This window comes from Musca autumnalis, unplaced genomic scaffold (genome assembly GCF_047663935.1).
Source record: "Musca autumnalis isolate F117 unplaced genomic scaffold, ASM4766393v1 scaffold_2, whole genome shotgun sequence".
Taxonomy (NCBI): domain Eukaryota; kingdom Metazoa; phylum Arthropoda; class Insecta; order Diptera; family Muscidae; genus Musca; species Musca autumnalis.
The window spans coordinates 151,779,128-151,923,306 of NW_027411755.1; the positions used below are offsets into that span (position 1 = coordinate 151,779,128).

General features: G+C 35.1%; 2 protein-coding genes across 2 annotated transcripts; both read right to left on the minus strand.

The window, feature by feature from the left end:
- Nucleotides 1-3,611: 3,611 nt before the first annotated feature.
- Nucleotides 3,612-69,308, minus strand: cad (caudal type homeobox). Its single transcript, XM_073969567.1, has 2 exons — nt 67,404-69,308; nt 3,612-5,786 (listed from the first exon to the last, which is right to left on the minus strand). The coding sequence occupies exons 1-2, from the start codon at nt 68,161-68,163 to the stop codon at nt 5,326-5,328; spliced, it is 1,221 nt and encodes a 406-aa protein (XP_073825668.1). The 5' UTR covers nt 68,164-69,308; the 3' UTR covers nt 3,612-5,325.
- Nucleotides 69,309-97,903: 28,595 nt separating this feature from the next.
- LOC141392414 (tyrosine-protein kinase Shark-like) lies at nt 97,904-98,578 on the minus strand. Its single transcript, XM_073965358.1, has one exon. It carries the CDS (start codon nt 98,576-98,578, stop codon nt 97,904-97,906), a length of 675 nt encoding a protein of 224 aa, XP_073821459.1.
- Nucleotides 98,579-144,179: the final 45,601 nt, after the last annotated feature.

Genomic DNA, 144,179 nt, shown 5'->3' on the forward strand with positions numbered 1-144,179 from the left:
ACATGTCGCACAGTGTAATGTTTGGTTTACATTCGGCGTCGTTTCGTGATTTCGAAGGCGTTTCGTGATTTCGCGCGGAATCAAGCTAAATTTATCATGATTTCGCATACAAAAATGAAATCATCTCATTTCGTGATTTCAGCGAAATCAACATCGAAATCACAGTACACATGATATACAACCCTGGTTTTGCCTAAAAAAGTACCAAAAGTTGCAACACTTTTCACGTATCATAATAAATAAGGTACATGGTCAATTGCTGCAACAAAAAATGTTAGTAAAAAAATGTTAAACAATGCACAGTTGTCGCAAAAATTTTTGGCCAAAATTATTTTTTTGAAGTTTCATATTTTTATAATTTTTTTGCGCGGAATAATAAAAAACACTTCAAACCATCCGAAAATAATTGGTTTTTCTAAATACCATTAATAGCCGCTCGTTGGTGTAATGCTAAAGTTGAAAATTTTTTGTATAAAAAATAGAACAGACTGTTTGCTGTAAAATATATACTTTTTGGTGTGCTGTGTGGTCGAATGGGTATACGAAATTCAGACCAAAGTTATTATGAATCTGGAAGCTGATAATAAGTGCTTTCATAATATATAAAGAAAGAACGAAGAAAGTTGTAATATCTGGGTAGGGAGATAAAAGTTTTTGTGTATATTGAAAATTATTTTTTACAAATATTTTTGAAATCTTCTTAAACTTTAGAAAAAATGTAAAAATATCGTCTCCTCCAAAAAATTTTTGGAAGCTGGCAGGGGTATGTACTGTCATATTCAGATGAAATATTTTGCCTTATTTTGCCTTTTTTAGAAAAAATGTATTTTTCTACTTTAAGTTGAGTGAAATTTTTTATAAATTGATGTTTTTATTGTATATAGTATTGAACTGAAAATGTGGGATAAAGACAAAGTTTCATCCGATTTTTCTTAAAATTGATATTTAAGGTTTTAATAGTATAAAAAACATTTCTGCAACAGTAGTCGTGTCAATAATCTCACAGACGTATTTAATAGAGCATTGGATACATCTGATCCACTTATATCATCTATACGCCTAAACGCCCGCTTACAAGAAAGAAAGCGGTTAAACCTGCCATCTGAAGTAATCGAATTGTTAGTTTGTGAACTAAACGATGAATTACGGCCCGCGAATGATACTGATTGTGATGAAACCACAGATGAAGAATTCGAAGAAGAATATGGCGATGAAAATATAGTTCTGGAAAACGAAATATCTACATATATTCAATAATTAATTAATTTAAAACTTAATAGAGTTCTTTTATTTTCTTTACTTAATAGTATAAAACAACCTTCTTAAGCCTGTTTTAAGTCATACTTTTATAAAAAGAGTAAATTTTGAATTATGTTTACCGCATTTTATTTTGTTTTACAACTCATGTTTGTACTAAAACATCACATTTTGTACCCTAACATTTTGTATGCCTTTGCATATCTAAAAACCTAATAAATAGTGCTATATTGTACCTTATGATTGCAGAAACGCGTTTTAACGGATTTGCAATAAATATTAATATTATTATAATAAATATTAATCTATTTATAAACGAAAAGTATACATTATGTTGTATTAAATAATTTTGGCCAAAAAAATTTGAATTGGGACAACTGTGCAATGTGACAAAATTATTAAATTACTTTGTTACAATCATGGCAGAACTATCGAATATGAAAAGTCAAACCCCTTTATAAAAAAAATATTTTTGTTGTAATTTCCCCAACATAAATAAAGTTTTGACATAACATATTCAAAATTTTACGATGCCACTACCTGGGTAATTGTTCCATGGTTACAATGCTATTTTTTATTGTGTTCCCGTACTTTTTTAATGGCAATGTTAGAAAAAAGAGCGAATTGTCAAAAATTGCTTCCTCATACAAATTTCTTAAAAAATTTGGGAACGGAATAATGACGGAAATTGCAGAAACTCCTGCATAAATGTCAAAATCAACGTATCAGCTATCATATTAGATGCCAATGAAAATACTTGCTGCTAGTTTCTACTAGGCCAAAATTGTATGGCAGAAAACAGGAGAAGAAGGTGTTATTCGGCGCTATTTTTGTTTAAAGAGAAGTGCAAGTCTTGCTAGATTTCGGAGTACGGGAACGCATTTTTAGCACTAAACGGGAAAACTACTGCATAAGAACAAGAATAATGTATTTGGAAATAATGAACACGAATAATCCCATTTATTGGTTCTGAGCACAACTTTTATCTATCAAAATTTATTATTATGATGTATCAACGATAAAACCATTTTTTTATTTTTCATTTGTTAGAATTAATACAATATATAGATAATTTTACGATAATTTTCCAAATAAAGTTGTAAAGTTCTATATTTTTATATTTTTGATGATTAATTCAATTTACAACAACTTGTGAAAATTCATGTTCGATCAGCTGCGCATATGCATCTACCTTGATCATTGTGATATGTTTGAAATCAACCATGGCAGAACTACCAGGTAGTGGTATCACACCAGCTGATCGAATATGAAAAGTCAAATCCCTTTATAAAAAAAATATTTTTGTTGTAATTTCCCCAACAACATAAAGAACATTTTGACATAACATATTCAAAATTTTACGATGCCACTACCTGGGTAATTGTGCCATGAAATCAACAAAAAATGAGTGTGAACACCGGGGTGTATTTCAGGATTTCGTGAAATCCAGTGGATTTTGGAGCGCTAGTGTAAACTTGGCATAAGTTTAAGTTGAGAAATTGCAGTCATGGCATTGTTTTATAATGAGGCGATATATTCAGTGAATTGTCCCAATTTCAACTTCAATATCTCAGAAACGGTAAAACCTACAAAAATATCGCGATATATTATAGATAATTTCCACTGCTACAACATTTTTTTTATCCCCATTTCGATAGACTTGCGGTTTCCAAGCAAAATCGTGAAAACGTAGAAAACCCATAAAAATGTAAACTTTGACCGCGATTTATTTAAATAGCCCTCCGGCGTTTTTTTTTTAATTTTTCTCATCCATGAACATCAGCGCACCACCTAACATTTGATTACGTATCGCCTGCAAAGTCCATGTAAAAGACAATAATTCGCAGAAAATCGAAGAACTTTCAAGCTTATTTGTGTGCATTTTTTCAGTTGGCACACTAATCAAAAGAGTTCCTTTTTGAACGTCTTGTTCATCCCCGATGCATAACTTGTCAATACAAAGACATAAATACAACAAGATAAGACATTTTGTTTGCTATCATTCTTCAGTGAATGGCTTTTGAATTTAACATAATGTTATATCACCATATGGTGATATAACATTTTTTTCTTTTATACATTTTTACGTATTTAACCGAATTTACCGATCCAATTGACATAGAATTATTCTTGAATAGATCCTTGAATTCATAAATTTCGTTTCTGATACCATTACATGAAATGTCCCTGCTTAGTTGCGATTTTGAATTAACTGCAACCTGTCAAGGGTAATGTTTCTATACAAAGTTTCGTAAACATTTTTTTGTTGCATGCATTTTGTCTAGTCTTAGTTGTATTTATGTCTTTGGCCAATATACCTTACCTCAATTAGCTTTCCATAGAAATATAGTGCATTTTTATTTATATTAAGTAGTAGATTTATTTTGTCTTTAGGCTTTTTTATTATAATTTTAATTAATAATTATTTTATTTAATTTTAACTAAAGTAGAGAATTTTTTTCTGTTTTGTTGCTAATTTTCTTATTATTTAATAAGTAATAAACGTTAATTAAATACATAATTATTTTGAAAAAAATTATAATTACATAATTATTTTGAAAAAAAAAATGACCACATAAATAGAAGAATAGAAGCTAGAAATTCATTTTGCAAGTTCGATTGGAACATATTTACATAAGATAAGTAAGGGGAAGCATGGGGGAGGGGGAGTATGTATAAGTAGTAGTTACAGATAATTGCACAGTATTGAACAAAATTCGTTAATTTGTTGTTGTTATTAGTAGTATTAAATTTCTCTCTCTATCTCTCACGCTTATACATATAAATTAAAGATAAAAATATGGTTATAACAAAATGGTATGAAATTGAAATATTTTTCATGGTTAATCAATTGGTATTATAAACCAATTACAAAAATTACTGAAAGTTTATGGTACACAATAACCACGTTCATTATAACCATTTTCGTCTCAGTTACGAATGTAATTTTTCATTTTCTTTTTTTTGTTAATTAACTTAATTTTACGAGTTGTGGTTCAGTGATCTTTCCAAGGACGGCTACATATATTTCTCTCTGTGTATTTGTGTGTGTGCGTTATAAGGCATAGTAGCTTAAACTTAAAACTAGCTTAATATGTAGTTTATTATAGGAATATTAAGGCTTAACTATGAAAAAAATGGGAAAATTAAATAAAAATAACTCAAAATCAAAAATAAAAAAATTAAAAATAAAAAAACTAAAAACAAAAAACAATAATAATAAAAAACACATAAATTGGTTTTTACTAAGGTAAGGCGGGGGGTTGGTTGGCCATAAAACCCAGTAGTACCGCAATGAAACGTAAGTGTAATGAAGAATGTAACCATGGAAGTTTACAGGGGGTAAGGGGGGGGGGACGATAAATTAGTACGTCTTTACAACAGTTGGAATATACAATCACAAAAGACAACACGTGCAATATTCAACTGCAGTTGACATACTAAAATAACAACTATTTACACATACAGACATTATGATTACATTCGTTCACACATATACAGTCTCATAAGCGTAGTGGTCTAGCTGGATGCCACCTTTCTCTCGCCCGTTCTGGGGAAACTTAACCTAAGAAAAAAATCTAGATTTCAAAATAGATATAACCCTGTTAGGATTTTGACCAATCGTCACTGTGGTTAAGTGCGGTTTTTGTGATTGTGTGTGTGTGATATTTTTTAAGCTGTGTGGCAGTGCGATGGGCCGAGTGGTAATAATTCACTAGGGCATGGGGTTTGATTGCATGCTACTAGACATGATGTTGCAGTGATATTTTCGCAGCCGCTGCCGCCGACGGTACTGTCACCATTAACAACATTGTCATTGCCGTCGGCGACAGAAACAGCAGCAGCTGCCGCCGCCACAACGGCCAATGCATTTTCAACATCATCGGCGCCCAACGCCACAGCTGCTAGATCATGCAAAATATTTTCTTCCTCATCACCATGTTGTTGAATGTTGTTTGTGGTATTGTTGCTGCCGCTGCTGCTGTTGTTGTTGTTATTAATAATATTGTGATTGTTGCTATTAAGGCTAGCAAAACTGCTGCTGCCATCTAATGCAGCATAAGGTTGTCACATCGATAGGCTACCCACAGCTGCTGATATCTGGGCATGTGACGGTTGATGCAATTGATGTGAATGGGCAGCACTCATTGCCAAATGATGGCTATGCAAATGTGGAGGTAAACGCATTGTCGGCATACCCATTGCGGCCATCGAATTCATTGTATGCAGGGAATGTTGTAAATGTAGACCTGGTTCCAATTTTGGTTTTGTGTCCATTAAATTAGCATAATCGGGATGTTGTACACCGCCAATACTTGGCTCACTGACTTTTTTGTTTTGTTTGCGTTCTTTGGCGCGACGATTTTGAAACCAGATTTTCACTTGACGTTCCGACAAGGAGAGAGTTTGAGCCAATTCGGTTTTGCGTCGTATGGTTATGTAACGTGATGTACAGTATTCTTTCTCCAATTCCAAACGTTGAAAGTCCGTATAGACAACACGGTATTTATCCTTGGTGCGGGTTTTGCCTGCAAAGAGAGAGATAGGAGTGGGAGGCAATTAGTATCTATATTTTGTGTTCTGGTTTAAAAAAGAATATATGGGGAGAAAGGAGAAAGGCAAGAAACTCTATAAAGAAAGTAAAAATTTATTCGCGTTGAGCTTCATTTGGAAACCCTATCAAACGTAGTATAAAGTGGGACCCGTTGCGAAGAGAAAAAATTCTTTCGTTGAAAATATCAGAAGACGAACTTAAAAAAATTAATAAACGAATTGTAAATATTTCAGCCTCACTGGCAGAGATAATTTGATGAAATAAAGCTCTAGAGATATAAAGCTCAATTTGTCTTGACACTGCAGGGAAAACTCTGCAGGTCGATATCTGCAGAGTAGCATCACGGGCAGACACAATTTGATGAAATAAATCGCTTAAGAAGGCACCACTGTATCAGTGTGACTTCAGGGAAAAGCCCCACAGACCGAAATAAATAAAGTAGCTGCTTTGCTTTATCTGACTTGAATTTAAATGTATATAAAATATCGTAAAATCTTCATGTAAGCATTTGGCCAACGTTGGGCGCCAGATGTGACAAGAGAAAAGTTGATTTATCTCAAAGAGGAAGCCGTCAGTTGACTGCAAATAGGTGGAAGGAGCTCATCTAAAACTTCTTGAGAAAAGGACACTGACTGCTGGATTCATATTTGATAAGAAATGAAACAGAACTCATAATTACTGAAGATTCTGTGCCTAGTGTTGGTTAACATTGGACACTGACATAGTAGGTGTTCGATGGTCTCTGTTTTCTCCTCCTCATCCTCACATAGCCTGCAGTAATCGATATTGCTTGCTTTCACTTCATCAACAAATTCTAGGTCTTACATAGCAGTGTCTCGTGATGAGTTCTACGGTAATTCTGTTTTCGGCCTTGTTGAGTAGAAGTAAGGAAGCCTCTGCAACCGGATTCGTTCTACCATTCAAGACAGAACATCAAAGTGCTAGTCGTCGATTGATTGTAATTAGTTTCAAGCTTGAAGGCGCTCAGAGTACTATTGCCCTATTTTCTACTTGAGAATAGGACAATAAATGCTTGGTCCATGTTTGATAGGTATGAAGCAGATGAGAACACATAATCACAGACGAGTCTGTGTCTGTGTCTCAGCATGCAGTAATCGACATTGCTTTCATCCCACCAACCGGATCAGAATCTTACATTGCAGTACCTCACAATTCTGATCTCGACTTTGTTAAGTAGAAGTTCTACGACTCAATATAAAGGTCAGGTAAACCTTCAGATTCAGCTGGGATAAAAAAAATATTTTTTTCCAGTTTATAAGAGAAGTGACACATTAGGGGTTGTACAGATCTCTCAATTGTAATGTTGTGAGAGTGTGAGACCTGATAGTAGCCATAGACAATCTTGTTCCCGATAATGTCATAGTGGTCCGGTGTTCAACAGAAAATGATTTCGTCCCTTTGTAGCTTTCCTAGCAGATCTCTACACAAGTTAACAAACTTGGATTTGATAAAGCAGAATTTGAGTGTCTACACCCTTGAACCGGATTCGTTTTGTCATTCGCGATCAGTATAGAAGTTGTTGAAATTGTTAATGAAGTGACACATTTTGGGATGTAGATGTTACTCAATTGTAAAATTGGGAGATTGTGATCCAATGGTGAAGACACTCCAGAAATTTTAGCCGCTCTGAAGTTGAGTATTGCTTTGTGATAACCACTGCTTCGCAGAGAGGTTAAACAGCCTCCTTTGTAGAGGATAGAAGAGTGTCCATAACGCGACTCGCCTCACATCTTCATCTCACTGAGCCTAAAAACGCTTCCGACCGTGATATTTTCTACTAGAGTATTCAAAGGTTTGATACCCAGCATTGCGTTTAGGGCAGCCAGCCTAGTATAGTGTGGTTAGCCGGCAACTTCTTATGTGTTTACACCATAGGTTACCAAGAAGAGAACAGATGAAATGTGAATGTATTTAAAATATAGATAAGTTTTGCCAATGGGTAAGTAAAGGTAGAGTTACATTAGGCAAATATTTGCTCCAGCGACCGGCAGTGTGCGCTTACTGAGAGCAAGTTAGCATAAATTCAATGTATTATTAACACTCACTTGATCTCAGTAAGCGCACCATGCCGGTCGCTGGAGCAAATATTTGCCTAATGTGACCTTACCTTAAGTTTGTATGCCCACAAGCTACAAAACAAAAACAAATCATAACATTTGTTCTGTTAATCAGCTGATTTACTTAACTTACTAACAGCTGATCAATATTAAGGGTAGTTCACATTGAAAAATGTATCGTAGCCTAATAACAAGACAGTGCTTTTGACAGCACCGATTATAAGGAATCTGGGCGTTGTACACTTGCCAGTTTTGCCTGGTTTTACTTGGGAAATAGCACATACCACCATACAAGACATCCATATTTCAACATACGGGACAGAGCAAAGTCTTATAAGTCCAATGTGTAACCAGATGTCTTAACCCCCAAACGTTGATCTATTGACTTCTTATAACAGTAGTGTGCTACTAAGCCTTTTTAGTGAGCTCCTCAATATTCCTTTTCTATTGAAATTGGTGGCTTATAAAACCGGTAGTGGGAAACTAACAAGTTGCCTTCAATTAATCAGCTGATCTACATACTAACAGCTGATCAACAGTAAGGGTAGTTCACAATGAAAAATTTATCATAACCTAATAACACACGTATTAAGTTTGCCGTGAAGAAAATTGAGAGATAACGGAGATGAAAGAGTTCCTCCATAGTATTTATGGCAAACTTTACACGTGTAACTACTGTCTTACCAAAAAGTCGGTTGTGTAAAAAATAGTTTTAAGTTATTCTTGGTTTTTATTGATTTTTGCAAAATTTAGGATTTCATGTTGCTTTTGAATCTCGATAAATGTAACTTTAGTTTACCCCTATAAAGCTTCAAGGAGTAGGGGCAACAAATAACTTTTGTAATGAATTAAAAGAGAAATAAATGAATTATAAAAAAGTAAATTTAGAGTTCCATAAGATAACATTAGGTCTGTTCGATAACTTTCTCAGCAATAATTACTCAGAAAGTTCCAGCAACTTCTCTCAGCGAATTTTACCCTCTCAAGCAAGAAAAATTGCATAATGTTATTGAACAACATTTTGTAAGTACTTTTTTATTTATTTTAATTATTTAAAGTAATAATCCTATACACAAGTTTTTAGAATATGAAAAAATGGGAAATTGTGAAACCTTCTTGGTCGAAAATGTTAACATTTCAAGTTGTTTACATCGAACAGCTGATTAAAAGTCAGCTGACCAAAGTTACAAATTCTTACGGGACACATTTTCCCAGTAAAAATTTGCAATTTCAGCCACATAACTGTCAAAAAATCTCTCTCAACTCGCTCTCCTTTACTGGACAATTTTGTTATCGGACAGCATTCAGTAAAAATTTGTACACATTTTTGGGTTATCGTTCAGACCATGACACAATAATACAGGTACAACGGCAGCTGATTATCACATTAGTTGTCAAAATGCATTATTGTGAATAAAATTACATAAAAAAGGTAAACAAGCAATTCACAGTAGTGCATTATTTTGACGTTTGGTGTGGTAAATGGTCCGATTATTGTTACGTAACACCTTCTTATTCCGCCATGGTTCAGACCTATTGGCAACTGCTTGTTGTTTTTAATGCGTAAAATGTCACTCAACGGAGCCATTGTACAGAGGCTTTAAACGATTTAGAGGTTCTTTATTGCCATTCAAATCAAAATCACATCATTCTCTTTGCACCGACAATTTGTGTCAAGGTTTTCATCACGTAAATTCTCTATCCCCCGATAACCATCAAGTTGTTGTTTATATAGCACATCTTGTTTTTTACATTATTTGCCAATATAAATTAAAATTTAAACCTATTTACTTACATACGAATGTTGCTATGCAAAGTTTGACTCGTCAGTTTAACCAAGTGGTGTAATAATAAATGAAATGTAAATATTTTTTACACCAGAAAGAGTTCAACACACAAATCTTAATTATTTTACAATTTATTTATTTAGACAGAACTAGAGACAACTAAATAAAACAAATAGTGAACTTAGAGCTAACGACGACGACGAGTGATTGCAAACAAAATCTTCAACATCATCATCATTAGATTACATAGCAAACGTATACGTAGATACTATTTGTCTATCCTATCATCATGAAAAACATTTCAAATACCCTCATTTAGTGTGGTTGTCTATTTCAAGATCTTTTTTGACGACAATTTCCAAAGTGATAGAAGATAAGCGAGATCAGGTGAAATCTATTTTATCATACCCATTTTGAATTTGAATAATGTCTAAATGTCTTACGTAGTCATCCGTGTGTATGCACATATGTATGTATGTGTCTACACATATTACGTTGGATGACAGTTGATTTTGCAATATTAAGCAGTTTTATGCTTTAATTCACACTATCTAACTCTAATGAGTTTTTCGGATAATAATTTTTGTTTGAGTGGGTATAGGGATGTCGCTCGCAAATTGAGGAGGCTATTTAGAGCCAACATTATATTATATCAAAAGAGATTCATAGTATTTTTGTGGACATAATTATAGAGCACAACAGTAGCATTCCTATGGAGGAGGTGGGGTGGAATTCGTTATGGCATCTTCATCAGCTCTGCTATTGGATATCAACAACATGCAAGAGTGATCTTTAGATAATGGTTTTACATTCTCCATATTCGGTTCTTGTTGAAGTATTTATTATTTCTTCCAAAATATCCCTACTGTCATCCCTATTGGCCAAAACCCAAAATACTACTCAAAATTTGCTTAAAATACATTATAAATAAAAAAACGCTACGTTTAACTTATCTACAAACTGTTGGTGGGTTTGGTGTATGTTTGAATGTTTGTTTTGTTAAAAACCACCCAAATATAATAAAACGAGTTTGCGCTCGGAGTTTTATGGTGGGTGGGTGGTTGGTGTTAATTTCTTTCATATATGAAGGTAATAAAAAAAGTTCATGCTTAATTGTATATTTTTCTGTTTTTTTTTGTCGTTCATCTATTTGGTTAATTCTTTCTTTACCGACTCGAGTTCTTCTCTTTTTTTGTGTGGTATTTTTATTTATGTTTATCGTAAACAAAAAATAACAAAAACGAATAAAAGAAATTAAGGTGTGAACAAATTTTTATTATTGTGTCACTCAGTCAAGTTTAATTTTAATTTAATTGTCGTTTTTGTGTGCACTCATTTTTTGTTGTTTTTTTTTTTCATATTGTCATGCAGGTGATTGTGATTCATACTAAAGTTCCTAAATGAAATTAAAACGTCAAATATATGAACGAAAACCACAACCAACAAAACATTTTGCAAATGGAGCCCAATGTGGAATTCTTATATATTCATCGCTTTGGCGTTCAAATTTTTAACGTCTCCGCAGGACCTCATGTCAGCCATCAAGAGCTGATTCCGTATAAATCATAGAATTTCCACATTGCGAATAATTTCCTCTCATACCAAAATTCTTAAATGAACTTAAAATTCAAATATACGAACTAGTTTCTAGATTAACAATGAAAACGCGAATATTTTCCATACAAAAAAAGGTTTTATTGTTTTCTTAAGTAGTCTCCAGCATGATTTATACACTTTTTCATGAGCTCAAACCAAAGCTCTTCTTCCACTCCGATTGAGACACCTCCAAAACATGGTTTTTGGACGCTTCAACAGCATATTCTGGTGAGGAAAATCGTTCAACAAAGCTTTTTCCTTGATGTGCGGAAATCAAATGAAGTTACTGGATTTCAAGTCAGGGCTGTGCGGCGGATGACCCATCAATTCCACGTTTTGTCCGTTGAAATAGGAGCTGTTTCGAATCGATGTGTGAGAGCTCACATTGTCATGGTGCACAATGGTTCGTCTTCTCTTGTTCGTTTTTCGAGTTTCTCAGGAGACTTCAGGCAAACAAATTGTTGTGTACCACTCAGAATTTACCGTCATACGCTCCTCAAGCCGTTTAGTAGCCACATGGTCAGTTTAGCTGAAGAAACGGGCTACCAGTTGTTTCAAAGTGCTTCTTCTATGAACAAATTTCGCTGGATTGGGCTCGCCTTCGAAGACATCCACGGTCGCTTTCTTTTTTCTTTTGGACTCATGCAATTAGATTCGTCGTTTATGAGGATCATATAAACGTCGTTTGAAGCACCGCGATCATATTTATTCACAGTTTCATTGCACAACTCGACAAGAGCCTTTATCAAATTGTGCTGGATCTAACGTGAAAGCCCCATTTCTGCGGCCAGGTTTCCATGCAATATCAAATGTTTGTTGGTGGAATAAGTGCCCAAGAATGCCTCTATTTCAGTGTATATAACATGACGGTCTTGCATTATCCATTCACGCACGGCTTAATTTTTTTCTGGTACAACGACCGTTTTTGGAGGACCCTCACTACCTTTGTGTTTTAGCAAGTTTCGGCCACGATTGAATTCATTAAACAAGTTTTTCATAGTGCTATAGAATGGTCCTTTATCGACATTCAAAGATTTAATTTGATCGATGCACTCTTGCCGTGATTATCCACGTCGAAAGTTCCGAAAAATGATCGGACGAAAATGTTCACAAGTATTTTTTTTGCGAAGTGATTTTTTCAAGTCACTGTTTAACGTCTGGCAACACTACGCCATGCCTAGGCCAAAAACTTTTCTAGTTCCCTGTAGGTTAGGTTAGGTTGAGAAGAGGGGTGATTCAAGATCACCACATGTCCTTAAAAAGAAAGGGCATACACTTAAGCCAGAAGAGGCCTGTTGTGCGCTCTAATTTTATGTATCCTGGAAGTTGTTGTTGTTAGTTTAGGAGTTCCGTCCCATTGACGTAGTCCCTCAAGTTTTTGAACCCGATGTCGTTGATATGGTCGAGTCCTGTAATTATGTCGTATACCATTAGTTGAGTTCTCAAGTTTGTGAAAGCCTGGCAGTGGCAGAGATAGTGTTTCGTTGTCCTCGCCACATGCCCTGCATTCACTATTCTCTGCACAGCCTATCCTGTGCAGATGCGCTTGTAGTCCTAGATGCCCTGTAAGGACACCAATCAGTCTACTGATATCCTTTTTACTCATCACTAGGAGGTCACTTGTTTTGTCCTGGTCTGGGTTTCCCCATAGGATTTTTGTAGTTTTTTCCTTTTCATGGTTATTCCATAGGGATACATGAGCATTCTTTGCCCAAGCTTTTAGTCCTATACGCGCCGCCTTTATAGGTTTGGCATTGTCTAGACTTACTGTAGGTAGCTCTCTGGCATGTTTTGCTAAGGAGTTTGCTACTTCGTTTCCTGTAATGCCTATGTGTCCTGGTACCCATATAATGTTTACCGAGCCATAATGGGGAATAGGCGTTAATTGAATTTTTACACTCTAAGATACTTTTCGATGTTGTTTCCTTACTTGTTATAGATCTAATTGCTGCTTTACTATTCGTCAGGATGTTAACTGTGAGTGGCCTTGTATTTGTTTTAAACCCGTTCAGACATTTTGTGAACGCTCGGATTTCGGCCTGGAGGATCGTGTTATGATCCGGGAAGGGAGATTCTCGTTTCCGCGTCTACGATATAAAGACCCAGTCCCGTTCTCCCCCCTAACACAGCCCGTCCGTAAACCCGCAGCTTCCAGCGGGAATCTGTGCTAGGGTTCCATCGATCCACATATCTCTGTCCGGTATTAGAACTTCACACAGAGCTACTTCACTTGATTCTGGTATCCGGTCCGATACTATTTGATTTATAGATACACTCGTTGTGAACCGTACTATTCATTGGTAGTATGTTTGGTGGTCTCTTTCGATCCACTCGCTCATCGCTTTCAGTCTGGTTGCTTCATACCTTACCTGTATTTCTATCGGGTGGACAAATAGAATTGTCTTTAATTGGTGTAGTCCTCATCGCCCCGCTAATGCCTCGGCTGCACATTCTTTGGACTCTTTGCAATGTTTCCACATTGTATTTTTTGTCCACAGCTGTCCACCATACAACAGATGCGTAAGTAAGAATCGGTCTTATTACGCTTCTGTATAGCCAGTATATCATTCTAGGATTAAAACCCCATTTTGAGCCTATAGCCCTTCTACAAATTGACCAACATCTGTATGCTTTGGCAGCCCTTTCCTGGATATGGTCTTTCCATTTTAGTTTCCTATCTAGAATTACCCCCAGATATTTAACTGTTGGAGGTGTAGTTAATGTCTTATTCAGGAAAACTGGTTCCTCGACGGAGCCCAATTTCGTTTTCCTAGTGAAAGGACATAACTATGTTTTTTCTGGGTTAACATTAAGACCTCTTGGTCTAGCCCAGTTGTAAGCTATATTTGGAGCCTCTTAGGCTCTCTTACAAAGTAGATTTGGATTCTTTCCCCTTAGAAGTATTATAACGTCGTCTGCATAACAGACTGATTCAAATCCTTCCTTGGTTAAGGACCTTAGTAGACTATTTATGGTAGTTCCCTATAAATAAATTAAAACTAAAACCATAGTATTTTTTCCCAATGGCGCCCAACGCGGGTCATATTTTCATAATTTTCGTTACTTTTGAATTTAAATATTTAGTATAATTTTCTCTCTTAAGATTTTAAATTGTAAGCTTAACATGAGCTTTCATGTTTCTATAGCGCCGAACTGGCTTGTGTACATACATATGCCCATACATACATACATACATGTACATATGTATTTTTGTTCCCACAACGTCCCCAAAAGGACTAGGGAGACTTCTTTCATCACTTCCAGTGATGACCCACCAATTAAAGGTTTTCTACGGTCAAAAAGGCGATGTGTGAGAGCTCACATTGTCATGGTGGATAATGATTCGTCTTTTCTTGTTCGTTTTTCGGATTTCTCAGGAGGCTTGAGGCAAACAAATTGTTTTGTACCACTCAGAATTTACCGTCATACGCTCCTCAAGCCGTTTAGTACCCTCATGATCAGTTTAGCTGAAGAAACGGGTTACCAGTTGTTTCGAACTGCTTCTTCCATGAACAAATTTCGCTGGATTGAGCTCGCCTTCGAAGACATCCACGGTCGCTATGTTTTTTCTTTTGGACTCATGTGATTAGATTCGTTGTTTATGAGGATCATATAGTTTTTCTTCAAATATCCTAGGTATTAATGAAGACAAAAACTGTAAGCTCTCAATGGCGCCCAACGCGTGTCAAAAAGCTGCATTGAATCCTAATTTCTTAATTATTTATATTCGTTGGTCAAGTAAGTAATTCTTAAGTAATACTTTTTTTACAAATCTTCTATTTCTCAGTGATTTCCATGCGAATTAAAATTAAATTTACTAAATGCTTCCTCACAAATGGTCCAACAGCTCTAAAACAATCGTATGTTGACATGTGGGTGGCGAAAACTCACTCCCCCAAATAGCCTACATATCTTCAAGATTTTTAAAATTTTCAACGTTTTCCTTATGGCACACCATTCATTCCACAATTTTCCTGTTTTCCTGCAATAAAGTTGGTAAACTTTTCCCGTTACGTTTTATTCATTTCCGTTGCTATTCATCAGACAGCAAGGCTCCAATATGTAGTCCATGTGAATGGAGAAAAACGACATGGGAATGATTTCCCGCCATTGCAACTAATGGGGCAACCAATACAAAACAATCAATCCAACCATCATGCATATCTACGACAACACAAGGCAACCATAGTTGATAATCCAATATTTGTTTACAATAAATACTACACACACGCACATTTGTTTATACATAAATATTTTGTTGTTTTCAACCCTAATATCAACAACAGGCAAGCAGCTAAACATGCCTGCGTTTCCTACATATGTACATACATATATCTGTAGCTGCACAATACGCCATGATGGATGAATGACTGATTTGATGTGTTTGTCATTTGAACATTATCATTAATAGGTATGGTTGAATCCAATCAGCAAAAATATGTTTGTAAGAATAAACCACATGTTGTTTCCACCATTGTTGTTTTGTTTTTGCAGCGCTTATATGGGCTTTGGAATGCAACATTTGTATAACCGTATGTTTTTTCTTTGGGATTTAACATCAAATGTACCGCACTGAATTGCTGCTGGAGTACAGCAGTTTTTGAAGGACTTGCATGTTAGTCCAACCTACTATATATGAATTTAGAGAAGTGTGTACTGTTTTTGCAACAATGTCAATATTTGATTGTTGCAATGCAATCTAGGTGATGTACAGAGGTGACGTTATCTCTAATAGGAAAATATGAAAAAAACTATGTATAATTTAAAGGGAGAAGATTGTTTTTGAGTTTCTGGTCACAAAAAATGAAAATTCTGGTCTACATTGAATATTTTTCATGAAATTTGGAACTTCGAAATTTGCTACCATAAAATACTTCTTTTTATCATAAACTTGTAATAAAAATGACCTACGACAGTTCTGAATGCTTTATATTTACATTTTGATTTGAATTTCTTCTATTTTAGAGGATTTTGAAAATGTATTTATGTTTTTCCTGAGAACATTTTTAGAACGACCTTTTATTATAATTTTTTTTGACATTTAATTTTCAATAACAACAATGTTGTTTTTGTAAATTTATTATTATTTATCATTCATGCATCTACCTTATATAAATATGCATTGTATTGTACCAAAATGGAGTTTTGTTGTTTCAGAATGATGAATGTAATGATTCCGTGAAATGAACTACCGTCATTATTTTACTTAGCTCAATCAAAATAATATCCTTCATTTTGAAATGTTTACTATTTTGTTCTGTTTATTTCAGACAATGCACATGTTCACATTTTTATTAAGGGAAAAATGTGACATTGACCGACCCGGGAATCGAACTCAGGGATATAGAGACAATGACGGTCAAGACAACAAATGCAAAACGGTGCACGAATTTGCTTGTCTATGTCTGAGGGATATCTATGAAAACATCCTTGCTATATAGTCTTCAAATTGTATCTTGGGCTTTGAACAATTTCTATTCAACATTAAAAGCTCAATTTAAACTGCTACCACGCAGTGACAGGCTTGCAAGTTTTCTGTAACAAAACTCTCTCCAAACTCGCTCTCTTTTGCTGGACAATTTTGTTATAGAACAACAGGTCTGTACGATAACTTTCCCAGCAATAATTTCTCAGCAAGTTCCAGCAACGTCCCTCAGTGAATTTTACTCTCTCAAGCAAGAAAAATTGCAGAAAGTTTTCGAACAGCATTTTGCAAAAACTTGCAAGAAAGTCAGCTTTTTCGGAAAACGTATGAAAATTATTTTTGTTTCTTTTGATATTTTAAACCGAATGGAACAAAAACATAAATTTTAAAATTGCATTTGACTTATTTAAAGCAGTAATCCTATCCACAGCGCTTTAAAATCTAAAAAAATGTGAAATTGTGAAATTTTCTTGGTCAAAAGTGTTAACATTTCAAGTTGTTTACATTGAACAGCTGATTAAAAGTCAGCTGGCCGAACATAAACATTTTTACGGGACATATTTTCCCAGCAAAAATTTGCAAGTTCTCAGTCACAAAACTCTCTCCAAACTCGCTCTGTTTTGCTGGTTAATTTTGTTATCGAACAGCATTCGGTAAACATTTTTACGAATTTTTACACATTTTTGGGTTCTCGTACAGACCTATTGCTGACTCTGCTTGGCATAATGATTACATTGTGGTTAAGTTAAGACACATTATAACCCTGCAAACATTTTTGGAAATTTTCAAACCCTTAAAGATAATCTGCGATTCACGCGGAAGACCAGTTCAATCACGGAAGAGCGTATCTACAGATCTTCTGCGAATTCCCAACATAAAGTAAGTGTGTCCAGGAAGCGATTCACGAGGAAGAATCACAGACGAATCATATGGAAGATCTTTAGAAGAAAATTAAAAAAAATCTTACAAGCTGTAGCAAGAACAAGTAAGAACGGCCCGGTCGAACTTGTTATACCCTCCACCACGATTTGTATTGAACTAAAATGGAACAATTTCCCTTCGTGTATGAAGAAGACAAAATTCTAAATTTCAGCAATTTCGGTAAAAAATGTGGCCAATTTTCACAATAACCACATTCGGGAGGTACCACTCTATGGAGGCTATATTAAGACATGGACCTGTACCGACAAATTTCTGGGAGAAAGTTTTATAGCCCCAACGAAGACTAAGTACCAAATTTCAGCGATTTCGGTGGATTATTGTGGCCACAAACTTTAAAATACCGAAAATCGGGAGGTACTGTTCTATGGGGGCTATATGAAGGCGTGGACCTATATCGGCAAATTTCTGGGGGAAATTTCTATACCCCCAACCAAGACTAAGTACCAAATTTCAGCCATTTCGGTGGATTATTGTAGCCACAACCTTCAAAATACCGAAAATCGGTACCGTTCTATGGGGGCTATGTGAAGGCGTGGACCTATACCAACAAACTTCAGGTGGAAAATTTTATATACCCAACGATGACTAAATACCAAATTTCAGCCATAATGAAGCTAAAACCTCAAAAATACCGAAAATCGGGAGGTACCGTTCTATGGGGGCTATATCAAAACGTGGACCGATATATCCCATTTTCAATACCAACCATCCTGGATGTAATAAAAACTTCTGTACCAAATTTTGACGCTCTATCATAAAAATTGCGAGCTGTATCTTGATTTCAACTGACAGACAGACGGACGGACGGACGGACAGACGGACATGGTTAGATCGACTTAGAATTTTATGCTGATCAATAATATATATTTACTTTATAGGGTCTCCGACGAATATTTCGATGTGTTACAAACTGAATGACAAATTTAATTATACCCTCCATATGGTGGAGGGTATAAAAATCAATGCGATTCAAGAGGTGGTCCTAATCGGCACTTTTCAGAAATTTTGTGTGGGAGGTACCCGAAATAGTTGACATGTATAGTCCAAATTATAGTCTGATATTTGTCTCGTAGAAATGTTACGTGTGCACCATTTTAGCGAAAAGTTTTGAACTTTTGTGGGGAATGTACCTCAGGGGTAATGGACCGATATGGCCCGTTGTAGAGCTTGATTTACGTTTGGGCAAAATATTACAACTGTAAAATTTTGGACCGAATCGGTCTATTCGTTCGAGAGTTATAGTGCGCTCCAGCCACTACATATGGTGTCGTATACCTTTCGGATTATTTTCTCAGGAAGTATGGACTTGTCCCTGAGAAAACTTGTATCGTCGTAATATGGGCGATTCGAAGGCAGGCCCTAAACTGAATTTATCCTAAATTTTGTGTGGGAGATACTCGAAAGAGTGGTCCGATAGAGTCCATATTGGAACCTTATCTATTTCTGGGAGAAATTTCACGATATTCAAATTATGGACCAAATCGGTTACTACCTTCCAGAGTGATCGTACGTTCAATTTTTCCGAACATTTTCGAACTTTTGTGGGGTATGTACCTGAAGGAGTGGACCGACATGGCACATCTTCGAACTTAAACTAAGTTTCCACAAAATATTACGAAAGCCAAGTTTTGGACCGAATCGGTTGATTCGTTCGAGTGTTATCGTGCGCTCTAGCCAGCCAGACAGACGGACGGACATGGCTAAATCAATTCCAAATTGTCTGAAACGGATTTCGTCCAAACACGCTTGAGATCTAAAACCATTATTTCGTTAGTATAAATGTTGAGGGCATAAAAATAAAAGAATAAAGAAGAGAAGGACAACCTAGTTCGAAATTGGTTCGGCCTTCTTTATTCTTTTATTTTTATTATTCAGAAATGAAGCAGGGAACCAAGGCAAGCAGACGAGGCTGCTTTTGTACCCAGGCCTTTAGTTCGGCTTATAGGGCAAATATTTTGTAAAAGGCCAACTAAATAAATAAGTCATTATCCTGTTATGGAAACTTTTTGGTTCTTAACAAGTTGTTCTTGCTAGGGCGGTTTTATCCGAATATGCATTTCGTTTGCTGAATCAATGGGGTGAGTTCAAAAAATTACAAATACAATCTCCAAGAATTTACTTAAACTTTATCAAGACAAACAACGTAAATATCGCACCTTTGTATAAAAAAATTTAATTTATTTTGTTAATAAATAATAATTAAACAAATATTTTGTCAAGTAATTAGTAATAATTTAATAAATACACAATTAATCAAATTAAAAATTCATTAAGTTCTCAACTGCCAGAGTCTAAATAAAATAATTCATTAAGGTTTTTGTTTGTTTTTTAATCAGACGTCAAAGCATATAGCACCCTGATATGTAGTTCGGTTTGTCATCAAGAGACAAAAAAAAAGAAGTGGTGGCAGTTTAAATTTGCCTTTCATTTAAATGTCCTTTTGTTAATAAATAATAATTAAACAAATATTTAAGCAAATAATTTCTAATAACTGAATAAATAATAAATTAATCAAATTAAAAATGTGTTAAATCCTCAATTCAATTCATTATTGTTTTTGTTTGTTTTAATCAGACGTCAAGGCATAAAACACCCTAATATGTAGTTCGGTTTGTCATCAAAAGGTAAAAAAAACTTAATAAACTGCCGGTGATGTGACTATTTAGTGTTTCTTCCATTCATTGGTTTAATTAGTTATTGTAGTTATCATTGCTCATAGAATAATACCGTGGTTGGTCGTGTCATCATTCATCAGCTCACCTGAAAAGCATGCCGACAAAGAAATCCCAACAAGAAACGTGCAAACAAACAACACCAATATATAGCAAAGCAAAAAGACAACTTTTTTCTACTCATATATTCAGAGTATTTAAAGCTTAACATTTTACAATATTGGATTTGTATTGTATTGGGAGGAAGGAGATATGGCATTCACTACAAACACTGAAGACGTCAGGGGCGTAGCTAAATTTCAAAATAATTGTGGGAATCCTACTAATAAAATATCATATTTTACCCAGTCCCCTCACAGTAGAATTTAATAAATATTATTGAATTTATTAACTTTGTATTTGTTTTTTTTTTTTTTGGTTCCTGTTACTTTTTCTTTTTTTTACTTTATACAACCAATTGTTATTATTTATGAATTTATGACAGTTTTATTATTATTATTCGGAATTTTCATTATTATTATTCTTGTCATTATTGTCTGTCTGGTAGGTAGTCTGTTTTATTTAGTTATAGTACCGACGCTTGCCGTTATTGCAATTAAATTTATTTGTTGAATATGATGGATGATGATTGTGAATTGTCGGTGGTTACTAACTGTGGCAGTTTGCTTTAATTATTTTATTAAATAAATTAATTAGCATTTATTGGATTAAAATTAATGTTTATTGACCCTTTATAAAGCAGCCTAGTATTTGTATATGGTAATGGAGGCATGTGGCTGATAACACAATGGCGGGGAAATATGACAAGATTTCATTGATATAAAGTTATTCTTAAGGTATGTTTACAGAGAAGCAAAAATACATGTTTTAGGTAAACATATATTTTATTTGACGTAAGGTAGAAGGAAGAGCTTTCGACGCTAGATCATTTACGTCAACAAATTATAGCTTTGTTCCAGAACTAAAAATTCTTTACAATGTTTACCACTTTTACACATTTTACCACAAAAAGCGTTCCAGTACAGAAAAAAGTTGTAAAATGTTCACTTCTCTTTAAACAAAAAATGGCGCTAAAAGACCCTCTCTTTAAAAACGTTTTACACGACAAATTTGGGCTACAAAAAAACGAACACACATATAGTAACATGGTTGCCTGCGTCTGATTGGCTGATACGCGGACTTTGACATTTGTTCCAGTTTTTTTTGACGTTTTTTTTTCATTTTCCGTTCCCAAACTATTTCAAAAAACGTTTGTGTGAGAACAATTTTTTACAGTTCTCTACTATTAAAAAGTACGGGAACAAAGCGTATTTTCTTATGAAAGATGACCATTTTTATCCTGTCAAAGTTTGAAAGATAATCGATAAATGCACAGTTTGTCGATTAATGTTAAATAACAAAAAAGTTAGAATTAGAACTGGCAAAAAATCGGTGGCACTATCTATAAAATCGATTATTTTTTTAAAAATTTAATATCGATAGATAGTTTTGCCTATCGATATTATCGGAAAAAAAATCCCCAACCTAAAATTCATTGGAATAAATAGAAATTTCGCTGCTTTTCGGTTTTGTGTGTGTGAGAAAGTAAGTCCGCAGTTACACTTACACATTTTTCGGAAAAGTAAAATGCATTTTTTTTAATATTTTTATAAAATAGAAGCAATTATTTATTCTCCTTTACATTTCTTTGAACTACTTGTGCAAAATGTCAAGAAAAGCATTCACATTTCCGCCATTTTCATCTCCAAATTAATGGAGTTGACAACTTAACGATAGTATCGATCGCAATCGATATTTTAAAATATTTTATCGAAAATATCTGATTTTGGGAATATCGATGGTTTGCCAGCTCTAGTTAGATAATCGCTTGTTTGAGATTAGGTCTGTACCATAACCCAAAAATTTGTACAAATTTATACTGAATGCTGTTCGATAACAAAATTGTCCAGTCAAAGAGAGCGAGTTGAGAGAGACTTTTTGACAGTTCTGTGACTGAGAACTTGCAAATTTTTGCTGGGAAAATTTGTCCCGTAAAAAAGTTTTGCCTGCTGATTTTAAATCAGTTGTTCAATGTAAACAACTTGAAATGTTAACATTTTTGACCAAGAAAAATTCACAAGTTCACATTTGTTTGGATTCTAAAGCATTGTGAATTGGATTATTGCCTTAAATACGTAAAATGCAATTTTAAAATTTATATTTTTGTTCCATTTTGTTTAAAATCTCAAAAGAAACAAAAACAATTTTCATACACTTTCGGAAACAGCTGACTTTCCTGCAAGTTCTTACAAAATGTTGTTCGATAACTTTTTGCAATTTTCTTGCTTGCGAGAGTTAAATTCACTGAGAGAAGTTGCTGGAACTTGCTGAGTAATTATTGCTGGGAAAGTTATCGTACAAACCTAAAGCGGTGGTGCTCAAAATATTTTGTGCATTAGTCTCTCTGAGCGAGACTTTCCTTTGCTAAACCACGACAGATGAGAATAAAGAGAACATATGTTGTTGTTGCAGTCACGTTAACGTATATGGGTGATCTTGGCTGACCTAAAGTGACCCAATGGCGAAAGCTCCCCCTTCTACATTAGGTCTGTACGACAACTTTCCCAGCAATAATTACTCAGCAATTTCCAGCAACTTCTCTCAGCGAATTTTACTCTTTTAAGCAAGAAAATGTGCAGAGAGTTGTAGAACAACATTCAGTAAGAACTTGCAACTTTTCAGCTGTTTCCAAAAATGTATGAAAATTGTTTCTGTTTCTTTTGATATTTTAAAACAAATGGAAGAGAAACATAATTTTTAGAATTGCATTTTACGTACTCTTGTGCCAGACACTGAAAATAACACATGAAAATATTTTAGCTTTTAGGAGAGAGCGGAGGTGAAGGAGATCCCTTTCGCCCTTCTTACCCATAAGCTCAAAACATTTTCATGAAAATTTTCATAGTCTGGCACAAGACTTATTTAAAACAATAATCATATCCACAACGGTTTACCCCCTGTTTTTGTAAAAAATTATTATTTTCACAAGTATTGTCAAATTTTATAGATCGATTTACTCGCCTTTATGCAAATGTGGAACGCTGATTTTCGAATGAGGAATTCTTAACTATATAGAGAACGTATCTACGAAGAATTAGGGGCTGATCTATGGATGTCCAAATTATGACGAATATAGACGAAAGAACAAAAAATAGTTATAAAAACAGGGTAACCCCCTGAATCTAAAAAAAATGTGAAATTGTGAAATTTCCTTGTCAAAAATATTGAACATATTAAGTTGTTTACATCGAACAGCTGATTAAAAGTCAGCTGATCAAACATAAACGCATTGTACACTTGTACTTAAAAAGGTGTTTTGGGAGTTTACGTCATTTATTTGACAGATATTGTATGGAATTGACAACTTAAATAATGCTTGAGTTATAAAACATGTAAAATGAGTTTTACAAATTTTTACGGGACAAATTTTCCCAGCAAAAATTTGCAAGTTCTCAGTCACAGAGCTGTCAAACAATCTCTCTCAACTCTCTCTTTTTTACTGGACAATTTTGTTATAGACAGCATTCAGTAAAAATTTGTACGAATTTGTACAAATTTTTGGGTTATCGCACATATCTGCTATATACAACGGAATAAAACAAAATTACTTAATTATACATATTTCACACAAAATAATTTTTATGTAAACCTTCTTTCAGTGACAAAATATATCACTTGAAAACCATTTTTGTTTCCAAAATTAGAAAACTATGATTTATTTATGTAAATAGCCAAAGCTGAAATATGTATCTCTTCCATTTGTTAAATCTTTTATTATTTTATATACCATATTAAGTATATTTCTATTATTTGCTTAGATCTTTATTTATTTTGGGGTTAGGTGTCTCACAGAAAACAAGAATACGAGTGAGATCGTGTAAGATAACACAAGTTTTTTTCATTTTATACAACATTTAATGTATGTTGACATTACTTAGCAAAAGAAGAACGAGAAAAAAGCTTATTTTTCTTGCGATTTCAAATCAAACGCATTGTAAAATATCATGAAAATATTCTTAATAGCTAAATAAATATTAGATTTGTATTTCATATTTGTTGAAATGATTTTGCATCTTTTGTACTCTGCTGCTCTTGTCTTGTGGACTAAATGACAAATAGGATTTTGACACCTAATATAAAAGAGATTAGAGATGTTGTTTTGGAATTTTCCACCTATAGTAAATTATCTTCGCAGACAGTGAATAGGAGATTCACGTGACTGGAAAAAAATATTTTACTGTTAAAGCAGGGAATAAATAGTTGCCCGAAAAATTAAAATTGATTTCTTTTTTTTACAGAGAGATTATTTCTATATTGAAAATAAATCTTTAAAAATACAAACGTTGCAAAATTTATGAAATACGATATCCCAGTTACTCAGAACTAATTAAACGTGAAACCGCACTTAAAAAAGTATTTGGGGAAAATCCTTCATTTTACAGATATTTAATGGAATTGACAACTTAAATGTCGCATTTTTAAACCAGTTAGATGTAAATGTGGCTTACGACAACGATAAGTTTTTTGGCTTACGACAACGATAAGTTTTATTCCCACATCATTTACCATACCCAGCAGAAAATTGTAAGTAGTGCAATGTGGAGTCAGGATTTCACTGCATTTTTTGATGCTGTCAATACGGAGTTTGAAAATGCACTCCATTCGCTACATTTTGTAAGCAGTTGCCTAGAGAACCCTACAAGTTTTTAGATCCCTACAAGCACCGACAGTATCCTTCCAAAGTAAGCTCTGTTCCTTTACGTGCAAGAATCTTCAAGTTTTGCCACTTTTTACTCGAAAAGCGTTCCTTTACTTTTGACACAATGCAATTCATATGGGAGCAGTTTACAACTTTTACTACTTTTGCCGGTTTTACCATTTTCAAAAGTAAAGGAACAGACCAGTAATTTGTATGGGGCCAAAGGTGAATTATCACGAAATTGCTCTAAAGGCCACAGTTATTGTCCAGTCGAATAGACAATTTTACCAGTTCCTATTCATGTCTTCTCTTTTGATAATAACATTTGCTATCGATAACAAAACTCTAGAGTGCCATTGTCATCATCAGCTGTTTTTAAATACGCATCTTAAGCGGGGTACACACGATCAGTTTTGACTGTCGATTTTTCGGAAATATCGATAAATGTGAAACTTTTCAGCAGCCACAACATATTTTGTGGTTGCCTGATGACTGACAAAAATTAGCGGCGATTATTTGAGCAAAACTGACAGTCAAAACTGATCGTGTTTCACTTTTAGAACAAACATTATAGGTCTGTACGATAACACAAAAATTTGTACAAATCGTACAAATTTTTACTGAATGCTGTTTGATAACAAAATTGTTCAGTAAAAGAGAGCGAGTTGAGAGAGATTTTTTGACAGTTCTGTGACTGAGAACTTGCTAGTGTGGTCAGCTGACTTTTAATCAGCTGTTCAATGTAAACAAATTAAAATGTTCACATTCTTGAGCAAGAAATTTTCACAAAATAAAATACATATTTTAAAATAAAAAACATTGTACATAGGATTATCGCTTCAAACAACTAAAACGCAATTTTATTTTTTTAAAGAGACAAAAAAAATTATTCATACATTTTTGGAAACAGCTGACTTTGTTGCAAGTGCTTACAAAATGTTGTTCGATAACGTTCTAAAATTTTTCTTGCTTGAGAAAGTAAAATTCACTGACAGAGCTTGCTGGAACTTACAGAGTAATTATTGCTGGGAAAGTTATAGTACACACCTAATGTTTACATTAAGGATAACGTAACAGTAGGCCTGTCTGGTTACTTTCCCAAAAAGAATTGTCCAGCCAGAATTTTCGCCACTTGGTGCTCCAAAAAAAAAAAAAAAAAAAACAAAACAATTGACATGTTTATTTCCACAATAAAATTGTTTTCAATTCGCACAAACAAATAAAAACAGCTGATTTATTGTTTGCAGGAAGAAGAAGAGTTGCAAGTGCTTGCTAGAAAAAATTTGTCCAGCATGAATGTTTCTCTCGATTCGCTCTCTTTTGTGTTAAAGCTGGGTATACATTGTCAGTTTTGAATGACAGCTTTGTTATTGCTTGCTAGTGCGGCCGTTCATTTTTGTCATTCATCATGCAATCGCAAAATGTTTTGTGGTTGCTTGACGGTTTGACAGTTATCGATAATTGCGAAATATCGACATTCAAAACTGACAATGTGTACCCAGCTTAACAGACGATTTCCAGCAACAATTGTTACAAATTTAGAGTAACCAGACAAACCTATTAGGAACTTTGTTGATTATTCATTCCGAGAAGGAGAGAGTAGACAAATTTCTACCAGTACAAAAGTGAATTTCTATGTCAAAATGTTTTTAAAGATGTTCACATTCCAAATCTATGACAGTAAAAAAAACCACGCTGCCAATGTACATTTCGTTTTACCTTACTTATTTCAGTATGCCACATTATTGGGTTAGAAATGATGATTCTCACATTCTCCAGCTATGTCAGGGGAAGGAATTACGATGTTGAGTATTTAAAAATCCCCTATTTTTTGAAATACGTCATCATAATTTTATAAAGTTCTGTTCATTAAAAAGGTTAGATGCACTTTCTTGCATCTCTTATAAATTGTCATATTTCATGGTCAGAGTCTCAAAGCGTCATTTTGTTAGTAGAATGAATGAAGATAATTGTAGATACATTTCTGACATTGTCTAGACAAATTATGGCAAATGTTGCTTTCAAACCAAACTAAATAAACACACATGCATCCCTAATTAACTAAATGGCGCCCAATCTATAAATTGCAAAATAACCATCAGCAAACAATTGGTCATTAATGGGCACGGCCACCTTGAGATTTTACGAAAATATTTCCCCATTTAATCACACATTTCATTCATTTGCTTGGCCATTCATATATCACAACATCTATCCAAACCAACAAAAATAAATAAAATACGAAAATAACGTTGCTCTAATAAATTTTTTCTGTCTCTCGAAATAATTCTGAATGCATGCAGCAGATAGTGTGTATTTTATAATGGGTATCTTTTTTTGTGAGTTTTATCTAAACAAAAGTGTAAAAACAAATAGTGTGAAAAAGACCTTAGATAAGCTCTTTAACCAGCGAGCGTAGCTATGGTGGAATGACGGTGAACAGCTTGCTAACACCGTTGAACCGAGCACAGCACACCCAACGTTTCGCTATACTGTGGTGCTCTCATACTACCTTTTAAATTCATTCTTCATGGAAGGAAAAATATTACTTTGTTGTTGCTGCTGCTGCATTTGGAGCAATATACGAAGAAGATTATCTATCATATGTTTTCTTGTGTTCCTATTCTCTTCATAATGCTTGGGAAAATATTTACTATTTATTTTTGTTTTATTTTTTATGTTTAATTGTGTGTCGTATTCAAATACTCACAAAACACGTATTTTACACATAGCCTATGTTGGTTGGTTGGTGTTCTTATGGTTGTTGTTATTATTTTGAAAATCACACACACTCGAATTTAAATTAGAGCACCACCAGAAAGAACCACAATAATAAGAATAATAATCTATTTGAACTAAAACCACCACCAACAACAACATCTTTATGAACTGAAAAACAAACTTCTCTACCCGACAGACAGCAAAGTGTTTGCATATTCATAACCTAAAACGACAACCAACCGCCGCTGTTCAGCACAACAAAAATTGTCAGTCAGGAATTGAGTCTGCTGACAGCTTGAACATCTTTTAACTTCTTACGTCGACGGTTGTCGGTATGGTTGTGATGATGACAATTAATGTCACGCACGTCCGTATTCTTCTTCTTCTTTGGGTTCATTGAATGATGACAATGTGCAGGTAATACTGTTTATTCCCAATACCCTACCCTGGAAAGGGGGATTCTATGGGGGAAATTGAATGGGTATGGAATCTTTGCAATGATGATGGCTTATTCTGAACACTCTCTCCTTTAAGTTGAAACGTTAGAGAGACAAAACTCACGGTGAATTTGTGTTTGGAATAACACTGGACATGATGTGAATTATCTGGGCAAGTACTCTCTATAATTTGACGACAGAACGCGATTCCAGTCAAAGCGATGAAAGCTTTCTTAAGCACTTATTATGAATCTTACAGGAAGCGGAACTTAATTCTTTAGTTCTTTGCTCCTTCCCAAAATCTCTCAAGAGTGTAGGGGAGCCTTAACAGAGCCTTCACTCATTGATTTTATAGCTGAGAGAGTTGGAGAGGATACAGTGGGATCCGAATTAGAAAATGCTTTCTGACCAACAGTGAGAAAGTTACTAGAAATAATTTTTCTTGGAACTTCGACAAATCGGATACTCACTTCTTAAGTAATTGACCTTATCTGTCGTTTTGGTTGGAACCGACAGGATATTTTTAGAGTTTTTGAGCCTTCTTCACAGGAAGTATGGGCATGGTAGAAAAATAACGGCCTGGCCGAATTTTGTATACCCTCTACCATGAATTATATTATAACCAGATTTCAACCACTTCGGCTGGATTGTGACTAAAACTTTAAAATACCGGAAATCGGGGCCATACCGCAGGGGCTATACTAAAACGTAGTCCTATACCAATAGTTGCAGAAATGTGTTATACCTCCAACGGAGACTAAATAATGTATGTATGTCCGTGAGAATAATGTGGCTAAAACGTTCAAAATATCTAAAATCGGGAGGTGCCGTTATATGGGGCTATACCAAAAACTTGGACTCTCGTTGACATTTTTGACGGAGAGGTTTTGTGGCCGCTGGAAACCTCAAGTGACAAATTATAGGTAGTTCGGTCACAAAATGTAGCTGAAATTCTGAACATACAAAAATTCCGGAGGTATTGTTGCATGAGCGCTACAACCAAACATGGACCTATGTTGACAATTTTTGTTGGAGAAGTTTTGGGATTATTGTGAACCTCAAATGTCAAATTACAGGTAATTCGGTTAACAAAAATGTAGATAAAATTCTGAAAATACCTAAAATCGGGAGGTAATTTTATATGGGGGGTATACCAAAACATGGACCTATGTTGAACATTTTTTGGAGGAGACGTTTTGTGACCACTGGGAACCTTTAATGTCACATTACAGGTAGTTCGGTCAAAAATGTCGCTTATAGTTACAAAATACCTGAAATACCAAAACATGGACATTGGTTGCCAGTTTTTGGGGGAGAAGTTTTGTGACCACTGGGAACCTCAAATGTCAAATTACATCCAGTTCGGACAACAAAGTGCTGCGAAAAATACTAAAAAAAAATCAGCTAAAACCTTTAAAATGCCACAAATCTGGAGGTAACGTTATATGGGGTCTATACCAAAATATGGACCTATGATGACAGTTTTTGTTGGAGAAGTTTTTTGACAACTGGGATCCTCAAATGTCAATTACAGCTAGTTCGGACAAAACATGCCAAAACTTCGTAGGTACCATTATATGGGGTCTAAACCAAAACATGGACCTATGTTGACAGTTTTTGGGGGAGACGTTTTATGATCACTCGGAACCTCAAAAGTCAAATTACATCCAGTTCGGACAACAAAATGCAGCTCAAAATCCTAAAATACCAAAAATTCGCAGATACCGTTATATCCGGGATATACCAAAACATGGACCTATGTTGAAAATTTTTAGTGGCAAAGTTATGTGACCACTGGGAGCCTCAAAATTCAAATTACAGGAAGTTCGGTCAAAAAATGTAGCTGAAATTCTCAAAATACCTTAAATCGGGATGTACTGCTACCCGGAGGCTATACCAAAACATTAACCTATGTTGACAATTTTTGGTGGAGAAGTTTTGTGATCAATGGGAACCTCAAACGTCAAGTTACAGTTAGTTCGGACAACAAATACCAAAAATCCGGAGGTACCTTTATATGGAGGCTGTACCAAAACGTCGACCTACAATGTTGACAATTTTTGGTGGAGAAGTTTGGACAAAAAATGTAGCTAAAATCCTTAAAATACCAAAAATTCACAGGTACCGTTATATGGAGGCTATACCAAAACATGAACCTATGTTGAAAATTTTTGGTGGAGAGTTTTGTGATCACTGGAAATCTCAAATTTCAAATTACATCAGTTCGGACAAAAAATGTAGCTAATATATTCAAAATACCTAAAATCGGGAGGTACCGTTGGTTGGGGGCTATACCAAAACGGCTAAATGGACTCCAAATTGTCTGAAACGAATTTCGTCCAAACATAATTGTGGTCGATGGGCACATTTTTGATTGTATCAATGTGTATATACCCTCTTTAACCTAAAGGCTGAGGGCCTCAAAAATTTTCAGGTGGGGAGCCTTTCCCTATACCGCCTTCGAGCTGCATTCCCGCGCTCTACGTTACAAGGCTTAGATTCAATTTGATATTCTAAAAATAAAATAATTTCCTTTAAGATAGGGTCAATTACACTTCGTTGCAGTACCTCCCCCTACCTCCACCCACAGCAAATGTTAACATAATTTCAACATTCTTGTTTTGTTTTGACGTTTTGCAAAAAATAATATTTATAATTTTTGATTGACTTGTGGCGTAGTTTATCTCTTCCTTAAGTCAACAATGAATAGCGACAACGCCCATTCACCCGTCCATCAACTTAGCTAGCTGAGCGTCAAGTCATATTTTAAATATTTCTTCAGAAAAAAATAATGTTTGACGAAGCATGAAAGGAGAAGGGAAGACAAGATATGACAAGATATTATATACGGATGACATGTGAATCATTTCTGGAATAGATAAGGTAACAGAGAGGATGGAGGCTGTTATGTCAGATGAAGAATGTAGAAAAAGTTCAACTTTTGCATTCAACAAAAACTGACCAGATGTTCTGCAGGATCGTGGTGGAAAAGAAATTATAAGATAATTAATTACCCACGCAACATTTGTAACTGTCCAGGCCTCTAGGAAAAAATATGAATGTAGCCCATAAACCCCCAAGGACATTTCAATGTAAATGTAAAACACATTGAGGATTATTGCGAGAAATCTTCATTTAAATTGACTACACCAGCAATAATAAAAACCACCACCACCATTCAAACCGTGCAATGAAATGTTAATCCACAAAGCCAAGGTGTGAGGCCTAGCCAAGACATTCCTTTTCTCTGCAAGATAATTGCCAATTGTACGGCCCTCTCATTTAAGTGGCAGAGAAAAAAAAACCAACATTTGTGGTGACAATGATGACAAAATAAACCACACTCAATGGACACAGGAAGAATAAGTTATGAAGTCCTTCTTGAATCTCAACAACAACAGGAGCAACCGCAACAGCAGGACAATTATCACCCCATAATGTTTGTTATATTTATAAGGATGTTACATTTAAATGTCTATTTCCTAAGCGTAAAGTGTACCTCGTCTACCGTGAAGCGATTGTTGATTGTTTGGTCGTCGTGTTAACATTTTTCAATTGTCTTGGGAAACATTTGTCTGCTTTGCTAGTTAGGTTGAGTGAGTGATACAAAAAAAAATCTGTAGTGGCTGGCAGCGGCAGAAGGCGCAGCATTAGTAGCTGTGTAAAAGGTTAAAGTTTAAGTTGATTTAATTTGTTGTTGTTGTTATTCTCACTTCTATACAAACTAACTGGCTAACAGAAGTTGTCGAGAGGGAAGTCGGGCGTTTGTGATGGCTGAGATGTAATTTCTTTTATGATTCACTTGGGAAAACAATACTTGTTGTTTTTGCTCTTGTTGTTAACACAAAACTGTTGAAATATTTTGTTTGTTTGCTGCTATAACTTATGTGTTATTGTGGTTTGCCAGAAAACTTAAGAAGCTGGACCGACTGACTGACTATGGGATGGTTGGAAAAAGAAAAACTGTTGGACAATCTCCTTGGATTTGAAACAAAAACAAAATATCTACAGATGAAATGCTTTAACATCACTTGAATGTGGCTAAAAGGTCTTCTTCATTCGAGGGGATGTGTAGAAGGCAGGGAAAATAAAATTAAGGTTGAACTAAGTGAAATAAAATTAAAAGCGGAACGATCCTGATCAGCTTTAACATGGATTGTAGGACTTGTCAATCCTTGTGTTCCTCTTTCATCGACATTAAAAGCAAATGCCTTGAAAAATGTGGCCACTTTTGACAACATATTAGTGACTTAGTAGCAAGGAAAGCTAAAAAATAACATGTAAAAAATCGCTAAGTTCGGCCAGGTCGAACTTTTTATATATCAAATTTTTTGTATATCCTCCACCAAAAAATATTCTAAACTAGAATGCAAAGAATTAGTTAGAGGATACCCCAAATATCTAAATTAGCTCAGAAGTAGAGTAGTTCGATCAAAAAATTTAGCTAAAATCCTCAAAATACCTGAAATCCGGAGATACCGTTATGAGGGGCTATACCAAAACATGGACCTATGCTGACAATTTTTGGTGGAGCAGTTTTGTGACCACTGGGAACCTCAAATGTTAAATTACAGGAAGTTCCGTCAAAAAATTTAGCTAAAATCCACAAAATACCGAAAATCGGGAGGTACCGTTATAGGGGGGCTATACCAAACCATTGACAATTTTTGGTGGAGAAGTTTTGTGACCACTAAGAACCCCCCAAATGTCACATTACAGCTAGTTTGGTTACAAATTTTTGCTAAAATCCTCAAAATACCGAAAATCGGGAGGTACTGTTATATGGGGGCTATACCAAAACATTGATTTATGTTGAAAATTTTTGGTGGAGAAGTTTTGTGACCACTAAGAACCTCAAATGTCAAATTACAGTCAGTTCGTTTAAAAATTGTAGCTAAACTCCTCAAAAAACCTAAAATCCTGAGGTACCGTTATATGGGAGTTATACCAAAACATGGAACTATGTTGACAATATTTAATGGGGTTGTTTCGTGACTGCAAGGAACTTCAAAAAGCAAATTACAGCTAGCAAATTACGGCTAAAAATTGTTGCTAAAATCGTGAAAATAACAAAATTCTGGAGGTACCCTTATAGGGGGGCTATACCAAAACATGGACCAATGTTGAAAAGTTTTGGTAAAGAGGTGTTGTGACCACCAAGAACCTCAAATGTCAAACTACTGGTAGGTTAGTTAAAATTTTTAGCTAAAATCCACAAAACACCTAAAATCGGGAGGTACCATGTCTTGACTATACCAAACCATGGACCTATGATGACATGATATTTAGTGGAGCTGTTTCGTGACTGTAGGGAACCTCAAATGGCAAATTACAGCTAGTTCGGTTAAAATTTTTATCTGAATCCTCAAAAGAACTAAAATCGGTAGAAAGTGTTATATAGGGGCTATACCAAAATATAGACCTATGTAGAAAAAATTTTGTAAAGAATACTTGTGACCACTAAGAACCTCAAATGTCAAATTACAGCCTATTCGGTCAGAAAATGTAGCTAACATCAACAAAATACCTAAAATCGGGAGGTACCGTTAGATGGGAGCCATACCAAAACATGGACCTGTATAGACAAATTTTTGCGGTGACACCTTGTGACCATTGGGAACATCAAATGCTAAATTACAGGAACTTCCGTAAAAAATGTTGCTAAAATTCACAAAATACCTAAAATCGGGATGTACCGTTATAAGCGGGCTATACCAAAATACGGACCTATGATGACAATTTTTGGTCGAGAAGTTTTGTGACCACTAGGAACCCCAAATGTCAAATTACAGTTAATAATTATAGCTAAAATCTTCAAAATACAGAAAATCGGGAGGTACCGTTAATTGAGTATATACCAAAACCTGCACCTTTATTGAAATTTTTTTTGAGGAGAAGTCTTATGAGCTAAGAACTTCCAATGTAAAATTACAGCTAGTTTGGTTAAAAATTATAGCTAAAATCCTCAAAATACCTCAATCCGGAGGTGTTGCTAAATGGGGGCCTATGGTACCATGATGGGGGCAATACCAAAACATGCAGAAATGAGGACAGTTCTTAATGGAAAACTCTATAACCTCTACCTATCCGATATTCTACCAGCTTCAGACGGCATTGAGATCGTTACGTTATCGTTACCGTTCGTCCGGTCAAGTTTGAAACGTTGTATAATTTGAGGGGAGGGGGACCACCATTCGTACGTGGAATTTAGAAACAAGAAATCCAAGCCCCGTAGAGTAAAACAAGGAGTACCCCATGGTTGTGTCATATCTTCGGAACTATTTAAACTCTGTGTTTCGCATATCCACTTCCTCCAGGCGACACTGAGATCGTTACGTGTGCGGATGATAAGATCTTGACATTGGTTACCATCCCTCATGTTATTTGTGTAAGGCTGAACTCCTAATTGATTATGCAACTCTTCTCCGCGAGAGAAATATTCCAAAATCCTGTTCACCACATGGACTACGGAGATGAGCACAGAGTTGAATGTCCTGGTTGATGCTAACAGAATTTCGAACACTAACTACCCAAAATTCTGGGAGTAACATTCAATAGCATTTTCTTGGCGTCGATGCATGCCTCAGCTATGTGCAAGAAGTTGAGATGTAGGAACAAGGTCCTTGTTGGCTACATGAAGAGATGAAAATTCTTCCAATAATAATTGTTCCACAAACATCCCATACGGGACAAGGGAGACTTCTCTCATATCAATGAGTGCAGCCCGATTCATATTAGCTCAATGATAAGGGACCTACTGTTTATTGCCGACTCCGAACGGCGTGTCTTAAGACACCACTTGTAGGGAAGTTTTACATGGCTGAAATACTCAGGAAATGTCGCCAACATCACTGAGGGGTATTTTGCCACCGTTGACATTTTTGAGGTTGCCTGGCCGGGGAATCGCATCCACGACCTTCAGCGTGCAACGCGGGTATGCATACTATTGCACTACGGTGGTACCGACACAAAATGTCATGCTCTGGTTGCAGCACTTTCCCGGGTGTTACTGCAAGTGTCATCCTAATTACCCTATTGTGGGTAGGACTCACCCACCCAGGAGGAATCTTTATGAGCTAGAAAGAGAAAGGTTGAACTCTATAAGAGAGAATCCGTAGATCAGCAGGAATAAGCAGGAAAACGCTCATATGAACGTTGGAAAACGAACATATGAATAGAGTGAACGTTGTCATTGGCCCAAGATGATGGAATGTCTCTAAGAATATGGAACCCTACAAGGTTCATAACATTCAAGACACGTAAAAAGATCTACAAAAAATCTTATTAAAGGACAACTCGATTTTTTATTTAAAATGGGTAATTCTGTTCATGTAGCTCCCAAAGATTTGCTAGGTATGAGCTTCGAACTCTCATCTGAGTTGGGCTTCTATTCTATTTGGGACTTGTAAGAACGAGTTCCTGACGAAATATTATACCATGAGTGGCGATGAGATTCGAAATTTGAAAGAACAAATTTTCAAATATTTTAAGTTTTGTTTGTGTGTAATTAATAGAAACGCCTCGTATATTTGTTAAATTTTCTAATAAAACACCTAAAACTTTAGTTTCCTTTCAATAGCGAAAAACGCCTTAAAGTTACCAAATTTCTTTTCGATGCTTGCTGGGGCATGGAAATCTTAAAATAGTTCCTATCCTTAGTTTAACTATGAAGAGAAAAAAACACAACTGGGACATATCGTAAATTTCTCAAGTGTTGCATATGCCACTTGGAGGAAGAAGGCAAAGTACGGAAAAACACTATCCACCCACCAAACACATACATACATACTATGTATGTACAAAAGTCAAAAATGTGTATGTGTGCGAAATGTTATAAAAAAGATTTTGTTCTTGCAGCTTTAATGTTTTGTGTTTGGGTCTCGTCGATGAGCGTCACCAAAGCGACAATATAACCATAACATTATTTGGCATTTTGATTGTATCCTTAAGATGCTATCAGTTGAGTTGATATCGTAAATATTAGCAGCAAATTACATCATAAAATCATTTGATTCGATTTGACGTTTATTTTCAGGGATTTTTTTTTTGTTTAGGGTTATGAAATGGTTTCAATGTCTTCTTTGGCCATTGGAGACTGTATGGCTCATTTTCTGGGGTTTTATTTTGAAAATAAAAAACGAAAAATATGTTGTTGTTTTATGTGATTGATATCGATAAATTTAATGGATATTATCGTCAATTTTTTCAAACAAAAACAGAATTCAATTATAAACAATAATTTTGAGAATCAATAAAAATGAAAACAAATTGGTACATATTTGATAATATTCCTGATATGAAATTGAAAGAAAATCTGTAAAAATTCTTATAACACCTGATAAGTAACCAATAAAAATTATATCAAATAAAATAATCATATTTAGTGTAGTTTTGTACCACTGGTTTTTCTAAGACAATTCAATTGGGGAGAATATCCTCGCCATTAAAATTATAAAAATCATCAAAAAACTTAGCGTTCATATTTTTCAAATTTACATTCGAATGGAGCAAACTGATGGTATCTGAAATTAATACTACAATTACTATTCAACAAATTGCAACGTATTATAAGCAATTTCGTGCATAGTTTTCATGTTTTCATTCAATTGGAGCCAACTGATGATATCAAAAATACAAAAAAAAAAAAAAAACAAAAATTCCATGGAATCATAAACGAAAATAATAAGGGGTAAAATGTTTCTTCCATTAAAAAAAAAAACTATTCGATCGCGTGACAAAATGTTATTCAAAACCAAAAAACAAAAAAGAAATAAAAACTCCTTCAAAAAAATGTTGTTTCCATGGATACCCCCCATTAAATGTTTTAATGTAGCAACGAATGAACGCGATTGGTTATAGCTGCTTTTGCTGGTGATTGGCTTTGGTGTTTACTTCCCGTTTTTTTTTTCTCTCCACACTGCAGCACAAACTGTAGACCGGTTTTTAGTTTGCCTACACTTAAGCCAATTTTCGTTCGTTTGGTTTAAAAAAATATTTTTTATGGGTTTCAAAGTCATATAAATGTGGCAATGTTGCATGTTTGATGGTAACATCGTCATCATCATCATCATGGTAGCCGACTACGAACCGAACCCCATCAACACCAACCATGGCGTGTGATGGGGCTGGGCATACAACAAACCAATGGCATAGAAAAAATATTCAAACTTATTCAATGGATGAATAACCTCCAAAATCAAAATGGCTATGAATTCTGGGAGAATTATTGTTTGTAAGGCTCTACACGAAATCGGTTATGCTTGGAATACAAAGATTAAAAAATTCAAAAAAAAAAATATTTCAAACATTATTATTGAAATCACGTAGCATGCATTGTGATTGTAGCAAAAAATATTTCATTCCATTTACACGTTCCATAACAAAAAAAAAAAAAGAAAGAAAAGAAAAAACCTACGGAAAAGAAAATATGGAATATGATGAAAATTTAAAGTTATGGCTGAACATGGAACGCAAAAGAAAATATGGAAAATTTAAGCCATAATTTTAACGAACTAAAGAAAAACTTCATCGTTCAATATGAAAACCAAAAACTTGGAGAAATCATCTTTTAGAACATGGCATACATGCAATCCATACAACTATACAAGATATTAGAAAGTAGAAAAACCCCATACCGTTCGAATCCAACATATCGGTGAAATCATCTAAAATTGGTGCCATATAATGTTCAGCATCTGTGCAGTTTCCTTTAATGATAAGTGAAAAGTAGACATTAATAAAAGTGTGACAGGGAAACAGTGTGAAAATTTTAAAAAGGCAACCAAAGAGAAAATTGGAAATGAAAAACGAAAAAAATTCTTGCCAACCACTACAGAGATAAAAGGAAAATACATACACTCGAAATAGCTTATAACCATACATCGTTTATAGAAGTCCTAAATGTTGACCCCTTCTTCATAGTTCACACAAAAGAATATCCCTTAGCTATAAGTGATTTCGACTGTATATTTCGTTTCAATATACTTTTTTCATTTGTTCATATCGCTCATTTACTCAAAGTGTGACACATTTCAAAAAATCCAGTATAGAGAAAACGCGTTTTACGTTGGCGATAGAAATTTAACTTCCAATTTAAAAAGATTATTACACAATAACTGCTTGCTTCATATTTTGTAAACAGACAGGCAAATATCAGCGTTAAACTTCTGTGCAAGATCAAGCATGATTTGAACTGTTTTAGTGCTTCATAAACTCAAAAAACATTTTTGTTGCATTTTGCCAAACTCGTAGTAAATGAGCTGCAGCTCGTTGAGTTTTTTGAGATATCAGCACGAAAATTTGACAAAAGATAATATAGAAGTAGTAGAAAAAGCAGAAATTACTAACTCTTTGAGTAAATGAGCGATATGTTCTCTAGAAACTTAATATGTTGTGTGGTGCATACTTTCAGGAGTTCATAAAATAAATAGGCGTAGTGAAATAAGAAGGTCACGCAGTACTGAAGCGCAATTGCTTAAACGACAAATTTTTGTTGGTCTCTTGATCAAATCGTGAGATTCAATGTCTTCTCTTTAAACTAATTCTGATGTGTGGTGCATACTTTAAGGAGTTCATAAAATAAAATAGACATAAAGTAATAATAGGGTCACAAAGTCAAACCAGCTGATGTTTCTGCTGTCAAAAATATTGGTTTAATTAAAAATAAATACTAAATATTTATGTTCGCATAAAAATATACGTTTACAAAGTTTAGTTTTAAAATTTGTAAAATGTTGTTGTTAGTTGTTGTTGTAAAATATATTTTATTGACTTCCTGCAAGACATTTTTGTAGGAGGTACATACTCGTAATTGCATGAATTCAAACAACTAACATTTTTTTGGGAATGCCGAAAAGTGAGCATCATTCTCATTAACTTGAAAATACTCGATGCTTAAAGAGTACAGGTTTTCACTAGAAAAATCATCATTTCAAAAACCGGGATGAAATCATCATATTGGTAGCGATCAGTAAATTTTGCAGGCTGTCAGTGCGTTTTGTAAACATTACTCTCTATAAAGAAAGTAATGATGAATTTAAGCCAATGGGGAATACTCCAGACTTTAGCAATCATATATATTTGAATCTTCAACAATAACAAAACAAACAAAAACAACATTGCTGTTATTGTAACTAAAATGTCACCGAAAATATTCAATTATAGGGTAGCAAAGATCCTAGAGGCACTACTCCTCCCCACGATGAGAAGGTGTTTTCCATTTGCCCAACATCAACATGGATTTCGGAAAATGCATAGTACTACAACAGCATTAGATGCCATATCCACACATATCAGTAGAGGACTGAACCAGAAAAGGCCGTGCGACCGAACAGTCATGATGGCTCTTGACCTATCGAAGCCTTTCGATACCGTCAACCATGCCAAGCTGTTCGAGGATATAGAGAAGACTAATCTCCAGCCATGTTTGAAACGTTGGATAATCAACTATATGTGGGGACGCGAGTCGTTTGTGGATTTTAGAAACAAGAAGTCCAAACCCCGTAGAGTGAAACAGGGAGTTCCGCAAGGAGGGGTGATATCTCCGGAACTGTTTAACCTCCACACCATCCAGACGGTATAGATATCGTGATGTATGCGGATGATTGTACGATCTTGGCGTCGGGTCCTATCATCGATGACATATGTGATAGGTTAAATGTCTACATAGCTGACCTAGTGCAGTTCTTCCATCTGAGGAATATGAAAATATCCGCGAAATCCACTGCCACACTGTTCACCCCATGGACGGCTGAAATGAGGTCCCACATATTGGTCGATGGTGCACTGATTCTGACCACTAACTACCCCAAAATACTGGGTGTAACGTTCGATAGCATGTTTAAGTCGTTCAGTTATTTGCGATAAGATCAGAATTAGGAACAAGGTGCTCAAGTCGCTGGCCGACAGCACTTGGGGAGCTGACAAAGAAACCTTGTTGACCACCTACAATACAATAGGCCAGTCTGTGGTAAGCTATAAGGCGCCAGCGTGGTCTGCAACGGTTAGAACTGTCAGAATGCTGCCCTGAGGACTGCAACTGGGTGCCTCCTCATGACACCAGTGGACCATCTTCATGAGGAGACGAAGATTTTACACAATAAAATGTTGTCGATGCAGTACCTGCTTGGGTGTTATCGCAGTGAGCATCCCTGTCACGATTTAATGGATAGGCTTCCTCCAACCAGGCACGTCAGGAGAGATCTTTATGATCTAGAGAGAGAGATAGGTCCAAAGGTATAAAAGAGAGCCTCCAGACCAACGAGCTTATCAGGCAGGCTTGGATAGCATTCACACTGACATGGTTGCGCAGGCAATACATAGATACAGTGTGAATGCCGTACTTGAAGACCACCACCCATCCATCGCAGCAGAAGAACGCCAGCTGCCAAGGAAAACACGAGTGGTTTTAGCCAAGTTAAGATCCGGACGATGCGACCGTCTCAATTCGTATTGGACCAGAATTGACGCCACGATACCCAACACCTGCCCAGCATGTGGATTGGGACCACACGATACACTGCATTTGTTTAGCTGTCCAGCTAACCCCACTCATCTGTCTCCTGATTCCTTATGGACACAACCAGTCCAGGTTGCAGAATTCTTGAATCTGGATACAGAGGAACCTGATAACTGAAATAATACACGAACGAACACATTTGCGTTGCTACAACAACAACAACAATAATAGGGTCAACTTAAAATGTTCTTAGGAAAAACATAAATACATTTTGCAAATTTCGAAGTTTTAAATTTCATGAGTATACCCTATTAAATTTTATAAACCTAAAGTAAAAACACAGCTGATTGTCACTTCTACCTAACCCTGCGTTTACACATGACAGGACAGTTCAGTTCATGTATTGATTGTCAAAAACCCAAAACATGCCTTTGTGACGTAGGCGTCCCGACAACTGCAAAAACTGTTGTAAAATTATGAATGAAAATTATCGATTTCTTTTTGTTTTCCGTTCACATGTTTTGTTTTTGATCATATTCTTTTATTTTCAACACATTTCAATTATCGTTTCACTTCTTTTTTACAAAAATGTCAAAAATTTGTTAACCCTACTGTCTCTGAAAAAATGATGGACAGCTGGGAGACAAACGACAAATGTATGTATGTGTTAGTAAATCAGAGTTGTATTTGGAGACAAACTGTCTTGTGTAAACACCTAGTTAAACAGTTGCAGGCAAAGTAATCAAATGCACAGGGCAACATAGATTGAATTTGCCTTGGCAGTATTGTATTCCCTTACCAGAACGGTACTTTTTCGTAGTCGTAACTACAAACCCAGTATTTTATCAAGGGTATGTCGCATTGAATAACTAGTTATTTTATAGCCACTTGAATAACTAGTTAATCTATGGCCACTAGAAGTTAAAAAACAAGCTAAAAACAAATGTTCTATTTTTAGAACAGTTGAGGTGAAATTTGTTTTCAATTTCAACACACTTCATATTTTTTTTAATTTCGCTCCCTGCACGATTTGATCATGTGAACTTCTGATTTGAAGCCGAACACACTCAAACATTAAGGGTTGTTTAGACGCTTATTTTGTCGCTTGTTTTGTCAACAAAGAAACTCGCGTGCCGGCGGTGAGCGTTGAACACACAAGCCTAGGATTTGCAATCGGCCACACACGCTCTGTGCTACAGTACTCATTACTTAGTAAGTAGTAAAGTTAGTAGTTTTAAGTTGTTACATTACTTTGTAATGGGTTACATAATGACTAAAGGATCCAAATTTTTGCAGGGAGCCACATTAGAATTATTTTGATGAGCTTAAATTTGCTGTTCACTTTATGCGTTCCGGAAGGACCAAATAAAAGTTATGAGAGTTCTGGAAAGATCAAAGCAGGAGATACATTAGCACCATGACATTCTTACTTAAATCATTTCAGGAAAACGAATAAATGCCAAATAAGGTTTAATTTAAATGTGGTCCCCCGACATTTACTCCTTTAACAAAAATGCCATAAATATGAATGTCCGGCTGCTTTTGCATCTCGGCCTTTAAGAACCTTTAGGACTCCAATGAACTCTGTAGTTTTTGAGATTGCAGATAGACGAAGGTTAAAAACATGGGATAAAATCTATTGCTACTGGGAGGTGATTCAGAAATCGTGATAGTAGCATTTGCTAACTTGCGGCTTTGTAGTTGTATGTGTAGGGTGGTATCTGATCGTCTTTGAACCAGTAATTTTTGTTCGTATTACAAATGTCTCACTACATCTTGTTCTTAACTGTTGCTGTTGGGCGCCATCCTTACAACTGCTGAGAGTTTTGGAGGAGGATAGGAACGTAATGGAACGTTGAGACGAATGTCTCACTACATCTTGTTCTTAACTGTTGCTGTTGGACGCCATACTAACAACTGCTGAGAGTTTTGGAGGAGGATAGAAACGTAATGGAGCGTTGAGACGAATGATACTTGCAATTCAGTATTTTGCTGGAATTTGCATGCAAATATGGATGTGTGACGAGAAAGTATTGTGCCTTTGAAGTTAAGAAAAGCCTAATATATGATTTCTTTTGTCAGATCCTCTAAGTTTAACCTTTACATTTATAATTGGCAGAAGCCCAAAATATTTGATTTCCTATTTAGCGATTGTAGCTGCACCCAATTGCTAGGTGACATCGTTTATGCAGTTCTACGCATATTTGTAAATCAATCGTTCTTAATCCTTCTGCAATGTTTTTCTTTAATATGAATCTTCGTTTCCTCTCGTATCCTAAACTCGCTCCATTATTCATTGCCAAAGAATCCAAAAAAGGTGAAAGAAATGTTTAATTTCATTTTCCAAGCACATACTATTTCTGCTACTGGCAGAAGCCCAAAATATTTGATTTCCTATTTAGCGATTGTAGCTGCACCCAATTGCTAGGTGACATCGTTTATGCAGTTCTACGCATATTTGTAAATCAATCGTTCTTAATCCTTCTGCAATGTTTTTCTTTAATATGAATCTTCGTTTCCTCTCGTATCCTAAACTCGCTCCATTATTCATTGCCAAAGAATCCAAAAAAGGTGAAAGAAATGTTTAATTTCATTTTCCAAGCACATACTATTTCTGCTACTGGAGTCGACTTTAAGAGTTGTAAATAAAATAAAACTTAACTTAAGAGTTGTAACTTATTCCGGTATTTTCTTTAAACGTTTGTCAAATTCAAATCGTGTCCCTTGATCACAAAAAATAATCGATTAATTCATGCATTTAACGGTGAGTAGATTGAAAAAGTTTTCTGAACGAACTTATGTGTTTACGTTGGGCGCTATCTTTACATCCGCTGTAAATTTTTTGAGGAGACAGCAATTTGGTAATTTTGGGAATAAAAGACGGACGGCAAAGGGCAACCTAAGCTGAATTTTTCTCGGAAGTTCTTTACTCTTTTTCCAGAAATGGCCTAAGCAAATAACTTCGCCCTAAGATTTGAATTAGTCTCTTCTGGAAACTTCGTATTTTTCTAGTTAATTGGCATGTTTAGGGAGATACAGTTTATGGAGACAGCAACCTAAAGAAGCTTCAACTTCCAATTTGTGTATTTTGTTGAAATTTTCGAATAAAAGACGAACGTGTGGCAAAAATTTATAGTCTTAAAGTTTGAAAAAATCCAGGCTAAGATTCCTTTTGTCAATTCCTTAAATTTCACCTTTGCATGTATACCTCGTCAACATATTTGAATTACGTTTAGCGACTGGTATGATAGAAGCTACACCCATTTGCTAGGTGGTATAGTTTATAAGCAGAGCTAGTGCTGCATTGATAAATCAATCGTTCTTTGCAAATATTTTTTTTGTTAGTTAGTGGACTTTCCCCTAAAAAAGGGAAATTTGCGATTTTCACCATTTCTCATTATGAAACTATTTAAAACTGTTGATTGCTTTAGTTATTAAACAAATTAAACAAATAAATTTGGAATACACATTATTAGGCCTAAATTTACAATGTATTTCCAACTTATTTATTTTCTAAATACCCAAATAACTTTACATTGCTTCCATCGTAAATTCCTCATATATCTTCTTTCCATACCCGAAAAAATAACTGGAGCTACAATTTTAATCCCTGCCATAGATAAAAATTAAAGCATTACATGACAAACAATAATTTCTAGTCAGACCCCTGAAACCATATCTGGCTATGCTTCTCTACTAAAAATAAAAAAAAAACAATATTAGTAAGGTTACCAAAATAAACAAAAAAGCCAATCATAGAACGTTTGAAATGTAAGCTTTACTTGTCACAACAATCATCAACAACAATTGATAATTTAAGCAAAAACCTTTATTTCTGGAACTAATCAAACTACCGAAATCTCTGAACGATGACGAAAGTGTTACCAAGATTAATGCCAAAAAATTGTTCATTGACAGGTTACCTCTAAAACTTTCTCGTTTTCTCACTGATAAGCCACTCAGCCCAGTCAGCCGGACAGGCAGCCAGTCAGGCAGATATTTTCTATGGAGAGCATAAAATAACCACATAATGCCACATGTCAATTTTAATGACACATACAGATTTAATGTGTCAATTTAAATAAAATTTATATGAGGCCATATAAAACGGAGGGAAAGAGAGACAGAAGGAATGGAGTATAGAACCATATGGAATAGCTTGACTTCCCCCCAAAATCTATTGAAGTGATAATCAGACTCGGTGTGCTAGCATGTCTGGGGAAACTCCAGCTATCATAAATATAAAAAGTATTTCACTGCATTACAGGGTTCTTTGTAAATGGGGTGTCCATGTGTTTCAATTAAATATTTTTCTAAGTAAAAATTTCGATAAAACAAAATGTCAATCAAATAAAGAGTTTTGTTGTCAATTAGGGTTGCAACTAATTGAGAAATTTAGTATGGACGTTTACGTTGGGCACCAAGTGGTTTTCTTCAACAGTTGAAATTGCAGAAAAATTGCAAAAATGGCTTGGTTACTGCTTTTATCATTACAACATTAAAATTTATTGCTTATATTTTATAAAATAAAATTATATTAATAATAAAATATTTATTATATAAATACAATAATAATGAAGAAAAATATAAAAAAGATATTTGAAATTTATTATTTCTTTATTAATGTTATTTTCATCGATAGCCTTATATCAATCACTAATGCAGAATATACGTTTACATTGGGCGCCACATCTAATGAATTGATATGGTTTACCTCCTACGGAAAACTCCAAATTTTGGTATGCAAAAATGGCTTGGCAACTCTTCCCATCACGACCAAACTCTATATTTATTGTTGACATTTTTCTTCTTTAATGGTTACCAAGAATAATAAGCAACATCATTTAATGGACATTTCATTGAATGTCTGTTGATCGTTCTGCATTTGTGTGGTTTCTGTGATAACATTACACATACATAAATACATATATCCACAAATATCTATAGTGAAGCATTGTGGCCTCAAATGTTCATCAAATTCATATTTGATTTCAATATGCTATAGACTATCGACAATCCAAACAAACATTTATGTACATGGACATTCTTTCAAAAAAAAAAAAAAAAAAAAAAAAAAAAAAACATTGTAAATGGAGAAAATGTGTGACGAGTGTAGGATTGAGGAAATCGATTGTTATCAAGAAGAAAAAAAAAACTAAGTACACAAATAAAGAAAAATTGTTGTTACACCGGTTGTACAACAACAATAACAGGGGCAGACATTGTGACACCCCCGGGGCTCAACACAAATATGAAAATAGAGTAGGTAATAGTTGTAGATTTCGAACGTGTGTTAACCATTTTGTGTCATTTTATGGATTAATAGGGCTTTCTGGTGATATGTTAACACAAGGATTATGAGTACTATTTCTCTTGGTTTGCATACTGAGGATAGAAGAGAGCGTGGAAGAGATAAGCTGAGTTATTTTGAGGTATTCCTTCTGGATAGATGGAATCAAAAAACACTATATGATATCACTGAAATCTACCGTGGTTGGGCGCCACAAACAATCCCTCGCAATTCGCCATTATTCTGCCACATATCAATCCAGTCCATGATTATACAACAAAGTCAATCGCTTGATGGCATAGGGCTGAGTCATTTAAGCAGCTTTACCTTCTCGCTTATGTCATCGGCTGGCTTAAAATAACTCACCCATGACTTAAGGGAGGAAGCCAGTGACCTTATGGCCTAAAACTCAAGAATTTTCCAATCATGAAAAGTATTCTGTTGTTTTTTTAAATAAATAACTAACTACAAGGCGCCAATTTTATTTGCATTGCTCTTTTCTATAAACTAGCAAATTCTCGTGCGTAAATGAACACTAAATTTAAATGAATCTTTTAATTCGTTTCTTTTCAAAAGTTAACATTTAAAAATCTTTTAAAGAAGCCAACAAAATGGCTGCCAATCAATGGCCTTTAAAATAAGTCAATGATTGCAGGAATCGTTGATTATTTGAAACAAAATTTTGGGTTTTTCCAAAAACAGCCCAACAATCTACAAACGATAAAGTGAGTGAGTCGAAATTTGACGTTATAAAGGAGAAACATACTAAGTCAAAAAAAAAAAAACATAAATAAATTAAAAAAAGTTAAAATAAATAAATAAAAAAAAAGCAAAATAGTAAGTCAAATTAAAAAATAATTATACGCGGAAATAGATAATTAATTAATAATAATAATAATAATAATAATAATAATAATAATAATAATAATAATAACAATAATAATAATAATAATAATATATATATAATTGTTCCACAAACATCCCAGATGGGACAAGGGAGACTTCTCTCATATCAATGAGTGCACGCCGATTCATATTGGCTCAATGATATGGGACCTACTTTTTATTGCCGAGTCCGAACGGCGTGTCTTACGACACCACTTGTAGAGAAGTTTTTCATGGCTTAAATACTCAGGAAATGTCGCCAACATTACTGAGGGGAATTTTGCCACCGTTGAAAATTTGATGTTGCTTGGCCTGGGATTCGAACCGCAGACCTTCTGAGTGCAAGGCGGACGTGCTAACCATTGCACCATAATAATAATAATGATAATAATAATAATAATAATAATAATAATAATAGTAATAATAATAACAACAATAATAACAATAATAATTTATTATTAATAACTAATTTCATTTGTTGAAAAATGTTGGGATTTGAGAGGAATATATTTTGGCAACTATTCTCTACATTCCTTTCAAAATGTTGTGTTTTAGTGCACATTAAATAGTTGCATTTTGGGAATAGCTTCATCAAAATTATATACTTTGATTTGGGTCATAATTTGTATATGTGTGAATATTGCGAAAAGACTTGTTTTGGGGGTTGAAAACGGCAAAGTGCGAAAATGGGTTTAAATAAAAATTTTTCGGCTTATACTGTTGTATAAGACTATTTTATGCACTACTTAGCGGTGGGTCATGTATTTTTATGGATTTTAAGGATTTTTTTAAAAACCACGGGAATGACATTTTTTCCTCTGCATTTCTAAAATTTTTGTTTGAGGGTGCCATGTTGTTTTTGATGGTATGTTTAAGAATTCTATAATACTTTTGTTAAATAGTTATCATAGATTGAATAACCTCAAAATTTATTAATTAATTTATATTGAAAATCTCATTCCCGTGTTCCTTTTGTCATTACCGTGGTTAGAAAGTACCCATGGTAATGTCACACAGTAATGATGGAAACATGACTATTCTTGGATTTAAATGTGCAAATCTTAAAACTTTTTTATAAAATATAAAATAATTTAATACAGACTAAAAAATGAATATACCTATAGCATCAATTTAGAAATTATAATATAAATAACGGAAAAAATAATCGCCACGGGAATGAAAAAAAATGCAGGAACATGCACAAAAAACACTGAACACTTGTATCGTTCTCAAACAATTGACTATATTTTTCACTTCTTCCGATTATCTTTAAAACTAACGGGAATAGTCGTCACATTGACAGAACCGGTTTAAAGAATTTTCTCTTAATAAACACATTGGCCCACGGGAATGACAAAAAAATGGGGACAAGACTAAAATGCCTCAAAATCATAATTTAAAAAATAAAATTATATTTATGAAATTAAAATAGACTTTGTTCATTCTTCTAGAATACCTCGGCGTGCTTCATTTATATAATATATTTTGAAATATTAATGAATATCAGTGTTTTTTGAGAACAAAACGACTGGGGACACGCCACGGTAAAGAGTATTTGGACCTTGCGACAATTTTTTTTTCATCTAAATATGTAGAATATTTTATTTTGATTTTCGAGACTCGTTTAAGGACATTTTGGTTTACTTATTCCGTTTCTAAGAATTTAAATTTTTTCAACATTTTTAACCCTAACAAGTCTTTTCGCAACATTCACCCATATATGTATCTGCAAAATTAAAAAATATTGTTTTGCAAACTTATAACATTCTGGTAAAGATTGTACGGGAAAACAAAATCGGAGATTATTGTAACCGCCGGAGGTGCAAATTGTCTCATTGTGATCTTATCTGATATTTACATAACATCTGATAGTTAAATCACATAAGATACTTGTGCAGTTTCTTATATCAAAAATATGTAAGATTTTCATGAGATGCGAAATCACTTTCCAATTTTTCCCTATATTCCCATTATTTGCTCTCATATTTCCTCTCTTGTTTGGTAAATGCTCTCAACTTTGTTCTATTTTTCTTTTGAATGGTTTCACCATCACATTGACACTGTATCAATAAAGCAAAACGCTGCAAGCAAAAACTATCGCCGAGGTGACTTAGGCGTGTCGCCCAGGGCGATGATAACAGTCGCGGCGATAATCGCGGAAGTCACCCTGAAGTGACCTCCGTAGTGAAGAAATATAGAAATTATTCTTTGGAATTTCCGCCTACATTAATTTTGTCATTTTAAAAATGTGATGTTTTGTTGCCTGACTTGGGAAGCGAACCCGGACCATCCGAGTGCAAACCGAGAGTGCTTACCACTGCACCGCAGTCTTATATAATCATTAGATAGGAAAATGTTATATATTTGTTTAAATGTGCTGGATTATTAAATAAATGTAAACAATCGCCTTGGAAGTCACTCAGAAGTCACTCCGAAGTGTCGGCATACGCGATAAAAGGTAATCACAATAAGGCTATAGAAATTTTTTGTGTAATTCACCAACGATCTTCCTTGGGGTGTCTCCGGAGTGACGTCCTAGGCGAGGGAGTGAGAAACTCACTTCCAAATGCTGACAGGGAAGTGAGTTTGGTTTGTGGTGTGTTGTGGTTGTTAGTCAATAAAAACAAAACTCGCCAAAATTGTTTTTTCAATCTCTCAGAAGAAACCAGTATTTTTTGCTTTATGAAAGGCGTTCATGAAATGCAGAAATTTGAAACTTGACAAGACTTTACGAACACTATTCCTTAAATGTAGTATTTTTTTCTGTGTATCCGATGGTTATGTAACGCATTAGATTGTAAATCACCAACTGAGCCTGAGGTGCAACGGCAGTTACATTAATAATCGATTTTGCTTTCCTGTACACTCTACCCCAGATTGTTATATTGGCGCCCACGTTGGGCGCCAATGAAACAATTCTGGCCTCTCAACGTACAATTAATAAAACGCCGATAGAGTTAAATTTCAAATGAACACTTTTATTACTACTCATTCAGCAAAGCCCATTCAAACGCGTTACATAGTAACTATCTGATAACTTTCCTCCGAGTAATAATAAAAGCGTTCATTTGAAATTTAACTCTATCGGCGTTTTCTCTTCCGTGCTTGAAATTATTCTCATTTTATTATTATTATTATTGCTTACAGCTGCTTATCATGTACACGTAAATAATACTTAAGATATCTGCTTTGTTGGGCATGTAGGCGGGTTAAACTTCCTGCATTTTGGGCATATCTGCACAACAAATCATGAAGTTTCTGAATGAGCAGGTAAGCAAAACATCCTGTATATAAAACCCAGTGCTGTTCTTTGTATTTAAATTATATTGTTTTAAAAATATAAATTTTTTTATTTTGTGACTTAACACTTTTCACCAAATCAACCACAAATAACACTGTACCGTCACTATATGTGTGTTATCAGCAAGTCAAAATAATAACATTCTTAATGATATTTGTAGCCTAAACATTAATGTTAAACATTACTCTTTTTTATTTCTATTTTACTTTCACACAATTCTGAATGACAGTAAAGCCACCTTTAAGCTAAAGTGTCAATCATTTCATTGATATCGTTAATTTTTTTTATAATAACATTATTATGGCGTAGAAAATTTATAGGGAAAATATGAATTATGCATTACTAAAAACAAATAACGCGTGCAAATATGGGCAAACGTGATGCTAGTGAACACGTTTATTGACCCAAAAAAATATGGTAGAAATATTTAAAATATATAATTTTTTGTGAGCTATAATAAATACAAAATTTATGATTCATTTACAATGGCTATTTCTTTAAATTGAAATAGAAACTCGAAATCATTTTTATTTTCATTCACAATAAAATCATAATACTTAATCGTTTAATAATACAATAAAGTAGTCGGTGGGGGCAATATGAACAATAAATTCAATTCAATGAAGATTTGAAATAAATTGATTTTCAAATCAAAATTTTATTTTTGAATTGTTTTATGTTTTTTGTTGGGTACTTTAGGGTGAAGTGAGTGAGACGACAATGACTTTAATTATTTGTTAGGTGAATGTGAAATTTTATGTCTTCGAGGGTCTTGTGTAGGTACATAGAAATCGGTTAAGTAGCTTAAGGCCTCAGTATAAAATATTTGTACATAAATAAAGAATTCTTTAAAATCCTATGTATGTATCACCACCTATTACATACAACATGACACTTAGAAATTATGGTCACATTATACTTTATTATCTAAGAAATCTTTAAATTTGTTGTTTAATTTAATGGATAATATGTTTAACCTCAAAGATAAACTTATGCATGATATTCCCATGGACAAAAACTGTTGGCTGCGGTATTATATCTTTCTTAAACAAATTTATGCCATCGTAAAAAAGGTGTAAACTTTTCTCGCATTCTATAAATATGTATTGTATTGTTGTTTTGTTTTTTTCGTGGCATACTTTACAAATAGAGTGCCACATAAGTACGGATATTCTAAATATTCCTTCTTCTTCTTCTTCTTTTTGTAGACCATAGAAAATAAAGCTTATCGTTCGACCGCAAAATAATACAACAAAAAGTTTTATTTGTATAATCTTGATAGAGGTGTCGAAGAAGGAGTAGTAGGGGGAGGAGGAGGTGGAGCGGCTGGTGCTAAGGTGTTGTGCGTTTACGCTAACTCGTTTGCTTGCTTATTTTTTATGGGTGACTGTTTTTGCTTGCCAGCTAGCTAGCTGCTCGGTAAACTAAATGTGCAGGTTAATTATTTAATAATATTTATTATTTGTTAATTGTAAAACTGTGTTAACCAAAGGTTATATAAACAGTTATAGATACATATGTATGTATGTATAACAACAAGAACAACAACAATTATGTATTTATACTCTACACCTTCATTGCAAGGAAATATTGACTTTTAATACCCACCTATGTAATAACTCGTATATTTATTGAATTAAAAACAACAACCTATCAATCCAAGCTACATATATGTTTGGAAATAATATTTGAAAAATATATACAGTCGAACTTCTCTATAACAAACCAGGAAAAAAGCGATAAGATCAGTCGGAACGAACTTTTTATACCCTCCACCATAAAATGTTTTGAACTATAATGAAACCATTATTTTTTGACCACGGATACCCTAAATATCCGAATTGGGTCAGAAAATGCATCTTCAATCGGGCCCCACATTAATATGGGGGCTACATCAAAGTGTGGACATATACTGAAAATGTATGGTGGTGAAGTTTTGTGACCACTGGGAACCTCAAATGTCAAATTACAGTTAGTGCGGTAAAAAAATAGCTAGAATCCTAAAAAAAATTCCTAAAATCGGGAGGTACCGTCATATGGGGGCTATACAAAAACATGAACCAATGTTGACCATTTTCTGTGGAGTAGTTTTATGACTACTGAAAATCTAGAGGTATTGTTATATGGAGGCTATACCAAAACATGGACCTATATTGACAAATGTTGATTGAGGGGTGTTGTGACCGCTAGGAACTTCAAATGTCAAATTCCACGTAGTTCGGTTGAAAATTCGGTTGAAAATTGTAAAAAATTGTAACCGAAAATCCGGAGGTACCGTTTCATGGGTGCTATACGAAAACGTAGGCCGATACTTAGGTGCAAAAATATAGCATGTAGCTCAATTATTGCGAACCCCAAATGTGATTACAATAGACGGACCTGACTATATCGACTGAGAATTTTATCCTGATCAAAAATATACACAGAAAAATATTACTGCATTTTAGGAAAAGTGTTCATAAGTTTTGTCAAGGTTCATATTTCTGCATTTCATGAACGCCTTTCATAAAGCAAATAATACTGGTTTCTTCTGAGAGATTGAAAAAAAAAAAACAATTTTGGCTGCCACCACCAACCAAACCATAGAGACAAGTTTTGCTCCTTTTTGTAATGCTTTTATTGGGTATTATTGTAATTTACCGTTTCTTCTACTGATTTTCACTGTAGTTGTTATCGTCTTCTAAAGCATAGCAGAACAATTTGAACCATATGTACATCTGTACATGTTGAGTCTATCAGCACTAGGTTCTTATATTATACGAGTATGTTGCCGTCATATTAAAGAAATTAAAAAATTGTAGATGCGAACTATATCGTACAGCCAGTCACTTTGTTTTTTCGACACCAAGCGCACTGTAGGTGTATGGCTTGTTAGTTGTTGCCACGGTGGTAGTTTAGCGTAAAGCTGTTGATACAGTGTCAATGTGATGATCAGACGATGAGGCCATTCAAATGAAAAATAGAACAAAGTTTAGAGCATTTACTAAACAAGAGAGGAAATATCAGGGCAAATAATGGAAATGTAGGGAAAATTAGGAAAATGACTTAGCATCTCATGAAAATCTTACATATTTTTCAAAAAATAGTGGATTTCGGATGGATATAAGAAACCGCACATGTCTATAAAGTAGATAATTTCAACTTTTTTGTACCCGAATTATTAACATTATTAAGTATTTACTCTGTGTAGAAATTCAATCAAAATTTTTCTATGTTAATTTTCCTTGTATTCTCTCATATTTTTTTGATCATTCATTTTAGCTAATGCCCTAGACCAGCGTCGCCCAAGAGAGTTCAATCAAACTAAAGCAAATCTTTATCGTGTTTGATCACGAACACTGTGTTTGAGAGAGAAAAGCCAACGCAAAACAACTCTGTGGACGCCCGCAGTATACAGATGGGCGACCCTGCCCTAGACAGACGGCAACATAATTTGCATTAACTGCCTTAATTCAAATTAATTCGTGCATTATCCACTGACTTGAAATTGAATTATCAAATTGAATTTAAACTGAATTTAGGTATTTTAATGTGGCAATGCTGTAAAAGAGAGTACATATTCATGTAAGAGAGATCATATACATGCTCTGGGTCTCAACTTGCATTGCAAACAACAGCAAAACAGTTGTTTACTGTTTCATAAATGCAGAAACTTTCGTCTGTAAAGGTAAAATTAAATGCAGATCTTAATGAAAACTAACGCTGCCGTCTGTCTAGGGTATTTATTACTCCTTCTAATCTCTTGTATTTATTACCTCTGTCCCTTTTGTTGTATACATTCATTCGTCTGTTTGGTTGCATTTCGTTTGAACATTGTAGAACATCCTGGATTGAAGATTCTAGAGCAGTCTATGCTTCAGAGACAGAGTATAAATACGGGAGTATAGCAGGTGAGTGAGTTGTAAATCTAACCTAATTAAAGATAAGCGGTGTCCTTAGTAAAATAAAGTCGTGTACGTAGGAGTGGTGTAAATCCAATAAAGCATTGTAGCAAGTTCGATGACAGAGAAGTCGCTCTACAGCCGATATGTCTGAAGAGCCTCTACCAAAGGTGAAACATGCATGTTACATAGTGGTGGTTGTGTGGGCTCGAATGTTCGGCTTACCTTCTTCACTTGCTAAAACAAACGGTCGTTAAGATCGATTCCAATTAAAAATTAATTTTAAAAAATGATCTTCGCCCTAATAGACAAAATTTTCAAATAAAAAAAATACTTCTTTGTCAAGATCGACATATCGAAAATTCGATTTTTTAGATAAAAGTAAAAATCAAGAAGAATAGTAGCGGAGTATCTCTTCCCATTATGTATCCCTATTATAACTCGCCAATTAGTTGACTTAAAAAGTAAAAAAGAACGACGTCGTCTTTGGCAATTAATCGAAAAATTTAATCTGTTGTGAGGGTGGTACAGGAAAGAGTTGTTCGATATAGTCTATCGTCGAACTTGTTTTACGTTTGAGAGGAGTATTATATCGCTGTAAACATAAAAAATTCTAAATGATTCGAAAAAATTGAAAATTTTAAACTTTTGGGAGGGAGGTACTCGAAGGTGCTTTCCGATGTAGTAGACATTTTTTCGATGTTTAATTTTTGGTCAAATCGGACTTCACTTCGTAAGTTGTGGTTGTCATTAGTTATTTAATAAAAGTCATCTTAATAAAAGCCGCGAGTACAACCTGAAGCAAAATACGAACAGATATTTGCCCTTAAACTGTACGTTTGCGATTTTTAAGTGGTGGACTTATATAGTCCATACAAAAACCTGATTCCTTGATATTACAGTCTCATAGCAACTTCGAGTACAAATCGCATTAAGATATAAATCAAACCTAAACTATCAATCGGATCCAGTTTAATTTTTTTTAATATTCCACGCATAATTTTCTTGGAATATAGGTTAGGGCCGGACATATGTACAGAGTAATTTGGTTTTAAAATAAAAAAGGTCCCTTGGGATCTGTTCACTAGACAAAGGGTTAAGGAAAATAAGACAGTGTGCTCAAATAATAGGAGCGTAAGTATGCTGCCTATTGCTTATAGGAGAGTGTCCGGCATATTGTGCGAACGACTAAAGCCTATGGTTAGTGAAATAATCAATCCGGTTTTAGACCTGGTACATCATGGAAATCTTTGTCGACTTTAAAGCAGTCCTCGACAATTCTATACGTTCAAAGGTATTTTCCATGTAATATCAGTATTACCTCAAAGCTCATTTGGCTTTGTACGATGTCATTAACTGATAACGGGTCTTCAATTAAAAGATGAGAGATTTCAGACATTCTTGAACGACCCGCTGAAATTTTGAACCTCACCCAAAAATATTTGAAATTTTGTTAATTTTGTTCTTCCAGGATAATTTTGTTTACCAAAAACCGTTTCCCAATCGATTTCAATTAAAGGAATACCAATACTTATTACACTGTGCAACAAAGTTTCTGTGCGGTGGAAAATTCCTTTTGGAGATGAAAGCCCTTAGTGAGTATATTAAGAACCCAAAAGGAAATTTTCCCCATAGGTCAAGTTTCTGAGATATCGCGCGATGAATTTTTTGAATTTTCGCCTATGATGCTTGAGAAAATAGCTTTATATCTCTGTTTGCCGTTACTGTAGCTTCGTTTTGAGATTACATGTCTTCAGTCAAATCGAATGGCGAATCTTTTTGTAGAACATTTCATTCTTCTAACTCAATTCCTTTCATGTCCTTTTCGTCCTTTCTTTCTTGAACCCTAGTAAAAGTACCACAAGATGAGATTTTACAGCATCCAAATATTCCACAAAAATGTTGCTCAGAGAATTTTAGGTACGGTTCTCATTGACAGCTAATCAATATTATCACGTTTTCATTGTCCTTTTTGACATTTACCCGGTTTTTGTTCAGAAAAAACCTATGTTTTGTTTTTCTGTATATTCGTTATTTGTTATGTATTGGTTATCGCTTATATTGACATCTGGGATGTATCTGAAATATTTACCATATATAGCTCCCGATATGCTGAACACGTTAATGACAAATTTTCTTGGAAAATAGGTCCGGTTATCTAATATTTTGAACCGGATATAGCGATATAAAACCCGGATTTTTTTACCGATTTAAAGTAACCGATTAAGCTTATATGTATACCATTAGAAAGCTAATAAAATTGCCAATCAGGGAAAATAATTTTTTTGACAGCATCTTACCTGAGTTCGGTGCTAAAACAAAAAACCCGTATTCTTGAACCGTTTTTAAGGAAAAATATCACTGCGCGTAAATATGAAGATAAAAGCTTGGTGGGTGAAATATTCTCTTTGCCGATGAAAGTCGATGAAGTTAATATTATGAACCCGGAAGGACAGTTATGCCGTAGGTCAAACTTCTGAGTTATAGCGAAATGGAATTTATGTTACGGGTTTATTGTCGTGCTCTTAAAGTTCATCAAGAATGTATGCATCACGCCATAACTCAGACGTTTGACCTACAGCATAACTGTCCTTCCGGGTTCATAATATTAACGTCATCCACTTTCATCGGCAAAAAGAATATTTAACCCACCAAGCTTTGATCTTCATATTTACGCGCAGTGATATTTTTCCTTAAAAACGGTTCAAGAATATGGGTTTTTTGTTTTTGCACCGAACTCAGGTAAGATGCTGTCAAAAACGTTATTTTCCCAGATTGTCAATTTTATTAGCTTTCTAATGGTATACATATAACCTTAATCGGTTACTTAAAATCGGTACAAAATCCGGGTTTTATATCGCTATATCCGGTTCAAAATATTAGATAACCGGATCTATTCTCCAAGAAAATTTGTCATTAACGTGTTCAGCATATCGGGAGCTATATATTGTTAATATTTCAGATACATCCCAGATGTCAATATAAGCGATAACCAATACATAACAAATAACGAATATACAGAAAAACAAAACATAGGTTTTTTCTGAACAAAAACCGGGTAAATGTCAAAAAGGACAATGAAAACGTGATAATATTGATTAGCTGTCAATGAGAACCGTACCTAAAATTCTCTGAGCAACATTTTTGTGGAATATTTGGATGCTGTAAAATCTCATCTTGTGGTACTTTTACTACGGTTCAAGAAAGAAAGGACGAAAAGGACATGAAAGGAATTGAGTTAGAAGAATGAAATGTTCTACAAAAAGATTCGCCATTCGATTTGACTGAAGACATGTAATCTCAAAACGAAGCTACAGTAACGGCAAAAAGAGATATAAAGATATTTTCTCAAGCATCATAGACGAAAATTCAAAAAATTCATCGCGCGATATCTCAGAAACTTGACCTATGGGGAAAATTTCCTTTTGGGTTCTTAATATACTCACTAAGGGCTTTCATCTCCAAAAGGAATTTTCCATCGCACAGACCTTGAGTTCCAATTTGTGGCACAGTGTTATATACCCCTTTCAGAGTTGCAAAGAAGTGGGAGAGAAGGACGAGTTCGCTATGTTGTCGTTGTTCTTTCACATTGTTTTTTGTTGTTTTGATAACAATCCGATTAACAATAGATGAGATCATAAAATATTTTATTTTCATTTTTTGCGCGATTAGATTATAAAAAAACAGAACTTGAAACCAATAACACCGTCCTCACCTAGCTAGCCCAGCAGTGAGAAAAGAATAAGAAAGGAATAATTGTTGTTTTCCCACAACAACGACAACAATGAGAAAATAATTTTGATATCTTGGAATATGTTCATATGCACATACATTTGTACATGCTAACATTGTCCAAAATCGATTGTTTGACATGGTTCGGGGTTTTTTTACTGTGGTATTTGTTATCTTCACTGCGCCGCAGCTACAAAGTGATTCGCTCTAAAACGAATTCATATCACACAAAATATGTCTACATAGCATTTTGAAGTATACAAGAGGGTTGAACCACATTTTAGTTTTTTTTTTTCAAATTTTTTGATAGAGTTTTTTTTTCTCAAGTACTTTGTTTATTGGCCAATAAAATTTCCAATTTATTTTGTTCGTCCAATAAAAGCTAAAATAGCGACATTCGTTTTTTTTTTTTTTTTGTTGAATTCGAACCCTATTCTATCAACGCTTTTAATGGGTTATGAGCGCGCGGTGATAGTAATGAATGAACCAATTGCTTCACTTTGAAGGAGAGGGGATATAAAAAAGAAATCTTTTCATCAATTAAAGGTTATAAATTAGGGTTTTTGTGTTTGTTAGTGGAAATATGTTTAAGGAGAATTACGTTTCCCAGTATTTTTTTTTTTTTAAATAATACTTAATGTTTGCTCGTGAAACTGATGTTACATACTATTATGTAATTGGCAAAATCCTTGAGATAGATAAAAGCTTTGTTCCTTTACTTTTTTAATGGTATGAGTGGTAAAAGAGAAAAGTGTCAATATTGCTCAAAATTGCTCTCTCATGAACATTTTTACCAGAAAAGTAAAGGAACGGAAAAATGGTAGGTCTGGCAGCAATGTCGAAAAGAAACATAAAAAATCAATTTTCGTCTTTTATTTCACAGTTTTTAATTTAGTTTTATCAGCGTTCGACTTTTTCTTCTGTTTTGCGTCCATTTTATTTTTCATTGTGAAATAATCGTCAAACAAAAGTCGAAAAATCAGTTCTGCCATTTTTTACCTGCAGAAATTTTGCTGGTAGCATGTGGTAGAAGAGAAAGCCATTATCGCTCTCTCTCCACTCTCACTCTCTTAAAAATTGCTTCCAGTTTTGCCACTTTTCGGGGTTAAGGAACGCTTTGCAGGCTAAAAATGGTAACAAATGGTAACCTCAGGTAAGTAAAGGAACACAGCTAAAGTCAAAGGAAGGGAGCATTTGACGAACCCAAAAAAACTAAAATTTATGTGATTGGAACTCCTGCCCTATTTTTTTTCATTTGACCCAAAAACCTAATATTTGAGATTTTATGACGATAGGTTAACCCTTGCCACCCGGGGAATCTTTGTTTCCATAGTAATTTTTATGGGTCCATAGGTGCATTTTCACGAAAATTCTCAAAAAGCCAAATTTATAATCCAATCGATGAACATTTTTACCATTTTAGTGTGCTGGCTAAAAACGAACCCTACAAAAAATTTTGAAAATCGTAAAAGGTTTCAATATAGCTACATAGGACCCAATATACCTAAAATCGGCCTAAAATTTGGCACAACAACAATAGCTGAAATTTGGCACAATGAAATGGCAAAAAAAATTAATTTGAAGTTGCAATTTCTTGAAAAGTCAAATCCCTTTATAAAAAAATTATTTCTGCTGTAATTTCCCCAACAACAAAAAAAGAAATTTTTAACATAACATATTCAAAATTTTACGATACCACTACCTTGGTAATTGCGCCATGTTTCAAACTTTGGATGGGAATACAACCACAGACAAATTCTGCCTCAACTTCTTATTATGGTTAAAGAATTCCAAATATTTTGTCAATTCCCATTAAAATTGAATACTCATCATAACAATTCCTAAAACATCAAGGACAATAATTTATGTCCTTTAAACCTAACCACAAAAAAACTATTTCGAAACCAACACGAAGTTGATTTTTATTTTATTTAATGGCTTTTACTCGTGCCTAAACAAACTTTAATCTTTAAAGCATTTCCTATTAGGCTTATGGGTGTCCAAAAAAATTCTATTCAGAGGTTTTTTGGTTTGTCATATCTTCTGTGGTGATAACCCAATGATTTATGATCCAAAATATATAAAAATTAAACAATTTGAGTTGATTTTTTTTCTTGTGATGGATTTCTCAATGAAATCCCTACTCCCCAACCATAATAAAAATCAATACTCCAAACCCAACAACAACAAAAAGTAAAAGACAAAAAACGTTGTGTTTGGTGTTATAAAAATTAAAGACGACTAATTTTTGTGAATAATAAATAAATCATTCTCATGGTGGAGAACTGGGGAGTAAACTTAAACGTCAACACCAAAAAGAAACTGTCAAAAGAATATTTCCCCTCTCTTTGGGGACAAAATCAACCATCAAATTGATGATTGATTTCTGTTTTTTTTTTTTGTTTTGGATCTCAGACACCATTTCTTTGTTGTTCTACCACAAATGGCCTTTCTGTTGTCTGTCTTCTTGTACCAATGTTTATTTGTGGCTTTTTGTTGTTGCTGTTGGTTTTTTTATCATTCATTACAAATTAAAAACCACATCTTTGTTGTTGCTTTTGCAGTTTTGTATCATTTCTTTGGTTTGGTTGTTCTTCAATTTATGATCCCCTTTTCGATTTGAATGTAAACTTAGTCACCTAACCAACCAACCTATCATCATCTACCTGGCCGGTATGTACGTACTCGTATGTATGCTCTGACATGTGTGCCCGAATGTTTTGTGTTTGTTTGTTATATGGTTATTCCATTAAGTCCATAAAATCTTTGGGATTGCAATTAACATTTATTGCCCTGGCATTATGTTTAATCCAAGTGGTCAATATTATGATTTTTTTGTTTTTGCGTAAGGAGAGCGGGACAGTGGAAATAAAAAATAATAAAAATCTCAGCAATTGAAAATAACTTGGAATTTATGATTTAATTTATAGTTAGAATTTAAAATATTGATTTGTTATTAAAATGTGTATAAATTTCTTAAAGTGTTTGATCCATTTTATCTTTATGCCAAATTACATTAGTCAAATTTTTTGATAGATTAAGGACTGTCAATAGTCTCAACACAGTGTTTGGTATTTTGTGAGATTAAATCAGATTTCAAGTCAGACTCATGACAATACTCAATACGTGTGTGAAAATTCATTATAAGGCAAGTCAGATTCTATTATTTCAAATTGCCTAAAACATTTGGGCCCAAGCCCGATTCTGCCTCAGATATTTGAAATCATATTTTGATAAGTTTTTATGAAATATTCGAATAGTTGATTCGATAAGAAAAACCTTCCGCTCAATCCACTTTGAACAAATTTTGTATTTATTTTTTTTTAATTTTTTGTGCGTGATTTTTTTCGAATATGCAAGATTTTATCTAATATTTAATTCGATATTTAATATTTATTTTTATTTTATTTTTTTATTTTTATTTGATACAAAATCATCAAAATATGATACAGGGATACGATGTTGGAAAAAAGTCATCACTCCATCTATGGTGGCGAATTTAGTAAGGTGACACAGAAGGACTTAGCCTTCTCTTAATGTCAAAAGGATAAAACTACCGAATATTATTTGCAAAATTCAAATTTAAAAGTTGTGGGAGTAAACATTTGCTTGAATTGAAATATTTTAAAACAAAAATGAATGGTATTGAAATACAGAAGTATTTATTCAATCTCGAGGTCGGACCTATTTCAATAATGAACAAAAAGGTCGCAGAAATCAAAAATAATGTAACAAAAATAAAGTTTATAGCAAGAGAAGACATCAGCTGAGCTTACAAGGGTCACCTTGTAATTGCATTATGCGTGCGCTCGTATTCATGTATGTATGTAGATTAGGGTTATGACTTTTTTACAACTTCATATCCCTGTATCATAGCGTGATGAGTTTTGCTATAAGATTACATAAAATCTTAATTATAAGGTGATTCGGTGAAAAAACCTCACGCACAAAATGATTTTAAAATTTGAATTTATCAAAATTATGGACAATTTTTTTAAGTCACTAAAAACAGATATATAATTGAAAATAAACTTTAGAGCCACATGAGATAATTAAAATGACATAAAATTTATTTCTCACTATTTTTCTTCAATTCTGAGAACTCGTAAAAATGTCGTAAACGCTTTTATTCAAAAATATAATTTTTTAACAAAAAACAAAAAATTTAAAATTTTTTCAAAGTGACTTTTTTCGCGACTTTTTTAATATTTGAATGAAATAAACGTTATTATAGTTATAAGTAGGCTTATATTTATTCATTAGTGCAACAAAAAATAATTTTTTGAAAAAAAAAATTTTTCATTTCATATATTTTTTCAAAAAATTATTTTTTTAAAATCGATTTGTGCGTGAACTTTTTTTATATTTCAATGGAATAAACGATAGCATAGTGATTAATAGGCAAAAGTTCATTCATCCCTGCTACAGGCAATCATTTTTGAGGAAAAATGTCAAAAAGTCATAACCCTAATGTAGATTCTGACGTACTGTCTGTCCTTGTTTTAGACCGCAATTGTGAACCGATCGTCTCAAAATGTTGTACTATGTTCAGTTCAGCGTCGGCCAAGAGAATTCTATCAAACTAAAGCAAATTTTTATGTATAGGTGAAAAAAGCGAATGAAATATACTACAACTTTTGAGTTAAAAATGTCAAAATTTGTACCTATTCCATGAAAATAGAATTACAAACCTACCTTACGAAAAGAAGTAGTTTCTCTTTGACAACAAAAAGTCTTAATAACTTATTAAACTAATTATTCGTCGACTTTTAGGTGCCAAAAAGAAACTACTTGTTTTTCATGGAATGAAAATGAATTAAAATAATGGGTTAATACTTCGATTTCTAATGATTTTTTATGGGATAAACTTTTTTTGTGTAAAGGACAATATCCAGTTAGCAAAATGTTCATTTGTTCGCAGTTCTCCCAATTTGTTGACTTGCATTTAGTCATTATTATTTTCAAGAGAAAGAATTTGAGCGATTTAGTAAAATATTGACTTGGGGTAGATATTTTGAATGGAGCTACGAATTCGTGCTACGAAGTACAAGAACTCAGAAGAGTGTCTCACGCTGGCGGTGCCCGTTGGAAATGTGAATTCCCATTAGCAACAATTTTATTAGTCCTAGAACTAGTCGTAAGCCGAACTAGTATAAAATTGGTCCCTAAGTATTGCGGCGGGAATCAGTTCACGCCATTCTATCGCCAAGAAAGCGAGAAGAAACCACTTGGGAGCTACTTTTCCACTTGTGGGCTTGAATCCAAAAATTTTTTTTAGATATCTCACTTAAGGAATTGAAATTACTAACCAAAAAATTTGGACATACCTATACGAAATTCAAGAACTCAAAAAATGTCTTCTTAGCCTTGCGCTGCCCACTGGCAAGGAAAATTCCAATTGACGCAATTTAATTAGACCCAAAACTAGTCAAATAACCCCTATTTATCACCAATTAAGCGTGAAGAGATCATTACATATTAATATCACCACTTTTTAAAGCAACAGCAGAGAGAGAGAGAGAGGATCGATACAGCATTCTGGTACATTGGTGCTCGCTTCCTCACGGTAGCGCATTGATGCAGTGTTGCCAGTATTTTTCGGTCTTTCATCCCCAATTTCAAAATAATTTTTCCCCAAAAATCCCCAAATTTTGTCGAATTTCCCCAAAATAAATCCCTCATACGCATTATGAAAAACCAAAGCGAATATATTTATTTGAAATAATATTTGTACAGTGCAATTCTATACACAGACAAGTATATGTTTCGCATTACTCATAAAAAGCGACAAACGTAGAAGAAAATGCAAATAAAAAGCCTCTTTACTAAAAAGTAGTACAAAGTTGTACAAATGAAATTCATTTCATATACTAGCATTTTTAAATATTTTAGTTCTACTACTCCATGGCCACAATATTGCTTCTGGTAGCACAGCTAAGTTTCCATTAGTTTCAGAGATATAGCTTTAATCTGAGCAAAAGCAGTCGTTTTAGCCCGTTCTAGATGAGGCTATAAAATCCAAACCCAATCTAACAACAAATAACCCAACTACGATTTTTGTAGCCTCAATATTTACTTTCAGAAAATGCCTACTAGAAGTTGTTTGAATCAGCAGTATTAACATTTCTTTAGGGGATTCATAACTGACAAATTATACGCAAGCATTGCTGGTTGACACCGAAAGCGAGTTTAAAACCATCTCTGCAAGTTGTTCAGAAGGCTTTGATAATGTTGCATTTTTGATAAGAATATACCCTGCTCCAAAATGTGTTTAAATTAGTGGTTGTATCTTCTCAAAATATATAATTCTTTTTTATTAACGGGAGTTTCTTTCACTGTGATTCATAAAGGTTTATTGAGTTTTTCGTATTTACAAAGTGTTCCAAAAATCCTCTTATGGAACTGAAATTTGTTTGCTCCTGAGAATTACAACATGTATTACGGGAAAATTTTTTGTATGTTTTATAAAACTGCAAATTTCAGGTTAACGTTTAAGCATCTGAGCCAGAAAATGCTTCATATATTCAAAGCAGGTGTCTTTAACCTTTTTAATTAGTGCTCTGGCAGGTATTTTACTGCATTTTCGAAATCATACCCTAAATCAGTTGATTTTAATGGCAACGATGAATCATTATCAATAGTTTCCATTTTTATTGCACCAAGGTCATCCTCATCCTCTATGTTTACCCCTACATACGGTTTTAAAATTCTTGTACACAACGAGAAGATGCATATAAGCAATTCGTCATATATACATACATAGTTTATTTTATTACTTTGGAAAGTAATATTAAAAATATATTAATTTTGTAGGGGACAAGAAGACCAAATAAAGTTTTATTTGTTTATTACCTATTTGTTCATTGATGATTTTTTGCAGTAAAATCACTTTCATTCATAAAATGCGTAATGTAACAAATATTTCAAAGCAAAAAAAAGAAATCCCCATAAAATCCCCAAGTTTTGAGCTTATTTCCCCATCAAATCCCCAGATCCCCAATTCAAATTTTTCATCCCCATTTTGTAAAAAAAATCCCCATTTTGGGGACAAATCCCCAGTACTGGCAACACTGCATTGATGGGCAAATTGCGAGAGACTCATGTATTTTTTACACTTTTGTGTGTGAGGCAGAGCATTTCTGCCCATCAGTGGTAGCGTAAAAACCAACCACACGTATTCTCTCTTTATTTCTGATTTACCATTGCTTAGCAATGGGGAGAGTGTCTTACCACTACTAATACACCAACTATTCTGAGCACCCCTGTTCTGGTTTATGACTGTAAGCCTAGAACTACCCGTTAGCAATAAAAAATCCAATTGACACAATCAATTAGTAGTCAGAACTACTCATAAATTGGACCCTAAGTAGAGCTCCGAATACTCGCGAGTGAAACTTTTCTCGAATTCGAGCAACAAAAACTTACCCCACCTACAAATAAACTTGCTCCACCCACACAAAAAAATGCACCCGACAAAAATTACCACCCCCACCTAAAATTTCTCTTGCGAGTAAATTGGAGCTGTGGCCCTAAGTAATGCGAAGGGAACCAATTGATTATAATACCAGAGGAATGCCCCTCACAGTGCAATCAACTGTAAACTTTAACACTTCTGACCCCTCACAGTGCAATCAACTGTAAACTTTAACATGGGGATGTCATAGGAGGTAACCAATTGACACTGCATGCATTACCTGTACTAGTTCCAGGTTTACAGTCATATACCAGTTTATTTATAAAAAAAAGTGGTGGGAAATAGTCACACAACTGACGCTTCGTCGTTTATTTGGGGATATATAGGTGTTAATTGGTTCCCTTCGCGTTACTTATGGGTCAATTGTGAACTAGTACCACTTACCTCTAGTTTAGGACTATTTAAATTGCGACAATTGGAATTGCTAGCGGGTAGAGAGAAGAATAGGGCGATTTGCATATTTCCGTCGTATTCCCTTTTTATACCAGAACAATATGAATAATATGAACGAAGATATTCATTCCATCAACACTAGCTTCTGTTATTGGATGCTTCATTTATATTAAAGTTATGAAGAAAATGTAAATGTGAATTATTTATACAACTCGTCGTTTAAGTTAAGTTAATTAAGTCGCAACTGTCGCCTCCTCGTTTACTTGGGGATAAAAAGGTGACAATTGGTTCCCTTCGCATTACTTAGGGGCCAATATTTGTACTAGTACTGATTAAAACTAGTTCTGGACTACTTAAATTGCGACAATTGGAATTTTCGTCCCCACAGGGTAGTTACTGTAACGCTGAGAATCGACGAGTTTCCGATGCCGAACTAGCCCATCGCGCAAGCGGGTGGTAACACAGTGAGAGAGCGTGCCAATTGGTTACTCCTTATGACATCGCCAATTGTGAGGGTACTAAAGTGGAAATTTTGAAAATGTTCTAAAATAATTCAATGTTCATTGTTTCAATTGTTCAATTAAAAATTTGGTATAATAATTATTATGCCGGATTATAAAGATTTTCACGGTCAATCGGTGTAAAATAAACAAACAAATCTATTTTTCCTTTCACGGATTATGGAGGATTAAGTATATGTAATCGATTTCCGGATAATCGAGGTTCGACTTTAATTCGAAACATTTCACTTGTAATTTGAGAATTCCAATTGAATTTCGAATTATTTCATTTGTAATTTAAGAATTCGAATTATTTCATTTATAATTTGAATTTTTTCATTTATAATTCGAATTTTTCTATTTGTAATTCGAATTTTTCTATTTGAAATTCGAATCATTACAGTTGAAATTTGAATTATTACATTTGTAATTCGAATTATTCCATTTATAATTAGACATATTTTATTTGTAATCAAAAAATCAATTTTAAAACAATTGCAACGAAAAATTTTATATTTTTTGTTTCACATTTCAAATGAAATAATTCAAATTACAAATGTAATAATTCAAATTTCAACTGTAATGATTCGAATCATTCAAATGGAAATAGAAATAGAAAAATTAGAATTTCAAATGAAATAATTCAAATGACAAATGTTATAATTCAAATTTCAACTGCAATGATTCGAATTACAAATTAAATAATTCGAATCACAAATTAAAAAAATTCAAATTATATATTAAATAATTCGAATTTCAATTAGAATCCTCAAATTAAATATTAAATAATTCGAAATTCAATTGTAATTCTCAAATTATAAGTGAAATGTTTCGAATTTCAAATAATAGGTCTGTTCGATAACACAAAATTGTGTACAAACTTTTACAAAATGCTATTCGATAACAAACATGTTCAATAAAATAGAAATGAGAAGTAGTTGCATGTACTTGCAAGAACTTGCAAATCATTTTTACTTGCGAAGTTATCGAACAGACTTAATATAATCAAATTACAACTGAAATTCTTCGAAATACATGTGAAAATGGTGTAGTTCAGCTTGTTAACGGGTGGTTAAACTCTAAAATTCGAGAGATTTTATTTTTTAAATCTTTATTTTATTTTTGCGCTTCTCTTTTGCATTTTGCAAAATCCCCCATTCCCTTAAACTATGTTAAAAAAAAGTAAACAAAGACAACTAATTTTTTTTCTCGAAATTTTAAATTAAAAAATAAACTCTCATTGAAAAATAAAAAAATACAACAAATTTTCCTTAAAACTTACCAGGTGCTGGTTGTGCTGGATATGTGGGCTTTTTCATCCAATCATAATATTGATGCGATTTAATCGGTGATGAACGATTATTGTTGTTATGATTAATGGTATTGTTGTTGTTGTTATTATTATTATTAGCCGTTGATGGGCTATTGTTATTATTCAAATGATGAGCAATATGATGTGGTGATGATGAAGAAGCCGGTGCACCAGGACTGGATATTTCACTACCGCTAACCGTAATTGGTGGCGATGGCAATCCCTCGGCAATGTGATGCTGGGCCTGTTGTTGCTGTTGGCCTGATTGTTGCTGCTGCTGGGCTTGTTGTGGATCTCCAATACTGCTAACCGTTTCATTCAATTGTGTGGTACTGCCAGAGGCTGGACCTGCCGATGTTGTACTACTGGCACTAGCCGACGATGATGATGGTGTTGTACCCCCACCAACAGTGCCCTGTAATAGCTGTTGATGTTGTTGGGCCAACAATTGGGAATTTTGCGAGAAATTTTCCGCCGCCGATGATGGAGAATGCCACTCGGAGGCAGCAGCAGCTGCAGCATTTGTCGAGTGATGATACATGGCATGGGGATTATAATACATTTGATGGTGGGCCGCAGCGGCATGTGTGGAATCCATGTCACCCAAATACTGGTGATTGGGTGGTGTGTGATGATAATTGGCTGTCCATTGCCAGGGTTGTCCAGCGGAATAGGCCAAATTGGCGCTGTGTTTTTGTGAATAGGGTAGAGTGTTGTAAAAGGAAACCATGTTGTTGAGTGGGTTTTGGGGAATTGCTGGTTCACGCGGCGACGTAGAAAAAAATTGAGGTTAGAATAGATTGTCACTGGGATGTATGTTTGTCTGCTGGCGAAGAACACTTGGTGTTTTTCGAAATTTTTAATTTTGTAATTTTGGTGTTTCTTTAAATTATTATTTACAATGTTTTACATTTTCTTCATTTGTAATATTTCTGTTTCTATTCCTTTAACACTCAATTGTTTGTCATTTCTTTTTATTTATTTGTCTTGTCTTGCACGCGTTGTTGTCTTGGTTTCGTTTAAACAACTTTTTAAGCTTCTGTTTTATTATTGTTATTATTGCATATTCCTTTGTGAGCTGTGACGTATTCAAGCCCGTTACTTGTCAATTCTTTGTTTTTTTTAATAATTTGTCACCTGTCATCGAAAAACAGACAGTTCACTAAACCTTGATTACTTTTTTTTATCACTGGCAACACTTTAAGCTCTTTATTTTAATTTGTGTTTTTCTCTTTCTCAATTTTGAATTGTAAATTTGTTTTGGGTGTTGGGAGTAATTGATTAATTACCAATCACCAAATTGTTATATGAGTTAATCCACTTCAATTATGAGATAATCCAAAAATCGTTACTCCGATTTGTTTTTTATTTGCATATAAATTCTCTTGTTTTGTTGTTGTTTTAATTAATAATTGCAATAATTTCTTTTATTTTTTTCTTGCTAATTATATTGTAAATCTTGTTGTTGTAGTTCTTGCTGCTATTTATTGTTAATTGTTGTATTATTATTTTGTGTGTTTATATTTTTATAATTTAACCGCCGTAAAAGTTGTGTCGCGTTGATGAGATGTTTTAAAGAAATAAAACTTTCTTTTGCCGTCGTCGTTCTTGTCGGTCGTATGCCTTCACTTGTTTGCGTATCATAAAATACTGAATTGCTTGTGGCAGCACACGAAGTAGACTGTGTTGTATCCGGAGCTCGCTGGCCGGGTAAAGTGGTTAGAAGAATTGTTGTTTTGAGTGATACGGTGTTGGAGGAAACACGATAAGCAGCGTTCAACTGCCGAACCTGCCTTTGACGTTAAGACTAACGCACGCACACACAGCGCAATGGTAATGGTGTGGTAGTCGTTGATGGTGGTGATAAAACCTCGTAAAATAACAAAACAATACCATCCAAATGTACGATGATAATAATAGCTCCGCAACAACATCAATGGCCACAGACAGCCAGCGCAAAGCGTTTGATTTTCAACCACCATCCATATATGACAGGTAAAACTCTATCTCTGTCACTCTAATTTACACCACAGTAACTCTTAAGCCGTTTTCTCTCTCGCTCTTTTCCATTAGCTGGGGAGCTATGGCCAGAAAAACACGCCTCTGACTTTTTGTTGTGAACAACAAATTCAAGATGGCCTTTGTTATGGGGGCGTTTTTCTATCTCTTTCTAGCAACCTTATTTTCTTGGTTGCATTAATACCCATCAGCATGAACGTAACTCCACCCTCTTTTTAGAACCAAGGGGGGATTTCAACGTAATTCCCATTTGGAAAAACTTTTAAGCCTCATTAGTCAGTGGCAATTTTTTGACGTATTAACAGTCATGGCGTATGTTAACTTGCAGTGAATATTTTGGCAAGGGCGTTCATTTTCCTTTCACCCCTTTTAAGGATATTTTTCATAATAACACCAGCCCGCTGGGGTAGTGTTTCGTGTTAGCTCCGTTTCATAGATTTCAGCCATGTAATGTTTGGCATACAAAATTTGTCGTTTAGTTTGTAACATTTCGAAATTATTGCAATACATTGAAATATTACAACCAGTGGGCCCATTCACTAACTTTTTAACTACAGTCGATATTGTTATTTTTTCGAGAAACTCATTTTAACAACATAATTAACAACCTTTGTATTCTAAAACAAATTTTAACAACTTTTGTTAAAAATGTCGTAATAGAAACAACACCAAAATTGTCGTAGTTTAAAAATCGACAAAAATTTTCAATATTGAATTTGCCTTTGGTTTGTGAGTATGTTTTGATTTGGAATAGGTACATTCAAAATTGAAAACTTTTGAAAGTTTATCGTCAATTTGTCTATATTTTTACAGAATAACACAATCGTTACTGCAAACAATTTTTAGTGTCGACAACGTTGCCGATTGTCGGATTGTTAAAAAGTTACAGAATAGGCCTACAGGACTAGGCACATTTATTCCACCAATGCACAGCGTGTCCAAAAGGGTTTTTTGCGTCAAAAATCAATATTTTCTAAACGGTGAAGATAGAGCTAAGAATTTGGGGAAATCCTTTTAAATGGGGACCTCTCATTTTAGTCCCGGTCCACACCAGAATGATTCATGAAATTAGTCGTTCTTAGATCGAGTTCTACTCTAAAGTAATATTATGAAATTGTTGTGGTGGGGAACTCGATCTAAGAACGACTAATTTCATGAAATTAATTCATTGAAATCACTGTGGTAGTGTAAGCCTTCAAATTTTATATGTGACATTATGGTACCTAAAGATTCAGCGTATTTGAAACAAACTTTGTTTTATATACGGCATAATCATTGTGTTCCTCTTTTGCCAGAGGCTGAGGGTATATCTCCGTGAGCACAGCTGACTGATACTTTCTTACTTGTTCAAATTAATGTTGAGAGGGTTAGTCGACTAGAGCAGCATCCGGCAAAAGGGGCACACGTGCCCTTGATGAAACAATGTGTTTGTATTGGTGCCGATACCTGGACTAGAGAGTCGTTGTCCTGAAAAGTATTGTGCTGGGGTCGTAGTCTAACCAAAAATGACTCGACTCCAAAACCCTGATCTGGTCAATGCGAATTCTTTGGCCAAAAGTCAATTTTTTGGCATTTCCTTTTATTGCCTTTTTCATTGTCATATGAAAGTAAACACTTTAAAACAGCACCGGTCAGAGAAATACAAACAAAACAAATGCATGTGTGAATGCATGAGTGAAGAAAACAACAACCAAATGATGTTTTTTGTTTGTTTTTGTTCACGCACAATGTATGTGAGGGAGAAAAGCAAATGTAAAGACAACTCAGTATACATTTTATATGCACTTTCTTAATAATCCCTACAAAACAAACCAGTTTGTTAATCCCTACCTGCTTCTGGCGAAATCATTTTTTCCTAAAACAAAAAAGAGTGTATAAACTTCTAAGAATTTGTTATAAAATAAAGAAATAGAAACTTAAGTTGCAAACTATTTTGCGGTAATTCACGTGACGGAAATTGTTAATGGATTAGAATTGGAGTCCATATCGAAATCTGAACTGGTGATGGGAAGAAAATATAAAAAACCTTTTACAAGAAAATTGTAAAAAGTAAACAGACAACTTCCCAGCAAAAACCAGCAAGCAATCAGCTGAACTTGCCAAAACAGAACAATTTGTCCGCCTATGAAGGAACTAAAGGAAGCAGAAATGTTGTATTTTATTAAAAATAAAAAAGAAAATGATCCACAAATGGATTTTTCCACTTTGCAACTTTGCAAAATAATACAATTAGACTTGCTATTTCCGTAATAAAATTGTTTTTAATTTTTACAAACATAAATCAACGAAAAATTAAAAACAGATGACTGATTGGTTTCAGGAAGAAGAAGAGTTACAAGTTTTTGCTAGAAGAAATTTGTCCAGCAAGAATTTGCAAACTCTCAGTAAAAGAACTGTCAAAATGTGTCTCTCGAATCGCTCTCTTTTGCAAACTTTTTGTGTTAACAGACGACTTCCAGCAACAATTGGTACAAATTGTTACAATTTTTAGGGTAACCAGACAGACCCATTAATTTGGACAGCATATATTTATAACGGTAAATACAAATTTGTAAAAAACAAACTTTCCCAGCAAAAAGTTTGCATCCGTGGAAACACTTTCTGTTTTAAAATATCGCGAAAACAAAAATATATTTTAATAAAAGTAAAATATGGAAAAGAAAGATGGTAGCGTGAGGTTTAAATTTTAAAAAATTTTGAATAGTAGTAATTCTTCTTTATTGAATATAAAATTTTAAACATTTCACTTCAGTATACAAACATATAGGGGGAGACTTCTCTCATATCAATGAGTGCACGCCGATTCATATTGGCTCAATGATATGGGACCTACTTTTTATTGCCGAGTCCGAACGGCGTGTCTTACGACACCACTTGTAGAGAAGTTTTTTCATGGCTTAAATACTCAGGAAATGTCGCCAGCATTACTGAAAATTTGATGTTGTTTGGCCTGGGATTCGAACCGCAGACCTTCTGAGTGCAAGGCGGACGTGCTAACCATTGCACCACGCTGGCCCCCGTGTCCCATCTAGGATGTTTGTGGAACAATTATATATACAAACATATGGTCTGTTCCAGTACTGCAAGAATCTACTAATTTTTACTATTTTTTCCGATAACATAAAGGAAAAAATGTTATCGTAGTAAAAAATAGTAGCTTCTTGCAGGTTTTGGAACAGAGCAATAATTTCTTCAATTAAAGAATTAATTGTAATTTTGCGATGATGTTACAAATACGTCAGTCGCTTAATATAAAATTAGACTAATATTTAATAGAAGAAGAAGAAATTTAGTATTAGTTGCCGATATTTGTATGTATTGCAAAAACCAAAATTGTAGAAAATGTCATATTAATTGTTCGTTTATGGCAACAAATTATGTAAAAACTATACGGTTTTTTGGGCAAATCTCTTGCTATAGGTCCTCACAACAATATTCCGTCAAAATATGCAAAGGTTATTTGCGATTTATAAAAAATACGGTCAAAAATAAGAATTAACTACTATTTGGGGTGACAATAAAAGTATTGCAAAAACTACCAAAGGTGTGTTCCTTAATGAGTTGTCTATCCACTTTGGACATTCATTGGAGCATTAATGAGCTTAGTTAAACCAAAAATTAAGGCTCGGTATGTTCCACTCTAAGGATACTGGTTCCCCAAATTTTAGTAAATCTTGATCCTTCGTTGGAGGATGTTTTTGGAGTTTTTTTTGTTAAATTGGACCCAACAATTTTATGAGGGTTGATATCAGGATGTTAGCCCGATGTATTTAAGAGCTTTGTGTTGTTATATTACATCGGTTATTTACACAAAAAAGATTAACATGTCATGATCTGGTCTACCACCGACTTTGTTTGAGCTTTCGGGATCGATTTTTCTGACTTTCAGACTAATGACTATTAAATATTTCTTAATGATGTCAGTGGGGATGTCTTCCCAATGATTATTATATCCGTGAACCCAATTTCGCATACTGTTTTCCATGGTAAAGAATATAGTACCCAAATATTCGGTATTCCAGCTTCTCCAGTAGCGGTTTAATTTCCATATTTGATGGGTTTTATTGGATTTGGCGCAATTTTTTGGATTTATTATGATAGCAGAGGATTATATCTATCCACTTAGTAAAAATGAAATCATATTAATACCATTGAGAGACGAAATAGTAGGTCGTTTCAAAATACTACACTGGTGTCAATTTTTTCCATATACTTTCCAGAGGTATTTCGATGTTCTCAAAGCCAAAATCGGACTGTTTTGCATTGTTCCATTATCCTACAATACATATTGAGTCAAATATTCATTCTTTGCATACTTGCCTGTGACCGATTCGTCATTGTTTGTCTGAAGACCCTCTATTACGGCTTTTATTATCACATTCAATACTGTTAGTCCATTATTAGCCGCAAAAGTCATAAAAATGCATAATGGCCGCAAAAATTTACAAACATTTTATAGTTTTATAGTACTGATTTTCCCGTTGCAATACTTTTATTGTCACCCCCAAGTAGTAGTTAATTCTTATATTTGACCGTATTTTTTATAAATCGCAAATAACCTTTGCATATTTTGACGGAATATTGTTGTAAGGACCTTTAGCAAGAGATTTGCACAAAAACCGTATAGTTTTTACATAATTTGTTGCCATAAACGAGCAATTAATATGAAATTTTCTACAATTTTGGTTTTTGCAATACATTTCTTGCCTAACTGTATGTGATTTCTAGATAGTTGGCTAGTTTGTCCCAGTCTTCTTCTTGTCCATCAAGTATTCGGAATATTTCTGCCTCTTCTTGTGTTGGCTTCCGGAAGATTGTCAGTCGAAACTCTCTGAATATGGGGCAGCACATAGGTTTCAATCAGGAAATTTTTGGCCAAAACCCTATTTTTGAAGTTTCGAAATTTTAATTTGTTTTTGCACAGAATAATAAAAAACACATCAAGTCATCTGAAAATAATTAGTTTTTGTAAATAACGTTAGTATTCGTTGATTGGCGCAGTACCAAAGTTGACACTTTCTTATGCAAAAATAAAACAGACTTTGTGCTGTAAAATATACAATTTTTGTTGTATTGCATCGCTGCATAAATATACAGAAGTGAGACCAAAGTTATTATGAATAGGGAAGCTGTTAATGAGTACTTTCATAATATTTACAAAAAGAACGATGAAGTTTGTAAAATTAGCGTAATAAAATCAATGTTTTTATATATATTAAAAATTATTTTTTACAAATATTTTTTAAATATATTTAAACTTTTAAAAAAATGTCCAAATATGTCCACCTCCAAATCGAATTTGGAAGATAGCAGGGGGTCTGTACTAATAAATTCAGAAGTAAAATCGTGCTCAAATTTGCCACAGTTAAAATAAAGTGGATTTTTCTATTTTAAGATGGGAGAATTTTTTGTAAATACCTGTAGTGACTGTACGTAGTATCCAATGGAAATAGAACGGTAATACGCACATCTATCAACCGATTTCCCTTAAAATTCATATTTAAGGGTTTCAGAGTGTAGAAAACAAGTATGTATAATTTTTTTGAAAATAGGTAAATTTTTTGTCGTAGCACCCACATAAAATTACTGTCCGATTTTAGATATTTGTGGATTTTAGCGACACTTTATGACCGATTCGGCTGAAATTTGGTATTTTGACATCTTGGAAGATATGAATCCTTCGTACCAAAAATTATTAACATAGGTTAATGTTTTGGTTTAGACCCCACACAACGGGACCACCTTGTTCAACAAATTTTGGCAGTTTTTGGTCATTTTGGTCGTTAAAACTTAAGAATTGCTGTTTGTGCACATTTATAATAAATAATAATTAATTTCAATACAAAATGGACGTTTAAATAGTTTTGGCCAGAAAATTTGGATTTGGGACCATTGTGGGCAGGTACCAAGATAGTGTTGGAGAGTTTCTATTTCATGCTTATTGCACATATTGCATTCTCTGTTTGAAGCATCTGTTTCGAAGCTATTATATCCTAATGGAATCATACCACTTCGTGCTTTGAATATCCACAAGACTTTCTGACAGGAATACTTTTCAATCAAATATAGATGTGCTCTTTTTGAGTTTAGATATGTATATATTCGCAGAATTTGGCTTCCTTCTTCCTTCCTGCGCAGTCGTTCTTCGTAGATGTGCATTTTCATATGGTTTATCAGGTCATTGGTCAAGATGTTCCAATTATTCGGAGATGTCGTTTCCGGTGCAAATTGAAGATTGAAGTTTTGGAAAATTGTACTCAATTCTTTTGCCCAGAAATTATTATTTTGCAATATTAAAATTGATAGTTGTTTCGGTAGTCTGTTACCACCGTAGCTACACAAAATTCTTCCCAAATATTGTAAGTTTAATCCAAGTGTATATATTAGTGTGTCTTCTAATTTTGAATAAAAATTACACTATGCAACACTGAAAATGCAAACAACATCTAGTGTGCATTTTCTGAAAGTACATATTCAGACTACAAAAGCCCTAGCTGGGTTTCGTGTTTTTAGATCGGGTTTGGATTTTATGGCGTCATCTATATCAGGCTAAAACGACCCTTTTTTCATTGCGTTTCATTTCAATAGCACATTTCAAAATTTTATTTGTTACTTCATTTTAGATGACATTAGTTGAATATCGTAGGATATGTTTGTATATCTTGTTTCGTCCACTTATAAAGTATCTTTCCACAAAAAGTGTTGCTTTGATAAAGTCCCGTTATATTTTATATATAAAAGGCAATGTGTGTATGTTAGTATGTTTGTATGTTCCGTATAGACTCAAAAACTGCTTAACCGATTTTCTTGAAAATTTCAGAGAATGTACAGGGAACACCGGTGGTGAAAATAGGCTACATATTTTTTTGCATTTTGGACGGGGCGGGGTACTTCCCCCATGCCCTACTTTTTAAGAACTCTATTTTAACAAAACTGACGAACGTATCGGTGAGAAAATTAATTTGCGAGACAATGGTTTTTTGGTCTCCGACCCTAGGTACTGGTTTGGGGCCCAAAGACCCGACCACGCCCACTTTTTTAAATCTTCTTATATATAAAAGGCAAAAACTGCTTAACCGATTTTCTTGAAAATTTCAGAGAATGTACAGGGAACACCGGTGGTGAAAATTGGCTATATATTTTTTGCATTTCGGAGGGGGCGGGGTACCTCCCCTATGCCATATTTTTTAAAAACGCTATTTTAACAAAATTGACGAACGTATCGGAGAGAAAATTAATTTGCGAGACAATGGTTGTTGTGTCTCCGATCCTAGGTACTTATTTGGGGCCTGAAGACCCGACCACGCCCACTTTTTTAAATAGCTTATATATTAAAAACTGCTTAAACGATTTTCCTGAAAATTTCAGATAATCTACTGGGAGGACCCGTGGTGAAAATAGGGTTTATATTTTGCTGAATTTCGGAGGGGGCGGGGTACCTCCCCCATGCCCTACTTTTTTAAGAATTCTATTTTAACAAAACTGACGAACGTATCGGTGAGAAAATTAATTTTTTAAATAGCTTATATATCAAAAACTGCTTAAACGATTTTCCTGAAAATTTCAGATAATCTACTGGGAGGACCCTACTCTATTTTAACAAAACTGACGAACGTATCGGTGAGAAAATTAATTTGCGAGACAATGATTGTTGTGTATCCGATCCTAGGTATTGGTTTGGGGCCCAAAGACCCGACCCGCTCACATTTTTAGATCTTATATATAAAAGACAATGTGTGTATGTTATTATGTTTGTATGTTTTTATGTTCCGTATAGACTCAAAAACGGTTGAACCGATTTTCTTGAAAATTTCAGAGAATGTACAGGGAACACCTGTGGTAAAAATAGGCTTTATACTTTTTTGAATTTCGGATTGGGCGGGGCACCTCCAACCTGCACTACTTTTTTAAAAAATCCTATTTTAGCACTCCCACTTTTTAAATATGTTACATATCCAAAACTACTGAACCGATTTGCCTGAAAATTTCAGAGAATGTACAGGGAGGACCAGTGGTGAAAATAGGCTTTAGATTTTGTTGAATTTCGTAGGGGCGGGGTACCTCCCCTCTATTTTAGCAAAACTTAAACGAACGAATGAATTAATTATTCCGAACTTCCAACCTCCGATACACCCCGCTCCGAACTTTCACCTTCCGAACCACCAGCTCCGACCAACCACCCTGCTCCGAACTTTCATCCTCCGATTCACCCTGCTCCACACCACCCCATTCCGAACTTCCACACTCGGAACCTTACCCCTCCAAACATCCACCCTACGAATCGATATTACTCGATTTTACTCTTAGACTAAACTCTATTTGAGAGTTTAATAAAATTACATTTTATATATAAAAGACAATGTGTGTATGTTAGTATATTGGCATACTTATTGGTATGTTTGTATGTTCCGTATAGACTGAAAACGGCTGAACCGATTTTCTTGAAAATTTCAGAGAATGTACCGGCATAATCCTGGTGAAAATGGGATGCATATATGAGTCGCTCAGCGCCAAAAAGGCCAAACCCACATGCTCAAAAAATCAAACAGACTATAAAGATCTAACCGGAACCTTTTGAAATAACTACTAAAAAAAATTCCATATTGCATTAGAAGAGCCCGGTTGCCCCGGCTGATGTTTGAATCTGGGTCCTTTCCATCAAACAATGTTGTCGAAGTCTTAGCATTCTAAGCCACTGCCAATCTACTTTCGAAATGGAAGGCATTACAATTCATGAAGAAAACCCATCTTCGATTGTAAATGTGTATGTATTGAGAAATGTTTCTAGACAAAGACACTAAGTTGACTTGATAAGAAAAAGGCTTCAAAAATACTTCATATTAACGATGCAAGAAAAATCTAATAGATGACTTAAGAAAAGGTAACATAAAACAGTTTCAAGGGCCAGCAAGGGACCAGGTCGGCAAGTTTTTTTATAATTTTCTTTCAAAAATCCCATCAATTGTTCGGTTTGAAGTGTTTAACCGAAATAGCATATTCTTTAATAATTTGAGTACGAATGCAAATTTTGAATGCTACTATTACGATTCTTTAAAATTGGAACGAATAAAAAATTCTAGCATGAGTTTATCACTCTATTAAATAATATGTAATTTATGTACATACAATAAAAGCCATTTCAAGTTTAAAACGCTGAAATGGGTCAAACGATGTCTTTAATACTGTGGAAATAAGACGTTTTGAAGGCTGTGGCCTTTAATTGCCTATAATACATTAAAATGTTGGCATAAGCTGCCAGTTTCTTGTTAGATTTATAAAGAGCTAATGAAAAACAAATGATATAAGAGAGATGGTGCAAAATAAACTTGAACTTCTACTGAAATTTGGGTACAGTTCTTCGTAAAACTTGAAATTCCTATGGCACCTATTTCATAATGGCGTCGAATGCTGGCACTAAGCTAAGTTGATCGTTAAAATATCCGGTGATTTTTAGTGCTTTGGGTCGGAGAAAATATACTATAAAGAAAAAACTAAATCCTTCCTATACACAGAAAGGACATAGGTTGGATTTTCTGAGGCCACTATAATGAATATTATAAGGAAAAGCAAGTAGTCTTTTCCCGAAGCAAATACTCTTTATATGCAGGTTTTCGGTGGCAAAGCCCATTACTTCCTGCATCTCCGGGAAGAGAAGAACTAAATAGACCATCAACATTGCCGAGTTAACCGCCTCATGGAATCGAAAGGTACAAAATATTGCTGCGCTAAATTTCGAATATTTCCAATTTATGTCTGCTCCATTAAATTCAAACTATTTTCCTTCTGTGTATAGGACGGATCTGGTTTTTTCTTTATAGTATGTTGGCTCAGACCCAAAGCAATGAAAATCACCTGACATTTCAACGATCAACTTATCTTAATGCCAACATTGGACCCCATTATGGAATAAAAGTCTTATGAATTAGAAGTTTCGCGAAGAACTGGACACACATTTCAGTAGAAGTTGATGTTTATTTTGCACCATCTCTCTTCTATCATTAGTATTTCGTTAATTCTTTATAAATCTAACAAGAAACTGTCAATTATTCCAAATTTTTAACGTATTATAGACAATTAAAGGCCAAAGCCTTCGAAACGTCTTATTTCCCCAATATTGAAGACATCGTGTGACCAATATTAGCGTTTTAAACTTGAAATGGCTTTAATTCGTTCCAATTTTAAATAATCGTAACAGTAGCATTCAAAATTTGCAGTCTTACTCAAATAATTAAAGAATGTGCTATTTCGGTGAAACACTTCAGACCGTACAAATTTTGGGCTTTTTGAAAGAAAATTATGAAAAAATATAACGGGACTTTATCGAAGCAACACTTTTTGTGGAAAGATACTTCATAAGTGTACGAAACAATCTATACAAACATATCCCAGGATATTCGAGTATTGTCAACTAAAATGAAGTAACAAATAAAATTTTGAAATGTGCTATTGAAATGAAACGGAGTGTATTTCAAACAACGTTCACACAGACTGTTTATTCTCATATTTGAAACACAAATTTAAGGATGTCCCTACAAAATGACTCAAATTTATTAGTTCGAGCAGTATCGATAAAAGTTCACGTAGTGCTTGAGGAAGCAATAAACCTATTGACTTAACCTATAGAAACCTATTTTTTGAAGTCCCAAAAAAATTAGCCCTTTTTTGAAATTTTTATTGCAATAGAGATATTGTCAGCAAATATAGCAAGTCCGTTATATATAACTAAAGAGACCTTAACATATAAAATGAAAAAAACTGTCCATCCTATTCAGATGGGCGGGAGTGTATATAACACAACATAAAAATAATTTTATATTGCTACTCTACGAATAGAATTAAGAAATACTTTTTTAAATATCTAATCTAAAAATAAAACACAAAAACAAATATATTTCCATACAAAAATATGTGGCAGAGAGGAAGCTGAAGCGGTACTCAAGAACTTATATGGCGAAGAACTAACTGTCACATCCTTCAACACAATCTTTGATAAAATCGGTCCAAAAAACTAGAGTCCATCCATGCCAATCAAAACGTTAAACCTATTAAAATAAATAACACCCACAGAAAACTTAAAATTATTTCATACAATATTAATGGCTTAGCTAATAAATACCTTTATCCATTGTTCTTTATGTATTTAAATGAGTTTGATATTATTATATTACTGGAAACCCATATAACCATGGAAAATACAACACAAGCAGAGAAATACTTCCCTGGGTTCCATATATATTGGATAAGCGCTACGAAAACTAGTCGATACGGTAGAGCAATTGGTGGAATTATGGTTGGAATAAAAAGGTGCTTGTCAAAACAAAATATTATCCACGAGTTTATTAGTTCAGACGACACATCGCATTTGTTCATCAAAACTGCACATTCAGCATTAAGAATAGTCCCAATTTACTTAAGAACAGCAAACTGGACCAGTGACTTCTCTAAAGTTAAAACTTTCGTTGAACAGTCCATAGACGAAAATCTCATACTAATAGGAGACTTAAATATACGTATCGGCAACACTCAACAAGACATTGTGCCACTCTATAGGGAACTTTTTATGGCTGGAACAGATGCAAGAAAATCCAAAGACAATGAAGTTAATACAAGGGGCCGTTTATATCTGGATTTCTGCAACGAAAATAATCTAATCGTTCTTAATGGGCAGACGGTAGGCGATGAAGATGGCAATCTCACATATATTAGTACTGTTGGCGAGTCTGTAAATGATATATGCTCAATGTCCCATGCCTTGCTACAATATGTGGATAGTTTTCGTGTAGAAGAAAAAATATGGTCTGATCATCTTCCAATAGTAGTTACAATGGAAGTAAGTTCACCTGCACAATACGCAAATAAAATGAAGTTGTTACCCAAATTGTTGTGGAAAGAATCAGATAAAAGATTGTACCAAAATAAACTCAATTCCAAACTTCAAAATCTTCGAGAAACAAACGAAAGCCTTTGTTTGAAAGACCTAACTGGCATTATTGTTTCAGCATCAGATACAGTAATCCCAACAAAAACATATATCCCCAAAACTAAATGGTTCAATGAAACATGTCATTGGGCTAGAAAAAAAGTTTTTGAACATTTACGTAAATTTCGGAAGACTAGCAACGAAATCGATAAACAGGCATATTTACATGCAAAGAAGAAGTACAAAGAAGTATGTGAGACATGCAAAAACCGATATTATTCCATAATAAATGAAAAAATTAACAATATTACGAATGGCAAAGAATGGTGGAAGCTTGTAAAGGAAATTAATAATCAGGAACTAAAAATAAGTCAAAACATATCAGCCGAAATGTTTAAAGAATACTTTCGAAACTTGTTAAACCCAGAACAGTCTGCAATAAATATACTATACGCTCCAATGCTAATAACAGACTACTGTTTGGATAGGGAAATATCATTGGATGAAATCAAGCACATGCTAAGAATGGTAAAATCTCAGAAGGCGCCGGGTGAAGACGGAATTCCTTATGAGTTTTTTATCAACGCCACTGATGACTTTCTTACCGAATTAGCTCGAACATTCAACAGAGCCTACGAAATGAGAGATGTGGAAGACTCTTTTGCGAATACCCTAATATTTCCGATCCACAAAAAAGGAAGCCTAAGTGAGGTTTCGAATTACAGGGGAATATCGTTCATGAATAGTGTGGCTAAAATCTTTATGGGAGTTCTCAATGAAAGACTCATAACATGGGTAGAAAATCACAAAATACTTCTCGAATATCAGGCTGGTTTCAGGAGGAATTATTCGACAGCTGATAATGTGTACAACTTGGCCTCATTAGTAAACTTTAAATTATCAGAGAAAAAGAAATTGTATGCATTTTTCGTGGATTTTAAGGCCGCTTTTGATAATATTAGTCGGAGCCTATTAATTTACAAATTACATGAAATAGGAATCTCCTATAAGTTTGTGAAGATGATAGAAAGCATATATCAAAGAACTAAATCAGCGGTATTGACTGGAGTTGAAAGATCCGATTATTTTGACACGGTATCTGGTGTGAAACAGGGCTGTTTGTTATCACCTCTTCTCTTCGCACTATACATTAATGATCTGCACGACTGCTTGAGTGGAGGAGTTACCATTGAGGACCTGAATATCAGATTATTGTTGTACGCAGACGATATCGTCATCTTAGCGGAGGATATTCAGATACTTCAAACTATGATAACAAATTTGGAGGAATACTGTTCAAAGTGGAATTTAATAGTGAATATGAATAAGTCAAAAATAATGGTTTTCCGAAATGGAGGCAGATTATCATTAAAGGAAAAATGGAGCTACCGTGGCGAGGAAATTGAAATCGTCCCACAATATAATTATCTTGGTGTCATCGTTACGCCACAAATGTCCTTCCTAAAACACGTTCAAAATCGCAATAGCCAAGCAAAGAGTGCACTGAAAGTTACATGGAAGAATTTTATAAACAAAAATGAGATTGGATTACCTCAGAAATGGAACGTATATCAAGCAGTTTGTAGAGCAATTCAATCGTATGCAGCGCAAGTATGGGGTCACCTACACTTTGATGAGGTAGATAAGCTACAACGTTTCTTTCTCAAACGGGTTTTTAAATTACCGGATTCGACGCCAAACTATGCCCTTTCGATTGAAACAGGGCTAGAGGCAGGACATATCCACACGCTCAAATTGCATCTAAAATATATATGGAGGACTTTGTTCCGATATAGCCAAGACAGACTACCATGTAAGCTGAGCAAAATACTGTTGCGGAAACAAATCTTCTGGGCCAAATCATTAAACGATCGACTTAGTACATTACAAATGCAAACAATAGATGAGTGTATTTCTGAGAATGATTGGAATATTATGGAGGCAACTTTAATAGATCGATTGTTATCAAATAATAAAGCAACTAATGTACAGAGGGCTCTTCAAAGTAATTACCGAATCTATAAGGACTTAGACCTAACACGAGGTGTATTATATTTTGATGAGATCTACAGTCGACAAGAGATTTCCTGGATATTTAAGGCTAGGTGTGACCTTATCCGGCTTAATGGAAGCCACTACATACCAGAATCAGACGGAAATAATTGTACGATTTGCAACCTTCGCGAAAAAGAAACCCTTCAACACTTCATCGGCATTTGTCCAATTTACAGAGAGTATCGATTACAAATTTTTGGCCATCCTTTACTACAGCACCAAGAGGTATTATTTATCTTAAATGGAGAGGAACAGAATGATTGGAAAAAACTAGTTGCTTATCTTAAAGTAGCACTGCAATATCGTAGATTAATTGTTAGTGAATTTCAATAATATTTGTAAACCCTTCTTAACAAATAAGCAAAATTTGTACACAATATGTATTTCATAACCGACTGACGACATGATGTCATAGTCGTAAATCCTTTATTATCAATAATATCTATATATATAAAAGAAATGTAATTATGTAACTAAATGAAGAATAATAAAGTGATACTACTACTACTACTACTACTACTACTACAAAAATATGTACCTTTTTCATAGCAAATACTTTTAGCCACGAAGAATCGATTTGAAACCATAGTGCAATGGTGGAATTGCTAGAACTATAGCCGCATTTATATGACACAATTATTTCATTAACCATCGGCTTAAGACGTTGAAAGAGAATCTAATCATTATGTTGATTTCGTCTTGAAAAATCATCTAAATCTCCATTAAATTATTATATATACATCTATTGAGTATTAACTTCTTATAGAGGGTATTCAAAATTCGACTTTGTATTGTTTTATGTACTCTATATTTATCAATTACTTACTAACTTAATTCACTCCATTTTCTCTTTTGTTTTATTTTCCTTCCTTGTCGTCGTCGTTATTTATTAACTTTTATTATTTGAAATTGTTGTAGGCACTTTGCCGTGGCGTGCCGTTTTTGTTGTTGCTGCTCGAAAATTATTTTGCAGTATTATGTAATTAAAGGTCATAAATGTGTGCATGCGTGCATTTCGTTCATGCTTCCCTATGACAAACATGCCATAATGGGATTTTGTTTTTATAGTTGTGTTTTCTTTTGATAATTTCGATAAATAATTATATTTTGTAGTTAGTTGCTGGAAGAGGAAGCATTCCATAATGGGAATACCACAAATGAATGAAAATTGATTTGCACTTGTAGCCATACAATAAACTAAAATGTGTACAACAGTGATTCTGAGAGTTCTTGCAAAAAATATTATTAAAACAACAACAAACCAGTAAGGAAAGGATCAAAGTCGATCGGAGCCGAAAATATGACACTCCACACCACTGTGAATATAATTTTATATTAAGACTAAATTCCTTCACATATTCCAATGTGCATATTTTAAATATATGTGGGAGCTATATCCAAATCTGAACCGATTTCAATATAATTAGGTACATTTATTTCTAGACCGAATTTAGTCACACATTCTAAATTTCATCGAAATCGGACATATATAGAGTGTTTGGTGCAAAAAATACGTGAAATCAGGCGAAAATATATATGGGAGCTATATCCAAATCTGGACCGATTTTCAACAAAAGCAATAGCTAAGAAAATGGTATTCTATAATTTTCAACTAAATCGGACAATAAATGCGACCTGTACGTTGCGAACGGATGTGGATAAATGGACTCAGAAAGTGATTCTATACTATAGGTCTATTTCGTTTCCTTATGCATGTTACATACAAATGCACAAAGGCATGGTGTAGGGTATAAAAAGAAATTAAATATTCTCTAAAAAGCCTTGAATATGTATCGGTTTCGGAATTAAGAAACTTTTATCAGTTTATCGTCAAAAATTGTAAAAGTAAAAAATAGGAATGAAAAACTAAATTAATTTTGACAGAACCGTTCCTATCGGTAGGACTTAGCAACAACTTCGTTATACACACAATATTTTCAAATTCCTTGTTTTTTACACTAACGAATATTTCATAATTTCATCTTAGTTTCCTGGCGTCATCTTTAAGTTCCTAATTTATTTAGCGAAAGCTATATTCACTTCCCGTGCTGTTTTTCTAATAAAATAACAAATATGGATACAACTTATATTTGAATTTTATTGCGTCGGAAAGAGAAAAAACACACAACCCAATTTGAAAAATACATTTTTATTCCATCAAATTAGATTATCTTTGAATGTTTCTATGCTACTAGCTTAATGAACGAAATGAAATAAATTAGAGAAAGACTTTTTAGTTTTTCTCCCAAACATGTTATTTTGTAATTTCGCATGGGACTTGCGTGTTGCGCTGTTGTTTATTAATGTAAATTTGTTGTTTTTTCGTCTATAGTTACGACTTAGTTGATTAGTTCCTGACTGTATGTTGTACATACATATGTACATACATTGATCCATATATGTACATAGTTTTGGTCATGTTTCCTTTAGCCATTTGAATAAAATATTACTGAGACATGGGAACATTCATTAATTATTTAAATGATTCTAAGGGTTAGATGTTCTAATTTGTTGCAAATGAAAAAAGTCGAAATTTTAGAAGGTGTGGTTAAATTTAAGGGTGGAGTTAAATGCTATTATAAGACTACAAGTTTATACATGTAAAAACGCCCTTCCTTTTTTTTTTTTTTTGATAATGTAACACTTTGAAAATATTTCAATTGAACACCAAACAAATATGCTAAAACTTGCTTTGCGTCTGTAGAAAATATTTGCTGATCCCAATAATTGCTGAACCATTTCAATAATCGCAAAAATAAAGTAGTGTTTAAGATGTTTAAGGTAAATTCTTAAATAAAACAAGTAAAAAAGTATCAGAGATATACCCTCAGCCTATGTGAATCGAAACTTTTTGGACATTTGAACTTGTCGACAAAAATGTGGATTAGGATTAAAGTTCAAAAGTTTTGCGGAGGAGGTACCTAAAGAAATGTACCAACATAGTCCACAGTGGATCTTACTTTGGGAGTCATATCATTTCGATAGATATCGCGCCCACTAGTCATTTCAGTGGTCATCGTATACATTTTGGACGAGTATGCAAGTAACCATGGACTTGTCCACGCAAAACTTAATATCTCTGTAAACAGGACCACAACGAACAGCATCGGTATACATTTCCAAAGGATCTTCGAAAAGACCCTAAACTGCACTCAGATACAAATGTTGAACTTTTGTGGGGGTACCCTAAGGAGAGGACCGATATGGGCCATTTTAGAAGTTAAACTAAATTTAGACAAAATGTTAGGCGATCCGACTGTACTGAAACAAAGTTTGGACAAAATATGACGAAGGCCAAATTTTTGACTAAATGGGCTTTTTAAACTTTTCGGGCTGTTTTCTCAAGAAGTATGGACTTGCCCCTAAAAAACTTTTGCCGTCGTAATTGAGGCAACGAATGCAAGTTGCTTCAACAAAAATCAAAGTGATTCGAGAGTAGGTCTTAAAGTGAACTTATCCGAAATTTTGTGTGGGAGGTACCCGAAGGAGTGGACAAATATAGTCTATATTCGAACCTGATCTATATCTGGTAGATATATTAGGATGCGTAAAGTATGGACCAAATCGATCACTCCCTCCAAGAGTTATAGTTCGCACAATTTTTTCGAACATTTTTGAACTTTTGTGGGGGAGGTACCTGAAAGATTGTACCGATATTTCAGGCTATTTTCTCAGGAAGTATGGACTTGCCCCCGATGAAACTTGTAGCGTCGTATGAGGGGCAGTGAATACAAGATGCTACAGCAAAAATCAAAGCGATTCGAGAGCAGGTCCTAAGTCGAATTTTTCCGAAATTTTGTGTGGGAGGTACCCGAAGTAGTAGACCGATTGAGTCCATATTGGAACCTCATTTAAGTCTGGTAGAAATTTCACGATGTGCAAAGTATGGACCAAATCGGTTACTCCCTTCAAGAGTTATTGTGCGCAAAAATTTTCCGAACATTTTCGAACTTTTGTGGGGGAGGTACTTGAAGGCATGGGCCGATATAACCCATCTTCGAACTTAAACTAAGTTTGGTCAAAATATTACGAAAGCCAAACTTTGGACCGAACCGGTTGATCCGTTTGAGAGTTATCGCGCGCACCAGTCAACCAGACAGACGGACGGACCGTGGAGTCTTAGAACACGCCATTCGGACTCGGCAATAAACTGTAGGTCCCATATCATTGAACTAATATGAATCGGGGTGCACTCATTGATATGAGAAAAGTCTCCCTTGTTCCTTATGGATGTTTGTGGAACAATTATATATTAGGAAAATAAAAAATTACCAAAGGTATTATAATTTGCTTTCGAAGATTTTTACCGAACACGCATCGTAATATAATACCTTGAAATATTGTTTATTTTTAATGATCGATTTGCACTGTGCCCCTGAACTAACTTTAAATGAAAAGTGCTTACTTGGGTTATGACTTTTTGACATTTTTTCTCAAAAATGATTTCCTGTAGTGAGAATGAATGAACTTTTGCCTACTAATGCCTAAAATATTTTTTTCGAAAAATTCTATGAAACGAAAAAAAAAAATTCTGAAAAAAAAATATTTCCTGTTGCACAAATGAATGATCTTTTACCTATTAATGACTAAATAAATTATTATAAAAACGCTAATTATTTTAATGAGCACAATTGCCACTAAAAAGTTATCACGAAGCGACGTCAGTGAGTAGATTGCATAATATTTGTAAAATGTTACTCAGTGTTCGCGGAATTTACAAAAAATTGACCAAATATTAAATGTAATCCGATTTTTTTTTTCAAAATATAAGTCCTTTTACCAGTCAAAAATTACAAAAAAATTTGTTTTAAATAAAAACTTCACGGGAATTAAATGAGACCAAAATTATAATGATTTGGATAATAGTTTGGATGCTATTGCAAAAATAAGCACATATTTGAATAACAAAAAATAAATTTTGGTTTGAAAAAATATGTATAGATGGGATTCTACCCGGTATTTACCCAAAACTTGGGTAAATACCTGGTAAATGCCCGATAAATTCCTTTTCCGGGTGTTTATTTGGGAATTTAAAAATTTATTTTGAAATGAAAATTTTGTTTTTATGTTAGACAGAAAATCAAAAAGAAAACAAAAAACCCGGTTTAACCTCGCGGTTTATGTGTAAATCGAGCGTTGGTGTTGTATGTAGGAAGAAAATCAATGCAGACCGCAGCAAATATAGCTTTGTCGAAGAGGACCAAAATCTCAAGATTATCAGCTGAAATCCAATGTTAAGCCGTCAGATATATGAAAAAATAAGACGGACTTCAACAAACCGTTCTTAAAGCCCTCATATATCAAACATTCAGAATCGCAAGTTCTACAATCCTGTATATGATTTTTTTGAAAAACCTATATGCGGAACGAAATTAGAAGAAAATTAAAAAAACACTTTAAATCTGGCTTCAAAATGTCAGCATCATTTAGTGGTAGGAGCAGGTCAAATTTTAAAAAGTTATATATTGGTGAGATGGTCCTTATTTAGTTGGCTTCCACATTTACTTTCACAGGAATATCGTGAGAAGTGTGGTTTACTCACAAATCGAGAGAAAACAAAAAAAGACAAGTTGGCTTCAACCCATTTTTACCCACTTCTTAACATAAATAAAGCCACAGCTTCCAGGCAAATTAAATTTTAAGACCAATATTTTTTGCCAAGTCTAAGAACATTTCATTTTATCTAAAAGCATTTAATTTGTATAATATACAACCACAATTCGAGAGTTATAAAAGGGCAAACCTTTGCTTCAACTATGTTAAATTTTCAAAAATATTGCACATGTATGGTATAATACGATGATAAAATTAGTGAGAAACAAACGATTATGTCATTTTAGTTATGTCGTGTGCCCATATACCTTGTTTTCAGTTAAATATCTGCTTACAGTGACTGCAAAAAATTTTCAAAAGTTCTGAAAAATAAAAACTTTAAAAGGTTTTTGTGCGGAATGTTCATAGATGAGAAAAATCAAAAAAAAACAAAAAAATTGCACTAAAAAATTTTGTAGAGAATTTTCACTGCTACAACATTTTCTTTAGTCCCATTCCATAGGACTTGTGGTTTCCAAGCTAAATCGTGAAACCCTAAAAAAACCCAAAAATTTGAATTTTGAACTTTCTCATCTATGAACATTGTAGTTTCAGAGTTGGCAAAAACATCCCAGGTGTAAGCACCTTTCATTTAAAGTTAGTTCAGGGGCACCATGCAAATCGATCATGAAAAAGAAACAATATTGAGGTAAAAATTTCAAAACCTCGTACAGCATTGTAATTTACATAATTTAAAAAAATGGGAATTTCTCTATCATGATTGAAAAACCTTTCTACCATTATTGCGACATTTTGTAGCATGGAAGGTAAAAACAGTTTGTTCTTTACGCACAAACCAAAATGATAAAGGCGCCTACTTATGTATATGTTAGACAGTAGTTCCGTTATCTAACCGTTATATTGATATAATATAGAATGTGGTCAAGAGTTGGTTTTCAAGTTTCACGTTCCTAGTTTTTCGGAATATGCTCCACAGAATTTAATGTATGCACCAAAAATTATATTTAAATATTTTCCGGCAACAAATTATGGTCAATTTCATCCGCAAAATACTATCTGATGTTCGATAACTTCGCAAGTAAAAATTTGTACAAGCTTTTGAGTTATCGTACAGACATATTATCCAAAGATATTGGCATTTTCCTTGACCAAACTTCTTACCTCGTGCAAGAAGTTGTCAGTATTAAATTATAACTGCGACATCTAGCTTGATTATGTTTACTCTTCAAACAATTAAAGCTGCAGGATCTCTGTATATATTAGGCTGTTACTCATCATCAACATAATTGGCTTCAATGGCAAGGTCCGAATATAACTTACTCATTATACTAAAAATGTTACCAATTTTCACACAAAAGTTCTGGTCTATTTAACCCGCTAAATATTATCTGATCATCACGTTAAATTGCAAGCTACTTTTCTGTCGTAAACCCCAACCTTACATCAAGATCATGGCCAAAAACTATATGGGTCTATTCTGTTCTGAACCCGACCTCCATACACACATCTCAAAACTGATTTATCTCGTCGAGATATATTGGAAGGGGGTCTACGACGAATATATCGCGGTGATTTTTCGGAAAAACAAACTTATAATACCCTTTCCACATTGTGGTGTAGGGTATAATGATCAGTCAGCTTTGCCGCCAGTGATATACCCTCCGCCTACATCTACCATAATAATTAAATAATTTTTTGCAGAAATTATTACACTACAAAATGTATGTACAAAAATGTACCTCATCGAAATAATGGTTTTAAACCTCAAGTATGTTTGGACGAAATCCGTTTCAGATAATTTGCAGTTGATTTAGCCATGTCCGTCCGTCTGTTTGCCTGACTGGAGCGCACAATAACTTTTGAACGAATAAACGATTTTGTCCAAAATTAGGCTTTCGTAATATTTTGTCCAAACTTAGTTTAAGTTCGAAGATTGGTTATATCGGTCCACTCCTTCCGGTACCTCCCCCGATTTTTATCCTAATATATCTACCAGATATAGATCAGGTTCAAATATGGAATACATTTGTCCACCCCACACAAAATTTCGGATAAGTTGACTTTAAGACCTGTTCCCGAATCACTTTAATTTTTCTTGAAGCAACTTGCCTTCGCTGCCTCAATTACGTTTTTTGAGGGGCAAGTCCATAGTTCTTCAGAAAACAGTCCGAAAGGTGTAAAAACCCCTATGGCACCGTAGGTAGTGGCTGGAGAGCACGATAACTCTCGAACTGATCAACTGATTTGGTCCAAAATTTGGCCATGGCCATAAGCCCGAAAGTTCTACCAAGTTCCTCCTGTAGAGACCAGCATGGTAATTTGGTTAGTGATACAGATAGTGTGCTCAGGATATCGAAAGAACATTTTTCCAAACTGTTGGTACCCGATAGTAGCGATGACGGCGAAGATACCGCAGATCCAATCCCAGAAGATGGTATTGAATGTATACCGCCCAGGCAGGAAGAGATAAAGACAGAAATAAACCAGCTGAAGAATAATAAGGCAGGAGGAGCCGATGGCTTGTCAGCCGAGCTGTTCAAAACCGGAGCCAACACGCTGATAAGGTGTATGCATCAGCTAGTTAGCACCATCTGGCAGGAAGAACGCGTACCCGACGATTGGAACGTGAGCATCCTATGTCCAGTCCACAAGAAGGGAGATAAGACTGTGTGCCCCAATTATAGGGGCATAAGTCTGCTCCCTATTGCATATAAGATAGTGTCTGGCATATTGTGTGAGAGACTAAAGCCTATGGTCAATGAAATCATTGGACAATATCAGTGCGGCTTTAGACCGGGCAAATCCACCATTGACCAGATATTTACCTTGAGACAAATCCTGGAAAAGACCCAAGAAATGCTGATCGACACCTTCCATCTTTTCGTCGATTATAAAGCAGCCTTCGACAGCCTATACGTTCAAAGGTGTTCCAAGCCATGTCTGATTTTGATATTCCTTCAAAGCTCATTCGGCTTTGTAGAATGACATTAACTGATACTCGGTCCTCGGTTAAAATAGGAAAGAACCTCTTCGAAGAATTTTGTACCAAAAGAGGTTTCAGACAAAGAGATGGCCTGTCGTGTGATCTTCTCAACATCCTGATGGAGAAGGTCATACGAGACGCGAAGGTCAAAAGAAGTGGAACAATATAGACGAACAGCCATATGTTACTTGCTTATGCCGACGACATTGACATCATGGATCGATCGGTAAAGGAAGTAACTGACACCTTTGCGAACATCGAAAGGGAATCTGCTAAAGTGGGTCTGGTGGTAAACGGCGAGAAGACCAAGTTGACGGTGTCGACGCGCAATGCGTCCATAGAGATCGGGCCAACTGTTGACGTTGGTTCCTATAATTTTGAGGTAGTAAAGGACTTCGTCTTCCTCGACACCGCCGTAAACATAACCAACAACATCAGTTGTGAAATACGAAGAAGAATAGTGTTAAATAGATAGTAATAGCATAGATGCTACTTTGGTCTGAGTAAGCAGTTTAGGAATAAAGCCACATCTCGTCAAACAAAAACAACACTTTACAAAACACTGATACTACCCGTGCTGATGTATGGTTCCGAAGCCAGGGTACTTGCGCAAGCAGACAATGCAGTGCTTGGTGTGTTTGAGAGAAAAATTCTTCAAAAGATCTATGAACCAATCTGCGTTGACGGTGAATATCGACGTCGTATGAACTAAGGGCTGCATCTGCTATACAACGACATCAGTATAGATAAACGTATCGATATGCAACGATTGCGTTGACTAGGCCATATCATAAAAATGAATCCGCTAAAAAAGTGTATAAATTGGCAGACATAAGCTTAGATGGAGCAAACAAGTGGATGAAGACATGAAAAGGCGCGGAATTCCTACTGACAACACTATGAGGAGCAATATTAAATTATGTGAATATGAAATCTTACGCCGAATATGCCCAAAAAGGTACAATATGGGTGGTATTGAACTCCGTCAATACTTGATCAAATAGAAATAAATTGACTTGTCTCAAATTGTATCAGTGAATCGACGGTATAGGAATATATGGTAAATTTCAAAATTCCTTTTCAATACCATTGAAAAAAAAAATTAAAATTTTTTTTGCGAGCACATCCGCGATTTTTGGTTCTTACGTTAAGAAAAAAATTGTGGTTTCAAATATGTTCGCGTTCACAAAATTGGATGCTGCACCCAAAAGATATAGGGAGTTTTGTTTCCTTATAAAGAAAAAATATTTAAAAATTCCCTTTGGGTTGTAATAAAAAAATGTATACATAAATCGTTAACAGAATTTGATATCTATCCGTAGATGCTAAAATATTTGCAAAATTTATTTTTATTTTCGCGGAAATTAAAAAAATTAATGAAGAAATCTTGGGGTAAATTTTATTTATTCTAATTCAGAGTCCATAAAAATCTCTAAAAAATAAACTAAAAAACGTACACAATCTAGACAACGCATAGACAAATGTGAGACCAAAATTATAAAGATTGGGTTCATTGCATGCATATTAGAGCAACAACAAAAGACGAAAACTTATTGTTGAAATTTATTTCAAAAATATATATTTTGGTTAAATGCGAAAAATTGGAGAAATATTTTTGGGAGTTATTCTACTATTTCGCTAATTTTCCATACAAAACCTGAAGTATTTTGCTAAAACTATTACAAGGAAAATAATTTGTCATCGTGAAAGTATATTTGCTTTTTGCGATAAGCAATAGAAATAAGTAGTAGAGCGTAATAATGAAGTTACAACCAAAGAAAAAACCAAAAAAAAATTAATAGGGATATTACTCCCGAATCTTTCTAATTTGTGACACACCTTTTTGGCAAATATAATAATCGCGTATAAAGGATTACATTTATGTAAAAATAATCAAAGAAAATCGCGGTTCGATTCGCGGAATTTTCAAAATATATTTTTGCAGATTTTCCTACTATCAAGGTATCTATATCCGGCGTTTTAGTGGATGGATTCGAACACGGAAGGGCTTATTAGATCCGGCACGTAAAAAAACTAAAATCACGCGGGGTTCAGGGGTACCTGTACGACAGTTGTAAATTTTAAAGCCAAAAAATAGGGTTTTTCGGAAAATTTACGCACCAAATTTTCGCCTTTGGACTCCTATTACTAGGAAGCTGTATGGAGCACACGCATGAGATATACATCGAACGACGCACGTTGGGGCAAGATTGAAAAAAGCGGCACTTAATTGAAAAATTGAAACACAAATTTTTGATAATCTGTCTTGACAGGGTTAACGAGTACGAAATTCTACCTCACTAGCCAAAATAGCAAAGTCGTATGTTGTTTACTTTTCGTGTAGCACAGTGTTAAAGTTGAACATATTTTTAAAATTTAAGAAACGGGTGAAAAGTATTAAATTTTGCTGCTTTTAAATCGCCATATCGTAGTTTCCGCTACATAAATTTGGAATTTTCAAAATATATATTAAATATAGAGGTAATTCTTAATATTTTAAGAAAAAATTGTTCTGAAAAATTCTTGTAGAAATGTGTTTAAAAAATTCGTCAAAATGTGTCCAGATTTTGCATAATTTGAAAATGTATTGGAGTATAACAAAAAAGAGTGTCGAGAAGGTCGTGAGAAATTTTTTTGTATTTTTCTCTTGATTGTTGTCTTTGATATTGCGCAAACAAAACTTGTCAAGATCATATATTGTTTACTTCTACAGTTACACTGTGATAAAGCTAGAGAATTTTTAATAATTTAAAGAGCACCATAAAAAATTAAATTTTTTGGTGTATAAAGAGTAATATTTTTTACGCATCAAAAGTGCCCTTTTTAGAATGGAATCGTCAACTTCAGTTAGAAATCTGAGTCACAGAAAAATATATTTGTGGCAAACGAAGTTTAGAAGCATATTAAAAATTATTTTTTTCCTATTTTTGAAAAGCATTTAGAGTTAAAAATGTAGCGGAATATTTTATATGGAGGTTATTCCAAAACGAAAATATATAGAGATGATGTTTGATAGAAATATCTTCAAACCCTTCAAAATGTACAATTCACAATTTAAGCTAGTTTAGTTGCAATATATGCATATATGAGGCCTATACCAAAACATTGACCGATATTGAAAAATGTTCACACTATGAATTTTCAGAACTATAAATCCTAATTCAAAGATAAATGTACTAAAAAATGTGGTCAAGGCCCTCGAAATACATAAAATCGGGAGATACCCTTGTATCGGAGCTACACTAAAATATTGACCTAACTTGACCTAATTATTTGCCAAATATTAGCTTAACCAATAATTTATGATATTAGGAGATTTTAGATTCATCAAATAAGAAATGTAGGCAAAACCGTAAAAACACTTCATAGTTTTTATGGTACCCATTTATGAGGGCTTCGAATATACCTCCCCAATCTCTCAATTTGCACCAAAACTGTGTTCCGTTATATTGATTGAAGTGTAAACATTCGAAAAATATTAACATTAGATCACTCAAATGCTTGCATGAATTAATCTCCGTTTTTTGGAATCTTGCCCCAATGTGCGACGTGGAATCGCTAGTTTCGATTATTATCTAGTTGCACCCTCTAATTATAAGAAAAATTCGAAAAACGATTTTAGGGGGCTGCAGTGTATATATCGAAAAGTCATACACTAGAACCATGTTGCCCAAGGGGTATTCTTTAGTTCTCTTTTTGAGCACAGGTTTGAGTTTTGCGTGGTTTGGCCAGAAATCAAGAAAGAACCCAAAAAAATTGTTTACTTCAACACATTTTTCCAATTTTTTTATATTACCACCAACGCAGCTTCCACGAAAATTATTTGTTATGGTTCATATTATGAGATCATGGCTAAAACACTTCAATTAATATAAATATATTCATATTTTATAAAATATATTAACAGTTCGCGACTTATTAAATGGTGAACCTCTACTTCAACGATTGTAAAACTTTAATGAATATTACCATATATACCTCCATTAATTGTTTATGAATACCTTTTTATGTACAGCATTTGAATCACCATTAAACTACATACTACTTTGCATCTCAGTAAATACAATTTTCATAATAAATAACCTTAATTAATTTCCTAACGAAATTAATAATACCATAATATTTTCATGTAATCCTTTGTAGCTACCGTTCGTAACGCCCACTTACAATTAGTATTTCTAAACAATAACGAATAAAAACGTCTTCCATTTAGATGACAACATTTGTATTTCACGTTCACATTCAAAAACAGCTTTATGTTTTGACTCTGATTATTTTTATGCTCGTTGAGACATTGTTGCACAGCAACCAACCATCATCATTGTCTCATACCTGTTTGAAGTGAAGTTAAATGATTTTGTTTTTATTGTCTAAAAACACAAGAAAATTGGTCGCTAATTATATTCCCGATCAGCTAACGTAGTCGTAGTCGATTGATTTATGATATTTATTCGAATTTATTGCTTCAAATGTTCGATAAGTTCAACGCCATTTTAAATGAATGGCATGTTTGTTTTGTTTCAAGTTTTATCTTTCATTGCTGAAGGAAGTTATAAATAAACAAACTGATTAGTAATTTCTATTCGATATTTGGATCTAAGATAAAATATACAATTGGAAAGATTTGAATTTAAAATTTGCTTAATTGGTTGTTTTAATTTAGGTGTTTATATGTACTAAACACACATACATATAACATATACATATATGTACGTAAATATGTTTTTATCGTATCTACGGGAACAATTAATGGGAAATATTGCAGTTCTATTTTGAGTATTTATTAGTGAGATTTTTTGTCATTTGAAATATTTACTACTGATATCCAAAATAATTATCACAGTATAACAAATACATATTTTAAGATATCAGTTTCTAGATTGTAGAATAATATATAGAACTATATTGATATTTTTCAGATAACTAAAAATAAACTCTGCAGAATCGTTTGATATATGCATAGTATCGGCCAAAACTTAAGCACACCCTCAGTACATTTTTTACTGATAGTTTTTAAAAAAACAAAGTTTTAAATATATTTTTTATATTTCTTTTTATTTATTTATATTTTTACTAGCAAAGTGTCCGCTACTTCGCATTCGGAAAGGAAATAAAATACAAATAAATAACACTGATGATGAAAACTGTATTTTTGTATACTAATAGCTATTTCAATTTCATTTATGTAATGTTCATTCGCCTTTAGTCGGATTTCCAAGAAATCGCAGTATGTATCCACTACGCACCATCAGAGCCCCAAATTTTAAATTTCAAATATATTGCTTTACCCATTCGCTAAAAATTGCAAAGAACTTAATTCCCTTTAATTCGAATTTCCAAAACTATGACCTTATATCAAAGATATATATATATATACAGTGACTTACGTTGGAAATTTCAGAATTCTGGTTTTGCTCTTACCAGTAAGAATTTTTAAACACCCAACCTTACCAGCCCTACACGCAAACAGTAACTCACCTTCCAAATTCTTGTTTCTAGCTTCAGCGGTCTTGCCAAGAACCCCAATACTTCCGTAAAATGTCCTGTCTTCAAAATGGCCATAGAAGTCACGTTAACTATATACGCTATTTTAGCTAATATTTTATTTGACTTAGAACTAGAACAAACTTAATACATACATAAATACCAATGACACAGATTCCGATAACATGCTTCGATTAAATACATTGATATGTAATTAAAAATGGAATTGTTTTGTTTTTATTAATACTCTATTTTAAAATACCATACGTTTTCACAAAGAAGGAAAGCACACTGTTAAAAAATCCATGAATCGCGAGTAAAAATTATGCAGGCAATCATATATATATATATATATATATATATGTATATCAATGAAATATCGATTGCACTTGCTTAATAATCATAAAATATATGATAATAGTTTTATACCTCATGGTAAGAGGTTGGGAGTATTCTTTAACTGATATGATCAGTTTTAACTAATTCTAAAATATTTTGGTAGTCTGGGTCACGGGCAAAAAATTCAGTTAAATACCGGAATGTGGGACGATCTTTAGCTTTATAATTCCAGCAATTTAACATAATTTCATAGATGTGCGCCGGACATAGTGGTGGTTGAGGCAAACGCTGGCCACTTTCTATTAATTTAATTGCATCGACCCCACGTATATCACCGTAAGGAGGCTCGCCCAGAGAAAACATTTCCCATAGAGTAACACCAAATGACCAAACATCACTGGCATGAGAAAAAATGCCATTGTTAAAACTTTCAGGTGCGTCCCATTTTATAGGCCATTTGCCACCTTGACTCGCTTGATAACAATCGGTGTCACTTCCCAATGCACGAGACAAACCAAAATCGCTTATCTTCGCCTGATTCTTTGATGCTAAAAGAATATTTCGTGCAGCCAAGTCACGATGAACGAAATGACGTTTCTCCAAATATTCCATACCACATGCTATTTGTGAAGCCCACACCTTTAGTTCGTAGTTTGGATTTATTTTCTCCCTGTGGTCCAATATAAAATGTAACATGGAACCCAATGGTACCAACTCCTGAACCATCATCAATGTAGTTCCCTTTGATATTCCGATTAGGTGTACAATGCAATGATGTTTAAGACGTATCATGACTGAAGCCTCACGCAAGAATTCTTGTTTATTTGTGCGCTATTTTAAAAATGAAAAAAAAAATCTACATTTCCAATCGTCTGAAAATTCAGACTTTGAATTCTCAGAGGATATAAAACCTTAATTTAAAAATGTTTCACTACAGTTTAGGGTATTGTGAAAATTTTATATAGAATTTGTGGTATGAAAGGGTAGAAAATCTTTATTCAAAAAAATTTACTTTATATGCACTCTTAGACGTAGCTGCTACATAACGGTACATTTCTCAAGGGGTAAAAATCTTCTTGTGAAGGATTGTTTCGAAACCGGCTTCGGGTTCACATAAAACCAATAGAACAACTTTCAGTAAAATTTTTCAATTTACTTACTTTAGTTTGTACATTCTAACAGTGAACACATCTAACAGTGAACCTAATAATAAATTCTATAATTTCAGCTCTATTCCGTTGTCCAATACCAAATTTGATACCCCTTAGTACTTTTCTTATTCTAGTAATTTAACTCCCTCCTTATTGCTTCCACCAACACAAAATTCAGTACAATTTTGTACTTTCCAACACAACCTGCACAACTCAGTTCACAGCGACCTCTCTACCAAATTACAGAATTTGTACGCATTTCAAAAAATTCCTAATCCAAACAACAGCACTGACCCTAATGCAAAATTTAAGAATTTATGAAACACCAAAATTGTACCAAATTTGATAACATTCGTATACGTATACGTTTATAAAATTACCTCCTTATATCCCAACCGCGATTCTTATTTTCAGCTCTACATATTCCCCCAAAACCAATTTAATACTTTTCTTATTCTTAACGTACGTATTTCCACAACCACATCCATATCTCCAACCCTACACAGCAACAGTGACTATCAGGCATGTCACAGAAACGAATTCCGATCGAAAGTGGAATTGATTCCGTATTTAGCTTCTTCAGAAAACGAAAAACGAAGAATTTTTCGGAATGAAACCACTTTTGATTTTGCAAACGGAATTGTATTTTTATTTTGTTTAAATCTGCCACTTTAAAACACTCTAAAAACACTTAGAAATAATTAAAATGTTGTTTTATTAACAAATTTACATTTAATTTCGCATTTAAAATAAATAATTAAGTTTTTTGACTTCACAAAATCGATCGGAATCTAAAGAAGCTAAGACAAAAACGATCGAAATGAAATTTCGGAATTGCAACCATTCCGATCGGAATCTGTGACATGCCTGTATAATAGGAAAATTTCGAATTCCACCTTTATTCCTACACCTAATATACAATTTAATACCTTTTAGTAATTCTCGTACACATAAGCACTAATTTCCGAAATATAATTCTTATCTCTCTTCTACACAACAACAGTGATCCTGATACCAAAATATATTTCAATTATATATTTTAGCAAATACCAAAAGATACCAAATTTTGTACAATATTCACTTAAATCGAATTGTACCAAATTTAGTAACGTTGGTACTTTTCATACCCATAAGAAGGAATTTCCAAATCTATTCTAATCCTACACCCCAACAGTAATCTTAATTCCAAATTTCAGTATTCTAAATGTATTCGATCACCTAAGACCAAATTGTACCTAATTTGGTACCATTTAGTACTCATAAGTACCCATAAATACGAATTTCTAAAACTACCTCAATCCTAAACTCCAACAGTTATCTTAATTCCAAATCCCTGGATTCCAACTCCGTTTAGTTGTATGATTTAGTATGATTTAGTACTGTTTGTACTCTTATGTAAGAATTTCCAAAACTACCTCAATATCTCAATACTGCACTTCAACAGTAATCTTAATTCCACATCTCAATTCCAAAATGTACCAAACATTGTACCATTTACTTATTTTCGTACACATAAGTAAAAATTTCCAAAACTACCTCCAGATTTCAATCCTCTTAATTTCAAATGTGAGGATTCCAACTCCATCCGTTCTCCAAAATCAAAATTGTACCAAATCTAGTACCAATTAGTATTTTCGCACGCATAAGTACGAATTTCCCAAAACCTCCTCCATATCTCAATCATACACTTCAACAGTAATTTTAATTCCAAATTTCAGGATACCAGCTCCTAAATCCAAATTGTACCAAATTTGGTATAACCTAGTACTCTAAATGTCAGGTTTCCAGATCTATCCGATAACGCAAATCCAAATTGTAGCAAATTTGGTACATTTAAATACGTTTTGTACCCATAAGTAAGAATTTCCAAAACTACCTCAGTCCTACACGCCACAGTAATCTTATTCCCAATTTTCATTATTATAGCTGTATCCGATCACCCAAATCCGCATTGTACCAAATTTGGTACCTTTTTTACGAAGTACGAATTTCCAAAACTATCTCAATCTTCCACTCCAAAAGCATTCTTTGTTCCAAATTTCAGGATTCTAAATGTACCCGATTACTAAGACCATATTGTACCGAATTTGGTACCATTTAGTCTACCTCAATCCTGATCTCCAACAGATATTTTATTTCCAAATCTCAGGATTCCAGCTTTATCCGTTTACCCAAATACAAATTATACCAATGTTGGTACCATCCAGTACTTTTCGTACCAACAAGTAGTAGAGTCAACAACCAATATATAGACAAGGAAGAAAAGCTCATATCTTTCGACGTCATATCTCTCTTTCCAAGTGTTCCTGTAAACTTAGCCATCAATACGATTAAAGAAAAATGGAACATAATCAAGGAACATACAAATATCCCTTTGAATCTTTTCATCGTTATATTGACTATATGCATCAAAGACTCACGATATTTTTTATACATGGACAAAGTATACGAACAAAAAAAGGGGATGCCAATGGGCTCACCAATTTCACCAGTGATTGCAGACACAATCATGGAGAATTTACTCTACGAAACAATGAGGAATTTAACTGTAAAACCAAGAATATGAACTAAATATGTCGACGACATATGTATTTTGTATTATAAAAAAACGACGAAATAGACAACACTCTCAACTTACTGAATGCATATACTAAACAGCTGAATTTCACGATGGAATGTGAATCTAACAACCGTACCTTGATTCAGTGATACATAGGTAAGGGAATTTATTGCTACTAGATTGGTATCAAAAACCTACTGCGTCCGGGCGTCTCATCAATTATTACTCAAAACACCCTCGACGTATCAAAATCAATACCGCTACAAACTTCATACGGAGAGTTTTTCAAATCAGCGACAAGAAATTTCATTGAAAAAAAACACAAAAAACGTCATCTTGAAGATGAACGATTTCCCTATTAGAACTATAAATGAACTACTGAAGCATATAAAGCTCAACCAAACTCAAACTCAAAACACTGAACCTAGACAAGAAAAAAAAAAATACGAAAGGTCCACATACGTTCCTGGTTTTTCCGAGGGTTTTTCTAAATCAAACCTGTACAAAACTGAAAAATATCAACTAGCCCTAAAAAGTTGCAACACCAATAACAGTTTCTTTAGCCGGACAAAATCAAAAATTCCTATTGACGACAAATCAAACATTGTTTATAAGATTGGCTGTAATGGTGACAAGTTCAACATATGCCATATGCCGTATATATATGGGGGCAATACAAAGACCAAGTTTAAAACCAGGCTAAGTGGTCACAAATCGGACCAAAAAAGCCAAAAATAAACCTCTAGAACAAAAAAAAAAAAACAGCCTTAGCAGCTCACTGTTCATTAACAGGACACACGCCCAACTTTGATGAAGTAGAAATCTTAACGCACGAAAACAACTGCAGACGAAGATATATGCTGGAAATTTTGCATATTATAAATATTCCTGCCGAAAAGCGCATCAACTACAAAACTGATACCGAAGACTGTGCGCTAATATACAGAAGCACAATTGAAAAACATCAAACATTTAGTTGAATTCTGACTCAAAAAGAGCAATATGTGTAATGTGCTGCTAACAAAGAACAACGTAATTATTTTAATGTGAAAAAGTTTTTGCTAAGCCGACTCCAGAGTCAGAGTCGAACTAAAAATCGCTCTACTCCGAAACCCTGACAAAACATTAGCCGATATTACTCATATTCATCTACAGATTTAAAACTTAGCAAAAGAACTATTCACAGAAGAGCGGTAGAAGCCGGTTTATTCAGTTGATGACCAGCGAAAAAAACTTTCATATCGACAAAAAATGAAAAAGCCAGATTTGAATTCGTCATCTGAACTGCAGTGTCCAAAAATGGAGGACTTTGCTGTGTTCTGATTAACCTAAGTTTAACTTAAAGAATTCAGATGGCATACGGCTTGGACCAAATGGGCAAAGGTTAAATCCTAAAGATTGCAAAGGCACTGTAAAACATGAAAGCGGAACATAATGGCATGGGATTTTTTTCTCTAACCGCATCTCCCGATTTTGGATATTTTGAGGATTTTAGCTACAATTTTTAGCCGAACTAGTTGTAATTTGACGTTTAAGGTTCTCAGTGGCCATGAAACTTCTTCACTAAAAATCGCCAACATAGGTCCATGTTTTGGTAAAGCCCTAATATAACGGTACCTCTCGATTTTCGGTATTTTGAGGATTTTAACTACAACTTTTAACCGACACTTACGGTTTTCAGTGGTCAAGAAACTTCTCCATCAAAAATTTTCAACATAGGTTCATACACGCTACTTCCCTATGTTCAGAATTTTTGGGGTTTAAGCTAAATTTTCTGATTGAATTTGACATTGGACATTCGATGCATTCACGAAATTTATTCGCCAAAATTTGCCACATATGTAGGTTCATGTTTTGTTATGGTCCCCATATAACTGTACCTTCCTCTTATAGGTATTTTGAGAATTTTAACTAACTTTAACTTTCTGACCAAACTACCTCTTATTTGACATTTGAGGTTCCCAGTGGTGACAAATCTTCGTCGAAGGTCCATGTTTTCGTAGGTTTAAGATTAATCGTCGGCGTGAAGGTAACTCGTTCATACTCGTTGGGGATTGGCAGCTTGGGACTTCGTGGTGAGTCTTCTCCAGGCGGTTCATCAGAAGTTGGGCTTGCTCTAGCGGCCCAGGTAGTTGAGTGATCGTTGATCGACTGGTAGGCAATCGGGATCCTGACGATGATTCGTGGATAGTTGATCGACGTGATGAGTAGATTGCGATCGTGGGATCGACGTTCAGTTGAATCGGGGTATGCGGTTTTCGGGCGTAAGTAATCGGGAGCATGATATGGTCGGTGTTCGCTGCAGATGATCGGGAATATGATGTGTTCGGTGTTCGGCTGTTGGTGCTCGGGAACGCGATGTATTCGGTGTTCGGCTGTTGGTGCTCGTGAACACGATGAGTTCGGTGTTCGGCTGTCGATGCTCGGGAACACGATAGGTTCGGTGTTCGGCTCGGAAACACGACGGGTTCAGGTATTAGTTTAGTGTTATGATTATCACGTTCTACTGGTTTCTAACTATGGAACAGCTGACCCGAAGGCCCCGTGGAACTGCTGACCCGAAGGCCCAGTGGAACAGCTGACCCGAAGGCCCTGTGGAACTACTGACCCGAAGGCCCAGTGGACCAGTTGACCCGAAGGCACAGTGGAACTGCTGACTCGAAAGTTTTGTGTATGTATTAGCCACCACAACTTAATTGGTAGCCCTCAAAAAGTGTTCCCAACGCTTTAGCACCTAAGTGTAAGTTGGCGGATTTAGAACAGCCTTTTTCTTCCCGTGTAGCTAACTCCCAGCAGTAGTAAGCTTGCCCTTCTCGAGCATTTCTAAAATACTTTGGTGGCCGGGAGTATAAAGTAAATGAGAACTATTTGTTGTGCGCGTTAATACTGTACAGTAAAGTTACACTGGAATCGAATTCTCCGTTGCGTTACATGTTATTACACTACGAGTTGGTAGATGTAATGCAGCGGCTGCTGATTATTGAATACCCAGCAAAATGTTCGATGCCAAAGATGACATTCAATCATGGGTGCAAGTGATCTAGCATGTCATCTTTTTAGCATCTTCATCGATGAATTTTATATGAGCGTGGACCCCAAAAGATGACATTCTTTTCTGGATCCTAAGCATGTCATTTTAACCAATGCGTTGACATGTCATTTCCACCAATGCTTTGGCATGTCATTTCCACCAATGATTGGACATGTCATTTTCACCAATGCTTTGACACGTCATTTTCACCCACGCTTTGACATGTCATTTTAACCAATGCTTTGGCATGTCATTTTCACCAACCCCTTGGCATGAAATTTTCATGTCTTGTTTGGAAAATGGAAATGCTGTATTGAAATATGGTTTTCATGAAAACAAAACTCTTTATTAATTCAAACGAATTCATGAAATAGCTACAATTAATTTATCAGTTTAGTTTTTCAAAAGCTTACATCCAAAATTGCAATGTAATCACCACCGCTGCAACGCAAAAGATTACATCCTCCGTTCTCCGCAACTGATATACTTTCATCTTACAAAAGGTTTTTTCAATTATCTTCCCATCACCAGTTCAGATTTCAACATGGACTCCAAATGCACTCCTTTAAGTATTTTTATTTCGTAAATTACTTTTATTTTATAATTTTGTTATTTTATAACAACATTTTGGTAATTTATACTCTTTTGTTTAGTGACGGAAATATGTAGGGATCTACAACCCGGCTTGCTTTAGGGATCTCTAAGAACAAAATGTAACGAACGGGGAGGAGAGAATTTTTATGGAAATACCATTTATGCTTAATTAATTTATTTTTAATTGTTTCTTTCCAAAAGTAGTTACTTCTTTATTTTCAGATTCTTGTTCCTTTTCGTTTCGGACTTTTTTTCAAATTCCAAGAAGCGAGATTTGATTGATTTCATTCTATGTCAGATTTAGAACAGACAAGGGAACTTTTAAAATAGCAATGTGTGCAGTCCGATTCTATTTTTAGCTCGATGGTTGGGACTTCATATAATACCAATTGTTTAGAAGTTTTAGTTGTTTCATATGCAGGAAATGTAAGACAACATTACGACGACAGTTCTAACAACTTTGGTCTGTTCCAGAAACTGCAAGAATCTACTTATTTTTACTACGATAACAATTTTTCCTTTATGTTATCGGAAAAAATAGTAAAAATTAGTAGATTTTTGCAGTACTGGAACATACCAAAATGAAAATAAACAGGTGTGTAAATAAAAACACAAACATCATCTCTATTGGATCGATGGAATCGGTACAAATGCTGATGAAAAGATCGGATCTTTCACGACTTCCTTTGCATTGGTTCAAATCCTAATGAAAAGATCGGATCTTTCACGACTTCCTTTGAACCAATGCAAAAGATGACATGAAATCACGTCATCGCAAAGAACCCCTTCCGTCAAATTTTGCTGGGTAGCTATTCAGTGCGACTGCAGTGTATTAGGTGGTAGTCGGTATTATGTTTCTTAAATGGACCGGCATTGGAAATATCTCAACCCTACTGAGTGGAGCCAGAAATAGAGACGCTTTTATGGAGATCATGGAAAATATATGAACATACCTTAAAATTTGTAACAGATAATTATATATATGTATTGGTCGCTTATATTCGGAGATCGAATATGCAAATAAAGAAGAGGTATTATGTGCTATGTATGTATGTAAGTGATAACGCAGTATGACTGCAGAGTATTAGTTGGTAGCCGGCATTGTGTTATTGTATTATAAATGTACGTGATGACGTCATGTTACAATAGGTCCATATTTTGGTATAGTCCCCATGTGACGGTTCATTCCGCTTTTGGTATTTTGAGGAGTTTAGCTACAATTTTTAACCGAACCAGCAGTAATTTGATATTTCTCTCAGTGGATACGAAACTTCTCCACCAAAAATCGTGAACGTGGGTCTATGTTCCCAGCAAAATGTTCGATGCCAAAGATGTCATTCAATCATGGGTGAAAGTGATCTGGCATGTCATCTTTTTAGCATCTTCATCGGGTTTAAATGCTAATGAAAAGATCGGATCTTTCACGACTTCCTTTGAACCAATACAAAGGATGCCATGAAATCACGTCATCGGAAAGAACCCCTTCCTTAAAATTTTGCTGGGTTGTAAAACGGTACCACCTGATTTTCGGTATTTTCAGGTTTCGGCCACATTGTTTGACGGAACTTACCGGTATTTGACATTTGAGATTCCCAGTGGTCACAAAACGTTTTGACCAAAAATGTTTTTCCACTTTTTGGTATAAGCCCCATCTAAGCGTACCTCCCAGTTTCGGTATTTTGAGAATTTTAGCTGTATTTCTTGACCGAACTTGCTGTAATTTGACAGTTGAAGTTCCTATTGGTCCCAACACTTCTCGACCAAAAGTTGTCAATATAGGTCTATGTTTTGGTATAGGCCACCTATAACGGTATCTGGCGATTTTCGTTATTTTGAGGGTTTTGGCAAAATTTTTGATGCAACTACTCAAAATTTTACGAAAACTTCCCAACAAAAAACAATGTGCAACAAAATGGAGGTGAAAGTCTGGGGCACGGAAAATTCCTCTTGGGGAGGAAAAGCTTTGGTGAGTATATTAAGAACCCCAAAGGAGAGATCCGCCTTGAGTCGAACTTCCGCGTTATGGCGTGATGAAGTTTTTGCTAGAGACCCTGTAAGACATCAGGAATTATAAGATAAATAAGATATAACGCTATCTTTGTTCACTGTTGTTTTATCTTATTTTTGAGATGACATGTCTGCAGTCAAATCGAATGAGGATTATTTTCGTAGAGCACTTCGACCTTCTAACTCGCTTCCTTCAATGTCCTTTTCGTCCTTTATTTTAAGAGCCGCTATAAAAGTACCACAAGATTACGTTTATCAGCTTCGAAATGTTCTGCAAAAATGTCGCTCAGAAAATTTTAGGTACGGCTCTCATTGACACTTGTACACCTCTACTAATCGGAACGCTTATTATACAATATCGAATTTATCTAAAAACAAATTAAAAGTGTCCGTTAGCTGAATACCATCAGCCTATGAGTGTACAACGGTGGTATGCATACATGTCCTACCAACAGATCCTAACTTTTGGGTCATTATCTAGGAAAGTAGGATATGATACCCTATACCATTGTGAATATGTAAAATATATATGAGAGTTATTTTCAAATCTAGACCGATTTCAATAAAATTTGGCACATTTTGTTCTAGGCCAAAATCCATCAGACATTCCAAATTTCATCAAAATTGAATAGATAGCGTGTTTCGTGCATCAAATACCTCAATTTACCAGAAAAATATATATATGGGACCTATGTCCAAAGTTACTCTTTTCGTGGCCACCATTTATTTGTCACCGTAGGTATTTTTAGTTCAAACGCCATTCAATGAAATAGGATTTTAAAAAAATCTTCATAACAGATAGTTCACTTAGTTGTGATGACATAAAATGTGGACTTAACACGTAATGCGGAAGTTGTTTTCTAGCTTTAACATCCGTCCATAGATTCTTCAGATTGTTGTGGTGCAATATTACCTTCCAATTTTCAATGGCCAGCAATAAATAACAGGTATTTCGAACTATTGAATTGCCATTTAACACTCGAATCTAAACAAATATTGAAAACAATTGAAATGCATTCAGTTGCAAAATACGTGTATTCGTTGTTGTTGGTATTTCGGAATTTTCAGGGTTATTTTTTTTTTTTTTGGAAACCAATTCACACTTTTCATATTCGCTTGCAGTTCAATGAAATGAAATTCGGCGAAAATGGGCGGCATTCATTTTGAAGTGCTAAAAGTGAGTTGTTGTTGTTGGGTGTGTGTATGTGTCTGTCTGACATGCCGGTTGCAAGCAGGTTTCATTTGCGCGAGCGTAAAATTTCTGTCCATCGATTGGACATCTTGTTAATGACTTCTGAGTAAGTCGTCCTTGCAAACCCCTTTCAAAGTTGCATGACTTAAGTAAGGCCTTCCGACAATATGTAGTTGAGCATTCGCACTCACACGACCATAGTTGTTGTTTTTGTTGTATAGAAGGTTTGAAGATAAAAAGAAGATAAATTGCATTACATGAAACAGTAGTCAATGTAAAGGGTTAGCATGTGGAATCATAAACATGATTTAAATCGGTTAGTGCGTTTTTAATGTGGACTGTATCGAAACGCTAGAAGCCGCTTTCAGTCTAATTTGTTTTGTTACACTGTGCAACACAAAAATTATTTCCACAAAAAATCTTGCAAAGTTAAAAGAGGTACACAAATTTCGGCGTTTTAAAAATGTTCACATCGAGAGATTGCATAAATAGGGGAAACAACTGCCCTTCCTCCACTATTTCGGTGCGTTAATGAAGCTTAAACCTTCAAAATGCCGAAAATCGGGAGGTAACGTTCTAAGGGGGCTATATGTAGGCGTGGACCTATACCGACAACTTGCAGGTGGAAATTTTTGCACCCGGCTAAAACTAAATACCAAATTTCAGTCATTTCGATGGAATATTGCGAAAACAACCCTCAAAATACAGAACTATATCTCATCTCATGTGGAAAGTTGTATACCCCCCAACGAAGCCCAACTATCAACTTTCAGTCATTTCGGTGGGATATTGATGTCACAATCTTCAAAAATAAAGAAAATTGTGAGGAAGACGTGGACATAGAACAAAAAATTTCAGATGGAAAGTTTTGCACCCCCAGCTAACACCAAATACCGAATCCACCATTTCGGTGGGATATTTAGAACACAACCTTCAAAATACCGAAAATCGGGAGGTACTGTTCTATGGGGGCTATATGAAAACTTGGACATATACCGAAAAATTTCAGGTGGAAAATGTTACACCCCGAAGGAAGACTATATACCAAATTTCAAATAAACCTAAAACCTTCAAAATACCGAACATCGGGAGGTACAGTTCTATGGCGACTATATGAAGGCGGGTACCAATACTGACTAATTTCAGGTGTTATAATGAGGCTAGAACTTTCAAAATATCGAAAATCGGGAGGTGCGTTCTATGGGGGCTATATAAAAACGTGGACCCATGTCAATACCAAACATCCTAGGAAGTTATGGGGGCAGCAGTCAGGTGTGGAACTGCCGAGGTAGACTTGCTGAATGTATACATCCTACGTAACATTATCCGGCTTTCGGAAGGTCATAACCGTCTGGTTTTGGTAATCATGAGTTGTGGCATTCGGTCCTCGGAAACGACCAGAGGGTATAGCGCTGGCTGAGCTGATATATAGTTTTACGTTTTGCACGGTCAATGAGGACACACCTACCAGAATTAGCGGAGAGTCTCACAGTTCGCCAGACATAACCATCGTGTCACCTGGTCTGACAAATGACATCACCTGGCAACCCGTATTTTTTCTTGGATCAGGCTATTCCCCCATAAATGTCGCCATCAGCAAACTGGCCGATTTCATCACCTCTGAACGCCATACTTTCGTCAATCATGGGAAGAGTGTCACAGTTCGCCAGACATAACCATCGTGTCACCTGGTCTGACATATGGCAACCCATCATTTCTCTTGGATCAGACCATCTCCCCTTGATTGTCTCCATCAGCAGACCGCCCGATTTCACTTTCGTCAGTCGTGGGAAAGATAATTGACCGAGTTTCAGAGAGTTCACCGCTTCAGAGATCTGCCCAACCTTTCTGATGTTCGGGTAGCAGAACGGAGGTTCCCAGACATCATCACTGCTGCAGTCGCTCGCCATATATCTGCTGGTCGAATACCCGAAGTGGGACCAAACTTCCCGGCAAGAGGCGGCGGGATTAGCAAATGAGCGTGATGAGATTCGTCGTCCCAACCCCAGCAAAGGTGAATCGTGCAGACCGATGTCGCTTTTGTTGCCCTTAGCAAAGACCCTTGAGGCTTTAGCCCTCCCCAGCATTAGAAATATCTATCCAGTTGCCGATCATAAGCATTGGTTCCGTAAGCAGCATAGCACGACAACAGCGCTGCACTCCATCGCCACACATTTTAGTCGAGGACTTTTAGTGAGGACCAGAGCAGGCCGTGGCACCACCACTGGGTCTTATCAAAAGATTTTGATACTACCAAGCATCGATCAGACAATCCTCCTTTAAGTTTAAAACGTTGGATAATCAATTATATGTGTGGGCGCCAGTCGTACGTGGAATTCAGAAATAAGAAGTCCAAGCCCCGTAGAGTGAAACAGGGTGGGGTGATATCTCCGGAAGCCCAAGGTGGGGTGATATGTACGGAACTGTTTAAGCTCTACCTCAGACGGCATTGAGATCGTAACGTCATTTGTGAAAGGCTGAACTCCTATTTGACCGATTTTACCGTTATCGGTAATTTCACGGTTTTAATTTTCACAAAGAAATGGTTTTAATTTCGTATTTAGTCTTCTTTGGGAGCATTAAACGTTCCAGCAGAAATGTATTGTTATAGGTCAACGTTTTGACATAGCCCCCCGGCCATCACGGCCATCAAACGATATAAAAGACATGTCGCTTTGGGAGCCCTGAACTTCTCCGCAAAAATTTATTGCTATAGGTCCACATTTTTATATAGCCCCATATAACCGTATCTCCCGATCTTCCCCATAGAACCGTACCTCACCGAAATGGCTTAAATTTTTTATTTAGTTTTCGCAAGGAGTACATTTATACAGATTGTGGACCTGACCGAATTTCACGCGTTTTTATACCCTCCACTATAATATGAAGGGGATAATTAAATTTCTCATTCCGTTTGTAACACATCGAAATATTCATCAGGGACCCTATAAAGTATATATGTAATTTGATATAGAAGTTTCTATTACTCCTAGGATGTTTGGTATTGCAACTGGGATATATCGGTCCACGTTTTGATATGGATATAGATATATACCTCCCAATTTTCGGTATTTTTTAGGTCTCATTATCACACCGAAATGGCTGAAATTTAGTATTTAGTCTTCATGGGGGTATCAAACTTTCCGCCAGAAACTTGTCGGTATAGGTCCACACCTTCATATAGCCCCCATAGAACTATACCCGCCGATTTTTAAGGTTGTGATCTCAATATTTCACCTAAATGGCTGAAATTTAGTATTAAGTCTTCATTTGGGGTGCAAACCTTTTTCTATGAAATTTGTCGGTATATGTCCACGCCTTCATATAGCCCCCATAGAACGGTACCTCCCGATTTTCCGTATTTTGAATCTTGTGCCCTCAATATTGCTCCAAAATGGCTGAATTTGTATTAAGTCTTCGCTAGGGGTATACAACGTTCCCAAAGGAATTTGTCGACAAAGGTCCACGCCTTAATATAGCCCCCATAGAACGGTACCTTCACATTTTCTGTATTTTGAAGAATGTGGCTTTAATATTACACCGAAATGGCTGAAATTTGGTATTTAGTCTTCGTTGGTGGTATAATACTTTTCCTCAGAAATTTGTCGGTACAGAGGTCCCCGCCTTCATATAACCCCTAGAACGGTACCTCCCAATTTTTGGTATTTTGAAGGTTGTGGCTTCAATATTCCACCGAAATGGCTGAATTTGGTATTTAGTCTTCGTTTGAGGTAAAAAATTTCCGCCTGAAATTTCTAGGTATAGGTCCACATTCCACACATAGCCCCCATTCATATAGCCCCCATAGAACGGTACCTGCAGATTTTCGCTATTTGGAAGGTTGTGGCTCTTAAATTTGTTATTTAGTCTTCCTCTCGATTTTCGGTATTTTAAAGGTTGTAGCCACATTATCTTACCGAAATATCGGAAATTTGGTATTTAATCTTCTTTGAGTCTAAAAACTTTCCGCCAGAAATTTGTTGGTATAAATCGGAGTTTTGATATAGCCCCAATAGAACGGTACTTCTAGAATTTCGGTATTTTGAAGCTTAGCCACATTGTTTGACCGAAATTTCTGAAATTTGGTATTTAGTCTTCTTTATAAACAAAAGGAAACTAATTGTTCCATTTTACTTCAAATCAACTCTTGGTGGAGGGTATAACAAGTTCGGCCCGGACGTGCGTGTGGAGTTTACCCCAAGAGTGCTGTTGGTCGCCATGTTGCCAAACGTCAACAGCAGTTAGGCACTATGTACCAATTATCTAGAATTTTGACACAATTGGCGTATAGCATATTCCAAAATATAGAAGAAGAAAAAACTGAGCAAGACTAAGAAATATTTATGTATAACATTTCGTGGAATATGACCGAAAAGCAATTCTAAAATTTTCACTCTACCACGCACACCCACACTCACACAAACATATGCCACTACATACTTAGTATGCATCTTCATTCTCAGGGGTTACAAAACAAATTTTACCTGAACGAACGAACATCTTAATTAAGGTGAAATGTTTATTGCCACGCGAGGGCCTTTTGTTTGATGTCCCACTGTGTCTGTTTTTCGTAGAGCCATAAATAATTTATGTTAATCCAGCTAACCTTTTGTTGTGAAACATAGGCTGGCATTTAACAATGGTTATCTGTCGGTTGTCCGTTCCGTCAGCCATTATAAATTGAGTTAAGAGAATGATGGCTTCTTGCATGTCTGTCCACAAAATTTCCAAAATTTTCAAACATGCACTTTTATAAATGAGTTTGGCCTCATTGTAATCACCTCAGAACACAAGAAACTAGATCATCCATCCTTCGTTCGAAGTTAGTTAATCCAGCGTTTACCTGACAACCCGTTTGGTTAGTTGCAACAGTAGTCACAGCTACTAATCCTCTTTTGTTTATGGTTTACTGGGAGATAATAATAATTGTGCAATTGTAAAATTTGTCCTCATCCATAATCCTCACACTGGGTGTTTTTTTGTTTTTCTTTCAGAATTTCTGCGTCAATCTAAACACACTAAGCGTTTAGTCTGCCTTTAAGTAGCCATGATCGGTTGTTTTTAAATTATGGCCCTACAGGAATCCATTGTAGATTAGCTGCTGCTCGTTCACTTATTTGTGGTGACACTCTTTTACAAGTGTCACTTATCGAATTAAGGTGTTTGTTTTGTTTATCAATGGAGTGACTAAACGGACTAGACAGACACCTGACTTGACGCAAATATTTACTTGCAGATTTTCAATTAATGCTTTGTCACAGTTTACCGACCGACACCAACACGATAATGATGTTATTTATGATCTCGTGTCCAAAGAACAAAAATTGCAATTGGAAACAATGGTCATTGAATGGTTGGTTTGTAATAGACTTTCACCAATTAACCTTCATTAAATGATTTTCCGGTATTATCGCGATCTATCTAATCGTCGTATCTAATCGCAATCTAATAGCAATTAATTATAGTACATTTCAGTGCCAGTGCGTATCCACATACATCGCTTAAAAGTGGATTGTCTTTGACATCAATTTGAAACCTTTCAACGTTCAGTGTACCAGTTTTGCAAGTTACAATTATGAGCATGGTAAAGCCCAGGATTTGTCGTGGTCCCTCTCTCTTATCTCAAGTGGACACTAGCCTCCCCGTGCTGTCACCTGGAGAGCTGCCTTCAACGACCGTTAAAGGTGGTGAGCTAATACGTATCGCGCGTTCACCCATAAGAACGATAAAACCTTGGGTTTGGGCGTCGGGTTAGTAACCCACCCCTAGAAAAAAACATCCTACTATGAAAAAACTAAGAAAATGAAAATCAAACCCCTCTAAAGTTTACTACCCCCGCAAATGTTTTAAGAACCATGATCTGGAAAGTTGGCACTCTTTATAGAGAAGGTGTGGTTTACGTACTGGCAAATGCACTTTTAAAATACAAGTAAGAACGGCGTTAGTTTCGGCCTGGCCAAACTTTTTATACCCTCCACCACGAAGTGTATTAAAGCAAATAGGAACAATTAGTTTAGTTTTGTTTATGAAATGAAATTAGCTGAATATCTTAACTGATAAAATATTCCCTTTGGAAGAGTCATCATGTGACGTTATTGTTGTTCTTTTGTGTCCTCCGGTAACTTACTTACTTACTTACTTAGCTGGCCCATTACAGAACATTTGTTCTATAGGCCGAACTAAGAAAAGATCTCCAATTCTCTCTATTTGTTGCTTCGCTTTCTGGAATACCGCGCCTTTTCATCTCATCATCCACTTGTTTGCGCCATCTATTCCTTGGCCTGCCAATTCTGCGTGCACCGCAAAGCGGTCCGTGTTTATACACCTTTTTAGCGGGGTCATCATCGCTCATTCTTATGATATGGCCTAGCCAACGCAATCGCTGCATCTCAATACGTTTAACAATATTGATGTCGTTGTACAGCAGATACAGCTCGTGGTTCATGCGACGTCGATATTCACCGTCAACGCAGATTGGTCCGTAGATCTTTCGAAGAATTTTTCTCTCAAACACACCAAGCACTGCCATGTCTGCTTGCGCAAGTACCCAGGCTTCGGAGCCATACATCAGCACGGGTAGTATCAGTGTTTTGTAGAGCGTTGTTTTTGTTTGACGAGATGTGGCTTTGTTTTTAAACTGCTTACTTAAACCAAAGTAGCATCTGTTTGCCAATACGATTCTTCTTTTTATTTCACAACTGATGTCGTTTGTTGTGTTTACGTAGGTGCCGAGGTAGACGAAGTCTTTTACTACCTCAATATTATAGGAGCCAACTTCCACAGTCGGTCCGAGCTCAATGGACGCATTACGCGTCGACACCATCAACTTGGTCTTCTCACCGTTTACCGCCAGACCCACTTTAGCAGATTCTCCTTCGACCTTCATAAAGGTATCAGTTACTTCTTTTATTGATCGGCCTATGATGTCTATATCATCAGCATAAGCAAGTAACATGTGACTATTGGTGTAGATTGTGCCACTTCTTTTGACGTTTGCCTCTCGTATAACCTTTTCTAGGAGGATGTTAAAGAGATCAATCGAAAGGCTGTCTCCTTGTCTGAAACCTCTTTTGGTACCAAACTCTTCGGAGAGGTTCTTTCCTATTTTAACTGATGACCTCGTGTCAGTTAAAGTCATTTTGCAAAGCCAGATGAGCTTTGCGGGAATACCAAATTCAGACATGGCTTGGAATACCTTTGAGCGCAGCGGACTGTCGAAGGCTGCTTTATAATCGACAAAAAGGTGGTAGGTGTCGATCTGCATCTCTTGGGTCTTCTCCAGGATTTGCCGCAGGGTAAATATCTGGTCAATGGTGGACTTGCCAGGTCTAAAGCCGCATTGGTATGGTCCAATAATCTCGTTGACCATTGGCTTTAGTCGTTCGCACAATATCCCTGACACGATCTTGTAGGCAATAGGGAGTAGACTTATGCCCCTATAGTTAGAGCATACAGTCTTATCTCCCTTATTGTGGACGGGGCACAGGATACTCAGGTTCCAATCGTCGGGTACGCGTTCTTCCTGCCAGATCGTGCTAACTAGCTGATGAATACACCTTATCAGCGTGTCGCCTCCGGTTTTGAACAGCTCGGCTGGTAAGCCATCGGCCCCTGCTGCCTTATTATTCTTCAGCCGATTTATTGCTGTCTTTACCTCATCTTGGCTGGGCGGTATACATTCAATACCATCTTCTGGGATTGGGACTGTGGTATCTTCGTCGTCTTCGCTGCTATTGGATACCAACAGATTTGAAAAATGTTCTTTCCATATCCTGAGTACACTATCTGTATCAGTTACCAAATTACCTTGCTGGTCTCTACAGGAGGATGTGCCTGTACCAAAGCCATCAGTCTGATGCTTGACTCTTTGGTAGAATTTTCGGACTTCATTCTGGCTCCTGTACATCTCGATTTTTTCACACTCCCGCTTTTCCATTTCTCTCTTTTTCCTGCGGAAAAGACGTTTCTCCTCTCTCCTTTTCTCCCTGTATCTCTCTCGTGCGCTACGCGTTGCTACGGATTGTAAAGTAGCCTTATATGCCGCATTTTTCTCTTCGGTGGCAGCACGACACTCCTCATCATACCATGGATTCCTTGGTGGAGGTCTCTGGTATCCAAGTATGGATTTTGCGGCTGTTTGCATGGAGTGGGCAATGCTTTGCCATTGCGCTGATATGTTATCGGGATGAGGAGGGCTTTGATTAAGCAATTGGGCTAGTTGAGTGGAATATGCTGTGGCTATCTGTTGTGATTGCAGCTTACCGATGTCTAACTTTCGTGTTGTGTCTGTTCGTACTTTGTTTGCTACGTTTAAGCGGGTGCGTACCTTTGCTGCAACAAGGTAGTGGTCCGAATCAATGTTTGCGCCTCGGAACGATCGTACATCCAACACGCTCGATGAATGTCTTCCATCTATCACAACATGATCAATTTGGTTTCTTGTTTTCTGATCTGGAGACAGCCAGGTGCCCTTATGAATATCGAGATGATTAAATCTGGTACTGCTAACTACCATGTTTTTTGCAGCTGCAAAGTCTATCAGTCTCATACCATTGTCAGATGTTTCACTGTGGAGACTGAATTTCCCGACTGTTGGGCCAAAGATATTCTCCTTTCCAATTTTGGCATTAAAATCGCCTAGAATGATTTTAATGTCATGGGCAGGGCAACGGTCATATGTTTCTTCTAAGCACTCGTAAAATATATCTTTGGTCTGTTCGTCCTTTTCTTCGGTGGGAGCATGAGCGCAAATAAAGCTGATGTTGAAGAATTTAGCTTTTATTCGAATTGCAGCAAGTCTTTCATTCACTGGAGTGAAGCTGGATACCAGATGTTTTAGTCTCCGACTAACTACAAATCCGCAACCAAACTCATGCTTTACGTCATGGCAGCTATAATGCAGTGCGTCACCTTTAGGTGTTGTTGTGACGCCTTTCCCAATCCATCGTATTTCCTGTATGGCAGTAATATCGGCCTTGTACTTTTCAAGTACGTCTGCCAATGCGAAGACTGCACCTTCTCTATAAAGAGTGCGAACATTCCAGGTGCAGATTCGCAGATCATGGTCCTTAAAACGTTTGCGGGGTTCGTCAACTTTAGAGGGATTTGTTCTTCTTTTCTTTTGTTTTTTCATAGTAGGCTGTTTTTTCTAGGGGAGGGTTACTAACCCGACGCCCAAACCCAAGTTTTTAACGTTCTTATGGGTGAACGCGCGGCACATGTTAGCTCACTACCTTTAACGGGTGTTAAAGGCAGTTCCCCAGGTGACACCACGGGGAGGTCAGTGTCCACTTGAGATGAAAGAGGGACCAAGATAAATCCTGCGCTTTGCCATGTTAAAACCGGTCAGGACCGCTGCTTGGTATCTTCCATCCCCTACGTCCTCCGGTAACACACAATATTAAATTACAGCAATCTCAGTTAGACAATACCGAATATAAAGGGTGTCCCAACTAGGACGCAATTTTTAAATTTGGCTAGTAGAAGGTACGAGGTTAGTAAAAACGGAGCGCAACACGAATGAACATCGCATTCTCATTGTGAAATTGTTTTACCAAAATGGTGAAAGTTTTGCGGCTACAGCTCGCAAATTACGATCAATTTGGGGTCACAATAATGCTCCAAAAGAGTCAACTGTAAAGAGATTAATGGATAAATTTGCCGAAACTGGGTCTGTTAGTGATGTAAAGACAACAACGCGCCTTCGACCCGTTCGATCGATCGAAAATATCGCAGTTGTACGTGATGATGTCGCTCAAACTCCATCCACCTCAATTCGAAACCGAGCTCAGCAAATTGGTTTTCTCCAAATCCACTATGCAGCGAATTTTGACGAAAGATTTGCATCTTCATGCCTACGAAGTTTAATTGACTCAGTAATTGAAGCCTGCTCACCATGGACAGCGAAGGGAGTTCGTTAATTGGGTATTGGAGAGACATGAAAATGCTGATTTTGCCGATAAAATCCTCTTCAGTGACAAGGCCCATTTCCATCTTGATGGTTTCGTCAATAGGCAAAATTGTCGCATTTGGGATGAGGAAAATCCTCGAGTGAATCACGAGAAGCAAATGCATCTTCAACGTGAATCATTGGACCTTTTTTATGAAAATGAGGCAGGGAAAGCGCAAACAGTCAATGGTGTTCTGTATCGTGAAATGATAACCAGTTTTTTCTTGCCTAGAATTGAAGAAATGAATGTGGAGGGCATGTGGTTTCAACAAGATGGCGCCACATGTCATACATCCAGAGAAATAATTCAATTGCTGCATCAGTCATATCCCGGTCGCGTTTTGGAGACCAGACTTGGCCGCCTAGATCGTACGATATAACACCTTTAGATGTTTTTCTTTGGGGTTTTTTGAAGTCGATGGTTTACGCGAATAAGTCGACGACGACTCAAGCCTTAAAAGAAATTTGGACGCTGCATTAATGAAATATCGCAGCATTTATGCAAAACGGTAATTGAAAATTTGATTTAAAGATTGCGTATGTGCCAGCAACTCCGCGGCGGCCATCAGCACGATATCTTGTTCCATACTTAACCTCATTCTGTCTACTTTACGATATAATAAAGTTTGAAGATTTTTTAAATATCTGTATTTTATTTAAAATTTAAAAAGTGCCTTGTAGTTGGGACACCCTTTACCTACATGTGTATATGGACAGTTTGTTTCCGAGTACGTTTTCTATCTTCTGGGAACACAGAAATCCAATTAACGACCAATTCGTTGGAAAAATTTGACTAAAATCTTCAAAAAATGGTGGCTACGCTTATTTGGGGCAATAACGTGGACCTATGCTATCTGATTTTCTGCAAGGTGTGTTTGGTACCTGTAAATATGTCTTGTGCATTTAGCGAAGACTAAATTCCAATTTTAGTTGTCCCGGTTGAATAATGTGGTAAAAACTTTCAAAAAAAGCGGAAATCAGAGGGTACCGTTCTATGGGGGTGGCTACAATATTATGGTGGAAACTTGTATGACCTCAACGAAGACTAATTACCAAATTAAAACCATTTCGGCGGGTTAAGGGAGCCAAAATTTTCAAAATATCGAAAAGTTGGAGGGGCAGTAAAGCGGAGGCTATAAGAAGACGTGGAGCAATACCAACAAATTTCATGTGGAAAGTTGTATACCCCTAGCAAAGACCAAATATCAGATTCGGCGGGATATTGAGGCCACAATCTTGAAAATGAATACCGAAAATCGGGAGATACCGTCTAATGGCGGTTATATAAAGACGACCGACCTATACCGACAAATTTCAGGTGAAAAATTGTATACCCCCAACGAAGACTTAATACCAAATTTCAAGAATTTCGGTGGGATATTGAGGCCACAAACTCAAACATACCGAAAATCGGGAGGTACTGTATGGCGGCTATATGAATTCGTGGACCATTACCGACATATTTCCACTAAAACTAAATACCAAATTTCAGCCATGTCGGTGGGATATTGGGTCCACAACCGTCAAAATACCGAAAACTGGGAGGTACTATTTTATATGAAGCCGTTGACTTATACCGACAAATCCGATTTTTTAGGCTAAAACTTTGAAAATACCGAAAATCGTGCGGTACCGTTCTATGGGGACTATATCAACAGGTGTACCTATACAGACAAATTTCTGGAAGAAAGTTTTGTATGCCCAAAAGAAGATAAATACCAAATTTCAGCCATGTCGGTGGGATATTGGGTCCACAACCGTCAAAATACAGAAAACTGGGAGGTACTATTTTATATGAAGCTGTTGACTTATACCGACAAATCCGATTTTTTAGGCTGAAACCTTCAAAATACCGAAAATCAGGAGGTACCGTTCTATGGGGGCTATATCAAAACGTGGACCGATATACTAAAAGTACCAAACAAGTTGCTATGAATGTGATCCTTCATCTTAAATCTATGAATATCCTGGTACAGTTGTCAGAGTCAACACAGCTTTCACTTTTTAGACGTTGAGAGTCAGGATCGTGGCGAGTTTCACACTAGTCACCTTGTATCTGACGACAGTAAATGCACAAGCTTTTATATGCTCACCATTTTCAGGTTTGACCCATCCTTAGTAATTATTTGAAGTAGGAAAAGTTTGGGCTGAGGGGCAGATGGATCCAAGATGGAGGAAGGAACTGGCGCCGGTGTCTACAGCGAAAATGCACCCACCAAACACTCATAAAGGATTAACGATAGCTGCAACATATTTCATTCAGACATTCTTGCTATCAAGAAAGAAGCAGAGTTGTTTAGAGGATTTGAGCCCAGTCTCACAGGATCTGTGACTATACACGTAAGTCGATAGTTAGGCAGTTGAAGTTACTCAAGTTATGGACCATGTTCCTAATTCCTTGCTAATTTACTTAAGATACATCAATGTCCACAAGTGCTGTCGCGACAAAGATTCTCTTCAGTCTTAGAGCAGTACGCGCTGCCTAATTTTTTATATTGGGTCCCTAAGGCCGGTGGTTCAGCATTGCATTTAGAGCTGCTTGTTGAGTACTTCTGTATGCACCCGTTATTAGAGTCGCGGCAGCTCTATGCAACTTGACCAGTTTGCTGGATGTCGATTTAAGGTATAAGGAGATGTTTTAGATAAGGAGACAGCCTTTCGTGTGATCTCTTCAAAATCCTGCTGGAAAAGGTTATACGAGAGGCAAACGTCAAAAGAAGTAACTGATACTTTATGAAGGTCGAAGGAGAATCTGCTAAAGTGGGTCTGGCGGTAAACGTTGAGAAGACCAAGTTAATGGTGTCGACGCGTAATGCGTCCATTGAGCTCGGACCAACTGTGGAAGTTGGTTCCTATAATTTTGAGGTAGTAAAAGACTTCATCTACCTCGTCTACCTCCAAAAATATCGCTGTACAAAACACTGATGCTACCCGTGCTGATGTATGGCTCCGAAGCCTGGGTACTTGCGCAAGCAGACATGGCAGGGCTTGGTGTGTTTGAGAGAAAAATTCTTCGAAAGATCTAGGGACCAATCTGCGTTGACGGTGAATATCGACCTCGCATGAACCACGAGCTGTATCTGCTATACAACGACATCAATATAGTTAAACGTATCGAGATGCAGCGATAGCGTTGGCTAGGCCATATCATAAGAATGGGCGAAGATGAACCCGCTAAAAGACGTACAAATACGAACCGCTTGGCGGTGCAGGCAGAATTGGCAGGCCAAGGAATAGATGGCGCAAACAAGTGGGTGATGAGATGAAAAGGCGCGGTATTACAGAGTGCGAAGCAACAAATAGAGAGAATTGGAGAACTTTTCTTAGTTCGGCCTATGGAACAAATGTTCTGTAATGGGCAAGCTAAGTAAGTAAGTAAGTAAGGCCGGAGGTTCAGCATTGCATTTAGAGCTGCTTGTTGAGTACTTTTGAATGCACCTTGTCCAGTTTGCTGGATATCGATTTAAGGCATAAGGAGATCCGAGGATATGATTGGCCTTACCACAGTCTCCCAGTACCCGTGACTATATCTATATGTCGATAGTCAGGCAGGTTGAAGTCACTTAAGTCATGGGCCATAAACTTGCGGGGTATCCCTGATTGCAGAAAGGTTCTGCAACATCGTTAAACTTTGCTGGGCTCCAAGACGTAGTAACATAAATGGAAATGAATTAGCTGAAGAACCGGGCCGGGGTAGCTCTAAGTTGACCGATATACCGGCAAATATTGTAAGATCCCCTTAAAGAGGTGCACCGCAAAAGGCTTATGCAAAAATTCCAAGGCAATCTGCCCTGGGGTGACAGTGGCGTCGACTTCTTTAGGTTATCTACTTACCTAAACTTGGTTGCGAGCTATTTATTCTTTGTGGTCAATTGGTTACAATTAAACATTGGATTGGCTCAATGTTAATGTTTAATATCGTTAATATTGCTTAATTAATTGTTAACTGTACATCACAGCGTCATCTCTCAGACAATAGCATGCGTACGTTGGTAGTGTAAGAAATATACAAACAGGGTGGTTCGTTGATTCATGTATTTATATGTGTTTGGTTGGTGTCTTTGCTATTCCCAGTCACCCGGTGGCTTCAATTCCATTCCATTGAATTGAATAAATGTTTGTAATTGACAATAATTCGGTTATCGTTCAACATATATCAGGAAAAATTTCTAAAATTGTCTTTTATATTTCAAAAAAATAAAAAAAAAAATTTTGATACTACATCAATGATTTTTGGTACATAGGTTAAGAAAAAATCAGCATTCCAAATCTGTTTTCGTTACTAACATTTATCGTTGCGCGCAAAAGATATGACCGTTTTAGTTATGATAATTAGAAAAAATTCTAAAAAAATCGCGGCTTAATATTGTTAGCTGTTATATCCTATTATCGTTAACTGAATTCGTAACCTTTGCGATGATGCAAAAAATAATTGCAAAGTCTCAATAGATTCGCGAAAAATCAAATTTGTTAAATAATTTCACGTATTTACAAACATATTTTTGAAACAATAGCGCTCATAGTTACGAAAAATATATAAAAAAATTATAACAGCATCCAGACATGTTGAGGGATAAAATGAAACCTAAGTTGTGAAGGTTGGAGCTATAGTATTCATGTTATTTGCAAAAATACGAAGAAAATATTTCGAAAAAATTAAAATCTATCTAATCTAATTTTATTTTTTTATGGTTTTATAAGAAAAGTTGGAGAAAAAATGTTTAAGTTCTTCGGCATTTTCGTCAAAATTTGACGCAATAATGGTGATATTCCGTTGTAACAAAATTTTCGCTTATAGTTTTCCTATTGGATAATATTATTAGAACATTATAATTAATCACAAGGAATTCCAATTGTGGCATAACGTTAAAATAATGTTATATTGAATATTACAACATCTGAGACGCATATAAACCGCGTAATTATGAAAATGACAAGATGCGCATCCGATTTTCCAACACAGGGATTCAATCCCTTTTATTTGATGTACAGTTTGTCAAATTATATTTGGCGGCCACGATGTAGCATCTGCTGCATATTAGGGTGCAAAATACAGTAAAATGGTCATAATTTCCGCGAAGTTCATTTACATTTTATGCGCATCCGATTTCAATAATCACCATTAAAAAATACATCATTCTATGCCGTTTCAATGCGATTCATCAAGAACCGTGGATGTAGCATCGCACTCAATTTTTAGAAAAAATCTATTATATATCTGGATTTACGAGTGTTTTTAAATATCTGTTTTCGCGCAGTTTAAACACGCGTATCGATCTATTTATTTAAGTAGAACTGACACATCCAAAACGCGTTTTAATATGCGATATTTTCAAAATAATTTTTTGCAAATTTTCGAAATTTGAGGGGTATCATATCCGCCGATCTAGTGGTTGGATTTTTACGCGTCGTGGCTTGTTAGATTCAGAACGTAAAAAAACTAAATTTACGCGGGTTTCCACAGAAATCGAATGACGTTTGTAAATTTTAAACCAAAAAAATAGGTTTTTGAGAAAAATTTACGCACAAAAATTTCGTGTTTAGGCGCAGATTACTGTGATCCTTTGAGGGCTACACCCTCATGTTATACATTAAAAAATGCGAAATCGCGAGTACTACAATCCAATATTAAGCTTTTAGGGAAATCCATCTGCGCGTCCCGATTAGAGCAAAAATTCAAAAAACCCCATTTTTCAGGTTTCAAAATGTCAGCATCCGTTTGAGGTAGATACAGTGGATATATTAAAAAATCATACATTAGAAACTTCAACTCTGAAGTGTACTCTTTAACTTTTCCTTTGAGCATTAAGCTCTACATTGTGTTGTAAAACCACTAATTGGAAAATAACATCATGAAACTCGTTTCATTCAACGATTTTTTCCGATTTTTTTACATTAGTACGACCACAGCTTCCGCTCAAATTATTATTTTAAGAAACCCCTCGGTGAATCGGGCAAAAACAGTTTATTTTACCGAAATGCGGTCAAAAGTTATGGTATAATAAAACTGATCGCGAGTTACAGTACCCCATACCTCAGTTTCAACATAAGTTAATTTTCTACAAAAAGCTTGATATGTTCTCCCTGTGTAGAATAACTTAGAAACTAATATAGACTCCAAAATTGTTGCAATGAATATAACCATAGCATAGACTAATAAATCATATAGACAAAGAGATTGTAGTGTCTTCTCTTTTTGTAGGTGTCGCCCGTATGCAAAGAGCCCAATCTTTTCATTCATTTGCACAATGTTTTGGGGTAAATTAGAATATTTTTTTGGATTTGTTTATATGAGGATGTAGATCTGGCCAAAGATTATCCATATTTTGTCTTTTATCAGAATAAATGGTTTAAAATCTATAGTAACTTTAAATAAAACTACTAACGCCATCTACCAATTTTCGAAAATTTCGAAGATAAATGCTGAGAGCAAATAAATGTCTATAAATTTATTTGTCTATGATAAAATGCCAAAAAATACAAGTTAATAAATATTTTGTTTTGGCAAAAGGCTACATGGGCATAGACTAATAAATTCATAGACATTTATTTGCTCTCAGCATTTATCTTCGAAATTTTCGAAAATTGGTAGATGGCGTTAGTAGGTGTTAGTAGTTTTATTTAAAGTTACTATAGATTTTAAACTATTTATGCTGATAAAAGACAAAATATGGATAATCTTTGGCCAGATCTACATCCCCATGTAAACAAATTCAACAAAATATTGTAATTTACCCCAAAACATTGTGTGAAAAGATCAGGCACTGTGCATACCGGCGACACCTACAAAAAAGAAGCACACTACAACTCTCTTTGTCTATGAATTTATTAGTCTATGTTTATTTGCTCTCAGCATTTATCTTCGAAATTTTCGAAAATTGGTAGATGGCGTTAGTAGGTGTTAGTAGTTTTATTTAAAGTTACTATAGATTTTAAACTATTTATTCTGATAAAAGACAAAATATGGATAATCTTTGGCCAGATCTACATCCCCATGTAAACAAATTCAACAAAATATTGTAATTTACCCCAAAACATTGTGTGAAAAGATCAGGCACTGTGCATACCGGCGACACCTACAAAAAAGAAGCACACTACAACTCTCTTTGTCTATGAATTTATTAGTCTATGTTTATTTGCTCTCAGCATTTATCTTCGAAATTTTCGAAAATTGGTAGATGGCGTTAGTAGGTGTTAGTAGTTTTATTTAAAGTTACTATAGATTTTAAACTATTTATTCTGATAAAAGACAAAATATGGATAATCTTTGGCCAGATCTACATCCCCATGTAAACAAATTCAACAAAATATTGTAATTTACCCCAAAACATTGTGTGAAAAGATCAGGCACTGTGCATACCGGCGACACCTACAAAAAAGAAGCACACTACAACTCTCTTTGTCTATGAATTTATTAGTCTATGTTATTAGTCTATGGCTTAATCACGGTTGCCACATTTGGTAGAATATTACCAAATTTGGTAACTTTGTATAGGGTTGGTAACTTGGTAACTTCGTTTTTGGTTTGGTAACTCTTTTAAGGTTTGATTGAACAAACTGTAAATGCTCTTTTCCAGAACTTGCAAGAAGCTACTATTTTTTACTACAATAACCTTTTTTACTTTATGTTATCGAAAAAAGTAAAAATTAGTAGATTCTTGCAGTACTGGAACATACCATTGGTTTTCAAAATGAATAGGGTCTACTCATGAAATTTGAAACATCGAAATTTGCTACCATAAAATGCTTCTTTTCATCATAAACGTGTAATAACAATGACCTGCGACAGTTCTGTATGCTTTATATTTACATTTGGTTTCAAATTTGTTCTATTTTAGAGGATTTTCAAAATGTTTTGCCTGAGCAAATTTTTAGAACGACCCCATTATTCAATATAATCTTTGATTTTCAATGACAACAATGTTTGGTCTGGTCCAGAACTGGAAGAATCTACTAATTTTTACTATTTGTTCCGATAACATAAAGGAAACATTTTATCGTAGTAAAAAATAGCAGCTTCTTGCAGGATCTGGAACAGAGCAGTTGTTTTTGTAAATTTGTTAGTTGGTGTAATTCATGCATTTACCTTATATAAATATGCCTAGATCTAGAATATACAGTAGAAATCGCGTATAACGACGGTAAATGGGCTGACGAAGTCCGGACGCTATTAGCGATTGTCGTTATAAGCGATATTTATTAAATGAGGTGACTTTTTACAATATAGTGATTTCTTGGCATATATATGTTGACTTTTGTAAAAAAAAATCTACTTATTCGTATAAAGGGTTCCATAAGTTTTAAATCTAAATCGTTATTTTTAATGGCTTTCCAAAACATTTTGTTTTCTTGCATCTTCTGGGTAATTTTTGTTAAGTTAATAATTAGAAACAACTTCGCTAAAAAATCATATCGCTCATTTATCAAAGAGTGACACATCTCAAAAAAACTAGTTTCGAGAAAAACGCGTTTTAAGTTGGATATTGAAATTGACTAATTTAATAGGTTGTTGATCGTAATTAAGTTTTCAGCCCCATCTTCGAACATGTTGTACATTTTTTTTTTTTAATTAATGACTGCAAATAGTTCAATTAGACTAGCAAGCAATTTTGTTCATTTCTGTATAGTTATAGTATACATACATACATATAAATATGCTATTTAATTTAATTGGTAACTTTTTGGTAACATTTTCGGAAAATTTTGGTAGGCAATTTGTTTACCTGGTGGCAACCGTGGGCTTAATATGCACTCAATTTTTAAAATGGCAATAACTAAACATTTTTAAACTATTTATTTTGGTAAAATACAATATTTTCGTAGTCTTTGGCCGGATCTACATCCTCATATAAAAATAATTAACAAAATCTTGCAATTAATTCGCACAAATTGCCTTCGAAAAATGATGAGTTATTTGGTTTGAGTCACAACGCCTCGTATAACTATATCAATATATATGTAGTGAGTATATATGTATGTATATGTACTGTTTGAGACTACGAAGCCATTTTTGCTATTTATTAGAAAAAGAATTCGAACATTAAGTTTGTTTTTCCGTTAGTAACGCAGCGAAATAATCACTTGCGACCCTATAAAGTATATATATTCTTGATCAGGGTAAAATTCTGAGTCGATCCATGCAGGTCCGTCCCTCTGTCTACGTCTAGCATCCACAAAAATTTAAAAAGGACACTTCAATTTTGGCAAAGTGCGTATTTTTGTTTGCAGTTTGAAGATAGGCTATATCGCTCCATGTTTGGGTATAGCCCAGCGTTGCCGACAGTTTTTGATCAAAACTCGTCAATAAAATTTGGAAAATCGTCAACATGCTCCATAGCAAGATTTGGTTACCGTTTAGTGCAATTTTTTCGTTGATAGTTATGTCAATGAGACTGACAACATAACTAACAACACCCACAGCAATAAATCTAACCCAATCTCACTTAGGTACCGCTATCAAAAATCTTTCAAAAGGTGTGATTTTTCCCTACGATTATCGTGTTTGCAATAATGCAGCATGATAAAGATGGGTACTAGGGTTATGGGCCATTATTATATGTGTTCTTTTACTATCTGATGAATTTGAAAACGCAAAATAAACCAATATGGAGGCATTAAAAATATAATTTTTACATTGAAAGTTAATGCCAAGAAGCTGCCCCTTGGAATTCAATCATCTCTTTTAACTTTATGTTAACCGGAACGCTACAAATCTGTTCGGTAAATCCAAACTATAACAAAAGAAGACTTGTAATAATGGGGGTATGACTTTTTTACGACCTCGTATCCCTGTGTCATAGTTTGGTGACATTTTTCATAAGATTAGATAAAATATTACATATATGGTGATTTCATGAAAAAACTCATTTCAAAATTTTTATCAACATAAAATCATTTTTGGGAAAAAGTCATAACCCAGTGAGTACACATTGCCAGTTTCGAATGACAGCTTAGTTTAAATATTGTCTGCTTGATAGTGTGACCGTCCATGTTTGTCGATGCAAACACATTTTGGTTGTTGGACATTGGGAAGTCGATTTAAACTGTCATTCAAAGCTGACTGGCTGCTTAAAGAGGACATTATTAGGATGTTAAGAAATTTGGACTCATAATTTTTTCACAAACAGATATTTTATCCGAAAACTTTTCAAGGAAGATTTTCATCCATTAACAATCCTAAACGAATGTTTTAAGTTTATATAATTCGAAAGTTTAACAAAAACCATCAAAATACCTGTATTCCAGATATGTACCTACATATAGCCAATCTGACTCGAAATTAAAATCGACCATAAAATTGAATTTGCTGCATTGCATTTCTTAAATTCTTTCATGAAATTTTCGTAAAAATGTAGTTATTGTGTTCTATTCGTACACAACCAAACAGGGACGTACGCAGGGGGGGGGCACAGGGGGCCCGGGCCCCCCCCGAAATGGTTTGGTCGAACAAAATTTGTTAAGCTACTGTAACTAGTTATTATATTTTTTTCTCATAAAAATGTTTGTATGTTTGAAGATTTCAAATTAAAACTTACACTTTTCTTAGGTTTCTGAGCAGAAAATGTTCATCATTAACAAGTTTTGTAAGAAAATATTTTAAATTTTTTTTTTGTATGAGAGAAACATCCAATGAAATCTGAATTACTTCTTCATGTCATATCATTCCACTATCACATGCGAATTCCATGATAAATATACTCCAAGTTTATGTCGTATTCGAACTATATAGAGCTCTCAATGCTTAAAATTCATTCTATAACAACATTTGTTTCACTGCCATCGCAAATATTTTGTTATTCTATTTTAGACAAACTGACTGCTAAACAGTATGAGAAAATTATGAAGACAAATGAAGTTTTGTTCTCCACTTTATTTTTTTCCTTATCATCACCGAAGTATAATTGTAGCCTCAGACTTTAAGGTTACGAGATTATATACACTAGGATATGATACAAATAGGTCTCATCAAAATTATGATTTTACACTCCACATATGTTTGGACGAAATTCGTTTCAGACAAGATGGAAGTACTTACCACCGTCCGTCTGTATCTCTGTTTTTCTGGCAGGTTGGAACTCATGATAACTCTCGAACGAATCAACCGATTTGGTCCAAGATATGGATCTCAGGTCCCTCATAGAAGTCTAACATAATTGCAGTTTAAATACAGTTCGAGGATCCTTTGGACATTTTGCAGTCTTGTTTACAGCGATGTCCTATTTTTCGTTGACAAGTTCATGTTTCCTGACAAAGCTCTAAATACTACGGTGACCAACTAAAATAACTTATGGGCGCGATAAATATCGAGAGGAGTGTCTCTCAAAATTAGATCCATTTCAAAAATTAATTAGCTTATTACACTGTGCAGCAGCATTTTTGGGGGCGGAAAATTTCATTTGGAGATGAAAGCCCTTAATGAGTATACTAAGAACCGTAAAGGACATTTTCGCCATAGGTCAAGTTTCTGAGATATTGCGCGATGAGTTTTTGATTTTTAACCCATAATACTTGGGAAAATATCTCCATATCTCTGTTTGGCGTAGCTTCGCTTTGAGGTGACATGTCCTCAGTCAAATCGATTGGCGAATCTTTTTGTAGAACATTTCATTCTTCTAACTCAATGCCTTTAATGTCCTTTATTTCTGAACCGTAGTGAAAGTACCACAAGATTAGATTTTTCAGCATTCAAATATTCTACAAAAATGTTCCTCAGAATATTTTAGGTACGGTTTTCTTTGGCAACTAATCAATTTCGTCCCGTTTTCTTTGCCATTTTTGGCATTTATTCGGACTTGTTTTGTTTTTCTGTATATTCGTTATTGGTTATGTATAGATACATATGTAGACATAACAACTGGTTATTGCTTATGTTGAAATCTGGGGTGCTTTTAAAATATTTAACACAAATAGCTCTTGTAATGATGAACACGCTAATAAAAAATTTTCTTGGAGGATAGATCCGGTTATCTCAGTTTTTGAACCGGATATTCCGACATTAAAACCAGGACAGTTTTGCCATAGGTCAAATTTCTGAGTTATGGCGTGATAAAATTTCGCTAGGTTTTTGTCATGTAGGTATGTATAGTTTGTCAAGAAAGAATTCATTTCGCTATAACTCAGAAGTTTGACCTATGGCAAAACTGTCCTTCCGGGTTCATCATATTATCTTAATCAACATTCATCGCCAAAAAAGAATTTTTTCACCCACAGCCTGTGCAACATTTTTAAGGTAATCTTGAGCAAACAATTCGAAGTGAGGATTTTGTGACAGTACAGACCCAAAATATAACATCCCTAGTTGCGTATTGTTGAGTCAGATCCAGCTTGGATTTTATGGCCTCATCTAAACATTGTTAAGTATTAACTTTTTAAAGCACCTCGGGGCTATATCTCTGGAGAAATAATGAACTGGAAAAACTACATTTAGTGCCTCAAATGTTATAATATATCTAAAAATTCCATAATTTGTATACATTTCGCACCATATCTCCAAATCTGTTAAATTTTTATACCCTCAGACTTTAGGCTAAAGAGGGTATTTACACTTTGATACGACCAAAATAATGCTTTTAGACCCCAAGTATGTTTGTCCGATATCAGTTTCAGACAATTTTGAGTAGATCTAGCAATGTCCGTCCGTCTGTCTGTCCGTCTGTCTGTCTGGCTGGCTGGTGCGCACGATAACTCTCGAACGGATCAATCGATTAGGTTCAAATTTTGGATATCGAAATATTTTGTCCAGATTCGATCTAAATTCGAAGATGGGCCAGATAGGCCCACTCCTTCAGGTACCTCCCCCACAAATGTTCAAAAATGGTCGCAAAACTTGTGCGCAAGATAACTCTTGTAGGAAATAACCGATTTGGTCCATACTTTACACATCGTGTAATTTCTACCAAACTTAGATGAGGTTCCAATATGGACGCAATTGGTCCACTCCTTCGGGTACCTCCCACACAAAATTTCGGAAAAGTTCAGTTTAAGACCTGGTCTCGAATCGCTTTGATTTTTGTTTACGCAAGTGGTATTCGCTGTCCTCTATACGACGCTGTCAGTTTCATTAGGGGCAAGTCCATACTTCCTGAGAAAATAGCCTGATAGTTACAAAAAACCCTATGACACCGTGTGTAGTGGTTGGAGCGCAAGATAACTCTGGAACGGAACTGCCGATTCGGCCCAAAATTTGGCTTTCGTAATATTTTGTCCAAACTTAGTTCAAGTTTAAAGATGGATTATATCGGCCCACTCCTTCCGGTACCTCCCCCACAAAAGTTCGAAAATGTTCGGAGAAATTGTGCGCACGGTAACTCTTGATGGGAGTGACCGATTTGGTCCATACTTTACACATTCTCATAATATCAACCAGATATAGATCAGGTTCGAATTTGGACTATATTTGTCCACTCCATCCCGTACCTCCCACACAAAATTTTGGATAAGTTCACTTTAAGACCTGCTATTGAATCACTTTTATTTTTGTTGAAGCAACTTACATTCGCTGCCTCAATTACGATGGTAAAAGTTGTTTGAGGAGCAAGTCCATACTTCGGCGAAAATTTGGCCTTCGTAATATTGTTTCCAAACTTACTTTAAGTTCGTAGATAAGCCATATCGGTACACTCCTTCAGGTACCTACCCCGAAAAAGTTCAAAAATATTCGGAGAAATTGTGCGCACGGTAACTCTTGATGGGAGTGACCGATTTGGTCCATACTTTACACATTCTCATAATATCAACCAGATATAGATCAGGTTCGAATTTGGACTATATTTGTCCACTCCATCCCGTACCTCCCACACACAATTTTGGATAAGTTCACTTTAAGACCTGCTATTGAATCACTTTGATTCGCTGCATCAATTACGATGGTAAAAGTTGTTTCAGGGGCAAGTCCATACTTCTTGAGAAAACAGCCCGAAGGGTGTAAAAACCCCCTATGGCACCCCCATGGTCTATGTCGGTCCATTCCTTTAAGTACCTTTTCCGCAAAATTTTTGAACATTAATTTTAATCAACATTTTTGTCGGTTCATACGACCAAAATTTTGTAACCCCCTAAATACATCATTTTTTTTTGTGAAAAAAGTGTTTCAATTTGCACAGGCTGAGGGTATATCTCTGTCGGCAAAGCCGACTGATACTTTCTTACTTGTTCTTAATGTGTTCATTTGGAAGCATATAAACGACAACGACAGACGATATTCTTAAAAATTAAGCTAAGATCATCGAAATAATGAAAATCTTGCTATACCAACGACAACGACAATTCTTCGTGGTTGTAAAATTCTGCGATAAACCATAACGTGGACCTGTATGATTAAAAACTTTACCAACGTGGCTCGATATTGCCTATTTTCAATTCTAAATATCCTACTCTGCAAATATTTAAAATTGTATCCTAAATATTATGAATTCATTCTATTGAATTTATATACTATGTACCAATATTTCATATAAAATTCGAAAAATTAAATTTTGTTGGCTCATTTTAAAGTACATTTAGACTAGAATATGTGCCAAAATCTCCAGTCCATCGGACAAAAATTTACCGAGATATGAGCTTTCGAGCTTTGTATGTAGCATAGAATCTAAAAACGTCTTTTCTAAGAGGCACTTTTGAAAGCGGTGCTCGAAAACAGATGCTCCGGTTTTTATATGTTTTTGTGGGAGTATTATACACATAAAGTATGTGATTAACCGAGAGAGTCCTTAAATAACTGCTGACGGAGTCCGACAAAAATATCTTTTTTTGTTGTTAAAATCGAAATTTTGATTTTAGCTGTTCAAAATGTTTAAAAATTTGTTTTTTTAATTCCGTTTCGATAATGGACAAGATTATTAAGTTCGTAATGATACCACAAAAATATATGCTGATCGGTTTACTCTTTTTCAAACTACAGTGGGTACCTCAAACTGCTTTAGTAAAAACAGTGCTTTATACGTGGGTATTTGTCAGAAAGATTTTTCAAAAAAAAAAAAATAATAATAATAATAAAAATAGAAGGTAACTCAAGGTTTAATAGATTTCTTATAAAAAGTGCATGAAAATGGCTTTTCTGATTCTTATAAGTGGCCATAACCCATTAAAATAGCTTTACGTAACGCTACACAACATTTGAATTTTTCATGATTTTTGGTCAAGTTGGGCCCCCCCCGAAATGAAATCCTGCGTACGTCCCTGCAACCAAAATCATTTCCGCAAAAATTATGCATTTAGGGAGTTTTCAGAATTTTGTGCACTTCTATGGACAGAACATGCAGACAAAAATATCTAAACTTTTGGGGTATTTATCTTAATGATTGTGAACGAATTTGATATGGATTAAAGGGTAAAAAGTTGCACTTGTGACTTGACTATGAAAAATATAATATAGCTGTAAAAAAACTACAAGGAGTACCTTTAGTCATAATGCCCAAAGGATCCTCGTTCAATTTTGATCGAATAGCCTTCAAATTTAATATGTGTTATTTTCTACACCTCTGAGTAGCTACACCGATTTTTACAAAAATCGGTTCTGATTTGGATATAGCCCCATGTATATCTTTCCCCGATTTTGCTATAATTCTCTCAATTTTTGATGAATAGCCTTCAAATTTAACATGGGATGTTTCCTCAGGCCCCTGTTCAGTTTTACTGTTGACCTAGGTTGATCATTTTTTGCACAACTAAGGGCAGAGGAATGAAAAATATCAACTTTGGTCCATATCGGTTCAGGTTTGAATATAGCTTCCATATACATATAATTTCGCCCAATGTCACTCAATTGCGAATAATAAACTCACATTTTCCTAATTTAATCAATATTTCACATAATTTGCTTGTTTAGCGCATCGAATACATAAAATCGGGCGAAAATATATATGAGAGCTATATCCAAATCCAAAACTATTTTTGCTAAATCGGTGAAAGTGATAAATTGCTCAAGAAAACATCCCATGTTAAATTTGAAGGCTATTTTTCAAAAATTGACCGATTTATTGCAAAATCGTTGAAAGATACCCAGTAAAAAGTTTGCCTCCAAAGAGGCAGTTAAATCATATGTACAAGTGATCTGGAATGCATCAAATTATACATTTTCACTCATGATTTTAACAAGCGCGTGACTACTGAATGATGCACTCCATTGCACTGCATTTTAACTGACCCTTTGGCACTACATTTTAACTGACCCTCTGGCATTGCATTTTAACTAAACCTTTGGGGGTAGAATAGGATGCAGTCCAAGGCACGTGTTTTGATACATTCTGCGGAATGTGTGCAAGCCATTACAAAATATCCCAGAACAAATAAAATGCATTTATTATTTGCACCTTTTGTGTGAAACAAAAATATTAAGAACTTTATTACAGTAACACAAATTATGAAAATTCTCCATTGAATTCAATCACAACCATGAGTGTTTCCTCCGCTCTCCATTTAATCCAAGCTGAACTGTTTTTGCTTCATCTGCTAAATGGGTTTGATATTGTCTTCCCATCACCAGTTAAGACTTCGACATGTACTCCAACAACACTCCATTGGGAAATTTTCTTATCGAAAAAATGTTCGCAAATTAAATATTTTTTTATTAACAAATTTTTGGAAATGTTAACACGCTTATCTCTTTTTGGAAAATGTATGCCGCTGCCTGTAGAGATGTACAAACTGATTTACGAACGGAGTGCCTTTTTCACGACTCCGTTTGGACTGCATACGGACGCTGTTAAATTGTGAGGAATTGGAGTGCCTTTTTCACGACTCCGTTGAACTGCATCCGGATGTTGTTAAAATGTGACAAGTGGATGTGATTCTTTGGATTTCATCCAAATGCAGTTAAAATGTGAGGAATTGGAGTGTCTTTTTTACGACTCCGTTTGAACTGCATCTAAACATGCCGTGTGTTTATTCGGCCCGAAGCGGCCAAATCTTTAGTCCGCACTATAGGGACTTGGGGGGAACAAGTGTTGCAAAGACTCCCCAGTGGAGCCAGTACGCCCAATGCGTACGTGTGGCCGTCAATAACAATGTAAATAGAATAAAAATAAAACACGATAGTTTTAGTAAAGGGTTTGGCTCAACTGCCGGTGTTTATTTATGGTAAACAATATTACCTTTTCTAATTAATGTACAACGATATGTACAATGCTTACGATAAAGCGCGGGTGGTGCTTGCAAGTCAAGCTGTCGATCGATCTCTTTTGTTTATTTATTATGATGTTTTGTGTTGACATCTGCATAGATGCTTCAAAAGGGCGGTTGTCAAGTGAATATTCGTTGAAATCTCTCATACTATTACAGGGGTGTAATAAATGGGAATGAGGAGATTTCAACGAATATGTCTATGCAATTCATAGGACCAATTTAAATGTTATAATCAATTCTAACTTAAACATTTGCCGCCTCCCTTGAAACATCCAAATGTTTTAACAGATTCCATTATAACGATATATGTATACAAAAGTATTAAGCTGTAGTATAGTGCAGGCGTGAGCATAACCTTTTACATTTTTTCAAACAATTTTTTTTTCTTTTTTTAGCATATTATTTTTTCAAAAACATTCTTACATGCTAAACGATGGGCCATGAGGGACCCCGGGCCATTAGGGACCCCGCGGTAAATATGGCCATTAGGGACCATGTGATATGCTTACAAACTAAACGATTGGGCCATTAGGGACCCCGGGCCATTAGGGACCCCGCGGTAAATATGGTCATGAGGGACCATTCAAGCGACTGGGCCATTAGGGACCCAGCTGTTGTGCAGATCACTATAGACCTGGCTAACGAAAGGGCCATTAGGGACCCTGCGAACGATAGTGCAACGTGAGCTAACGTTCGCCTTGTTTGGTTGGGCCGCTTTACAACGATTTTCCGTACCATTTACGAAAACGACAATTTATGTGACAGGACCCGTAACAATCCATCCAAACGATGTGTTTTGAGCGAGCAGCGAACCAGACGAAAGCCGAAGAGAATGATGTTTAATTATCTTCGGGTACAAATCTGCTCCTATCAAAATATCTACTGGGCGCGATTCGCCGAATTGAGGATCTGCCAAAACTATATTCGACAAATCCGACTTAAGGTCCGAAGTGACCGAAAAGGTTGGAAGATTTCTCGATATGGAACCTACTACCAACGCCGAAGTCTCAAAAGTAGACGACCTGTCACCACGACTACGAAGTTTCAACGAACAAATTTTATGACATGTAGCTGTGACAGTATCATTAGCTCCAGATATTGACGATTTATTGGATTGGACCTGGAGTCCCAGATCCTTCTGAAGTCGTTCCGAAACGAGGGACGACTCAGAAGCGGGGTCGATCAACGCCCTAGCAGGAAACGAAACACCTTGGTGAACGATATTCACCAGTGCTGTTCCTAATAGAACTTTTCTTTTCTGCCTGACGTGGAAGGATTGTCGTACTACATTATCTTCCGATGTCGAAGGAGTGCTAAAAGCTGAGGAAGAAGTACAACTACCATTTAGAGTTCTAGGCCGAAAAGTGGAAGCTGAAGCAGACAACTTCGAACTTCTGGGAGTCACAATTTGACTCGGACTGCTCACCATAGAGCGATCTCTGTGCAACAGAGTGTGATGTCTCTGGTTGCACTTGCGACAAGAACGACTATTACAATTTTTGACCTCGTGTCCCTTCTGAAGGCAATTCACACACAAACGATGCCTTTTGACCAATTTGTATCTCTCCAACGGTGTACAATTTACAAACCGCTGACAACCATTTAATTTGTGTTGTTGCTCTGAACAAAGAACGCAACAAGAATTAGGAAACGAACGAAGAGGTGCCGAAAAGTGTTTGGGACTGGGAGAAGAGTGGGGAGAAGTACAAGATTTAGGAGACACTTTATAAGTCGAATTATACAAAGTGCCAACACTTCTCATTTCATGCAAACACAGAAGAGTTCGAATTCTCTCTGTCAAGAATGCATCTAATTCTTTCCAAGTTGAAAGACGAGACTTATTTGTCACACTTTGCTCCCATAAAGCGTGTGTGGTCTTAGGCAATTTTTGTAAACAAATGAAAACCACGATCGGATCCCAATTATCCGTAGGTATTTCATAAATTGCCATTGCCGAAAGGCAACTATTGATCCCACGTTGTATTGACTTAAGTCCCAAACTAGTTTCCTGATCCAACACAGGAAGCGAAAACAACGATTTCAATTGGCTGTGGACAAGCAAACGTGGATTGTCGTATGTGGAGTTCAATTCATTCCACGCAAGGTTGAAACTCCGATGAGTCAACGGAAACTTCGAGACAATTTCTCGAGCCTCACCACTAGTTTTACTCACCAGATGACACAAACGCTCAATATCTGTCAACCGGGAGTTATCGACGTAGACCGCACTAAACAAATCTCTAAAAGTGGGCCAGTTTAAAATGTTTCCATCGAAAACCTCAATATCACATGGAGGTAACGCAAGATTGTGAATGCTATCAAATTCTGGGAGATCATCAACGAAGTTTGTGCCTATTCTAGGATTCCCAATACTCAATATTGAAGAGCTAGACGCCTGTGTTCCCACATCACGAGAGAGGTGGGACGGCAAACTCACGTTTTTAACATTCACATCACAGGACTGTTTTTCCGCAGAAATGTCGCCTGGATGTTTTGTTAAGAAGTCTTCCGAACTATCCAATGTGTTCGGTGATATTTTAGATGAACTACTAAATTTGGACAACAAACTATTTATCTTTGAAGAACAACTTATACATTTTTGATGCGTCTCCTTATACTTTTCTTGAATGATATTTAGTTTTTCGGGATTTTCTATAGAAGAGAGGCATTTATTAAAAGCTTCCTGTAAGTTCTTCCACAATTTTCCAATTTCTTCACTCCTAACTTCAAGGTCAAAAAAGTCAATGTCCTCTTCTTTTAATGCACTTAGGTTTGCGGCGAAAGTCACGATAGACTTAGAAGCAAGAATGAATAAAGTCATAGGAGTGAAAGCCATATTAACAGCAAAAATGAAGGTCTATTAAATATATTACTTTCCACAAAAGGATAAAATCTCAAACTACCAATTGTAGCGTGCTGATTTAAAATCGGAAATCTGAAACAATATTCCAAAAGCAAATAGTAATAGGAAATTTAAATATTCAAAATCGGTAAAATGCACACTAAAATATATTAGTTTCGACAAAAAGAGGAATTCTTAAGCTACCAATTGTAGTGTCTAGTTAAAAATTGAAATGGGAAATTTTAAAACAATATTCAAAATTCCAAAAAATCTCTAAATTTTGCAAATGAAAATCAACTAAAAACAGCATTGACAACTCTAAGGGTCTAAGAACAACAAATTTGTCTAAGAACAACCTAAGAATCCACAATAGGAAATTAAAACAATATTTAAATTCCAAAATGTATGTAAATTACCATTTAATTTACCCACAATTTGAAACTATATCCAAATTCTAAAAGCAAATAGTAATAGAAATTTTAAAATAATATTCCAAATTCCTGAAATGCGCTATTTAAACTACAAAATTATGTAAATTTCTATTTAATTTACAAAATTATTAGCAAAAATGGCACTATACGATATTAATTTGCATTAAAAGCCAATAATAAATATCGGCTTTCGACCAAAATGACACGAACTAACTACCGATTGTAGTGTATTTGTGCCAAAAAATATAACTGGGAATTTGAACAATAACAGAATTCCAAAAAATTATAAAATTCGTAAAAATGTGTGTACAAGATGCCCTACACAAGAAAAAGACCAATTGTAGGGTGCAAGCAATATCAAATTTATACAAATAACCACCGAATGTAGTGTATTTGCGTCAAAAAATTCAACAGGAAATTCGAACAATATCAAAATTCCGAAAAAATCACGAAATTCAAGTAAACAACTCCCTACACAAGAACAAATCCAATTGAGCGACTGTAGGGTGCGTGCAATATCGAATTTATACAAATAGCCACCGAATGTAGCGTATTTGTGTCCAAAAATGCAAGGAAAATTTCAAACTATATTGAAATGCCAAAAAATTACACAAATCGCAATAAATATGTTTAAATAACTCCCTACACAAGAAAAGGTCCAATCGACCGATTGTAGGGTACACGCAATTCAAAAATGTCCAAAAATATTATTAAAAAGTTCCCTGACACCGATTTATTATATTTACTATAAAATATAATAATATGTGTCACAGTAATAATTTACTGACCGGGTACTGTGTAATAATACACTGGCGGGTTACTGTGCAATAAAAACGGACACGACAGAAAGAGGAATAACCAAAAATGCAATATTTACGCGTACATGCGTGTGTGTATATATTTGCATGTAACTGACTGGCTGACCGACTAGACGGAACAACCAAGCGACGATGCTGTGTATGTAGCTATACTAACGTGTGTGTACCAGAACAGAAGGGACCACGAATAGGCCGTGCAGTGTAAATATGTAACCGATGTATTTATGAAAATATGTTTGTATATTTACACTGCTAAAGCGAAACGAAATCAATGCAAATTAGAAATATTTTATATTTTTTGCAACAACAATAAGACGCGGGTAAACGACAATTTAGAGGAAAATAAACAAAAAATAAAGCGAAATATTTAGAAGTAAATATTTATTTATTTTTGTTTTGATTTTGTTATTCCCGTATGTCTGTCCACGATTTGGACTTTGACCGATTGACAAAAAAGAGGGAATCTATGACGTTGTAAAACGGCCAAACAAACAAACGAACACTTGTTTTTTTATTTATTTTGATGCTCACAATGCACTATACGTACCAATAAAATTGTGAGATCCAAGGGTGTAGTGGACTGTAATGGTTTCCAAAATTATGCCAACTGGAATATCCGGCTCGATTGGATCAAATGTTTATTCGGCCCGAAGCGGCCAAATCTTTAGTCCGCACTATAGGGACTTGGGGGGAACAAGTGTTGCAAAGACTCCCCAGTGGAGCCAGTACGCCCAATGCGTACGTGTGGCCGTCATAACAATGTAAATAGAATAAAAATAAAACACGATAGTTTTAGTAAAGGGTTTGGCTCAACTGCCGGTGTTTATTTATGGTAAACAATATTACCTTTTCTAATTAATGTACAACGATATGTACAATGCTTACGATAAAGCGCGGGTGGTGCTTGCAAGTCAAGCTGTCGATCGATCTCTTTTGTTTATTTATTATGATGTTTTGTGTTGACATCTGCATAGATGCTTCAAAAGGGCGGTTGTCAAGTGAATATTCGTTGAAATCTCTCATACTATTACAGGGGTGTAATAAATGGGAATGAGGAGATTTCAACGAATATGTCTATGCAATTCATAGGACCAATTTAAATGTAATAATCAATTCTAACTTAAACACCGTGAAAGAACTAGTACACATTGCACTACTTCCAATTAATTTTGCTGGGTATATATGGAGGCTATATCCAAATCTGTGCCGATTTTTGCGAAATCAAATCAAAATCGGTAAAACTGAACAGGGCACTATAGGTTATTTGGACAGGTTTTTAGGCAAAAAGTCAATTTTTGCACTTTTAATAACGCGAGTTTTCTAATTTGATTCGAAGAAAGAACATGTCAAATTCTATGGATGTGCAATTTTTTTTCAAAAATATTCAAAACTCGCGGTATAATTCGAAGTTAAAATCAAAATTTCGAAGACAAAATAAAAAATGTTAAAAAAGATTAAAAGTCATAGCAGAATTTAAACGCAATTTGTAAGAGTATGGTAATAATTAAATACAAAGATATGATATTCAGTGGAATGGTGGTGGCGTGTACTTTCTGTTTTAAGAAATAATTGTCTTCAAAATGTTTGTTACAGCAGAAGAAATCGTCATATAGGATACAACCTAAGAATTATTTTTTTTACAAAATTATAGTTTTATATTATAGACTTTTACAAAATTGTCCAACTTTGACCGTAATTCTGCTACCGGAAATATCTTCAGCAAAGGGTTCTGAATCAACTACATAATTACCAAGGTGCGATTTTTTGCGTTTTTTGAGTTATATCACTTTTTTGAAGGTGACCTCCTTGCAGAAAAATATATATTTTTTAATTTTTTTGTTTGGTGAAGGAAATATTAAACACAAAAAAGCATCCGATTTGAACTAAAAAGACATTTTCTTTAAAGAAATATTCACCAGGTGTTCTAAAAATGTACAGGCGTGTTGTGGTCAACATTTTTGTTAATTATAGCCGTAATATGTTCTAACTAGGGATCACGATTGCGTGATTTATTCGGTCCTTTAAAAAAATAATATTTATAAAGATCTTTTCGCGAATCAATATTTTAAACATATCAACGTTTATAAAAATCTTTTGGAGGATCAGTACATTAGTTCATTGTAACCATTTTTCTTTTGTTTTAACCGCGTTCATTGGGTTGGAACGAATAAAATAGGTAAAATGAGAATAGGGGGTAGGAAAAAGAAAAGTTGTTCGCTATATCCGGTGTTCCTTGTAAACGAGTTCGTCTGTAAAATTCTTATTAAAGCCTACTTTTAAATATCATATGTTAAAATATTTGAAACAGTGCTTAAATTCGTCGCTATCGCTTATGTTTTAAAGCGGGCCTGAAAATCCAAACAAATTGTAAAAAATTCTACTCGCGGGGTAACAATTTTTGTTTGTTATAATCGTGATTGTTTTAAGAAGTTCAATGTATGTACAAATATTAAGAAAAATTCTTTGGAAACATAAAACTTTGTTCGCTATAAACGTAGTTTCTTATAACCGATGTTCGCTATATCCGAATTTTACATTGTAATTCTTTGTTTTATCTTACTTTTACATATAAAGCAATAAAAATGTATAAAAAGCCCACATATCCACCGCTATTAATTTTTGCCTCAAAAACGATTTTCCGTACCATTTACGAAAACGACAATTTATGTGACAGGACCCGTAACAATCCATCCAAACGATGTGTTTTGAGCGAGCAGCGAACCAGACGAAAGCCGAAGAGAATGATGTTTAATTATCTTCGGGTACAAATCTGCTCCTATCAAAATATCTACTGGGCGCGATTCGCCGAATTGAGGATCTGCCAAAACTATATTCGACAAATCCGACTTAAGGTCCGAAGTGACCGAAAAGGTTGGAAGATTTCTCGATATGGAACCTACTACCAACGCCGAAGTCTCAAAAGTAGACGACCTGTCACCACGACTACGAAGTTTCAACGAACAAATTTTATGACATGTAGCTGTGACAGTATCATTAGCTCCAGATATTGACGATTTATTGGATTGGACCTGGAGTCCCAGATCCTTCTGAAGTCGTTCCGAAACGAGGGACGACTCAGAAGCGGGGTCGATCAACGCCCTAGCAGGAAACGAAACACCTTGGTGAACGATATTCACCAGTGCTGTTCCTAATAGAACTTTTCTTTTCTGCCTGACGTGGAAGGATTGTCGTACTACATTATCTTCCGATGTCGAAGGAGTGCTAAAAGCTGAGGAAGAAGTACAACTACCATTTAGAGTTCTAGGCCGAAAAGTGGAAGCTGAAGCAGACAACTTCGAACTTCTGGGAGTCACAATTTGACTCGGACTGCTCACCATAGAGCGATCTCTGTGCAACAGAGTGTGATGTCTCTGGTTGCACTTGCGACAAGAACGACTATTACAATTTTTGACCTCGTGTCCCTTCTGAAGGCAATTCACACACAAACGATGCCTTTTGACCAATTTGTATCTCTCCAACGGTGTACAATTTACAAACCGCTGACAACCATTTAATTTGTGTTGTTGCTCTGAACAAAGAACGCAACAAGAATTAGGAAACGAACGAAGAGGTGCCGAAAAGTGTTTGGGACTGGGAGAAGAGTGGGGAGAAGTACAAGATTTAGGAGACACTTTATAAGTCGAATTATACAAAGTGCCAACACTTCTCATTTCATGCAAACACAGAAGAGTTCGAATTCTCTCTGTCAAGAATGCATCTAATTCTTTCCAAGTTGAAAGACGAGACTTATTTGTCACACTTTGCTCCCATAAAGCGTGTGTGGTCTTAGGCAATTTTTGTAAACAAATGAAAACCACGATCGGATCCCAATTATCCGTAGGTATTTCATAAATTGCCATTGCCGAAAGGCAACTATTGATCCCACGTTGTATTGACTTAAGTCCCAAACTAGTTTCCTGATCCAACACAGGAAGCGAAAACAACGATTTCAATTGGCTGTGGACAAGCAAACGTGGATTGTCGTATGTGGAGTTCAATTCATTCCACGCAAGGTTGAAACTCCGATGAGTCAACGGAAACTTCGAGACAATTTCTCGAGCCTCACCACTAGTTTTACTCACCAGATGACACAAACGCTCAATATCTGTCAACCGGGAGTTATCGACGTAGACCGCACTAAACAAATCTCTAAAAGTGGGCCAGTTTAAAATGTTTCCATCGAAAACCTCAATATCACATGGAGGTAACGCAAGATTGTGAATGCTATCAAATTCTGGGAGATCATCAACGAAGTTTGTGCCTATTCTAGGATTCCCAATACTCAATATTGAAGAGCTAGACGCCTGTGTTCCCACATCACGAGAGAGGTGGGACGGCAAACTCACGTTTTTAACATTCACATCACAGGACTGTTTTTCCGCAGAAATGTCGCCTGGATGTTTTGTTAAGAAGTCTTCCGAACTATCCAATGTGTTCGGTGATATTTTAGATGAACTACTAAATTTGGACAACAAACTATTTATCTTTGAAGAACAACTTATACATTTTTGATGCGTCTCCTTATACTTTTCTTGAATGATATTTAGTTTTTCGGGATTTTCTATAGAAGAGAGGCATTTATTAAAAGCTTCCTGTAAGTTCTTCCACAATTTTCCAATTTCTTCACTCCTAACTTCAAGGTCAAAAAAGTCAATGTCCTCTTCTTTTAATGCACTTAGGTTTGCGGCGAAAGTCAC

Bases quoted from the DNA above. Each gene is read 5' to 3' on its own strand.
- cad (XM_073969567.1), bottom strand. From the start codon at position 68,163: ATGGTTTCCTTTTACAACACTCTACCCTATTCACAAAAACACAGCGCC. The intron at 5,787-67,403 runs GTAAGTTTTAAG...CTCTCTTTGCAG, and splicing joins TCCAGCACAACCAGCACCTG to GCAAAACCCGCACCAAGGAT.
- LOC141392414 (XM_073965358.1), bottom strand. From the start codon at position 98,578: ATGATACGTCTTAAACATCATTGCATTGTACACCTAATCGGAATATCA.